General features: G+C 42.9%; 1 protein-coding gene and 1 long non-coding RNA gene across 13 annotated transcripts; both read left to right on the top strand.

Moving 5' to 3' along the window:
• The first annotated feature begins 35234 nt into the window (after positions 1–35234).
• Positions 35235–60470, top strand: LOC120909066 (pulmonary surfactant-associated protein A2-like). 12 transcript variants are annotated; one of them, XM_040320692.1, is made up of 10 exons: positions 35235–35423; positions 35536–35622; positions 35735–35821; positions 35934–36020; positions 36143–36220; positions 53781–53858; positions 53972–54058; positions 56999–57109; positions 57570–57638; positions 59832–60470. In XM_040320692.1, the coding sequence occupies exons 1-10, from the start codon at positions 35246–35248 to the stop codon at positions 60206–60208; spliced, it is 1239 nt and encodes a 412-aa protein (XP_040176626.1). In that variant the 5' UTR covers positions 35235–35245; the 3' UTR covers positions 60209–60470. The 12 variants fall into 12 exon arrangements, with proteins under 12 accessions (XP_040176626.1, XP_040176630.1, XP_040176628.1 ...); XM_040320696.1 differs by having other exon boundaries at positions 56999–57049; XM_040320694.1 differs by having other exon boundaries at positions 53981–54058.
• Positions 60471–81373: 20903 nt separating this feature from the next.
• On the top strand, positions 81374–99177 carry LOC120909068. The gene is made up of 3 exons (XR_005741219.1): positions 81374–81652; positions 96153–96263; positions 98694–99177. It is a non-coding gene; the product is annotated as an uncharacterized LOC120909068 (long non-coding RNA).
• The last annotated feature ends 14678 nt before the right edge of the window (positions 99178–113855 follow it).

A 113855-nucleotide genomic window follows, 5' to 3' on the forward strand; every position in this document is an offset into this window, starting at 1 on the left:
CACTCAGTATAATGCATGTTCCAACAATAGTGTTGTCCTTATCCTTAAAGGTTATATGTAGGCAGGTGAGCTTATTGGCGATACAAAAGCAGAATCAGCCCCCTACTGCAGATCCATGTATTCAGAAGGGAACAATTTACAACATAATAAACAAAAGTGGAAATTATGTTCTGATTACTTTATTGTGTACTTTGTGGGTTATGTTTTGTGTTTCTAGTAACAAACCATTATATATGAACAGACAGGGCACAATAATAATCCTGAAGAATTAGAGTGTACAGGGTAAATTGGCTCATCTGTGTTCCCAAACTGCTGTTTATTAGGTAATTAAAAAAAAACGAAATTCACAAAACTTCAAACACTTAAAAATATATATATTCTGAAATTCATCATGAATTTATTTGTTAGCAGTACAACTAATGCCTTGTACACACGATTGGAATTTCCTATGAAAAAAGTCAGACGAAATTTTTTCCGCCGGAGTTTAGAAATAGAACATGTTTTATGAAAATGGAAATTCCGATCGTCTGTGTGGAACTCCAACGGAGAAAAAACCATGCTCGGAAGCATTGAACTTCATTTTTCTCGGCATGTCATAGTGTTTTACGTCACCACGTTTTGGACGGTCGGAATTTGGTCTGACAGTGTGTATGCAAGACAGCTTGAACGGAATTCAGATGGAAAATTCCATCGGATTTTATCCCATCGGATATTCCGATAGTGTGTACAGGGAATAAGCCTTCTTATTTTGTCAGTGATATTTTTCCAGGATCATTCCCATTAGAGTATTGAAGAATTTGCTAATGAAAACAGTATCATTAGTAGCAATAAGTATGGGATTTTTGAAAGGTCATTCTTGCCAAACCAATCTGTTAAGATTCTACAAGGAAGTGAGCTGCCATCTAGATAAAGGAAGGCCGGCGGATGTGGTGTATCTGGATTTTGCAAAAGCATTCTAAATAGTTCCACATACACGCTTAATTTACAAACTGAGGTCTGTAGGCATGGACCACAGGTTTTATTTTTTTACATGGATAGAAAACTTGTTAAAGGGGTGTGTTCAAAGGGTGGTGATAAACAGCAAGTACTCGGATCGGTCTGAAGTGGTAGGTGGGGTACCCCAAAGCTCTGTCCTGGGACCAATTCTGTTAAATTTTTTCATAAATGATTTAAAGGTTGGTAAAATAGTTCAATCTCCATGTATGCTGACCATACAAAGCTAAGTAGGGAAATAACTTTATAGTGAGACATAGAAACCTTACAAGAAGACCTCAATCAAATAATGGGGCAGGCAACTACATGGCAAATAAGATTTAAAGGGGTTGTAAAGGTTTTTTTTGTTTTTTTTCTAAATTGGTTCCTTTAAGCTAGTGGATTGTTGGTTCACTTACCTTTTCCTTCGATTTCCCTTTTAAATGTTTTTTTTCTTTGTTTTCTTTGTCTTAATTTCTCACTTCCTGTTCCTCCTCAGTAAGCTGTTCAGTAAGCTGTTCTAAATTACTTTCCACCGCTCGGATGATGGTGGAAAGCTTACTGAGGAGAAACAGGAAGTGAGAAATTCAAACAAAGAAAAAAAACATTTAGAAGGGAAATCGAAGTAAAAGGTAAGTGAACCAACAATGCACTAGCTTAAAGGAACTAATTTAGAAAATAAAAGATGAACCTTTACAACCCCTTTAATGTTGAAAAATGTAAAGTAATGCTCTTGGGGGCTAAAAATGTGATTGCAAGTTTCTCACTGGGCGGGGGGCTAGTAGATCACAGGCTCAGCAAGGGCATCAAGGGCATGCAATGCCAAGCTGTAGAAAGCAAAGCTATCAGAATATTAGCATGCATATAAAGGGAATTTACTCCAGAGATAAAACAATAATCCTACCACTTTATGAAACTTTTATCCGGCCGCAGTATGCTGTGCAGTTTTAGTCACCAATTCTCAGGAGGGAGGTGCGGGAACTAGAGAGAGTCCAGAGAAGGACAATAAAGTTAATAGGGGACTGGAGGACCTCAGTTAGGAGGAATGTCTACAAACGTTAAACTTATTCTCTCTGGAAAAGAGACGATTGAGAGGAGATATGATAGCGATATACAAAGACCTCAGTGGTGATTTTAGCATAGGGAATAAACTATTCAGTCCCAGGGAGTATAATATGACACAGGGCCACTCAATGAAATTGGAGGAGAAGCGGTTTAATCTTAATCTGCGTACGGTTTTTTCACTGTCAGGGCAGTAAGGATATGGAATTCCCTTCAAATTGGAGGTGTCTTATGGAAGTATTTTTATTTTGAAAAATTCTTCAATGGGTATCTTAGCGAACACAGTATACAGGGATCTGGGAAATGATTTTTGACCCACACAAGTTGAACTGGATGGAATGGTGTCTTTATTCAACCTTACCAACTATATACTATACTATATATACTATATCCTTGTAACTATCATACTATCATAAGAATTTTGTCTATATTTTCCAAAATTATGAACTGACCAGCATAGAACAGGGCTGGCAATCACTATGCCTGTAACATACCATCATTTTGTCTGTCATTGTTCTCATTTATACAGTTCACTGTATATCTAGTAGTTAATCAGTTCCATCAGGATTTCCTGACAAGTAAATTTTAAAACTGGAAGTAAAGTTCCACACATTACTTTTACCTAAAGTTAAGCCTATAATAAGGCTTATCTATAGGTAGTGTAAATATCTCTTAAATGGGCACCTTTTAGTGACATCACTGGCGCATGCACTCTGAAGGAACGACCAGCCGTGCCATTCCTCTCAAGCCCTGTGCCATAATCGATGGCTCCCGATGCATACTAGCACATTACCTTACAAGGAGTAAAAAAAAGTGGGTTTACAACTGCTTTAAAGGGACAACATACTTCTGGAAAAATCCTCACGGCCTTTACTACTAAAATACATTTTATATAAAAGGAATAAAGTAGCAATTTATGATTTTGTGCCCTTTTGCATAGTTTTAAAATATTGATTTAAAATAACTAGTTGGGTTAAAGTAGTTAAGTGCACAGCAAATGTAGGTTGGTGTGGTTCCATTACAAAAGGAAGATATTAGAATTATTACTGTATAATTGTGGTTTGAAGTAAGCATACATTGACTAAAATGGAAAATCAAAACAAGCTGTAAGTACCGGTATATGACCAAGTGCCAGTGGAGCTGTAATATGGGTAGCGGTAATCCCCCTACTGGGAAATTCACAAGACTCATCCATACCTAAAATATTTTGATTGTATTAATTCACAAGAGTTTCATTCAGTACCTGAATGTTTAATGGTTAAATCACACATTACCTGCAATGAGGTCACCACTTTTTAGGAGAACAAACTTCACAGACCCTGAAAATATTACCTTGCCTCTGTTAAAGAGACCCTGCTAGTTCCCAGCAAAAGAAGAGTGATTATACACATCTATCTGGCAGCCCATGTCTCATACCTTCTGACCATTTCAGAACTGCAGCCATGAGAGATTCTGGCATTCAACACTTCCAGGAGGCTCAGATACCTGTGTCCCCTCCCAGCCTGCCACAAACTGTGGCTCCTTCCTCCCGCCCCTATGTCACTGAGTGCCAGCTGCCAAAAAAATCATATGGAGGCCACAGTGCTGAAAAAGAAGGAAGGTAGGAGACCAGGCCACCAGAGAAGTAAATATATTGGCTCTTCGTATGCAGAAAACTACATAGACACTACTTAAGCCTCGTACACACGGCCGAGGAACTCGACGTGCCAAACACATCGAGTTCCTCGGCCAGTTCAGCACTGAAGCCGCCGAGGACCTCGGCGGGGCGAGAGCTCCCATAGAACAACGAGGAAATAGAGAACATGTTCTCTATTTCCTCGCCGAGCTCCTCGTCGGCTTCCTCGGCCGAAAGTGTACACACGACCAGTTTCCTCGGCAGAATTCAGCCAGAAACTCGGTCGGAAGCTGAATTCTGCCGAGGAAACTGGTCGTGTGTACGAGGCCTTAGACACTGTGGGCCAGATTCAGAAAGGAGATACGATGGCGTATCTCCGGATACGCCGTCGTATCTCTGAGTGTGCGTGGTCGTAACTATGCGGCTGATTCAGAGAATCAGTTACGCATAGATTTCCCTAAGATCCCACCGGCGTAAGTGTCTTACACCGTCGTATCTTAGGCTGCATATTTACGCTGGCCGTTAGGTGGCGCTTCCGTATAGTTACGCAATGAATATGCTAATTAGGTAAATACGCTGATTCAGAAACGTACGTCCGGACGGCACATTTTTTTACATCGTTTACATTAGGCTTTTTTCGGCGTAAAGTTACCCCAGCTATATGAGGCGTAGCTAATGTTAAGTATGGACGTCGTTCCCGCATCGAGTTTTGAAAATTTTACGTCGTTCGCCAATAGGGCTGTACGTAAGTTACGTTCACGTCTAAAGCAATGACGACTTGTAGCGTAATTTCGAGCATGCGCACTCGTAAAATACATCAAATACGTGGGGTCACAGTGAATTTACATAAGACACGCCCACATCATCCCCATTTGAATTAGGCGGGCTTACGCCGACACACATACGTTACGCCCGCCCATAGATAGACAATTCTATCTGAATCCGGGCCTGTCTCTTTAAGTGCTCAGAAAACTAAAAATACATTGGTGTTGCAAAATGCCATAGTCCAAGCTACACCTCTCTTCATCTATATAGAAACGACTTTTCTAAGAAGTTTTACAGTATACATATGTGCTAGTATGTGGGTGCCCTCAGGAAATTATGAGGTGGTTATTGAACCTGGCCAGTGCAGCCATAGTCCTGCAGTGTATAGCAAGCAGAATGTTTAGGAATCCAAAGAAAGGATAGGACGGCAATAATGAGACAGCAGTTCCATAGACCTGGCTCAATAAATAAGTGAAGAATTGCACCAACAAGGCAACATCTACTATTTGCAAGACCCAGCCATTGAAGCTAAAGGACTGCAAGACAAAGGAAGTACTCTAGGGGAAGTCTGAGCAGAGGTATCTGAAGGAACAGAAGGAGCAGGATGAGGCATAGAAGTCTACTCAAAAGGAACACACTGGTTCATTAGAAGACAGCTGACCATAATGTGGAGTATTGTTGACTGCACGGCTGTGAGAATGCACAGCAGACAGACTCCTGAGTCCTGACAGCGTACCATGAAATTGATTCCAGACTCAGTAAAGAAATACATATAAAAAGATACATTTTCTGTTTACTAGATAAAATTCAGATAAGGTTGAATATATTTTTATTATGAAAGTTTTCAGAAAAATGCATCACAATTTATATGGGTACAAAAACAAGAAATAGGTAGGGGGACCATGGTGTCCTATACAAAATAAGTTCTAGTAACAAAGGGGCCAACGGTCCTACCCATTTCAGAAGGGGGGTGGGAACAGAGAAGGGAAAGAAGCAGAGAGGAAATAAACAAAAGAAAAGTAAAGAAGATAGAGAGAGAGAAAAAGACCTAAAAGGGAGACACGAAAGATCCGATAATGATTAGGTCATCACTATATAATCATCAAATAAACCTTCCTCTAATAAACAAACAAAAAAAAAGTGCATATCCTCTCTACGAGAGAAATCGTTGAAACACATCTGAGTTTGCGTAATGAATCCAAGCACCCCCAAGTGTTTTGTCTGTTTCTGGGCCTGCATCTCCACTATAAGCATGATATCATTGATTATATATACCCATAGGTTAATCGGAGGGGTATTATCCTTCTTCCAGAATCTAGAGATAAGTTGACAGGCTGCGGAAAGAAAAATTCTAAGGAGACTACATTTTTGTGAGCTTACCGACCCTGGTAAGGTCACCTAAGCTACCTTAGGTGAGGGGACGAGTGATTTATTATAATTGCCGTTATATACTTGAAAAATAAGTTTTCATAGAGGATGAACATGGTCAAATCCCCACCAAATGTGCAGATAATTCAGATAAGATAATGTCCAGATGTGAAGTCAATGGGAGCTGAATATTTAAAAACAGTAATGGTCATTTTGTAGGCTAATGGTAACAATGAGCTCAAGGTTTTGTTCAAACTTTGGCTTCTCAGGCATTTACCCGTTCGGCGGGGGCTCAATGTCATTTATAATAGCAGTAATATTTCTGCGAATCCTTGACAACCAGTGATGTCACCAACCCCATTCACTTACATAGCCAGGAATCCTTGACCATATAAGCCACAGGACATTTATTAAAAAATAAAATAGTGTGGGGTCCCCCCCCCCTTTTTGATAGCAGATCCTTTGAGACTGGTATGAATTTTAAAGTGGTAACCCTTAATATTTAGTTAGGTGCCTCAGGAAATCTCTTCTAGATGCTTCAGAACTGAAATGGATTTTAGGATGGACCGCAAAACAAATGGGTGGTGTCCCCCTTAAAATCCATACTATACCTTTAATCCAAACATGTATCCTGGATGGCCAACAAAAGGAAAGAGGGGGGAGAGAACAAACATGTGTAGACCCTCTGGAATACCAGGTCACATACCTTCAAATCAAGGGGTACCTTGCCAGGGGGGACCCACTTGACAAAGCACCTTGTCCCCATGTTGATAAGAACAAGGGTCTATGCCACAACCTTGGTCCAGCGGTTGTGAGGGTCTGTGGATGGGGAGTCTATTGGGATCTGGAAGCTCCCTTTAACAAAAAATTGGCAAGTCCTTTATTAAAAAAAAAAATCCCCAAAATTAAAAAAATACAGGGCCATATTCTCAGAGAAGTTACGATGGAGTAAGTCAGATACTCCATCGTAACTCCCTTTTTAGGCCAGTGTATCTATGCTCCTGATTCTCAGAATAATTTTTGCATAGATACACTTAAGATCCGCCATCTTACACTGGCGGATCTTAAATGCAATGACGCCGGCCGCCGCTAGATGGCATTTACGTGAAGGAGTCATTTGCATATGCAAATGATCCTTCTACGCCGATTCCCGAACGAGTTCGCGTCGCGTAACCATCGCTAACGTCGTTTGCGTAAGCGGAAACTTACCCCTGCTATATGAGGGGTAAGTTTCCGCAAGTCTCGCGTAGGCCATGTTACGGATGGCGTCGGGTCCCCGTCGTGTTTTTTCGTCGGATACGTCGTTTACGTAAGTCGTTCTTGAATACGACTTTACGTCAATGACGCACACGTCGGCGTCATTGACGTTTTCCGCCGAGAACTGGAGCATGCGCACTGGGCTTTTTGCAGCCCGGCGCATGCCCAGTTCTTTTGCATCGGGGGCGCGCTTCATTTGAATAGAAGCCGCCCCCTTGGAGATCCGCCAGGCTACGCCGGGACACTTACACTCCGCTGTCCCAAGTTATGGAGCAAGTGGTTGGGGAATACAACACCTGCTCCAGTAAGTTGGGACAGCGGAGTGTAAGTGCCCTAAGCGAAGCAGGCGGAGATTCTTGGAGAATATGGCCCACAGTTTCAATTGGCAGCAACAATTTTCTTACAAAAAAAAGGACACAGACCATACCAAAATACATTGAAGACCCTTAGAAGAATCTCTCTGTTGTTGTTTTTTTTTTAACAACAAAGGCTGTAAAAAAAAAATGCCATTTTCCATCAATGTTAAACAAAATTTTCCTTTGTAAATGGCAGTTAGACATTTTTTTTCCGGTCCGAATTTAAATGCGGACTATTTTTTGCTCATTCAGAGATTCAGTTGTATCCAAATCACCGAATAGTACTGAAGTTATCTAAAATTTGTTTAATTTCATGTTGTATATATGTTTTCTAACAAATTCAAAATTTTCGGAACAAGTTTAACTTGGACCGGTCAAAAAATGATCGAACAATTCAAACTCTGTGTAAAGATTAGAATAGCTGGTTGTTAAGGAGCGGGCTGGGAAACTAGCCGCCCGTGTCCTTAACAATGGATGACTTGTCAGCTGTCAGCGGGCTTCCCCACTGACAGCTGAAATGTAAACAAAAGAATCACGGCAATGAAAAATTGAGGGGCTTCTATTGTGTCTCCCAAATAGTACACTCTAATATTTATTTCAAGATAAAATTTGCCACTCCTCTCCCTAATCAAGCTGCTTACATATGGTCTAGCCACTGAAAAATATTTTGGGCTATTGTCTCATAGATAAAACCCTCTAATTTTTATTGCAAGATAAAACCTGCCTTGTCTCTTTCTAATTGCTCTTTATTTAACCACTTAAGGCCAGAGCCTCTTCTTGAGATTTGGTGTTTACAAGTTTAAAACCATTTTTTTTTGCTAGAAAATTACTTAGAACCCCAAAACATTATATATATATTTTTTTTTTAAATGGCGGCCATTGCAATACTTTCTGTCACATCGTATTTGCGCAGCGGTCTTACAAGCACACTTTTTTGGAAAAAATACACTTTTTTGAATTAAAAAATAAGTTAACCCAATTTTTTTTATATTGTGAAAGATGATGTTACGTGAGTAAATTGATACCCAACATGCTTCAAAATTGCATTGGAATAGCAACAAACTTTTACCCTTAAAAATCTCCATAGGTGATGTTTAATAAATTCTACAGGTTGCATTTTTTGAGTTACAGAGGAATTACTGCTCTCACTCTAACGATCGTGGTGATACCTCACATGTGTGGTTTTAACATTGTTTACATAATCGGGCGCTACTCACGTATGTGTTCGCTTCTGCACGTGAGCTTGGTGGGACGGGGCGCGTTAAAACTTTACATTCTTTTTATTATTTATTTTACTTTTATTTTATTTCATTTTTGCACTGTTCTTTTGAAAAATAAATAGTGTCACTTGTATTCCTATTACAAGGAATGAAAAGATCCCTTGTAATAGAAAAAAAAAAAGCAGGACAGGACCTCTTAAATATGAAGTCTGGGGTCAAAAAGACCTCAAATCTCATATTTACACTAAAATGCAGTAAAAGAAAAAATGTAATTTGAAAAATAAATAAAAATAAAAATATTCTGCAATTCTGTGGGGATGTTGTTTTTCAAGTGTTCCATTGCACTCTGTTTTGACTTTTCATTAAACTTATAAAACAATGCAGTGTGGTGCTGTAAAACGAAGCTCACAAATTGGTCAGTGGCAAACAATTTGATAATATAGTGCCAGATTCTCGTACGATCGCGTAACTTTGTGCGGGCGTAACGTATCTGATTTAAGTTACGCCTCCGCAACTAAGACGGGCAAGTGCTGTATTCTCAAAGCACTTGCTCCATAAGTTGCGGCGGCGTAGCGTAAATCGGCCGGCATAAGCCCGCCTAATTCAAATTTGGATCAGGGGGGGCGTGTTTTATGTAAATCTTCTGTGACCCGACGTGATTGACGTTTTTCCCAAACGGCGCATGCGCCATCCGTGGAATTTCCCAGTGTGCATTGCTCCAAAGTACGCCGCAAGGACGTCATTGGTTTCGACGTGAACGTAAATGACGTCCAGCCCCATTCACGGACGACTTACGCAAACGACGGAACTTTTTCAAATTTCGACGCGGGAACGACGGCCATACTTAACATTGCTACTCCGCACTTACGCCACCATATAGCGGGGGTAATTATACGCCGGGAAAAGCCTAACGTAAACGGCGTAACTTTACTGCGTCGGCCGGGCGTCCGTTCGGGAATTCGCGTATCTAGCTAATTTACATATTTTGACGCGTAAATCAGCGTACACGCCCCTAGCAGCCAGCGTAAAAATGCAGTTACGATCCGACGGCGTAAGAGACTTATGCCTGTCGGATCTAACAGATATCTATGCGTAACTGATTCTAAGAATCAGGCGAATAGATATGACGGCACAACGCAGAGATATGACGGCGTATATGGAGATACGCCGTCGTATCTTGGTTGTGAATCTGGGCCATAGTCTATATTATCAAATTGTTTGCCACTGACCAATTTGTGTGAAGTTGAAGGCTTTAGCTTTTATGTTTTTTTAAGAGTAAGCTTTCCTATTGATTTTAGATCTGTTGTAGGTGCTACTTCCAGGGCCGCTGATAAGGCAGTACAGCCAGCCCTCCTGTACTGGGCCCGGGCACTCAGTTCACCTGCTGATCAGGAGGACCGGGCTATACTGTCTTATCTTTTTCAGTCTCCCCCTGCAGGACTACCAGTTTCTCATTTTCTTTCTTCCTCTGGCTGCACTGCAGAGGGATTGGTCCTAGCACAGGTGTGGCAATAAAAATCATATTGGGATACTGCTACTGTATTTAAGCCAAGCTAAGTGTAAAAGTTAAAAATGATCAATTACACATCCAATCTATTTAGTACGAGAAACAGTGTACTGTAACTCCACATTTAGCCATATCGCTCAAGCATGTCATTTAGAGCATTGGTGTATTTTCCATATCATCCTTGAAGTTACATTAATGGGACCCTCTTCCCCACTGTATATTATTTTAAATTGAATTTTTTTTTTGCTTTGTAAAATGTTTCCCATGGCACTGCCCAGCTTCCCATATCCTTTTTGACAATAGCTTGCCTATTAAAATAGTCTGGGGCAGATCCACAAAAGAATTACGCTGGCATATCTATTGATACGCCACGTAATTTTAAAGTTCCCGCGTCGTATCTTTGTTTTGTATCTACAAAACAAGATACGACTGCATCTGGGATCGATCCGACAGGCGTACGTCTTAGTACGCCATTGGATCTTAGGTGCATTTTTCCGCCGGCCGCTAGGTGGCGTTTCCATCGAATTCCGCGTTGAGTATGCAAATTAGCTAGTTACGGCGATCCACGAACGTAGTCCGGCCGGCGCATTTTTTTACTTCGTTTGCGTACGGCTTTTTCCGGCGTATAGTTACCCCTGCTATTATGAGGCGTACTCAATGTTAAGTATTGCCGTCGTTCCCGCGTCAAATTTTGAATTTTTGTACGTCATTTGCGTAAGTCATTCGCGAATAGGGATTTGCGTAGAATGACGTCACTGTCGTAAACATTGGCTTGTTCCGGTTTAATTTCGAGCATGCGCACTGGGATACCCCCACGGACGGCGCATGCGCCGTTAAAAAAAGCGTTGTTTACGTCGGGTCACGACGTATTTACATAAAACGCCCCCATCACATCCATTTGAATTGCGCGCCCTTACGCCGCCAAAGATACACTACGCCGCCGTAACTTACGGCACAAATTCTTTGAGGATTAAAAAAAATAAAAATAAGTTACGGCGCCGTAGTGTATCTTAGATACACTACGCCCGACGCAGAAATGCGCCGATGTACGTGAATCTGCCCCTCAGAATTTAGTATTACGATTTGACACCACCACCCCACACCCCCTAGACTCAAATTTGTTTTATCATGCCCTTAATAACTAAACCACACTAATTGAATCTGATGAGCCATGACAAATATATATATAAGTTACTGTACGGGCATTAACTAGTGGAGCTATTCCACACCTCATTAGAGCCAATGTTAAAGTTTTTTTGCACTATGATCTATGTGTTCTTTTACTTTACATGTACCTCCATTTGAGCCATCCTGCCCGTGCAGCATCTGTATGACTTGATGGTTTGTATGCAAATCACTTATTGATTTGCAGTGGTAAGCTGATACCCTTTCCATTTGGGTGATTTAACCACAATTTTTGGTGCAATCCTTATTCCACATTTGAAATGGTTTCTACTTTCAGGTGCATAAATACCATTTAAAAGATCACCTACACTCCATCACTCATTCAGTCTTTATTTTGAACAGGCTATCACCTGTCACTAGCGCTGTTTCTATCACTTTGAACAACAGTTCACGTGGATTGATATTCTTTTATCATATATATAAGTTACACCTACTTTTTACAGTGATGTGCCAAAACGCTCCCCCTGATTTGCTTTAAAAGGGCCAGGGTAGCATCTCTTTTTAACCATTTTTTCAATCTGTGCACTCCATTTTCTGACAAACAGCTTTTCTTTAACAAAGCCTTTATTACATAAGAGAGGTTACAGTATAGTTGCATACAGTTGATTTACAGAGAGGTGATTTCATGTTTAAGCTGAAATTTTAGCTATTTACTTTTCTCCATTGCATTCAGAGCAATAAAATTTGGTCAATATCGATACTGGGTAAGTGTCATAGGCATGCACACAGGGTAGGCACTTCTCTTTCACTGTGTCGGCAGGGAGATCAATGTGCCAGGGCCATAAATATATATAGACATATACACACGTGTGTTTGAGCTTTGGGGTGCACAACCTAATGCAATAGGCTGCGCACACCTATGGTAAGGTGACCAGATTTTAAAATGAAATCCGGGGACATATTTTTTTTTTACTGGTAATGCCGGCAATCAGCGACTCTCTGCCCGTCGCCGCCACCGCCCACCTCACAGCCTATCGAGTCTTACTCTCCGGAACAGAGGAAGATCACTCCGCCAAGGAAGGGAAGGAGATAGGCAGGCAGGCAGCTGGCTGAGCGGAGCTGAATGGGCATGCACCCGAAAACTGAAGAAATATTCCCTCCGCTCCGACCAGCACATGATCATCAGAAAGGGGCACAGATAATGGAAAAAAATACAGCCCCCTAAGCTAGTAGGAGCGGGGGTGTGTAATTCAGATTTTTTTTTTATATTCTGCACTGACTGTCTTTGAAATTGCCCAAGCCCCTGTTCAAATCCAATCCGGGAACAAAACCAGGGACAGACTATGTCCGGGAACAGTGTCCTCAATCCGGGGACTGTCCCCGGAAACCGGGGATGTCTGGTCACCCTAACCTATGGTAAGTGTAGTGAAAAAACAGTGACTTACTGATTGGCATACCGTGTTGCCCCATTCTCCCCAATCAGAAACGCGATGACCGCTGGCAATGAGCGATCGCGGGCACGAGAGGCAGAAGAGGGATGTGTGTGTAAACATACAAATCCATGTTCTGTTCTGTGAGGAGAGACAGATTTGTGAGTTCCTAATAGCTAGAAACCACGATCTGTCATTTCCTCTAGTCAGTCCCCTCCTCCCCGCAGTTAGCTGGACACACACAGCCGAGCTTAGGAGCGTGCCTGCATGTGTACCCCCATAGCCAAGGGGCGCTCTGTGCATTACTATTGTGCAGACCAGGTAAGTACTTTATAAACCTCTTTTTTTATTTTAGAAAAAAAAAACACCAGAGCCTTTGGTATCAGATTCATTAATTCATAACTGCATTAAATAGAGGGGTTTCAAATATGTCTATACACCTAAGGGAAATGTCACATACCCATTTACCTTGTGCAGCTATTGTCAGTTCTGACAGCTGTTCACTTTTAATTTTTGTTGTCTTTTTAGCTCAAACTGCAAATTCTAAAAGGCATTATATATATAAAAGTAACAGCAACCATACAAATTGTTCTTTACATTTATTTCGACAAGTATCAGGTTTTTATGTCATGGTTATTTAAAAGCATGCAGAATTTTGTAATTTATTTAACTTCTTCAACTGATGTTTACTTTACTTGACAAGTGTGTCTAAGAAGTTTTCTGAAATTAATGTTGCAATTTCTCCACTAAGTCCAGAACAAATTTATGTAATTTATTTAACTTCCACAACTGACATTTTCTTGGCTGAACAAGTGTTTTTAGGAGGTTTTCTTAAATTAATGTTGCAATTACGCTACTAATCTAAAACAAACTGACTCTATCAAGGAGAGGATACGAATACATCAGAATACGCTAAATGTTCAAGTAACAAATATTTAGAGAGTTTCAAAAAATTCTAGGAAACCAAGTGTTTGGACATTGCATCGCTTGCTGTAAGATATGATAAGGCTGATAAGATAAGATAAAAATGTTTTTTTTTTTTTTCAGAACACCAGCATTCATTTATTCTTGTTGACTTTTGGGAAAAACTACTTTAATTCAAAATATGTAAAACATCAAAGACCTTCATTTCATAACAGATTTTTAGTATCTTGTAAAAATGAATGAGCACCAATAATAGCTTTCCTTTCCAGATGTTGTCAGGACAGATAAATATAGAGCTACTCCCGTAGGAGGAGCAGGAATTACTTGTTCAGGTCTTCCCAATTTCAGCCACACAGCCAGGACAAATATCTGGACAGAGTTTTTCAGGACACCAGCTTAACTAGGCACCATAGGGGTAGCAAGAGCACAAGGTCCCCAATATCTTCCCAAGGATAGATGGATGCCTACTTCCAATCTTCTAAGCGATGCCCTCGCTATTAGAATACTGTAGGTCCATCTAAACCTCTCCTCTGGCAGTTCTTGCCAGAGGAGAGGTTTAGATGGAACTATTATAATATCAGCACATGTTATTCTAATGGAGGTGACCTACTTCATCATTTTATTGGGTGCATTCCTTACTTTAAATGTTGAGATGACCTATACACCCCTCGGATTATATTTACATACATCTGATATATCATGTTGAACATTTATCTCTAATCTAACTGGGTCTGGATATCATCCCAATTTTCCAAATGTGTGTACACAAGTCCATCGGACAAAAATCCAAAGTACAAACACGCATAATCAGAATCAATGCTCATCAAACACCACATTAGCAGAAGGTGCCCAAAGTGTGGCGCTCAAGAGCTGAAATTTCATGTAGTATATAACTACGTTCATGTTTGTTGGCCGACAATTGTGTGCCATTTGTGTGCAAGACACGTTCATGGCCAACGCCCTTCGGACAAAAGTCTGAGGCTTTGTCTATGGAAAATACGACCATGTGTACGAGACTTTAGAGCCTTCTGTATAACGCATCTGCGATACATGTACGGAGCTGAAAAAAAGAGGAATCCTGTGAAATGAGTAGAACATTTATGAGTGCATGTATACAGTATATTGATACAGTTCTGAACTGTTAGGCCTCGTACACACGACCGAACATGTCTGCTGAAACTGGTCCGCTGACCAGTTTCAGCAGACATGTTTGGTCGTCTGTACGGCCGACCGGACAAGTTTCCAGCGGACAAATGTTTCTTAGAATGCTAAGAAACATGTCCGCTGGAACCATGTCCGTCGGACATGTTCGGTCGTCTGTACAGACTCACCGGACATGTCCGATCGTCCGCCATCCCGCGCATGCGTCGAAGTGATTCGACGCATGCGTGGAAGCATTGACCTTCCAGGGTCGCGCACGTCGCCGCGTCATCGTCGCGGCGACGGCGTGGCCACGTCACAGCGCTGTCTGTCCGCGCGGATTTCTGTCTGATGGTGTGTACATCCATCAGACAGAAATCTCCGGGCGGACATGTCCGCTGAAAACAGTCCGGCGGACCGATTTCAGCAGACAGTCCGCTCATCTGTATGGGGCCTTAGAAGTTTCTTCTATACAAAATTACTTTTTAATTACTAATTTTGTTGTTGTTTTTTATATTTGTACAACAATAAAATGTATATACAGTATATATATACTTTTATTCTGTTTTCTTTTGGCATAATTAAAGTCCCATTAACCGTTAGCGTACTTTTTTTTTTGGAAAACATGGAGCAGAGACTTGATGATGCCCTGCCTGCCATCTCTATGCTCCAGGACAGATGCAACACCCATTATCAGAAAATTGAGACTTTATTGTGTCAGTTGGATGATGCTTCCTCCCAGTCTACGCTGTTCATTGATCACAGCGGTGGAGGAGGCTGGGGGCAGGAGGGACAGAAAAGGAGCAGGACACAGAAGGCATGGAGGAGGTGTGGCGGAGCAGTGCAGGAAGCTTGAGAATGGGAGGGAGAAAGGAACGGCACATAGAAGGTGGGGGTCGGCAGCCCAGGAACCTGTTTGCGATCCACCTGTCACCTGCCTGCGGTCGACAGGTGGACCACGATCGAGGGGTTGCTGACCCCGTGATAGACCAACACAAAGTGGAACATAATTGTGAGGTGGAAAAAAATGATAAATGGTTTTTAAAATTTACAAATAAATATCTGAAAAGTGTGACGTGCATTTGTATTCAGCCCTCCTGAGATAATACTTTGTAGAACCACCTTTCATAGCAAATACAGCTGCAAGTTTTTTTTTTTATTTCTCTACCAGCTTTGCACATCTATAGAGTGACATTTTTGCCCATTCTTCTTTGCAAAATAGCTCAAACTCTGTCATATTGGAAGGAGAGCATCTGTGAACAGCAATTTTCAAGTCTTGCCACAGATTCTCAAATGGATTTACAGTAGGTCTGGACTTTGACCGGGCCATTCTAAAACATAAATATGCTTTGATCTAAACCAGTTGTCTCCAATATAGGGGATAACAAGATATGAAAGGAGAGGAAATTACAGTACAAGGAACAGGGGTGTGAGGTGAAGTGAAAAGTAATAAGTGAGGGAAAACAAGGGAAAAAAAAGGGAAAAAAAGGGGGGGTGGGAAGTTGGAGAGAGAAAAAAAGTGGAAGGAAAGATGGTGTAAAAGAGTTGCCGTGGTGAAATGATGAGAAAAGAAGAAAAAAAGAGAAAGAAAAAATAGGGGGAAAGTGAGGAAAATGGGGGGAATTGAAGGAGAAAAGAGGGGGAGAAAAAGGAGGAAAGAAGGAAGGAATAAAAAGGTGAACCAGTGATCAAAGGTGAGAAAGGGGTTCTAGGATAAAGTGAGGGTGATGTGATAACACTTTTTAAAGCCTATTGAAGCTCAGAGATGTGAATACCTTTCTGTCGGAGACGGACCGTCTGTCTAAAGATGTGGATTGAGAAGAAATCATTGTGTGATGGTGTTTTGTTTGAATTCTGTTAATGAAGGAATGTGACTTCTCAGGTGGAGTGATTAGGTCATGATAATTATAGACCGGCGCCGACATGTCTGGAATGTTTAGCAATTAGACATCTGAAGGTGTATTGAAGCCCCCCATGGTGTGATGGGTGGGTGGAGAGTTTGATTGTTCCTGTGATCACTGAACCATGCCTTGAAAACTGTATATAAACTTGAGAGCTAACCATTAAAGTTGTCTTGCATTTGAAACCAGAACACAGAGCTGTGTGTCTCGTGTCTGGGGGGAATTCTTATGGGTCGTGTTCGTTTGCCTGATTGTGGAGTGTCGATAAGCTGTCGTGGGTTGATGGAAGGTCGTAAACGGTGGTGACCGTTACACTTCCACTTCACAATTACAGGCCACATTGTGTTGGTCTATCACACAAAAATCCCAATAAAATACATTTATGTTTTTGGTAGTAACTTGACAAAATGTGGAAAATTTAAAGGGGCATGAATACTTTTTCAGGGCACTGTATTAACACTAAAAATACTGGATAAATGCTATGCACACTGCTATACCCTTTCAAGTAAACTTTGCAAAAAAAAATAGGAATATTTAGTTTGCATATATTGCAATACATGTTTAGGCTGGCCAACTGCTTCAAAGTAATCCCATAGCCAGCTCTACTCTGCTTTGCCACTACAAATGCTACTGTGGACACAATGCCAACCTGGGGCAAACAGACACAGATTGGAGGAGAGCTACACGGTTTAGGTCTGGGTACTGACCTGCAATAGTAGAAAGAAATGCTTGGACAGCCGCACTCTGGAAAAACCTTCTTGGTTGCCTTTTATTGATAAAAGTTTTCAAACACCACACATCACAGCAAAGACAGGGGCATACAGCTGACGTTTCGCACTACAATCAGTGCTTACTCATAGCTGAGTAACCTTTAGCACCTGATAGATTATATGCATGTACAAGCTATTGGCATCTGAGCACAGGTATATCTTGTTTCTACTTATCTAGAATTCATAAGAATTCCACTAATCCCTCATGGTGTCCCATTGTAGTGGCTATGGAAAGTGTCACAGGCTATTTTTCTAATTATATTGACCACTTTCTCCAACCTGTGGCAGAGGATCTTCCATCCTACATTCGTGATGGAATTTCCTAATCTAGACATGCTCAAACACTCTACATGGGAGTGCACGTACATGTGGCTTGCACTTGATGTAAACTCCCTCTACACATCTATATGCCATGAGGTTGGTCTGAGAGCTGTACAACATTTTCTTGTGGCTAATGCACTACTCAATCCGAGACAGGTGAATTTCATTCTAGAGGCCACTGAGTTTTGTTTAACACACAGTCATTTTTAATTCTATGGAGAGTACTACTTACAGATCCAAGGCAAATTATGTTGCCCCTAGCTATGCTAATCTGGCTATGGTCCTCTGGGAACTTTAGTTCATCTGGCAGGACAATCCCATGCAGCTCACAAAATTTTATATGGGCATTACATAGATAATATTGCAGTGATTAGGATGGCCCAGAATTTCTGGTGGAGTCCTTTGTAGCACATTGTAACATAAATGATGTAGGCTGTCCTTTACTTCTGTATGTGATACTAAGAGGTTGGCCTTCCTAGATTTAGAATTATGCCATGACCGTAAATCATATATGCTCACAACTATACCAAGCCTACAGCAGGGAATTGCTACCTGCACTGTCAAAGCTATCACCACTCTAGATGGGTACAGATTATACCAAAAAGTAAATTTTGTTGTTTAAGGCCCCATACTCACGACCAAACATGTTTGCTGAAACTGGCCCGCGGACCAGTTTCAGCATACATGTTTGGTCGTGTGTAGTTACGAGCGTACAGAATTTCACCGTACATTTGCCCGCCGGGCCGTTTTTCAGCAGACATTTATTTCCAAACTTGTTTTAAAACCGTCCGCTCAAATCCTGTCCGAACGTACATGTTTGGTGGTGAGTACACAAAACCAACGTACAAAAACCCCGCGCATGCTCAGACTAAATGAGGCCACGGGAGCGCTCGTTCAGGTAAAACTCACGTTTCTTTGGGATATGGCACATTCGTCAATAGAAAGATTAATTCTAGCAATAGAACACTGAAGCAAAACACACAATAACCAATGCTTGATGCCGTCGTTTTATTCATTCTTCTCTTGCTATAACTAATCAGTTATTTAGCTCATGTTATTTCAACTGAGTTGTTCCATACTGAAAAGTGACATTTGTTAGCTGTGATGTAGTAAGATTTTTGCAAACTTTTATTGGCCCGACGTATCATATTTTTAGTGGTCCTCCACATTTCAAATTTTTTGCTTTTAATGTTTAATGGTTATCTTTCCCACTTTCTTTAGGTGTTTATAGTTATGTCACCATTTAGAATATTTTAATAGGAAATAGTTTTGATTTAGCTTTTGTTTGTATATTTAACATGATTTTTTTGAAGGTTGTTTAAATTGTCTACCATGTTGGCACACCAAATGACCCCCCCCCCCCCACATGAGTTAGTGAATAGTTTAGATTAAACATTTTATTTGTTTGTAATGTTTGATGCCTAAAATAATACCCACAGTATTACAAACAATAGGCACGTTTTTCAAATCAACAAAAAGGCTTTTATTTGAGCAAATTATAAAAAGGATCAAAAACAGAATGGCAGCACTTGAACAGCTAGCAACATACATGCAAACTTGCATTTCAAACATGGTGAAGGATAAACTAGCCAACCTCAGGAAGCACACAAAATAAAATCTGAAGCAGCAGCACATAACCAAAGGAACCCAAGCTGTGGTAGTCCAAACAAGATGCCATTTGTGGGGGATCAAATGGAAGGCAGGGCATCAACGTCTCCTCTTCCTTGCAACCTTCCTTCCAGGCTGCCTTCCAGCGGGTCTTCCCTGGGCCCTTGCAGGTGGGGATGATGTGGCAGCAGGAGTATGATGTTCAGCAAGCCGGGCCGGGTCACATAGCCCAGTGTCTGGGGTCAGCAGCTCCCTCTGCATCCACCAAAGGGCCTGGTTGATGATGCCCTTGGCCAATTGCCTCTGCTCCTCCGTGCCTTTATTGAGGTCATGTGCCACGGAGGCACTGTAGGCCTCAGTGGGGTTGAGGGGGGCCCTCATGATGGCACTCGCCTCCTGAATCATTTTCAGGCTGGCTTCCTCCACTGCCCCCAATTTCTTCTTACGGCCTGGTGGCCTAATATAAAGGGGAGGAGCCTGGCTGGTGGTGCTTGTCCTGGGGAGCTGCTGAACGCCACTGGGCCCGGCCTCCTCCTGGCTGCCACTGACCCCTTCGTCCTGGCTGACAGTGAGGAGAGGATCTGCCACCTCCTGGCTGGTCTCTTCTTCCTGTGTAAAAAAAAGGGACATGTTGTAATATATTTAGGAATATACTCACTCACATTTTCATGCTTGAATCTTATTTTTTGCCTTGAATTTAAACTTGAAAACAGACTCACCCTCTGACCCCTGCAGTTGTCATCCCTGACACCTATTTGTTTGCCCACGATTTTAGATTTTTACTTCCCAGCTTGTATTTTATTAACCAATATCAAGTCAAGAATCAAACAATAATTAAGATTATTACATAACTAGTTATGAAACTACTATACCTCATCATCGTAGAGGCGCAGATCTGCCTCTCTGTCAGCCAGGCCCTCTTCATCCGACTCTGCAGGGCTGTGGTGATCTGGGGAAGTCCCGCTGGGAGGTAGCGTGGAGGAAAGGTTGGGATTCAGACTTGACATTGATGCCCTGCCTTCCAGTTGATCCCGCAAAAATGACATCTGGTTGTAATACCACAGCTTGGGTTCCTTTGGTGGTCTTGCTGCTGCTCCAGATCTTAGCTGCTTTTGGTGAGCTTTGTACGCTCTCCTATATGTGCCCCTGAGGTTGGCAAGTTTATCCTTCACCATGTTGGCACTGCATTCTGGCACCCATGTCCTCATGTATGCTGCTAGCTGTTCAAGTGCTGCCGCTCGTACGTCCTTGTTATGATAATGGTCCTGCTTTGAATCCCACAGGATGGGCATTTCCCTGAATTTATCCAGCAAATGCTGGATAATGTCTTGGCTCTGCAGGAGATCCATTGGGAAATTAGGATTTACTCTTTTTTTTTCTAGATTGAAAAAATAAAAAGAAACCAAAAACACAATTAAAAAAAGCCTCAGCATTTACATTGATAGAATATGTTGTTTAAAAAGTAGTACCTATATAGAAATACAAACACAGTGTCTCTTGTTTAGAAAATGCTGGCCAGCTCTGCCCCATTGGTTGGTTTTAGCTAACATTTTTTTTATACATGCCGCCCCTTTGGTTACATTGCAGGAAATAATATAAATCTACAACCATACACAATTATTACAAATGACAGCATTCATCAAGCCACTATTGCATGTGTAGATATCCTGCCCCTCAGCATTGATTACATGAAAGAAACTTCCTAATGACCTCTGTCCAACCAACACAGAACAATACTTGGCCTGATCTGAATACACCCTACATAATTGATAATGAGTCACAGCATTTTTGATCTCTCTATTTTGTGATGTCTACAAAAGCATTTGGGTATGAAAATCACATTCTGGTATCCAAGAGACATAATAGCTTAATAAAACTGTGCAACCAACAGACCAAACCCCCATCCCATTGCTCTACATTTTAGAGCCCGCTGCTGATCCCATGTTTAAATTTCTTACCTGCCTCTCTCACAATCCTCGTTTCTTCCGCTCGCTGAATTAACACGTAACCTACGTAATCACGTCAAGCGCCTTTTATACACTCCGCGTATGTATGAAACGCCGCCCTCGTCACCTTTGCCATGCCCCTAATCAATTGAAAAAGTAAATATGGCGTTAACTGTGTAGGTTCTGGAATCGCGCGAATATTCTCCGCGTAACGTACGTCAATACGTTGTTGGCATTCGCGACACTCCGCATATGCAATAATCCCCGCCCTCATCTCCGCCCCTGACGGGACATTTCCTCGTTTCCACGCCCCTAATCTCTGTGGGAAGGAAAGATGGCGATGTCACACGAGCGGGCACGGAGCTCTCATGGCGCAAGTGAAGGGACAGAGGCTGGACCGTCCCGATCCAGGCCTAAAAGATATAAAGCCACTAATATGGCGTTCGAAGAAATGGTGGAGTTGGTTTACATCATGAGGAGGAAGGATTATGATGGTGAATGTGGGCCCTACAAAACACCGAACCGTAGGAAGTCACACATAATGGACAAGGTGGCAAGGAGAATGAGGAGAATGTTTGGTGTCACCAGGTCAAAGGAGCAACTACGGAAGCGTTGGTCCGATTTAAAATTGAGGGAGCCACATCACATGAAGAAGATACTAAAAATTCTGCGTAAAAGTAAGTCCATATTATTTAAGGGGGGGGGGGAAATGTCTGCAATAATGTGTTGACATGTATTTTTTCACATCTGCCTCCTTGGCCTGCTTGTACTTTTGAACACGTGTAGATACTGTATTGTGTTTATGTCAAATAACAACCTTAAACAAATTTTGTGAAATAGTAAACACGCGTAATATGACATTGTTTAGCAAAAATGTGACGTTACTCCAGGAACAACACACCTGGACATGGCTGACTGGCCCCAAACTTGGTTTTCCAACATTGTTGACTAGCAAAATCACAGAAATTAAATTGAGTGAATGTGACAGGCAAACAAGATTCATTCTCCAAAATGCAAATAAAGCTGATGTTTTAACATCTTGAAATGCAAAGCACCTGTGTCTCAAAAATCTAAGTATATTTATTTGGAGGGTCGACGAGAATTAATGTTTTGGGGTGACATCCATTTGTGTCACTTCTTTGCAAAAAAGGGGCAGGATCAGAGCTTGGCCTAGAACTACGCCAAAAATGGAGGATTGCTGAAAGAATAAACAACCAAAAATCATCATAAATGTATCGTCTATGCAATGTGTGCGATTTATGATATCCAATATCTGTGTGCTGATGAGTATACCTTTTGTTTTTTATTATTTCTTATAGGGGAAAGAAGACGCCAGCAATTGGAGGAGGCAGAGAGGGCCAGACACCCGGAAAATCAAACACCTCCACATGTTGAGCAGGAGGAGGCTGGGGAAGGAAGAGAGGAGGATGTGGAAGGAGAAGAGGATGTGGAAGGAGAAGAGGATGTGGAAGGAGAAGAGGATGTGGAAGGAGAAGAGGATGTGGAAGGAGAAGAGGAAGGAAGAAAGGAGGAAGGAAGAGAGGAGGAAGAAGTTATTTTGGACTTAGAATTTATATCAGATGAAGGGCAAGTGGCGGAAGAACAATTTGGCGAATTGCAAGAAGGTGGATTGATGGATGAAGGAGGAGTCGAAGATGATGGGGAGGTGGTGGAAGAAGGAGGAGTGATAGAAGATGATGGGGAGGTGGTGGAAGAAGGAGGAGTGATAGAAGATGAAGAAATTGGGGATGTGGAAATTATCAGGCCATCAGGTCAGTGTCACCCCTATATTAATAGGGCCAAACATATGCAGATAGGCTGGAAATTATTTACATATTTTGAATGCCAATTTGTTTCTTTTTAGGGGATCAAGATGGAGTAGCACATTTTTCACGTGCAAGTGCTTCTATCATTATACAGCAACTAATGGAGTGCAGCACGGAAATGGACATTATGCAGGAAAGGATGCTAGTCATGGAGCAGAATGTGCGAAATGTCATTTCAGAGTGTAGCACGGAAATGGAGAACATGCGACAAAGGATGCTAGTCATCAACCAAAATTACAAAAATATCATGGACATGATGGGCCGTGTCAAAGACTGAACCACAGAAGCCCATCCCCCGCCCATCCCCCGCCCACAAAACCCTTTTTAATTTTTGTACTTTATAATACGCCAAAATTTCTAAATGCACACACAGTGTGCCAATATGTGCTAGCTGCCATCACAGACTATCTATTGTCTGTGCTTTGTGGGTACAAACCCCTCCTCGATCCTCAAGTAGTTGAGAGGAAGGGTTTGCTCCCACAAAACACAGACATTGATCACCCATGATGTCAGATAGCACATGTGGCCATTTGTCTGTTTAACCAATGACATTTGGCGAGTTTGCACTGAATGTGTGCATTTAGAAATTTTGGCGTGTTCCAGTGTGAAAGCACACCATCCATATGACTGACTGCTGTTATTTTTTTTAATTTTTGTTTGGTGTTGATCTTTTTTGGTTTGTAAATGTTTCCAGTTTCAGATCACAAAACGAACAATAAATCTCACCTAAAGAAAGAAGTTAACTAATTTTGGTAAAAAATTCAAAAATTTTTGTGTTGTGTTAAAATCTTGTTGAAAAAATTAGACACAAACAAATGACAAGCCCAAAAATTCTTGCGTATAGTTTCAGTGAAATTATTCTTACATTGTGTTTCGATCATTATTATTGATAATCACTGTCAATAAAGACAAAAAAATAAATAATTAAAAGCCAATATTTTGTCTCAAGAATTTGCAGGAAATGTTTTCTGCCTAAAAATACACATTTCTTGTTAAAAAATTAATAAACTAAAAAAAAAAATATGAGACATCAAAAGCAGAAAAATGAGTGGCTTCTTATTTCTAGACTGAATACCCAGTTTGTAGATGAGTGAATAATGTGCAAATGTGGTTAGTTAATACATCTGAGTAAGTAAATTTGGCACTAGAAGTGCACGATTTATGGAGATAACCTGGAAGACAGAAAAATAGAGAAAAAGCAGTAATGACAAACAACTGTATAAAGTCCAATGGTCTAATTATTTATTAGTTGTGAGAATATTCCTTTCTTTGGGGGCCGAATTAGAAAGAAATATGATCTGGCATAGCAATGGCCCCCCGACCCATGAAGTACTCAACATATTTGTCGCGTACCTCACGAGCAGATTGGGGGGCCAAGCCAGCGCGACCAGTGTCCAGGCCAGGAATGTTCTCTGAGGGTAGTCCTGCCTCAGAGCCCATGGAGGCTAGGTACGTCTGGGAGTGCCTGCGTAGAAAATTGTGCAAAATGCAGCAGGCAAATATAATGGTGTTCAATTTATATTCCGCCAAATGTATCGATGTCAGGAACAGGCGGAACCGGTTGCTGAGGATCCCAAAGGCATTCTCGACTACCCTCCGAGCCCTGGACAACCGAAAATTAAACACACTCCTCTCTAAGGTGAGGGTCCTCTGGGGAAAAGGCCGCATTAGGTGAGGTCCAAGGCCGAAAGCCTCGTCCGCTAGGAACACAAACGGAAGTCCTTCCACATTATCTTCATCTGGTGGCAATGCCAGACCACCAGTTTGGAGACGATCATAGAAATCAGTCCGTGCGAACACTCCCCCATCTGACATCCGGCCGTTCTTCCCCACGTCCACATATAGAAACTCATACTGTGCCGACACCACCGCCATCAACACGATACTATGATAACCCTTGTAATTATAATAGTAGGACCCCGAGTGGGGTGGGGGCACAATGCGGACGTGTTTCCCATCTATTGCTCCACCGCAGTTAGGAAAATCCCACCGCTCGGCAAATTGGGAAGCCACAGACTGCCATTCCTGTGGTGTGGAGGGTAGCTGTGGGGACAAACAAAAAAAGAGATTTAGTACTTTGGCACATAAACATTGCAAACATAATCCTACAAGCATCCTTGTGCAACTTTACATTTTTAAAATAGCATTTGCAAATTATGAAGGGAGAATTTCGGGGCACAAATATATAGGCCCACTTAATTAATAAGAGACTCCACAGCCCTCTGATGGGGACAAAAACACTTTGAAGGGGGGGTGGGGGGTGTTAAAACTGTTTTTAGAAAAAAAAAAAAAAAAGTGGCATGGTGGGGGTTGGCCCGAAGATAGCATGCTGGACAGGTTAATATTGGGTAAGATCAAAATATGCAGGTAGGCCAAAATAAAAAGAACATGTAAAAGCTGATATCAACATGCATAGTGAGAAAAGGGAACGTTAGTTAAACACACAGCATATCTGGGAAATAAAATAAAAAGTTAGTTTGCCACATTATTAAAGACACATTGTGAGGTTAAAATGAGGAAACTTACCTTCATATACTCCTCGTGCATAACTTTAATGATGGCAGCACACGTGTCCGGTATGATGACCCCAAGCGCCTGCGGAGAGATGCCTGTCGAGAACTTGAGGTCCTGCAGGCTCCTCCCAGTCGCCAGGTACCGCAACGTGGCAATAAGCCTCTGCTCGGCCGTGATGGCTTGGCGCATCACAGTGTCCTGCCTCGTGATATAGGGGGACAGAAGATCCAGCAGACTGTTGAATACGGGGTCCGTCATGCGGAGAAAATTCCTATAGTCATTAGGATTATTCTCCTGGAGTTCCCTAAGCAGAGGCATATGTGAGAACTGGTCACGCTGGCGCAACCAATTCTTGGTCCAGAAACGCCTCCGCCCCCTGTTTCTGGCCAAAGTACTGGAATAATGAACATATCCAGCAGCCATCCCATAAACAGCACCAACTCGCGAAAATTGACGCTGCTGCTCCATCATGGCTTCAAACCGGCCGGCTGGTCAGTCAAGAACACACTCCAACAGAAAGCACAATCAAATCCAGCGGTACCTGCAAAGAACGCACGACACACAGATACGAACGCACAGTACGAATCTGCTAAGCAGAACGAACTGCACGCCTGTACCCGAATGCCAACTACGTACCCACAAGCACACGCACTGAACGAGAAAATACTACCTGCTAAAGCCTGGAGACCGAGAAGCGCGAATCAGCTCTAACCAAACCTTCACTAACACGAGCAAAGCCGTAACTAGCAAAAGCGGAACAGAGGGCGTCGCCATTGACTTTGGCCTTTCCCTTTATAGTGACGTCAAACGTGGATTACGTGCACGCGTTCAGGTCCGCAGGGAAATATCGTCCGCTGGTGTGTACAAGCCAGCGGGCCAAATGAAAAAACAGCCTTGTACGCCGGAAACAGCCCGTCGGACATTTCGAACGGACATGTTTGCTCGTGAGTACTCGGCCTAAGACATAACTACTCATGTGTCAGCTATTATATTTCCCATAGTAGCCTTCTCAAGGACACGTTTCTGGAAAAGGGATATCCTAGCATGCTTGTGGAGGAGGCCTTTTCCTTTTATTTGGCTCATGGGGCTGTGGGAGATAGGAGAAAATCTTCCACACACACTTAACAACTCCTTAGGTTTACTGCCCAATTTCACACACAGCTTAGGAATATAGGAATTGGTCCATATTGTTGGAGGACACACACCTGACATCCTGCTACCCTGAAAGTCCCATGCTTCCAGGAAACCAGATGATGGAGCTCTAAATACATGCAAAGATAAAACAAAGAGAAACCAGTGCAAGGGATCTAAGCGTCGTAAAAACAATAGGGGTTTATTGAAAATTTTATAAAGGCAGATGTACTCACACAAGGACAGTTGCAGAGACTTTGGGTATAATGAGGCACTGAGCGAGATTTACTAAAACTGGAGCACTCAGTATCTGGTGCAGAAGTGCATGGTAGACGATCACAAGGACAGTTGCAGAGACTTTGGGTATAATGAGGCACTGAGCGAGATTTACTAAAACTGGAGCACTCAGTATCTGGTGCAGAAGTGCATGGTAGACGATCAGCTTCTAACTTCAGCTTGTTCAAATAAGTTTTGGAAATAAAACATGGAAGCTGATTGGTTTCTATGCAGAGCTACACCAGATTGTGCACGCTCCAGTTTTAGTGAATCTCCCCCGCTGTGCTGCTGTACCTTCCAGACTGCTCATGTCATGCAGCATATCCGACAGTGAACTGCCCAACCAGACTGTAGAGTGAGCCACACTGCTCTCCTGCTAGAAGCCACTGACAGAAGCTGAATATCACTGTATAAGCAATAGAAATAGCTTGTCATGAATGGGTTAACCATTAATGAACAGCTTGCTTTTGATTGTGATCTGTGATTGGCTAAGCTACAGGTAGCCAGATACCATATGATTGCTTTGGGCCAATCATAGATCACAGTAGTAAGGAAGCTGTTCATGAATGGAACCCTATTCATGACAGGTCATTTACATTGTGATCATGTGATCACTATGACCAATCATATCGATCACATGATATCTGGTTAACAGTTATTGGTAACAGCAGACACAGGAGGGGCACAATGCATGCTCCTAGACAGGTGCAGGCTCAATCACTTATATATATATATATGTGACTGAACCTGCATGTGCCGACCCGCCGCAGTACAACTACTGTGTGGGAGCGGCAAGCAGTTAATCAGCCACAGAACCTGTGTAAATAATATGTGTTCAGTTTAAAAGGGATGAGGTGGGAACTTTAGGTATGAATGGGCAAGATCACTGCTCAAAAGGAGCAACATGATGGAAGTATATAGCCAAAAACAAAAGCTACTAGCTCCAGGGGGCAAGCTTAAATATTTATATTCAAAAAAATCTTTAAAAAATAAATAAATTATAGATAGATAGATACTGTAGATAGATATACAGATAGATAGACAGATAGATCGCAGGTTGGAATACATACAGTTGCCACAAAAAGTATGTGAACCCTTTTGGAATGATATGGATTTCTGCACAAATTGGTCATAAAATGTGATCTGATCTTCATCTAAGTCACAACAATAGACAATCACAGTCTGCTTGAACTAATAACACACAAATAATTAAATGTTACCATGTTTTTATTGAACACACCATGTAAACATTCACAGTGTTGGTGGAAAAAGTATGTGAACCCCTAGACTAATGACATCTCCAAGAGCTAATTGGATTGAGGTGTCAACCAACTGGCGTCCAATCAATGAGATGAGATTGGAGGTGTTGGTTACACCTGCCCTATAAAAACCCACATCAGTTCTGGGTTTGCTTTTCACAAGAAGCATTGCCTGATGTGAATGATGCCTCGCACAAAAGAGCTCTCAGAAGACTTACGATTAAGAATTGTTGACTTGCATAAAGCTGGAAAGGGTTATAAAAGTATCTCCAAAAGCCTTGCTGTTCATCAGTCCATGGTAAGACAAATTGTCTATAAATGGAGAAAGTTCAGCACTGCTGCTACTCTCCCTAGGAGTGTAAAGATGACTGCAAGAGCACAGCGCAGCCTGCTCAATGAGGTGAAGAAGAATCCTAGAGTGTCAGCTAAAGACTTACAAAAGTCTCTGGCATATGCTAACATCCCTGTTAGCGAATTTACAATACTTAAAACACTAAAAAAGAATGGATTTCATGGAAGGATACCACAGAGAAAGCCACTGCTGTCCAAAAAAAAAACATTGCTGCACGTTTACAGTTTGCACAAGAGCACCTGGATGTTCCACAGCAGTACTGGCAAAATATTCTGTGGACAGATGAAACCAAAGTTGAGTTGTTTGCAAGAAACACACAACACTATGTGTGGAGAAAAAGAGGCACAGCACACCAACATCAAAACCTCATGCCAACTGTGAAGTATGGTGGTGGGGGCATCATGGTTTGGTGCTGCTTTGCTGCATCAGTGCCTGGATGGATTGCTATCATCGAAGGAAAAATTAATTCCCAAGTTTATCAAGACATTTTGCAGGAGAAATTGAAGCTCAACAGAAGATGGGTGTTGCAACAGGACAACGACCCAAATCATAGAAGTAAATCAACAACAGAATGGCTTAAACAGAAGAAAATACGCCTTCTGGAGTGGCCCAGTCAGAGTCCCGACCTCAACCCGATTGAGATGCTGTGGCATAACCTCAAGAAAGTGATTTACACCAGACATCCCAAGAATATTGCTGAACTGAAACAGTTCTGTAAAGAGGAATGGTCAAGAATTACTCCTGACCGTTGTGCACGTCTGATCTGCAACTACAGGAAACGTTTAGTTGAAGTTATTGCTGCCAAAGGAGGTTCAACCAGTTATTAAATCCAAGGGTTCACATACTATTTCCACATGCACTGTGAATGATTACATGGTGTGCTCAATAAAAACATGGTAACATTTATTTCTTTGTGTGTTATTAGTTTAAGCAGACGACTGTGATTGTCTATTGTTGTGACTTAAGCCCTGTACACACGATGGACGGTTAACCGATGAAGCTGACTGATGGTCAGTCGTGCCTACACACCATTGGTTAAAAAACCGATCGTGTCAGAACGCGGTGATGTAAAACACAACGACGTGCTGAAAAAAATGAAGTTCAATGCTTCCAAGCATGCGTCGACGATGGTCGTGCCTACTAACGATCGCTTTTTTTTTCTATCGGTTAGGAATCCATCGGTTAAATTTAAAACAAGTTGGCTTTTTTTTAACAGATGGATAAATAACCAATGGCGCCCACACAAGATCGGTTTGGACCGATGAAAATGGTCCATCAGACCGTTCTCATCGGTTTAACCGATCGTGTGTACGCGGCCTTAGATGAAGATCAGATCACATTTTATGACCAATTTGTGCAGAAATCTATATGATTCCAAAAGGGTTCACATACTTTGTGTGGCAACTGTATCTAATAAATTCATATAACATGCAAATTTATGATAAAAGGTCAGAAGGTGACAAAAATACACAGTCTTGAGATTACCAGCATGATGTATTGAACCCTGTTTCTAAAACATTGGATGGTAATAGTACTGATAGTAGTACTAATGGATTAAAAAAATAATACTAAAAGTCATAGAAATGATGATGATGTTAAAAAATATATAAGTACAGATAAACAAAATAATGATAATTGATAATAAATAATAAGGATTCCAACTTCGGTGTAATATTAATATTATGAACAGATAATGAGGTGAAAAAAATTCACCATCAAGACATTTACCCACCATGAATATATGATAATTTTTGGGTGTATTCTGTGGCTGCATCAAGGACAGTGTTGCCAACCTACCAGATTGAAATTTACTGACATGACATCCAAAATTTACTGGCATGGCCAAGATTTTACTGGCAGTTCCAAAAGTTACAAAATTACAATTTTAAGTGAAAATTACAGTATTTAGGCTACATACAATATGCACTTAACAATGTGATTTGAGGTAGATATTAAGGCAAAAAGCATAATTCTTATTTTATTTTCAATATAGTAAGTAGCTAACGGACAGGACTAAGAAGGGCAATACACTAGAATGGGTTATGCACTCATGAAATCGATTCGGAGTGATACTGACAGGAGTGTGCAGCAGCACAGAGGATGATGACACCTCACTGACATGACACATCCCCCCCTGAGTCACAGTGACAGTATTGCACCATGACATCACACGACAAGCTCAGACACCGCCTCCACCAGACCCGCGCACCAATCAGTATCACCTGAGCACACTGCAGCAGGCACTTGGATGGTCTCAGCTGACTCTGGACCCGAGCTGCATATGTACATTTCCGAGCCAAGCGTCACAGACATATTTTTTACTGGCAACCTTTTCCTCTTACTGGCATTTACTGGCAGGAGAAAAGTGCCCATTTTTTAGTGGCTGCCAGTAAAAGTACTGGCGGTTGACAACACTGATCAAGGATAGAAGACTAAATATGTTGAATATAAAATAAAATAATGGTGAAAGAACAGTGACAGACCTCATAACAAATCCCAAAGGAGGGGGTGCGCACCATAAAAGATTTGTAATGGTTATGTCTAAGCAGTAACAATCTCCTAAGGCCCAGAAAAAATGATGTATAGGCTAGCCAATTCGGAAGTGATGTATCTAAAATGGCTCCCTGTATGCCAATATATACTGTATATAAACAGCTGGTGCCCAGTCAAGAAAGCTACCCAAGATGGATTCAAACGCCAAAAAATTATTGTTACTGATACTTTGCACCCAAGAAGAACCTCATACATATGGGAGGACTATATGACCAGAAACTTGGATGTAATGACAAAAACATTCTAGGCCCCTATAGGAGCCTAGAATGGTCTGCCATTACATCCAGAACCTGGTCATCTAGGACCCCCATATGTACAAGGTTCTCTTGGACAAAATGTATAACTAACAATATTTTTGGGGAGTTTATCAGTCCTTTTTGGACATTTTTAGATTCTCAGTTAGGCTGAGGAAAGGGGAATTTCCCCATAAACGTATTCCGGTATAGGCACATGCCATAAGAGAGCGAGTTTCACAAATGTCAGCAACAGAACCGGCTTCTGTCTGTGGCTTCCTAATGAGAGAATTGTGGCTCGCTCCTCCACAGCTAAGCTGGGCAGTTCACTATTTGATAAGCTGAATAACACAAGCACCCTGGGAGGTACAGTGGCCCACAGTCTTATTATACCCGCAACCTGTACAACTGTCCTTTCGTGAGCGCATCTGCTTTTTTCAAATCTCCGTAAACATCTATTGTTTTCACTGCATTTAGAAAGATCCCTTGCACTGGTTTCTCTCTGTTTTATCTCTGGAGAGAAAATAGCCTAATCACATTTGTTCTTGCCCTCATTTACAAAGAAAGAATGTACATGCAGTTTCACAGGACAAATACCTCTGCAAATGTTAATAAAGATATACCCTTTAGGTATATATGTTTTGTTCAACTAATTACGTCCAGTAGGCTACCAAAATATATGATTCAAATTGTGACATTTTTACCACATGACTCTAATAAACTACTTTTTAATAACATTTGCTTAAACTTTAGGATTGCATCTCTCTATCTGCAATTAAACTGTAAGAACAAATAATATCAGCTCATTAAAACCCCTTCCTCAATAGATGAAGCCATAGTCATGCTAGCCCATTTGAACATGGATTGCACTATTTGGTTAATTTGTTAGCTATTGCAGACACTTGAAAATACAGCATGGTATTGTCAAATGGCTCTTAATTTAATGTTTGCTTTCTTCTGCAAATCCATTAGTTAATTTATGTAGTCGTATTAGTGCTCTTATTGAAAACATTAAGTGTGTAAATAAGGGGGGTTTCTTAAATAAAGTAGCATCATGTTGCTCTTTAAGGTACAATTAAGTGTTGCCAAGCAATATAAAAGGGAGAGAACACTACCAGTGTTCATTATCTTCTGATTGTTCAGAGGTATGTAGCTAATTCTTTGTATTTATTGTTCAGAGCTTTCTATACTTTCCTGTTTGTGAGTTGAATTTGCTAAATAACATGCCTTCCTAATCTTGCCTTATGCCACTTACACTACAGTAGTTTGAAATTCAATTTGGCATTGGGTGTATTTTTTCATTAATTCTAAACAAGGCTAATGTTTCAATCATAATTTTCTCTTTTTTTTCTTTTTTCTTTTTTTTTAATATGTAAGTAGCAGTTTTAGGGCAAACAAAAAAAGGAGCCATTAGACTTATGATAGCCAATGGGATTCCAAACAAAAAAAAATTGTCAATTGGTTAGGAACTACAACTGTTTTTAAAAAAAATAACATGTTTAGCAGCTTATAGAATGAAGCTTGATAAATTTCATGTGATAAAAATGGATGTCTGATTTGCAAAATATTTCATATTGTTCTTCAAAATTGCCTGAAAGAGAGACTGAAGATGCAAGCACTAGAGTAGCCTTTCTCAACCAGGACTCCTCCAGAGGATTATAGCTCAATATTCCTTGAGCTATAAACATTTTTATTTTAATCTCAGATAAGTAACCACTGACATCAATAATCTTTTCAGCTATTTGTAAAGGGGATTCTATCTACTGAGCACAAATGTTGGAGCATTCTTCCCACTGAGCATCACTCTAATGTACTGTAAGCTGTAGATATAGTCATTATTTGAAGCAGTTCACTGAGATGGGGAGGTTATTTCAAGGGTTTCCCCTTGTTTAAAAGTTTGAAAGAAGCTGGACTACAGTATAATACTTAAACCTGGTTAAAATCTGTATTACAATCAAAAGACAAAGGGACAAAGATAGTTGTAAACCATTTATATTTTAACTAGGCTAGTTATCAGCAGTATACCACCAGGATTGGCATTGTACCCACTGGTTAGCAGTAAACAGGATAGCAATACCTCTCAGTGCCAAGTGGCATTCTTGTGGTGTTTAGAAATGGAGATACAATCACACAAGTCTAGCATGTTTTTTCCACCTTATTATTTATCTGTAATGTCACATTTACAATGTGGGGTACACTTGGATTCCACAATGTAAAAAAGGACCATGGAGTTTTGAAGCAAACAAAATACATACAGTATAAATAAGATATATTTACTAAAGCTGGAAAGCGCAAAATCAGGCTCACTTCTGCATAGAAACCAATGATCTTTTAACCCCAGCTTGTTCAATTAAGCCTGGTAATAAAACCTGGAAGCTCATTGGTTTTTATGCAAAAGTGAGCCCGATATTGGGCTTTCCAACTTTAGTAAATAAACCCCATTGTGTACTTAAGAGTGGGGTATGCCTGTACATTTAAATTAAAAGGAAAGGTATGACAGGTGAACATTACATCACAAGGATGATGGAGAAAACATTTCAATCAGAGTTTTAAGAAATAAAATGTTACCATCATTTTAGAAATTGGTTCTTTCATTGAAAGAGTAGGTAAAATGTAAAATCAAATGAGGTACTAATGCCAAAGATCATTAACTGGAATTTAAAATACGGTATATATTACCGGTAAAAGCCAAAACCTTTTTTTTTTATTTAAATAGTGTGTGTGTGTGGGGGGGGGGGGTCGGGGGGGTTTAACCTATTTCATTACTATATATACAGAAGAGGTAACGTTTCCATACTTTCAATGACATATGCTTACTAAAGACAATCAAAAAGTGCAAATACCCCTACCCTATTTTCAAATATAATATTAATATGGGATTTTTTTATTGTTTTTAAATGTGTTATCATTTTGGCTGCTTGAAACAATAGTCATTTTGAATCATGAAGATTGTTTTCCCCATATGTGGAAAAATTGGCAACAGTTGCCCTTGGGGTTTTCATTTGTCTACCTTTATACAAAAACTGAATGAAACTGAGAAAATAAAAGGGATTTAGCAATGTCTAAAATAACTGTACTATTAAAGTTATTCCTAAACTGTAGTTCCCACCTCAACCAGCAAGACGTCCAAGTCTACCATATACCTGTCCGCAATCTACAAATACTTTTACCATGGGGCACAGCCTCTTCATGGAAACTCTCATTCCTATGAGAAGACTATCAATCTTCGAGGAACACAATCAATAGCTTTTCTGTAGAAATAAATTGGGAAACCATTGCACATATGTGTCCGGGCTTAAGCCTCGTACACACGACCGAGTTTCTCGGCAAAAACCAGCAAGAAACTTGCTGGGAGATATTTTTTTGCCGAGGAAACCGGTCGTGTGTACATTTTCGCTGAGGAAACTCGACGAGCCAAAAAGAGAGCAAGTTCTCTATTTTCTCGACAGGAATGGAGAAACTTGCCTTGTCGAGTTCCTCGACAGCCTAACGAGGAACTCGGCGAGGAAAACGATGTGTTTCGCCTGTCGAGTTCCTCGGTCGTGTGTACGAGGCTTCAGAGTGTTCATGAAGAGTGTAGCACCTAGAGGCTCCATGCCAAAGATCTCCATAAATCATGGACAGGTAAGTGATTGATTTGGGGGAGTTTGCTGGGAATGGGTAAATACTTTCTAAGGATAACTGAATTAAAAGCACAGTTATTCTCTAAATATTAGAGAACTCTTCCACATATTGAAATTCGTGTTTCTAACAATATGGCACAAGACATGAGTGGTTGTCATGTAATATTGCATTTTTTTTCCAGCAGACTTCCATGATGGAATTCCTTCACAGATCTCTAGTGCTCATAGCATTGGTATGTTTGGTGGCATGTCTTCCACAAGCACCAGCCAACTGTCTTCTAAATGTTCCAAGCAAAGATAAACTAGATGGGATTCCTAAAGTAAATACTGATGAAGTGAAGGCAGACCCGGCAGTACCTGAGATAAAAGGTTATTGTTTGAAAAAAACATAAATTTGTACATTTAGAACAGGATTTTTGAAATATATTAGTAAATACGATGAAACATAGTGGTAACATGCTGTTGTATCACACCTTGTCAGATGTTCCAGGCAAAGAAAATCTAAATGGGATTCCTAAAGTAAATACTGTAGAAGTGAAGACAGACCTGGGAGTACCTGCAATAAAAGGTAATTATTTTAAATGAATATCAACATGTATAATCAGAGCATGGTTGTAGAAATAAATTAGTAAATATGATGAAACATAATGGTAACATGCTGTTGTATCACACCTTGTCAGATGTTCCAGGCAAAGAAAATCTAGATGGGATTCCTAAAGTAAATACTGTAGAAGTAAAGACAGACCTGGGAGTACCTGCAATAAAAGGTTATTATTTGAAATGAATGTCAACATGTATAATCAGAGCATGGTTGTAGAAATAAATTAGTAAATACGACGAAACATAGTGGTAACATGCTGTTGTATCACAACATGTCAAATGTTCCAGGCAAAGAAAATCTAGATGGGATCCCTAAAGTAAACACTGAAGAAGTGAAGAGAGACCTGGGAATTCCTGGGATAAAAGGTTATTATTTGGAAAAAATATCAACATGTATAATCAGAACATGGTTGTAGAATTAAATTAGTAAATATGATGTAACATAATGGGTAACATGCTGTTGTATCACACCCTGTCAAATGTTCCAGGCAAAGAAAATCTAGATGGGATCCCTAAAGTAAATACTGAAGAAGTGAAGAGAGACCTGGGAATTCCTGGGATAAAAGGTTAATATTTTCAAAAAAATATGAACATGAATAAACAGAACATAATTGTGGAATGAAATTAGCAAATATGATGTAACATAATGGTGAAATGCTGCTTTATCACATCCTGTCAACATTGTACCATATGGTAGCAAGAGAAAGTCTAATCCTCAAGTTTCATTGGCTTATTCACAACTTCTACTGCCGTTGCCGGCACTAGATATTGGATGGTTGTTTCCTTTAATAGAAAGAAAACAAAACAATAAGTATTTAAAAACTTTAGTCCAGTTATGAATTTATAATTGCAATGTGTTATAAATACTAATAGTATAACTGCTAAAAGGAATTATATTAGAGATGATTACCAGGCATACATGAAAACATACAGCTGAAATATATTTATGGGAGTTGTCTCATCTCCCATGTTGCAATTTTTCTTCTGAAAAAGTGTGTCCTGTATGGTCAGCCAAACAGTGTAACATTTTGTACTCCAGTGTATTGCACAATAATGCAAATTATCATGATCTAAGAAACTGGGAGCAAGAGAGAAATTGTTTAACAAGCTCATAGGATCGCACATGGAGGAAATCAGCTGTTTGATAATACTTTTCTATAGCTCAATAAAGAAGGTGACATAGGAAATACACCATAGGAGTTACAGTGGTGGTGTTAGGCCTCGTACACACAATAGGTTAAACAGAGGACAACGGTCTGATGGACCGTTTTCATCGGTCAAAACCGATCGTGTGTGGGCCCCATAGGTTATTCAATTATCGGTTAAAAAAAAGCCAACTTGCTTTAAATTTAACCGATGGATTCCTAACCGATAGGTCAAAACCGATCATTAGTAGGCACGACCATCGGTTAAAAATCCACTCATGCTCAGAATCAAGTCGACGCATGCTTGGAAGCATTGAACTTCATTTTTTTTAGCACGTCGTTGTGTTTTACGTCACCGCGTTCTGACACGATGGTGTGTGGGTGCGACAGACCATCAGCCAGCTTCATCGGTTAACCGATGACTACGGTCCTTCAGACCGTTCTCATCGGATGGACTGATCGTGTGTACGAGGCTTTACTGTTCAACATGTACAGTGCGGCAGACATATATGAATGAGAATGCAATATACTGTATTTTGAAAGGTAAAATACATTACTTATGTATGATGCTATTTCAGAGAAAAGTGTCATGTTCTTAAAAGACCAGCCCAACCCACTAATATTGACCTCTGCCACATTTCTATGTCATTCCTTTGCATCTTTGAAGCTCTTGGAAATACAAGCAATTAAGGAGCATGTTACCTTCACCTCACCTTTTCCTCCCAGGATGCAGTGCCATGAGTTTCCAGATCCAGACACTGTCATGGGAGGGAAACAGATCCCAGTGTAAGCTCCAAAACATTGCTTGTACAGAGCTTTGACTCAAGGTTCCAATATGGAAAGAGAGCAGTGAGGGTGGCTACTAGTGTAGTAACAGAGTGCATTATTGGAGGTGAGAGGGGTAGGATTAAACCCTTTAGAGGACCTGCCACTTTGCCCTGATAAGGCTAATTAGTATTACAGATGCTTAATAGTGCTGTCCATAGAGTGCACCTCTATCTGTTCTGGAGTTTGCAGTTAAAGTAACTTTGTATTGCAAGTAGTGCTCTGTCGACAGCATGGTTTAGAACACAGGTGTCAAACACAAGGCCTGTGGGCCGAATCCAGGCCTCCAGGCCATTTCATGTGGCCCTCGCACCAGTTCCAGTCCTCTGATCCTACTCCAGACCCTTACTTTCTGCTTTCAAGCAATGCATTCAGCTTCTTCCCAGCAGCAGAATAAAGTAAGGGGGGTGCACTGTGATGTAAGGGAGAGTGGGGAACTCAACTTCTTACGGTGGGGTGGCTCTTGACATCTAATGTAAGAGAAGGGAATGAGTTGGACATCTAATCTTACTAATACATAATGCTGATGCGGCACCCCGAAGATATTGAGTTTGACACCCCTGGTTTAGAAGATGGATTAACCAGACCAGATGCAGTAAAGAAACAGTAAATAGACCAATTAAAGTTTTTGTTGCTTTTGGAAATAAAATGAAAATCAATGTCCTTTTTGCCTGTTATCAAGAAAGCAACACAATCTAGATAATAATACTGAAAATAACATTTAATCCAATTCTATTTTTCTGGACTATATATACATATATATATATATATATATATATATATATATATATATATATATATATATATATATATATATATATATATATAAATGTGTTGGTATGGCAATAAAACAGTCCAGTTCCTGAAATATCAAAATACACAAAAACAGCGCTAAAATCAATAATATTGGACCCGTGGTTAAAACCACTGAAAAAAAGTCTTAGGCCCCGTACACACGGCCGAGGAACTCGACGTGCCAAACACATCGAGTTCCTCGGCCAGTTCAGCCCTGAAGCCACCGAGGAGCTCAGCGGGCCGAGAGCTCCCATAGAACAACGAGGAAATAGAGAACATGTTCTCTATTTCCTCGTCGAGCTCCTCATCGGCTTCCTCGGCGAAATTGTACACACGGCCGGGTTTCTCGGCAGAATTCAGCCAGAAACTCGGTCGGAAGCTGAATTCTGCCGAGGAAACTGGTCGTGTGTACGGGGCCTTAGATGTAGTAAAGGTGATGTAAACAGTTCAAAGTATTCTGGTATTTGGGTTTGATTTGGCGTTGAGTGGGTGTTGTGAAGGCCCTTTTTTTACACCCGCATTTCCATATATATATATATATATATTAGGGCTGTTACTGATCAACATTTTTCTGTTCGATTAATCGTTTATTTTTTAATCGATTAATCGACTAATTTCGATTAATTATAACGCACATACAGATCCAACTACTTTAAGCTGATCTACTTGCAGGCTGATTCCCAGTGCAGCTACCAACCTCTGGAAAAATGGATAGCAGGATACAAAAACACACAAAGGCAGCACTCGATGGGAATAGCATTAAAACTTTTATAGTCTTCAAGTAGGTAACCAAATAAATATTGCACTGGAGATAAAATTGATGTAGCTACATAAACTGTAAAAATGGTGCGAGTAATACCAAACGGTACCAAAAGCAGTCATAAAAACATGTAACTAAGTATGATACTGGTATAAAAATGTGTACAACGATACCACTGCTGAATCCAGATGAGGAGGGGTTAACATCAGTCCGTCGGCATGTAGATGTCCCATGAAGGGAACTATCACAACTCCCAGTGGATGGTTGTAGAATCCCAGGTTGATAGAGGGAAGTGTAACAGCCCTTGCGTGTGGCAGATAGTGAGGTCCCGCCGGCATACAGATATGAAGGCACAGCAAAGGAGCCCTTCAGATGGACACGGCAAGCCCCACTGGTGTCCGTGACGTTACTGGATCTCCGACGGAACTTCCTGAAGGCCCAGAAGCCGGCGGAGAGGTGAGTTCCAATCAAAAGAATTTTAATCGATCAAAAAAATTAAAGATTAATCGATTAATTAAAAGTTAATTTGCACAGCCCTAATATATATATATATATATATATATATATATATATATATATATATATATATATATATACTGTTATCATTAGGTATAACCTTTCATCTGGCTTTCACACAGGTATCCTGAGAACTATTGGTATTGGTGGTGGACCATCGCTACCCAAGGCAGGTAAAAATGTCCAAGGATTAGCTGAAAAGAAGTCACTTTTGCCTAGCTTGAAAAAAACAGGTACACAGTATCCATAAAATATACTTGTTGGTGTTCTTTTTCAATATATGTATTGTGTTATGTTTAACTAAATCATTACAGCAGTTTCAGATATTCAGTATGGGGAGACATCCAAGTCATAAAGATGCAATTGGGTTGATTTACTAAATGCAAATAGACTGTTCAATTTGCAAGTGAAGTTGAACTCTGTAAGGAAATTTTCCACAGCATAGCGAAGAATACCCAAACATGTGCAAGGAAAATTAGAAAAAAAATCATTAAATGTGGTAAAATATCACTTTGTACAGAATACCAATACATGTGCAAGGGAATTTTGTTTTATTTCTTTTTTTATTAAAACACATGATTGGATGATGAAAGTCAGTAGAACTTAATTTTACTGACCAAGCGCTGGGAAAACTCAATTGCAAAGTGAAACTTTCCTTGCAAAGTGAACAGTCTTTTAGTCTTTAACAAATCGACCCCAATAACTCTCTTCCCTCCTTTAGGTGCTCCTGCCATACCTTGTACTTCAACATTGGTAGAGCTTTGTCAACGGGTCAACAAAATGGAATCAGGCAAGTATTGAAACAGATCCAGTTAATTTTCTTTTTACTTGTAGCATATATGTAGTACAAAAACTTAAAGTAGTCCAGTAAAAAGAACTATGTTTATAGATATTTATCAGGATGCAGAAGGGAGAGTAAGAGGTGAATATTCACAGCATTGACTTCAGGAAGTACATGCCCACTACCTTCATTCTGCCCCCCTCTACATGTTCTGGGAAGGCGGTGGGCTAAAGAAAATTGAAATAAATATAAATAAATAAAACAATTGAACAAACTTTTTTAATTTTAGCCCAGCTGCAGTATTTTTCTTTCCAGTAGTTCACTAGTTCCTATAGCTTGTTGGGCAGAAAAAAAGCTCATATCAAGCGATTTTGTACACATGTTTAGGTGCGTTTAGAAGTGTTTAGCGTTTTTTCTACCAGAAATCTCCAATCAAAAGAAAATCTGAATGTTTTTTTTCTGGCTCTAAACGCTGAGCTTAAAACATTCCTCTAAACATCCTATTGTGTATGGACACATGGGATAACATTGGGCTGCTTCTACAGGCAAAACACAAAACTCCTGTCCAGTGTGCATGAACCCTTAAAGTAAACCTGTGCTTTGCCTATGCAGGTCGCATGTTTTCTTTAATTTAACCCTTCCCAGAAGTAGTGTGGGGTGAATGGTTCGGCCCGAGCATGAGTTCAGGCTGAACATTGGCTGATTGGGAAGAACTTTGCCCAATCAGGGCGCAGTAAGAGCTGGTTGTTAAGGAGCGGGGCCGGAACGCCAGCCGTAGCATCTTTAATAACTGATGAGTCATCAGCTGTCAATGGGCTTCCCCACGTACAGCTGAATAAAAAAAAAACATACCATAAAATAAATAAAAACAGTAGACAGGTTTTTGATAATATCTTTATTAAAAATAAAAAAAATGGTGTTCCCCAATGTAGATCCATTGTCAATCACAATGCCACTGCCCTGCGAGACCAAATAAAATAAAAAATCACTCCGCCCGCCATGACGTCAAACCGCTGAATGGCTGGCTTGCCATTTGACAGTTCTTAAAAAGGTAAGGGGGAGGCCATCTGGCAACATCACCTGGTGGCGCCGCCTCCCTATGATGTCACCAACCATTGCATGCTGGGTCGGTGATGTTACAAGGGGGTGGTGCCACCTGATTATGTTGCGGGTGGCCCCACCCTTATCTATATATTTTTGGGGTCGGCAGTTGCGCGGGCATTGTGATTGATGATGGATCTACATTGGAGGTCATTGTTTTTTATTTTTAATAAAGGACACTCAACATGGGGACAAGGTGCTTTGGGGCGGGGGGCAAGTCCCCCCTGCCCCCAAAACACCCCGCCATGTTGAGAGCATGTGGCCTGGTATGGTTCAGGAGGGGGGACGCTCACTTGCCCCCCCCCCCCCTTTTGCTGACCTGCCAGGCTGCATGCTGAGATAAAGATCTGGTATGGATTTTGGTGGGGAACCCCACGCCATTTTTGTTTAAATAGCCGGGTTCTGGCAATTAAAACCGCAAGTCAATTTAAATGTAATTAGAAATTTTATTTTTGCATGCAGCAGTAAAGGAATTTTTCATCTTTGTTTTTGCACTTCAAGCATCACAAAAATCATTGCTCCTGAAAAAACTATAGTTTTAAAAAAAAAGTTTTGCATTGATACATGTCCCCAGGGCAGTACCCGGACCCCCATACCTCATTTATGGTAAATTACTTGCAAATAAGACTTCAAAATGGGAGCTTTTGATTTGTAATGTTCGGCTCCTATAGAATTCAATGAAGTTTGCGGTTCAGAGCAGTACTTTTCCCCTGTTCGTGAGTTCTGCTGCTGGAGAATTGTGTTCGGCCCATCTCTACCCAGCAGTATATAATTTCCTATCTTTTGATCCCTATCACTTTTTTCTGTTGCTATGCAGGACTATTATCCCTCTCTGTGTAACAGCGCTCATTGGTCCAGCACTGTCACGTGAATTGAGTCACATGCTCTTCTATACTCAGTAGTATTGGGAATTTTCTTTGACTCTCAGTTGTAAATGGCAGGGAAGTAAGGGAAAGGTTCATATAAGTTACTAGGAAGTGGGATCATTAGGAACGTGTTTTTTTTTTTTACCTCAGTGAGAAAAACAAATTTGCTTTAAGATACACAGACAACTGTTTAATTCCTACTAACAATTTCAGACAGACTTTTCACAATAATGTATTGTCTTTTATCTTTAGCACTCAAGCTGCTAGAATTTATCCAAGTGGTAGGAGATAAAATGATAGTGAGCAGTGGAAAGATTGAGGAAATAGAAAAGTCCCGTGCTGCATGCCAAAAAATCGGTGGCCGTATGGCTATTCCCAAGAATGAAGCAGAGAACAATGGCCTCTCATTCTTTACAAAGAAGCATAATCAATATGCATACGTGGGTTTGAAAGAAGGACCAAAACCTGGTGTCTTTCTGGATCCCAAAGGAATTCCTGCACTTTACACCCCCTGGAGCAAGAAAGAACCCAGCGGCCAAGGGCAAGAAAACTGTGTGGAAATGTACACTGATGGCAAATGGAATGATAAGGGCTGTAACCAAAGACGCCTCACAGTTTGTGAATTGTAAATCATATGAAGACAATTGTGGTCTTTCTTTGTTTTTTTAAAGTGATTGCTAATTAAGTATCACCTTCAAATATTGCATATGAATTATAACGTATTGTTTGCTTAATATAAAAAAAGTATTTACATATGAGTATATGTTAATTTAACTTATAATGTTTTATCACAAGATTAATGATTATTATATACTTTACAATAATCATATTCACAACCTGTAACTGAGCTTGTTCTGTGACTATGAAATAAAACTAAAAGCATATCATGTTCTCCAGCTTTTCTTTATATGTACATTTCAGAATCTCTGTTTGTCCCCCCCGCACACTTTTTGTGACCTGTCTGAGGCCTCGTATACACGACCGAGTTTCTCGGGAAAAAACAGCAAGAGACTTTCTGTTTTTTTTTTTTTTGCAGAGGAAACCGGTTGTGTGTACATTTTCGACGAGGAAACTGTGGAGGAACTCGTCGAGCCAAAAAGAGAGCATGTTCTCTATTTCCTTGACGGGAATGGAGAAAATTGGCTTGTCGAGTTCCTCGACAGCCTAACAAGGAACTCGACAAACAAAACGATGTGTTTCGCCCGTCGAGTTCCTCGGTCGTGTGTACGAGGCCTTACAGCCACAGCTGTCCGCCCTACACTTTGCAGCTTTATAGACTATAATGTGCTTGTGACAGTCTATATCCATCCCTGTGGATGAATAGAACTTATATATTAGTACTGCTTCTCAATTTTATCATCCATGCTGCTATTTCAGAAAAAAAAGTTTAGCTCCACTTTCTGAAACCTGTCATAGAGGTAAACACTCCCTTGGTGTCAGTGTATTATTCATTTGTACCGATTACAAAGCTACAAGTGTTCTCTACCTCTTTTGAAAGTGAAATGACGTTTGAAAGGCAAAGCCTATGAGCACAATGATCTTCATATCAATAGTTTTATCTGTACTGGAAATTATGTCAACTACAAATAAATATATTTTAAACATAAAAAAGTTATGATAGAGCCATTAAAGCTAATCTCCAGGCAAACAGTTAAACGCGCAGATAAAAAAATATATCTATAATGTAATGTGAAAAGTAAATGCACCCCATGGAAATTGAAACATTAGATCTTCATTCAAATAGTGCCTACAGATAAAGGTGATATAACTAAACACATTACATATAAAACTAACATGGTGTATTTATTCTCAGAATTAAATGTAATTAAAAATGTGTACACCCCTACATTTACCACAAAATGTAATTGGCTGCTCCAGATTAGGTACCAATGCTTAGAACCTCTGTTTAAACCTTAGATATCTGGTGTCAGGGTCTGGTGTCCTTGTTGCTATTGACATATGTGGTGTCAGCATTCCAAGATCAAAAGCGCTCTCTAAGACCCTCAGAAAAAGATTGTAGGTGCCTATGAGTCTGGCAAGGGATTTAAAAACATCATCAAATTATTTAAAAGCAACCATTTCTGTTTAAGGAACATAATTTACAAGTGGTTTGAACTCCAAATTACTCTGGTCGAGCCATGAAATTTATCCTAATGCCGCGTACACACGGTCGTTTTTTGTCTTGGAAAAAAACGTTGGTTTTTTATCATACAAAAAAACTAAGTTTTTCAAACTTAATTTTTAAAAACGACATTGCCCACACACCATCGTTTTTTGAAATTGCTCTTGCAAAGCGCGGTTACCTACAACACGTACGACCGCACTCTGTTCCATTCAAGCTTGCGTCATAACTTGCTTCTGAGCATGCGCGGGTTTAAAAACGTTGTTTTAAACGTCGTTTTAGCCCACACACGATCATTTTTTATGACACAAAAAACAACATTTTGAAAAACGACATAAAAAATTGAAGCATGTTCTAATAGAAATTTGGACGTTTTTTAGAAGACAAAAAACAATGTGAAGCCCAAATTTTAAGTGACGTTTTTAAAAACGTTGTTTTATTTCATCACAAAAAACGACCGTGTGTACGTGGCATAAGAGTTAAAAGTTTTATGCTAAAAGTAGTCTGCAAAAAGCCCAACGTTTCATTGCAGGATCTTCAGGTAACTCCTACAACAATTCAAGTGTATGCAGGTACAATGAGAAAAAATTTCACCAATTCCACCTGCATGAAAAGTGTGCCAGGAATAGACTTTGATGTCCAAAAAGAACATTACAGCAAGACTACAGTTTGCCTTTGAACATATAGGCACAGAATATGCCTTCTGGAACAATGTGTTGTGGACAAAATCAGAAGACAGAGTTATTTAGCTATAGTTACAGTAGAAATATTTAGTGAAAATCATATAGAGCATTTCAGAAGAATCTCATATTAACTGTGAAGCAGAGTGGTGAAAATATTATGCTTTAGGTGTGCGTTGCTGCTTCAGAGCCTGGGAAGCTTTCAGTCATCAAATCAACTATGAATTCTTCATCATATCAAAGTGTGACTGATTAGAATGTGAGGTAGTCTGTCCAAAAGTTTAAGTTAAACCAGGATATGATATTTTAACACAATAATAATCTACAAAATCCACATTTCCCAACTAAAAAAAACTGGTGCGCAGTTGTGCAGAATGCTTACAATAAGTAATTTCTGTTAAAGAGGGCAATTCCTGCTTCTTAGGCTAAGGAAGTACTTACTTTTTCCACATTACACCATTGCATCAATACATTTTTTGTTAAAGTGGGGGTTCTGCGGGAATTCGTTTTTTTTTTTTTAAATATGTGCATCTACTGCTTTTCAGTTTGGCAAGCTTGTACTCACTTGTCTGTAGTTTTAAATTCGTCTGCACTGTCATTTTGCCGTAAATAATGATTTATAAAATTTCCTCCAGGAATGTTCCATCTTGCTTGTGGGCATTGCGAAGCCCGCAAGCAAATACTTCCGGGATTCGGTGAATGCTGATATCCCAGCATTTACCGCTCTATCCCGCGCATGAGCAGTGTTCACGGTTGCCATCACAACTTACGTTTTGCTGAAATATATGTAAAATATAAGGAGCTAGTTATCTTGTCCGGTCTTGTCCCGTGCAAGCAATGGCTTCCTTCTCCGTGTGTATTCAGGTGTATAATGGCATTCTTTACCTTTTGCCATTAATTAAAATGGCGTAATTAGATCCGCCCTCGTCACGTGACCTGCTTCTTGAGTCATGTGAGGAGTAAAATACCGCAAGATTTCGTCTTTGGGTGTTATTACTAGTCTCCTGGAAAGCATGACCTGTGCTCGCAGGAGACACTCGGGCACTGAGAAACAGAAGCGACACGCCCACTCCCGCGGGAGACAGACCAGGAAGTGTCTGCATAGAACAACAGATTACAGGTATTTGAATGATTTAAAAAAATTTAAATAGCGAAATGTTGATGTGTATAATAAGCTCTTCTGGATAAGCTCAACTGTATATTTAGGGTGAACCTCCGCTTTAAATAAACAATTGGAAAGGCACATTTTTCTTGTGTTATTTATTATTCAATTATATAACCTTTATATGTAAGCATAATGTGCATAATGGCTAATGTTTGCCTGTTCAAATCTGTTTTGAACATCAACAACGTTGTTAGAATTGATTTACCGGCAAAAAGATTTGCACAAGCAGTGCAGAAAATCAGATTTGAATTAGCTGTAGCTAAATAAAACTTACAGTTCTTGTCCCTCCCTCAGCCTGTGATTTTTCATTGAAAAGAGAAGCAGCAAGCTGATGAGCTTACCTCTTTGTCTCTCTGTATAAAGTCTAAATGAAAAAAAAAAAACAATACATGTATGCCCAACATTAGAAGAGTGGGTGGAAGCTTCTAATGGTAGCATACAATACACTTTTTCTGGCAGAGATTTCTTCATCCAGATTGATCAATATGAATGGAGGAATCTGCCCATGGACTGAACGAAAAAAAGAATGTTACATGTATGCCCAACATTAGGAGTGTGGCAGAAACGCCTAATGCTGGCCATACACGCAATTTTTTAGTGGCCCTAAAATGGCAGGACAGTTCAAACACCCCCCCAAATTACCGCTTTTTGGAAAGTAGACACTGCAAGTTTTTACTAAGAGGCATGTTTAGTCTATGTAAAATAACAGTAAAACAAGAAAAATGAAACTAATAAAGTCCCAAAGTCCAATGTGAAACTGTAGCAGCGCTACTTCCAAAACATCGTTTGAAAAACTTCTATATGTCATATATAGGAAATCAATGATACTGCAGATGGATAAACGTCAGAAATAATCCTTATTCAGTGCTCCTTTCACCAAGGGGGGCGATCACCACGTGGGGGGATATTTTACTCCCCTTTTGGGGATGCACTCACCACAATGTAAAGATAAATAGGCCTGGAATATATATCCGCATTTATCCTGGAAATTGCACTCTCCACCGGCTGGTAGGCTTGTTGAGTCAAACAGCAATCACATATAATGAAAAGACTCATATAGTGTGATATCGTTTAAACAAGTTTTTTAAGCCACATAGAAACCCCTTGTAAAATGTGCCTACCACACAATTAACAGTTTCAAGCATAAAGTATTAGTACTGTGCCTGTGTTTCTCTCCTTGCCATGACAGTAAAGCCGCTCAAGCTTTATTTTTCCTAGTCCTGGTCCTGGAGGCTCCACAGTGTCTCTGGTCAATCGATAGGAGTCGATTGGAAGTCTATGGAAGATTTTATTTTTTGCCACAAGTTTTTGTAAGATGGCAAAAAATAATATATTTTTTACGCAAAGTTAGCACAATGAGATATTTCTCACTCACACTTGGCATGGGTATACATGGAAATTCTCCTGAATATGGGGATACCACGTGTATTTTTTTGTATTTTATGTTTTTATTTTTCAGAATTCTGTGACAAAAAGGGGTCATGGGGGGAGGGGGGGTTACTATCATGGCATTTCAGGGTCTATGAAACTGTAATAGGTAGACAGAAAGTAAAATTACAAATGTATACCCTTTGAAAACCTGAAAGTAGTCATTCCATTTTGAATTCAAAACAAATGGTTAGTGCAGCACAAGAAAATTGGGATAACAGTCCATTCAATATTAAAAGGAACTAGACAAAGTCCCAAAGGTGAAAGACAAGATCCCTTGTAAAAGAAGGTAGGTGTAATCCTCTGAGGATGTATAAGTGACAAGATCCTCCACCACAAAGCCAAATGTGCTTACCAGATCAGGTGGACCTCTGTACTACAGAAGGTCATATACACATTTATCCACAAAGGGATGATGGTAATATCCAGCAAGGCTGTAGTGCCTCCGAACCGGCAAGACAGATCTTCAGCACAGCAGAGATTTCCAGCAGTGATAACCTCCAAGGTGGCAGTGGTAAGCAGTGTGGTGGTAGAACCAAAAATGTCTGTGTTGGGTATATAAAAATAGAGGGACACAATCTAAGTGTACTCCATAGATTTTTATTAAAATATTCTAGGGGCATAAAATGCTAGTGCAAATAAGCGTAAAATAGTAAGAAATGGCAGTTAGATCACAGCAAGATCCAAGGATCAAGCATCGAGAGATGACAGCGGGTGACGTCCGTGCAAAAGCTCCCCCCGCCCATATGCGGCGTTACGTCCTTGCAGGACTTCGTCAGCGAGGGTGGAGCTAGTAAGTCACCCGAAAGATTAAATAGGCATCTGGTTAACCATAGAGGATACGGCAGAACTGGAAGTCAGAGTTACTTCAAACGATGGCCACTCTAAATGGGGACACTAGCGCATAATAAATAAAAAAGACATTGTTACCATAAAAGACATGGGTTTACTGCATAACAATCCCGGTGAGTAAAAGGATATATTAAAAAAGAGAAAATGGATGAAAAAAGAAAACCCACGGCCATCTCTTTACATATACTAAACAAATAAAACATGAAAGTGTTAAATAGTGAAGGTTTTTAAACACAAGATATCAGTTGCTATTTATCTGATATAAAGCAATTGAGGTTGAATACGACATTTAAACCCCTAGGTATCGCAACCTGGGTTTTATGGATCCAGAGGGATTCTTGTTGGCTTAACTTTCTTATGTAATCTCCTCCTCTCCAATGTTTAGTCACTTTTTCCAAACTCCAAAATTTTAGGCATCTCGGATCCCTGTTATGGAAAATTCTAAAGTGTTTGGAGATGTGTGTTTTCAAGCCTCTCTTAATGGAAAGGGGAATTTCCTCATAAACGTATTCCGGTATAGGCACATGCCATAAGAGAGCGTGTTTCACAAATTTCAGCAACAGAACCGGCTTCTGTCTGTGGCTTCCTAATGAGAGAATTGTGGCTCGCTCCACAGCTAAGCTGGGCAGTTCACTGTTTGATAAGCTGAATAACACAAGCACCCTGGGAGGTACAGTGGCCCACTGTCTTATTATACCCGCAACCTGTAAAACTGTCCTTTCGTGAGCGCATCTGCTTTTTTCAAATTTCCGTAAACATCTATTGTTTTCACCGCATTTAGAAAGATCCCTTGCACTGGTTTCTCTCTGTTTTATCTCTGGAGAGAAAATAGCCTAATCACATTTGTTCTTGCCCTCATTTACAAAGAAAGAATGTACATGCAGTTTCACAAGACAAATACCTCTGCAAATGTTAATAAAGATATAGGGCCAGATTCAGGTACAAATGCGGCGGCGTAACGTATGTCATTTACGTTACACCGCCGCAAGTTTTCAGCGCAAGTGCTTGATTCACAAAGCACTTGCCTGTAAACTTGCGGCGGCGTAGCGTAAAGCCGTCCGGCACAAGCCCGCCTAATTCAAATGGGGCGTGTATCATTTAAATTAGGCGCGTTCCCACGGCGAACGGACTGCGCATGCTCCGTTTTGAAATTTCCCGCCGTGCTTTGCGCAAAATGACGTCGCACCAATGTAATTTTTTGAACGGCGACGTGCGTTACGTCCTTTCCTATTCCCGGAAGTCTTACGCAAAAATTTTTTTTTAAATTTGACGCGGGAACGACGGCCATACTTTAACATGGGCTGTCAAATTTTACACCACCTAAATAGCAATCGCAACTTTACGCTGGGAAAAGCTGACTAGCGACAACGTAAGAGAATGCGACGAACGCACGTACCTTGGTGGATCGCCGTAAACAGCTAATTAGCATACAAGCCGCACGCCTGTCGGATCTTAGCCAAATGCCATCGTATCTTTGTTTGAGAATTCCAAATAAAGATACGACGCGGCAAATTTGAAAGTACGCCGGAGTATCAGCGTACTTTTTCTGTGAATCTGGCCCATACCCTTTAGGTATATAAGTTTCTTTCAACTAATTACGTCCAGTAGGCTACCAAAATATATGATTCAAATTGTGACATTTTTACCACATGACTCTAATAAACTACTTTTTAATAACGTGCTTAAACTTTAGGATTGCATCTCTCTATCTGCAATTATACTGTAAGAACAAATAATATCAGCTCATTAAAACCCCTTCCTCAAGTGCATAGATGAAGCCATAGTCATGCTAGCCCATTTGAACATGGATTGCACTATTTGGTTAATTTGTTAGCTATTGCAGACACTTGAAAATACAGCATGGTTTTGTCAAATGGCTCTTAATTTAATGTTTGCTTTCTTCTGCAAATCCATTAGTTAATTTATGTAGTCGTATTAGTGCTCTTATTGAAAACATTAAGTGTGTAAATAAGGGAGGTTTCTTAAATAAAGTATCATCATGTTGCTCTTTAAGGTACAATTAAGTGTTGCCAAGCAATATAAAAGGGAGAGAACACTACCAGTGATCATTATCTTCTGATTGTTCAGAGGTATGTAGCTAATTCTTTGTATTTATTGTTCAGAGCTTTCTATACTTTCCTGTTTGTGAGTTGAATTTGCTAAATAACATGCCTTCCTAATCTTGCATTATGCCACTTACACTAGTTTTAAATTCAATTTGGCATTGGGTGTATTTTTTCATTAATTCTTAACACATAAAGGAGCGATTGTTTTCCAGAGGCTAATGTTTCAATCATAATTTTCTCTTTTTTTTTCTTTTCTCATTTCTTTTTTTTAATATGTAAGTAGCAGTTTAAGGGCAAACAAAAAAAGGAGCCATTAGACTTATGATAGCCAATGGGATTCCAAAAAAAAAATTGTCAATTGGTTAGGAACTACAACTGTTTTAAAAAAAAATAACATGTTTAGCAGCTTATAGAATGAAGCTTGATAAATTTCATGTGATAAAAATGGATGTCTGATTTGCAAAATATTTCATATTGTTCTTCAAAATTGCCTGATAGAGAGACTGAAGATGCAAGCACTAGAGTAGCCTTTCTCAACCAGGACTCCTCCAGAGGTTTATAGCTCAATATTCCTTGAGCTATAAACATTTTTTTTTAAATCTCAGATAAGTAACCACTGACATCAATAATCTTTTCAGCTATTTGTAAAGGGGATTCTATCTACTGAGCACAAATGTTGGAGCATTCTTCCCACTGACCATCACTCTAATCTACTGTAAGCTGTAGATATAGTCATTATTTGAAGCAGTTCCCTTATTTCAAGGGTTTCCCCTTGTTTAAAAGTTTGAAAGAAGCTGGACTAGAGTATAATACTTAAACCTGGTTAAAATATGTATTAAAATCAAAAGACAAAGGGACAAAGATAGTTGTAAACCATTTATATTTTAACTAGGCTAGTTATCAGCAGTATACCACCAGGATTGGCATTGCACCCACTGGTTAGCAGTAAACAGGATAGAAATACCTCTCAGTACTAAGTGGCATTCTTGTGGTGTTTAGAAATGGAGATACAATCACACAATTCTAGCATGTTTTTTCCACCTTATTATTTATTATTTATTTATTATTTATCATTGTATTCCACAATGTAAAAAAGGACCATGGAGTTTTGAAGCAAACAAAATACATACAGTATAAATAAGATATATTTACTAAAGCTGGAAAGCGCAAAATCAGGCTCACTTCTGCATAGAAACCAATGATCTTATAACCCCAGCTTGTTTAATTAAGCCTGGTAATAAAACCTGGAAGCTCATTGTTTTTATGTAAAAGTGAGCCCGATTTTGGGCTTTCCAGCTTTAGTAAATAAACCCCATTATGTACTTAAGAGTGGGGTATGCCTGTATATTTAAAGTAAAAGGAAAGGTATAACAGGTGAACATTACATCACAAGGATGACGGAGAAAACATTTCAAGGGCTAGGGAACATCAATCAGAGTTTTAAGAAATAAAATGTTACCATCATTTTAGAAATTAGTTCTTTCATTGAAAGAGTAGGTAAAATGTAAAATCAAATGAGGTAATAATGGCAAAGATCACTAACTGGAATTTAAAATACGGTATATATTACCGGTAAAAGCCAAAACCTTTTTTTTATATTTAAATAGTGTGTGTGTGTGTGTGGGGGGGGGGGGTTCAGGGGGGTTTAACCTATTTCATTACTATATATACAGAAGAGGTAAAGTTTCCATACTTTGAATGACATATGCTTACTAAAGACAATCAAAAAGTGCAAATACCCCATCCCTATTTTCAAATATAATATTAATATGGGATTTTTTTTTTATTGTTTTTAAATGTGTTATCATTTTGGTTGCTTGAAAGAATAGTCATTTTGAATCATGAAGATTGTTTTCCCCATATGTGGAAAAATTGGCAACAGTTGCCCTTGGGGTTTTCATTTGTCTGCCTTTATACAAAAACTTCATGAAACTGAGAAAATACAAGGGATTTAGCAATGTCTAAAATAACTGTACTATTAAAGTTATTCCTAAACTGTAGTTCCCACCTCAACCAGCAAGACGTCCAAGTCTACCATATACCTGTCCGCAATCTACAAATACTTTTACCATGGGGCACAGCCTCTTCATGGAAACTCTCATTCCTATGAGAAGACTATCAATCTTTGAGGCACACAATCAATAGCTTTTCTGTAGAAATAAATGGGGAAACCATTGCACATATGTGTCCGGGCTTAAGCCTCGTACACACGACCAAGTTTCTCGGCAAAAACCAGCAAGAAACTTGCTGGGAGATATTTTTTTGCAGAGGAAACCGGTCGTGTGTACATTTTCGTTGAGGAAACTGTCGAGGTACTCGACGAGCCAAAAAGAGAGCAAGTTCTCTATTTCCTCGATGGGAATGGAGAAACGTGCCTTGTCGAGTTCCTCGACAGCCTAACAAGAAACTCGACGAGGAAAACGATGTGCTTCGCCCGTCGAGTTCCTCGGTCGTGTGTACGAGGCTTCAGAGTTTTCATGAAGAGTGTAGCACCTAGAGGCTCCATGCCAAAGATCTCCATAAATCATGGACAGGTAAGTAATTGATTTGGGGGAGTTTGCTGGGAATGGGTAAATACTTTCTAAGGATAACTGAATTAAAAGCACAGTTATTCTCTAAATATTAGAGAACTCTTACACATATTGAAATTCGTGTTTCTAACAATATGGCACAAGACATGAGTGGTTGTCATGTAATATTGCATTTTCTTTTCCAGCAGACTTCCATGATGGAATGCCTTCACAGATCTCTAGTGCTCATAGCATTGGTATGTTTGGTGGCATGTCTTCCACAAGCACCAGCCAACTGTCTTCTAAATGTTCCAAGCAAAGATAAACTAGATGGGATTCCTAAAGTAAATACTGATGAAGTGAAGGCAGACCCGGCAGTACCTGAGATAAAAGGTTATTGTTTGAAAAAAACATAAATTTGTACATTTAGAACAGGATTTTTGAAATATATTAGTAAATACGATGAAACATAGTGGTAACATGCTGTTGTATCACACCTTGTCAGATGTTCCAGGCAAAAAAAATCTAGATGGGATTCCTAAAGTAAATACTGTAGAAGTGAAGACAGACCTGGGAGTACCTGCAATAAAAGGTTATTATTTGAAAAGAATGTTAACATGTATAATCAGAGCATGGTTGTAGAATTAAATTAGTAAATATGATGAAACATAATGGGTAACATGCTGTTGTATAACAACCTGTCAAATGTTCCAGGCAAAGAAAATCTAGATGGGATCCCTAAAGTAAATACTGAAGAAGTGAAGAGAGACCTGGGAATTCCTGGGATAAAAGGTTAATATTTTCAAAAAAAAATATGAACATGAATAAACTTTAGTCCAGTTATGAATTTATAATTGCAATGTGTTATAAATACTAATAGTATAACTGCTAAAAGGAATTATTTTAGAGATGATTACCAGACATACATGAAAACATACAGCTGAAATATATTTATGGGAGCTGTCTCATCTGCCAGTTCTGTCCTTGTAGTCCTTGGATATACACAGCCCTGTCAGAGAGCTCAGCCAGGTTGGTGACCTGACCTTTTTCAACTGCAGTTAAGCAATATAGCTAACCCAATCCAACCTATGACCGGACAGTAAATGAGCAGCAGCCCACATTAGAGTCTCACTGTATTCTAGTATTGCCTCTCTACCAGTATAATGTGCAACTATTGAGAGATGGTTATTATTAACACAGATTTGAGGAAGCACACTAGCTGCATTTTAAAAGACATTTATCATGTAATACATAACTGTATTAAGTGCCGTTTTTGTATCTGCCTCAGAACTGTTCAGTTTTAAATAACTACAATTTATTGCAGAAAATAAATTCAACCTAGGCTCATGTTGGCCATACCCAGACTGATTTTTCAGAAGATTGAACAATGATTCTAAAAATAGTTTTATCAAAACAATCACAAGTATGCAATTATATGATACAGCTTGTTTTTTTCAATCACTTGCATGTTGAACAGTAGCAGATATTTGTTGCAATTTTTCTTCTGAAAAAGTGTGTCCTGTATGGTCAGCCAAAGAGTGTAACATTTTGTACTTAAGTGTATTGCACAATGGTGCAAATTATCATGATCTAAGAAACTGGGAGCAAGAGAGAAATTGTTTAACAAGCTCATAGGATCGCACATGGAGGAAATCAGCTGTTTGATAATACTTTTCTATAGCTCAATAAAGAAGGTGACATAGGAAATACACCATAGGAGTTACAGCAGTGGTGGTGTTACTGTTCAACATGTACAGTGCGGCAGACATATATGAATGAGAATGCAATATACTGTATTTTGAAAGGCAAAATACATTACTTATGTATCTCAGATGCTATTTCAGAGCAAAGTGTCATGTTCTTAAAAGACCAGCCCAACCCACTAATATTGACCTCTGCCACAGTTCTATGTCTTTCCTTTGAATCTTTGAAGCTCTTGGAAATACAAGCAATTAAGGAGCATGTTACCTTCACCTCACCTTTTCCTCCCAGGATGCAGTGCCATGAGTTTCCAGATCCAGACACTGTCATGGGAGGGAAACAGATCCCAGTGTAAGCTACAAAACACTTGTACAGAGCTTAGACTCAATGTACCAATATGGAAAGAGAGCAGTGAGGGTGGCTACTAGTGTAGTAACAGAGTGCATGAATGGAGGTGAGAGGGGTAGGATGAACCCTTTAGAGGACCTGCCACTTTGCCCTGATAAGGCTAATTAGTATTACAGATGCTTAATAGTGCTGTCCATAGAGTGCTCCTCTATCTGTTCTGGAGTTTGCAGTTAAAGTAACTTTGTATTGCAAATAGTGCTCTGTCGACAGCATGGTTTAGAACACAGGTGTCAAACACAAGGCCTGTGGGCCGAATCCGGGCCTCCAGGCCATTTCATGTGGCCCTCGCACCAGTTCCAGTCCTCTGATCCTACTCCAGACCCTTACTTTCTGCTTTCAAGCAATGCATTCAGCTTCTTCCCAGCAGCAGAATAAAGTAAGAGGGTGCACTGTGATGTAAGGGAGAGTGGGGAACTCAACTTCTGATGGTGGGGTGGCTCTTGACATCTAATGCAAGAGAAGAGGATGAGTTGGACATCTAATCTTACTAATACATAATGCTGATGCGGCCCACAATGAAATTGAGTTTGACACCCCTGGTTTAGAAGATGGATTAACCAGACCAGATGCAGTAAAGAAACAGTAAATAGACTAATTAAAGTTTGTGTTGCTTTTGGAAATAAAATGAAAATCAATGTCCTTTTTGCCTGTTATCAAGAAAGCAACACAATCTAGATAATAATACTGAAAATAGCATTTAATCCAGGGGTGCCCAACCTTTTGAATAGCGAGGGCCACTTAAGCAACTTGGTAACCAGTCGTGGGCCACAATGAGCAAAATGTTCAGATGACAGGTCATGGGTACTCTATGGGCCCTCCGATCTGCCCAGATGGAAGGGGATGAATTCCCTTCTGTTTTTTGGATTGGAGGGAGGCGAGCGTAAATGGACATCTGTCGCTCTGTAGAGGTGAATTGAGGGTCCCATTTGGTCAGGCTGATCATTATGAAAAAAGCCTAAGAATTCTTTTAACTGATGTGCTGAAGTTTACCCACACCACGGGTGCAGCGTAGTACACCTGTGTCTATCCTGCGGGTTAGCTGAACTTTGCCATAGACTCCTGTGGCAAAGCCGGTGCTGTAGAGGAAACATCAGCTTATGGGGCTCTGGTCTGCAGCCGCTTTCTTCCTCTACCACCAGCTTCATTCACAACACTGATGCTGTGGTATGGCAGATCGGCAACCTGCGATCTGGGCTTGCCAACCCGCTATTCCAGAACAGGAGGTCGCGGGCCACATCAGAGGGCTGCGCGGGCCACATGTGGCCCCCGGGCCACTGGTTTACCACCCCTGATTTAATCCAATTCTATTGTTCTGGACTATATATATATATATATATATATATATATATATATATAAATTTGTTGGTATGTCAATAAAACAGTCCAGTTCCTGAAATATAAAAAAAAAAACAAGAGGGCTAAAATTAATAATATTGGACCCGTGGTTAAAACCACTGAAAAAAAGTCTTAGATGTAGAAAAGGTGAAGTAAACAGTTCAAAGTATTCAAGTATTTGGGTTTGATTTGGCGTTGAGTGGGTGTTGTGAAGGCCCTTTTTTTACACCCTCATTTCCATATATATATATATCATTAGGTATAACCTTTCATCTGGCTTTCACACAGGTATCCTGAGAACTATTGGTATTGGTGGTGGACCATCGCTACCTAAGGCAGGCAAAAATGTCCAAGGATTAGTTGAAAAGAAGTCACTTTTGCCTAGCTTGAAAAAAACAGGTACACAGTATCCATAAAATATACTTTTTGGTGTTCTTTTTCAATATATGTATTGTGTTATGTTTAACTAAATCATTACAGCAGTTTCAGATATCCAGTATGGGGAGACATCCAAGTCATAAAGATGCAATTGGGTTGATTTACTAAATGCAAATAGACTGTTCAATTTGCAAGTGAAGTTGAACTCTGTAAGGACATTTTTCACAGCATAGCAAAGAATACCCAAACATGTGCAAGGAAAATTTGAAAAAAAATCATTAAATGTGGTAAAATATCACTTTGTACAGAATACCAATACATGTGCAAGGGCATTTTGTTTTATTTCTTTTTTTATTAAAACACATGATTGGATGATGAAAGTCAGTAGAACTTAATTTTACTGACCAAGCGCTGGGAAAAACTCAATTGCAAAGTGAAACTTCCCACAAATCGACCCCAATAACTCTCTTCCCTCCCTTAGGTGCTCCTGCCATACCTTGTACTTCAACATTGGTAGAGCTTTGTCAACGGGTCAACAAAATGGAATCAGGCAAGTATTGAAACAGATCCAGTTAATTTTCTTTTTACTTGTAGCATATATGTAGTACAAAAACTTAAAGTAGTCCAGTAAAAAGAACTATGTTTATAGATATTTATCAGGATGCAGAAGGGCGAGAAAGAGGTGAATATTCACAGCATTGACTTCAGGAAGTACATGCCCACTACCTTCATTCTGTCCCCCTCTACATGTTCTGGGAAGGCGGTGGGCTATAGAAAATTGAAATAAATATAAATAAATAAAAAAATTGAACAAACTTTTTTAATTTTAGCCCAGCTGCAGTATTTTTCTTTCCAGTAGCTCACTAGATCCTATAGCTTGTTGGGCAGAAAAAAAGCTCATATCAAGCGTTTTTGTACACATGTTTAGGTGCGTTTAGGAGTGTTTAGCGTTTTTTCTACCAGAAATCTCCAATCAAAAGAAAATCTGAATGGTTTTTTTTCTGGCTCTAAACGCTGAGCTTAAAACATTCCTCTAAACATCCTATTGTGTATGGACACATGGGATAAAATTGGGCTGCTTCTACAGGCAAAACACAAAACTCCTGTCCAGTGTGCATGAACCCTTAAAGTAAACCTGTGCTTTTCCTATGCAGGTCGCATGTTTTCTTTAATTTAACCCTTCCCAGAAGTAGTGTGGGGTGAATGGTTCGGCCCGAGCATGAGTTCAGGCTGAACATTGGCTGATTGGAAAGAACTTTGCCCAATCAGGGCGCAGTAAAAGCTGGTTGTTAAGGAGCGGGGCCGGAACGCCAGCCGTAGCATCTTTAATAACTGATGAGTCATCAGCTGTCAATGGGCTTCCCCACTTACAGCTGAATAAAAAAAAAACATACCATAAAATAAATAAAAACTGTAGACAGGTTTTTGATAATATCTTTATTAAAAAAAAAAAAAATGGTGTTCCCCAATGTAGATCCATTGTCAATCACAATGCCACTGCCCTGCGAGACCAAATAAAATAAAAAATCACTCCGCCCGCCATGACGTCAAACCGCTGAATGGCTGGCTTGCCGTTTGACAGTTCTTAAAAAGGTAAGGGCGAGGCCATCTGGCAACATCACCTGGTGGCACCGCCTCCCTGTGATGTCACCAACCATTGCATGCTGGGTCGGTGATGTTACAAGGGGGTGGTGCCACCTGATTATGTTGCGGGTGGCCCCACCCTTATCTATATATTTTTGGGGTCGGCAGTTGCGCAGGCATTGTGATTGATGATGGATCATTGTTTTTTATTTTTAATAAAGGACACTCAACATGGGGACAAGGTGCTTTGGGGCAGGGGCAAGTCCCCCCTGCCCCAAAACACCCCGCCATGTTGAGAGCATGTGGCCTGGTATGGTTCAGGAGGGGGGACGCTCACTTGCCCCCCCCCCCCTTTTGCTGACCTGCCAGGCTGCATGCTGAGATAAAGATCTGGTATGGATTTTGGGGGGAACCCCACGCCATTTTTGTTTAAATAGCCGGGTGCTGGCAATTAAAACCGCAAGTCAATTTAAATGTAATTAGAAATTTTATTTTTTCATGCAGCAGTAAAGGAATTTTTCATCTTTGTTTTTGCACTTCAAGCATCACAAAAATCACTGCTCCTGAAAAAACTATAGTTTTAGAAAAAAAGTTTTGCATTGATACATGTCCCCAGGGCAGTACCCGGACCCCCATACCTCTTTTATGGTAAATTACTTGCAAATAAGACTTCAAAATGGGAGCTTTTGATTTGTAATGTTTGGCTCCTATAGAATTCAATGAAGTTTGCGGTTCAGAGCAGTACTTTTCCCCTGTTCGTGAGTTCTGCTGCTGGAGAATTGTGTTCTGCCCATCTCTACCCAGCAGTATATAATTTCCTATCTTTTGATCCCTATCACTTTTTTCTGTTGCTATGCAAGACTATTATCCCTCTCTGTGTAACAGCGCTCATTGGTCCAGCACTGTCATGTGAATTGAGTCACGTGCTCTTCTATACTCAGTAGTATTGGGAATTTTCTTTGACTCTCAGTTGTAAATGGCAGGGAAGTAAGGGAAAGGTTCATATAAGTCACTAGGAAGTGGGATCATTAGGAACGTGTTTTTTTTTTTACCTCAGTGAGAAAAACAAATTTGCTTTAAGATACACAGACAACTGTTTAATTCCTACTAACAATTTCAGACAGACTTTTCACAAAAATGTATTGTCTTTTATCTTTAGCACTCAAGCTGCTAGAATTTATCCAAGTGGTAGGAGATAAAATGATAGTGAGCAGTGGAAAGATTGAGGAAATAGAAAAGTCCCGTGCTGCATGCCAAAAAATCGGTGGCCGTATGGCTATTCCCAAGAATGAAGCAGAGAACAATGGCCTCTCATTCTTTACAAAGAAGCATAATCAATATGCATACGTGGGTTTGAAAGAAGGACCAAAACCTGGTGTCTTTCTGGATCCCAAAGGAATTCCTGCACTTTACACCTCCTGGAGCAAGAAAGAACCCAGCGGCCAAGGGCAAGAAAACTGTGTGGAAATGTACACTGATGGCAAATGGAATGATAAGGGCTGTAACCAAAGACGCCTCACAGTTTGTGAATTGTAAATCATATGAAGACAATTGTGGTCTTTCTTTGTTTTTTTAAAGTGACTGCTAATTAAGTATCACCTTCAAATATTGCATATGAATTATAACGTATTGTTTGCTTAATATAAAAAAAATATTTACATATGAGTATATGTTAATTTAACTTATAATGTTTTATCACAAGATTAATGATTATTATATACTTTACAATAATCATATTCACAAACTGTAACTGAGCTTGTTCTGTGACTATGAAATAAAACTAAAAGCATATCATGTTCTCCAGCTTTTCTTTATATGTACATTTCAGAATCTCTGTTTGTCCCCCCGCACACTTTTTGTGACCTGTCTGAGGCCTTGTACACATGACCATGTTTCTCGGCAAAAACTGTAAGGTTCTGAAAGAGTACCCCTTTATGTTTTAACTAGAATAAATTTGAAATCATTTATTTGTATGCCTACATAGAGAAGAGAGCAGATAAGATTGTAGCCTGCAGTTAGCACCATAAACATAACAAGAATGTGTTTGTTGTCAGGAAATACCAGATTATCTGAAGCTAGTGTATCATTACTGAAGACAATAGAATTACCTGCAGGCAAAATATTATACGTGTTGTTTGAAACCTAACATACTATTGTATTGTGTAAACATTGTGTCCTGCTGTAATTGGTTGCACCGCAGGGGGGTTTCCTAATGATGAATGCATAAATATGCTGTGTGACAAATAAACCAGTGTTAGTTGAAATCCACCATAATACAGAGTGGCTTTTAATTATCTGATGCGCATCAAAGGTTCTTCCACACACCCAAGAGTCCAACCCGGGTTCAGAGGAACACCACCAACCTTACAAAAACCAGCAAGAAACTTGCTGTTTTTTTTTGCTGAGGAAACCAGTCGTGTGTAAATTTTTAGACGAGGAAACTGTCGAGGAACTCGTCGAGCCAAAAAGAAAGCATGTTCTCTATTTCCTTGACGGGAATGGACAAAATTGGCTTGTCGAGTTCCTCGACAGCCTAACAAGGAACTCGACGAGCAAAACGATGTGTTTCGCCCGTCGAGTTCCTCGGTCGTGTGTACGAGGCCTTACAGTCACAACTGTCCGCCCTACACTTTGCAGCTTTATAGACTATAATGTGCTTGTGACAGTCTATATCCATCCCTGTGGATGAATAGAACTTATATATTAGTACTGCTTCTCAATTTTATCATCCATGCTGCTTTTTCAGAAAAAAAAGTTTAGCTCCACTTTCTGAAACCTGTCATAGAGGTAAACACTCCCTTGGTATCAGTGTATTCTTCATTTGTACCGATCACAAAGCTACAAGTGTTCTCTACCTCTTTTGAAAGTGAAATGACATTTGGAAGGAAAAGCCTATGAGCACAATGATCTTCATATCAATAGTTTTATCTGTACTGGAAATTATGTCAACTACAAATAAATATATTTTAAACATAAAAAAGTTATTACAGAGCCATTAAAGCTAATCTCCAGGCAAACAGTTAAACGCACGGATAAAAAAATATATCTATAATGTAATGTGAAAAGTAAGCACACCCCATGGAAATTGAAACATTAGATCTTCATTCAAATAGTGCCTACAGATAAAGGTGATATAACTAAACACATTACATATAAAACTAACATGGTGTATTTATTCTCATAATTAAATGTAATTAAAAATGTGTACACCCCTACATTTACCACAAAATGTAATTGGCTGCTCCAGATTAGGTACCAATGCTTATAACCTCTGTTTAAACCTTAGATATCTGGTGTCAGGGTCTGGTGTCCTTGTTGCTATTGACATATGTGGTGTCAGCATTCCAAGATCAAAAGCGCTCTCTAAGACCCTCAGAAAAAGATTGTAGGTGCCTATGAGTCTGGCAAGGGATTTAAAAACATCATCAAATTATTTAAAAGCAACCATTCCTCTATAAGGAACATCATTTACAAGTGGTTTGAACTCCAAATTACTCTGGTCGAGCCATGAAATTTATCCTAATGCCGCGTACACGCGGTCGTTTTTTGTCTTGGAAAAAAACGTTGTTTTATTATCATACAAAAAAACTACATTTTTCAAACTTAATTTTTAAAAACGACGTTGCCCACACACCATCGTTTTTTGAAATTGCTCTTGCAAAGCGCGGTTACCTACAACACGTACGACCGCACTCTGTTCCATTCAAGCTTGCGTCATAACTTGCTTCTGAGCATGCGCGAGTTTAAAAACGTTGTTTTAAAACGTTGTTTTAGCCCACACACGATCATTTTTTATGACACAAAAAACGACATTTTGAAAAACGACATAAAAAATTGAAGCATGTTCTAAAAAAAAATTTGAAGTTTTTTAGAAGACAAAAAACAATGTGAAGCTCACACACGATCATTTTAAATGACGTTTTTAAAAGCGTTGTTTTATTTCATCACAAAAAACGACCGTGTGTACGCAGCATAAGAGTTAAAAGTTTGATGCTAAAAGTAGTCTGCAAAAAGCCCAACGTTTCATTGCAGGATCTTCAGGTAACTCCTACAACAATTCAAGTGTATGCAGATACAATGAGAAAAAATTTCACCAATTCCACCTGCATGGAAAGTGTGCCAGGAATAGACTTTGATTACATTACAGCAAGACTACAGTTTGCCTTTGAACATATAGGCACATAATATGCCTTCTGGAACAATATGTTGTGGACAAAATCAGAAGACAAAGTTATTTAGCTATAGTTACAGTAGAAATGTTTAGTGAAAATCATATAGAGCATTTCAGAAGAATTTCATATTAACTGTGAAGCAGAGTGGTGAAAATATTATGCTTTAGGTGTGCTTTGCTGCTAGAGAGCCTGGGAAGCTTTCAGTCATCAAATCAACTATGAATTCTTCATCATATCAAAGTGTGACTGATTAGAATGTGAGATAGTCTGTCCAAAAGTTTAAGTTAAACCAGGATATGATATTTTAACACAATAATAATCTACAAAATCCACATTTCACAACTAAAAAAAAACTGGTGCGCAGTTGTGCAGAATGAAGGCCTCTTGAGCCCCCTAGGGAAAGAGAGCCCTGACTGATGGGGGCATGACCAGGTACTGGACAAGGCGGTGGTCATGGTGGGATTGGCTACTTGGGGGGTTGGGTTGGGCCCGAGCTCCGATAAAAGGGACCGCCCCAAGGAATTCTGGGTCCTTTGGAAGCGCGCTGGGAAGAGCTGCTGAGGGAAGTACTGCTCCCTGACTGACATAACTGACCTTGTCCCTGTCCCTCAGCCATGGACACTGAGCACCTGTTGGCCAGGGTCCGCGACCTTGCCCTCCAGGGCCAGGCTGACTGGCTTTTTGCCCTCCTTTCCCCTGCGGTGTCTTTACCCCCCCCACCACCGCCCGCGGCCCCTAGTGCGGGGCCCTCGGCCCCCAGGGCCAGGAGGAGGGTTCGCCCTCCTTCGCGCTCGGCGGGCATCCCCATCCCCTGACACGGCGGCGACACGGGCATCCCCCCGCCACGCGCGTTCGCGGAGTCCCCGGGCACCTCCGGCCGCATACAGCGGCTGCCTACCTGTTCCTGTGGATGCGGCGGTGATGTCGGCCCCCCCTCCGCACTCGCGGGCGTCGCGTCGTGGTCCCGCTCCCGCGGCTCGCGGGGGGATGGCGGCTGGCGGCGCTCCGCGCCGTGCTGCCCGTGCGTCCCCTCCTGTGCCCCGGCGGAGTGGTCGCGGTCGTGGCCGGGGAGTCCCTCCTGGGTCCCCGCTGGGCGGCTGCTCCCAGCCTCCGAGCGGCAGTTCCGCGCCTCGTGCTGCGGCCGCGCTGCTGCCCCCAGTGGCTCCTGCTCTCCCTGCGCCCTGCAGGGCGGGAGATTCAAACGTGCCACCGTCCTCTGTCAGTAATGAGGCGGCTGGACACACTCTCCCTGCGCCCTGCAGGGTGGGGGGGGCTACCATGCCCATGTCTCCCACAATGAACAGCTTTAATGTGCAGGATCCCCCTGCGCCCTACTGGGCGGGGGATTTGCACATGCCCCTGTCCTCTGCCCTGCCCCGGATGGCCGTACAGGATCCCCCTGCGCCCTACAGGGCGGGGGATTTTTGCGAGCCCCGGTCCTCTGCCCTGACTGCTCCGCCAGCCCCGGATCTCCCTGCACCCGGCTGGGTGGGAGCCCACATCTCTTGCCCTGCCGCCCACCCCGTCCGTGGCTCCCACCTCGGTCACGATCCCCCTGCGCCAGGATGGGCGGGGGTCGGCCACTGCGCACCGGCTATACGCCCTCTGCTGCCGCCGGCAGGGCGACGGCATGCCCCTGCACCCGGCAGGGCGGGAGACCACCTCTCCGCGCCTGCCGCCCACACCTTGTCTATGCCAGCTGTTCGCCAGCATCTCTCGGCGCCCGGCCGGGCGGGGGATGTGCGGACTGCCTCTGCCTCCCTCTCATCACCACTGGCTCACGGGGACCCGCACCTCCCTGTGCCCGGCTGGGCGGGAGGTTTCCGCGGGCAGCCTGCCACCACAGCCCAAATTCGTCTCCCTGCGCCCGGCTGGGCGGGAGACTCCTCTACCGGTCCCGGTCAGTCTACTGCTCCTGCCTCGGGTGCTGGGGTCCACGGTTGCTCCTGTCGCTGTTCGGCCGCTCCCCTTGGCCAACCGGGCTCCTCAGGGTCGTTGGTCGGTTCCCCGCCCCTGGACCTTTCCTGCCGTTCAGCTCCTGCCGTGGTGGATCCTGCTCTGGACGTCCCGCCTGGACCCGCCGCCGGTGGCCCGTTATCGTCTCTGCCTCCACGTATCAGTGAGTATGACTGTGATTTGATTTGGGGTAGACCTAATGACGCTCCCGTATCAGGCCCACCAGATGATCACATAGCCACGGTCGTAAAGTCGGTCTTGTGCCAGATGGGGGTCTCGGGTTCCGCGGCGGGTTCGGGCTCCGTCTCGGGCGGTACTTTGTGGGCGGTTTCTCCTACTGGCGCGCACTTGACGGATGAGGTTAAGGGTAAAATCTGGCGTCGCGAGTTTGTCGATTTTATCGCGCTCGTCCCTCCGGACAGGGAGTCGATCGACAAGTCACGTCGGGTGGACGTCGCGGTGCAGGGTGAGAAAGCTAAGCAGCTTCCTCGGACGTTCGGGAACTGGCTACAGGGGTTTTGCGCTTACGCGGGAGTGCTTTGTGAGCGGTTCCCGGAGTTGGCCGCATCCCTATTTTGTTATTTGGACCTGGTTTGGGGCGCTTACAAAGTGTATGGGGGTCAGTGTTGGTTCAATTATGATACGCAATTTCGCCAGAAGATGGCGGCGCGTAAGGAATTCCGTTTTGATTGCCAGGACGGTAGCCTGTGGCTGCTGCTCATGTGCCCCCACAGGCCTTCGTCCTTTCAGTCCACGGCCGGCGCTCCTCCTGGAGCGTCGGCCGTCCCCAAGAAGGGTATCTGCTGGCTCTTCAACGAGAGCCACTGCAAATGGTACACCGCGTGCCGCTTTAAGCACGAGTGTTCCGGTTGTGGTGGCGCTCACCCCGCCAGCAGGTGCTTCCGGAAGGGAAAGCAACCCCTTGCCCGGCCGGGAGGCAAGCCTGACCTACCTAAACCGGAGGTCGCCAGTGAACGTGTCAGAGATCCTTCCCTGGCTAGACCAGTACCCCCTTCATAGGGAGGCTTTGATTTTGAGGGACGGCCTGGACCGCGGTTTTTGGATACCCTTCACTCCTTCGGATGTGCCTACCATGTCACCCAATTTAAAATCCGCAATGGAGTTCGAATCCGTCGTGGCTGACAAGCTCCGGAAGGAGCTGGAGCTAGGGCGGATGGCAGGCCCATTTGATTTTCCTCCTTTCCACAACCTGAGGGTGTCCCCTCTCGGTGTGGTCCCAAAGAAGGTGGATGGAAAATTTTGCCTTATCCACCACCTGTCCTACCCTGCTGGATCCTCGGTCAACGACGGCATAGACAAAGAGGAATCTCGGGTTCAATATGCCTCCTTTGACAGGGCCCTCCAGCTGGTCAGGGCTGCCGGCCAGTCGGCATTGTTGGCAAAGGCGGACATCGAGTCCGCTTTCCGGCTCCTCCCAGTTCACCCGGACTGCTTCCACCTCCTGGGCTGCTACTTTCGCGACAGCTACTTTTTTGACATGTGCCTGCCTATGGGCTGTGCCATCTCTTGTTATTTCTTTGAATTGTTTAGTAGCTTTCTCGAATGGGTGGTTGCTCAGGAGGCTGGTTGCCAGTCCTCGCTGCATTATTTGGATGACTACCTCTTCGTAGGCCCAGCGCACAGTGATCGGTGCCAGCGTCTCCTCTCCGTTTTTCAGGACACCTGCAGACGGTTTGCCGTTCCACTGTCCGCTGACAAGACCGAGGGTCCCGTGACTGTCCTGGCCTTTTTGGGCATAGAAATAGACACGGTTGCCATGGTCTTTCGGTTGCCCAGTGACAAGCTGGCCAGGCTCCTCTCCCTGGTCCGCTTGGCTAGAGGGGCCAAAAAACTACAATTGAAACAGCTCCAGTCTCTGCTGGGTCATTTGGTTTTTGCCTGTAGGGTCATCCGCATGGGGAGGGCTTTCTGCAGACGCCTGGCTTGGGCCATGAAAGGGGTGGCTGCCCCCCACCACTATGTCCGTATCACCAAGCCCATGCGGGACGATTTGGGGATATGGCTGTCTTTTCTCCAGGCCTACAACGGCCAGTCTTGTTGGCTTCGGGAGGAGGTGCCGAACTCGCAGCTGGAGCTGTACACTGACGCGGCTGGCTCCTGTGGTTTCGGTGCCTTCTTCCGAGGGGAGTGGTCTGCCGAGTGCTGGCCGGCCTCATGGGCCCGCTTGGATTTGTTGCGCAATCTCACCCTGCTGGAGCTGTTCCCGATCATTGTCGCCGTGGAGCTATGGGGCGACCGGTTGCGCAACCACCAGGTTGTTTTTTGGACCGACAACATGAGCGTGGTGCAGGTGGTTAACAGACAGTCCGCCAGCTCCCCTCCAGTCGTGTCGCTGTTGCGTTTTTTGGTTTTAAAATGTTTGCAGTTTAATATCTGTTTTAGGGCCAAGCATGTCCCCGGGGTGGATAACAATATCACTGATGCTCTCTCCCGTTCGCAGGTCGCCCGGTTCCGCTCCCTGGCTCCGTCGGCTTCCCTGGAGGGCCTCCCCTGTCCGGCCTACTTATGGAACCTCGTTTCCGAGGTTTGCTAGACCTCCTCCGGGCGTCGTTGTCCCCGCAAACTTGGTCCGCATACTGTCGGGTGTGGGACGAATGGGTCCATGCGTCGTGCGGTGAGTTTTCGTTTTCTTCCCCCCTCGACAGACGCATGGCCTTGTTCAATTACCTTGTTTATTTGCAACAAAAAGGTGTTTCGGGTTCCACGGTTTCATCTAACATGTCGGCTCTGTCCTTCTGGTTTCAACTCATCGGGTGGGAAGACATCACAAAATCCTTTTCGGTCCGTCGGGTACTTTGGGGCTGGAGGCGCGTTACCCACCTCCCCGATTCGCGGCGGCCGGTTTCCCTTCGGGTCCTCTCCGGTATCCTTTCCCTGCTTCCATCCGTGTGCTTCTCGCCGTTTGAGACGCTCCTTTTTTGCGTGGCCTTTTCTTGGGCGTTCTTTGGGGCCTTTCGCATTGGCGAACTGGTGTCAAAATCCACGTCTTCGGCAGGCGGCGTCCTAGCCGAGGACGTATCCGCCTCCGAGCAATGCGTATCGGTGCTGTTGCGCACCTCGAAGACTGACAGCCTCGGCAAGGGTAAGAGGATCGTTCTGTACCCTTGCGGTGGCCCATTTTGCCCTGTGGCACTAGCCTCCCCTTTCGTGGCTGCCCGCCCCTCGTCTCCCACTTTTTTCGTCCACGCTGATTCCTCGTCCCTGAGCAGATTCCAATTTTTACGGGTTTTCCGGCGTTGCCTTGATTTATTGGGTCTCCCGTCGCGCGAATTTGCGACCCACTCGTTTCGCATCGGCGCAGCCACCGCGGCTTCTGGTATGGGTTTTTCCGATACGGATCTTCAGCGTCTAGGTAGGTGGGAATCGTCTCGGTTTTCTCTGTACGTCCGCCCACACTTGTTATTTTAATTTCAGATCCCCGCCCGGCACAAGTATGGATACTGGGGGACTCCTTTATCCACTGGGCCGCCCGTCGGTCGGCTTGCCGTCACGGTGGCAGCAACTTGGGTTTCGACAATGGCATTGCCAGGATCCGTTGGCTCGGGTTCCGCGGGTTACGCTGGTTTCAGGTCCTTCCGGAATGCTTGCGTCTTCGGGCTCATGTTTCCGGCCCCATCGTCTTAGTGCTCCACGCCGGCGGGAACGACGTCGGCTACGCCCGTTCCGTGGATCTGATTTCCGCAATCAAGAGCGACATCGCCCAGTGTTTCGCAACATTTACAAATTTGGTCCTGGTGTGGTCGGAAATCGTGCCTCGTTTGCTTTGGGCTCGGGAAATACCTGGCCCACAACTGGAACGCTTTCGGCGAAAAGTTAATGCTCAGGTCTCCAAGTTTGTTCGCCAGATCGGGGGATTTGTGATTCGACACAAGGACTTGGAAGGTGCCAATGGAGATCTGCTGAGATCGGACGGTGTCCACCTGAATGACATTGGCCTGGACATATTTAACCTGGGCCTTCAGAGTGGGGTGGAACTAGCGCTGGCTGCGGTGGGGCGCCCCGTCAGTTAGCCACTGACGGGCGGTGGCGGTTTTCTTGACCTTGCCAGCAGGAAATGGCCATAGTGGGCCATGCCCCTTTATGGACACCGGAAGTAGGCGGCCTGTCCAGCACTTATGGTAAGGACAGGCCCCTCCCCCCTTCCGGAATTGTGCTCACAGTAACACTGTGACTGACACTGGTTACAAATGGTTTAAAGTTGTTATGTTTGCGTTAATAAAGCTGTGGCCTTGCCCTTTCCAACTTAATGGTCGTAAGAGTGTTTATTTATTGGATGAAGGGGCAAGGGGGGGGAAGGTTTATTTACATAAGTTTGTATTAAGGGGTACCTGGTAGCATTGCGCCTCAGCAGTCATGAAGGCCTCTTGAGCCCCCTAGGGAAAGAGAGCCCTGACTGATGGGGGCATGACCAGGTACTGGACAAGGCGGTGGTCATGGTGGGATTGGCTACTTGGGGGGTTGGGTTGGGCCCGAGCTCCGATAAAAGGGACCGCCCCAAGGAATTCTGGGTCCTTTGGAAGCGCGCTGGGAAGAGCTGCCCACCCTCCCGCCCCCTTTTGTTATGGTACGTCACAGCTTGCTGCGGTTTTCTTGACCTTGCCAGCAGGAAATGGCCATAGTGGGCCATGCCCCTTTATGGACACCGGAAGTAGGCGGCCTGTCCAGCACTTATGGTAAGGACAGGCCCCTCCCCCCTTCCGGAATTGTGCTCACACTAACACTGTGACTGGCACTGGTTACAAATGGTTTAAAGTTGTTATGTTTGCGTTAATAAAGCTGTGGCCTTGCCCTTTCCAACTTAATGGTCGTAAGAGTGTTTATTTATTGGATGAAGGGGCAAGGGGGGGGAAGGTTTATTTACATAAGTTTGTATTAAGGGGTACCTGGTAGCATTGCGCCTCAGCAGTCATGCTTACAATAAGTACTTTCTGTTAAAGATGGCAATGCCTGCTTCTTAGGCTAAGGAAGTACTTACTTTTTCCACATTACACCATTGCATCAATACATTTTTTGTTTAAGCGGGGGTTCTGCGGGAATTCGTTTTTTTTTGTTTTTTTTTAATATGTGCATCTACTGCTTTTCAGTTTGGTAAGCTTGTACTCACTTGTCTGTAGTTTTAAATTCGTCCGCACTGTCATTTTGCCCTAAATAATGTTTTATAAAATTTCCTCCAGGAATGTTCCATCTTGCTTGTAGGCATTGCGAAGCCCACAAGCAAATACTTCCAGGATTCGGTGAATGCTGTTATCCCAGCATTCACCGCTCTATCCCGCGCATGAGCAGTGTTTACGGTTGCCATCACAACTTTCATTTTGCTGAAATATATGTAAAATATAAGGAGCTAGTTATCTTGTCCCGTCTTGTCACGTGCAAGCAATGGCTTCCTTCTCCGCGTGTATTCAGGTGTATAATGGCATTCTTTACCTTTTTGCCATTAATTAAAATGGCGGAATTAGATCCGCCCTCGTCACGTGACCTGCTTGTTGAGTCACGTGACGAGTAAAATACCGCGAGATTTCGTCTTTGGGTGTTATTACTAGTCTCCTGGAAAGCATGACCTGTGCTCCCAGGAGACACTCGGGCACTTAGAAAGAGTATAAGTGAAGTGAACTCCTGCGCTGTCTAGAGTGAGGGGACAAGTGAAAAGTGGGGATACTGCTGCAAATAAAAAAGAGGTCTACCTCGATAGACAAAAAGTGATAATTGTAACAAGTGAAATATTTGCGCTGTAAAGTGTTATACAAATTAATGTGTGTGTGCATATAACCACATACATATACAAGTACAAAAAATGGGTGGGGAAAATCCAAAAAAGGGGGAGTGACACTAATATACCAGTAAACAATATTGTTGAATAGTCATTAATCAAGGGCACAGTGCTGAAGAGGTCCAGGTACAACAAAATCCAACCATGTAGGGGTGCAGTTCATCAATACTTTATCCAATCAATAACGTTGTGAAGTGAAAAATGTTGAAAAACACAACAATAAAAATAAAATAGAAAAATAGAAATAAAAATAAATATAAAAATAAAAATAAAAATAAGAATAAGGGTCAAAGTATTTCAGAAGAAGGAGGCCTTGTATCCAAAAAGGGTGAAAGATAGAGAGTGAGCCGTAACCAAGATCTCATATATGCACCTCTAGTGATCCCAGCAGCTCACCTCTAATCTGGCAAGCTGGATTAAATCAGCCTGATCCTGATGGGTGTGGTCCGTTGTTGAATATCACATACGGGTCTCCATAAAGTGTATTACATGAAAAAGTAAAAGGAGTAGAAACCAAATGGTGTGATAAAGTCACAGAGAGGGATAGCAATGTCTTCTGATTTAAACCAGTGGAGATGCACTCACATGTGGGTGAAAAAACTGGGGCTCTTATCCACGAACGCCGAGCTCGTCAGTCCCTCCTTCCTCTCCCTTACTGATTCTCCAGGGTTAGGAGTCCCGTGTCCCCAATGGTTCACGAGTCGGCTCTTGTTATGTATGAGGATCTCGGTGGTGTATGTGGGGTAAGAGAGAAGGACAAGCCTGATCGTGTGATATCATCAACAATAAACAAAAAAACCCCAGGAATGCCCAGGTAGTAATGCACTCACATGAACAATATAACATAAAAGACCTTCCTCCACGAGTGCGGACTCGCAATAAATCTGTGCCTCCAACACTTCCCCTCTATCTGTGGCTCAGTCCGGACACTCAGATGTGGCAGTCATACATGGGGGGAAGTGGAATAAACAACCACAGCGTAGCCCAGTCAGACGTGAAAAGTTTATTTTAAAAGCACTTAAAAACTCACATTTAAAATCGAAATTGCTGCATCAATCCGACGAGTGGCGAACTCGTATATCCAGTGGTCGGATGCTGGAGTGTGTCAAGCCCTCCAATCCCTATTGGGATTGGAGGGCTTGACACACTCCAGCTAAGAGGCATTAAACATGAACAGTAAAACAAGAAAAATGAAACTAATAAAGACCCAAAGTCCAATGTGAAACTGTAGCAGCGCTACTTCCAAACCATCGTTTGAAAAACTTTTATATGTTATATATAAGAAATCAATGATAGTGCAGAGGGATAAACGTCAAAATTAATCCTTATTCAGTGCTCCTTTCACCAAGGTGGGGGCGATCACCACGTGGGGGGATATTTTACTCCCCTTTTGGGGATGCACTCACCACAATGTAAAGATAAAGAGGCCTGGAATATATATCCGCATTTATCCTGGGAATTGCACTCTCCACCGGCTGGTAGGCTTGTTGAGTCAAACAGCAATCACATATAATGGAAAGACTCATATAGTGTGATATCGTATAAACAAGTTTATTAAGCCACATAAAAACCCCTTATAAAATGTGCCTACCACAAAATTAACAGTTTCAAGCATAAAGTATTAGTACTGTGCCTGGGTTTCTCTCCTCGCCATGACAGTAAAGCCGCTCGTGCTTTATTTTTCCTGTTCCTGGTCCCCGAAGGCTCCACAGTGTCTCTGATCAATCGATAGGAGTTGATTGGAAGTCTATGGAAGATTTTATTTTTTGCCACAAGTTTTTGTAAGATGGCAAAAAATTATATATTTTTTACGCAAAGTTAGCACAATGAGATATTTCTCACACTTGGCATGGGTATACATGGAAATTCTCCTGAATATGGGGATACCACATGTGTAAGACTTTTTGGCAGCCTAGCCACATGCAGGGACCCAAAATCGAATGACAACCTTCAGACTTTCAAAGGGCATCATTTCCTTATTTCACTTCCTGACTTTTCTACTGTATCACAGTTTCGGAGGCCCTGAAGTGCCTTTTGTCAAGGTATTTGACAAAAGGCATGGCAGGTATTTTGCAGGTATCATTTGTTGCCACACATTTTTGCAAAATGGGGAAAGAAAATTAATTTTTTTGTATTTTATGTTTTTATTTTTCAGAATTCTGTGACAAAAAGGGGTCATGGGGGAGGGGAGTTGCTATCATGGCATTTCAGGGTCTATGAAACTGTAATAGGTAGTCAGGAAGTGAAATTACAAATGTATACCATTTGAAAACCTGAAAGTAGTCATTCCATGTTGAATTCAAAACAAATGGTTAGTGCAGCGCAAGAAAATTGGGATAAAAGTCCATTCAATATTAAAAGGAACTAGACAAAGTCCCAAAGGTGAAAGACAAGATCCCTTGTAAAAGAAGGTAGGTGTAATCCTCTGAGGATGCATAAGTGACAAGATCCTCCACCACAAAGCCAAATGCGCTTACCAGATCAGGTGGACCTCTGTACTACAGAAGGTCATATACACATTTATCCACAAAGGGGTGATGGTAATATCCAGCAAGGCTGTAGTGCCTCCAAACCGGCAAGACAGTTCTTCAGCACAGCAGAAATTTCCAGCAGTGATAACCTCCAAGGTGGCGGTGGTAAGCAGTGTGGTGGTAGAACCAAAAATGTCCGTGTTGGGTGTATAAAAATAGAGGGACACAATCTAAGTGTACTCTATAGATTTATTTAAAATATTAAAGGGGCATAAAAAAACGCTAGCGTAAAATAGTAAGAAATGGCAGTTAGATCACAGCAAAATTCAAGGATCAAGCATCGAGAGATGACAGCGGGTGACGTCCATGCAAAAGCTCCCCCCCCCCATATGCGGCGTTACGTCCTTGCAGGACTTCTTCAGCGAGGGTGGAGCTAGTAAGTCACCCGAAAGATTAACCACTTCCCGACCTCCTCATGTACATATACGTCAGCAGAATGGCACGGACAGGTACGTCCTCTGCTAGACGTGGGTGGGGGGTCCGATCGGGACCCCCCCCGGTACATGCGGAGGTCGGGTCCGCTCGGGGAGCGATCCGGGACGACGGCGCGGCTATTTGTTTTTAGCCGCGCAGTCGTGATCGCTCCCCGGAGCTGAAGAACGGGGAGAGCCGCGTGTACACACGGCTTCCGCGTGCTTCACTGTGTCGGCGCATCGATCGCGTCATTCCTTTTATAGGGAAGACACGATCGATGACGTCATTCCTACAGCCACACCCCCCTACACTAGTAAACACACACAAAGTAAACCCTAACTCCTACAGCGCCCCCTGTGGTTAACTCCCAAACTGCAACTGTCATTTTCACAATAAAGAATGCAATTTAAATGCATTTTTTGCTGTGAAAATGACAATTGTCCCAAAAATGTGTCAAAATTGTCCGAAGTGTCCGCCATAATGTCGCAGTCACGAAAAAAATCGCTGATCGCCGCCATTAGTAGTAAAAAAATAAAAATAAATAAAAATGCAAAAAAACTATCCCCTATTTTGTAAACGCTATAAATTTTGCGCAAACCAACCGATAAACGATTATTGCGATTTTTTTTACCAAAAATAGGTAGAAGAATACGTATCGGCCTAAACTGAGGAAAAATAAAATTTTATATATGTTTTTGGGGGATATTTATTACAGCAAAAAGTAAAAAATATTGCATTTTTTTCAAAATTGTCGCTCTATTTTCGTTTATAGCGCAAAAAATAAAAACCGCAGCGGTGATCAAATACCACCAAAAGAAAGCTCTATTTGTGGGGAAAAAAGGACGCCAATTTTGTTTGGAAGCCACGTGGCACGACCGCGCAATTGTCTGTTAAAGTGACGCAGTCCCGAACTGTAAAAACCCCTTGGGTCTTTAGGCAGCAATATGGTCCGGGGCTTAAGTGGTTAAATAGGCGGCTGGTTAACCATAGAGGATACGGCGGAACTGGAAGTCAGAGTTACTTCAAACGATTACCACTCTAAATGGGGACACCAGCGCATAATAAATAAAAAAGACATTGTTACCATAAAAAACATGGGTTTACTGCATAACAATCCCGGTGAGTAAAAGGATATATTAAAAAAGAGAAAATGGATGAAAAAAGAAAACCCACGGCCATCTCTTTACATATACTAAACAAATAAAACATGAAAGTGTTAAATAGTGAAGGTTTTTAAACACAAGATATCAGTTGCTATGTATCTGATATAAAGCAATTGAGGTTGAATTCGATGTTTAAACCCCTAGGTATCGCAACCTGGGTTTTATGGATCCAGAGGGATTCTTGTTGGCTTAACTTTCTTATGTAATCTCCTCCTCTCCAATGTTTAGTCACTTTTTCCAAACTCCAAAGTTTTGCCACCGCCGCACAACTTTTTACGTCGACAGTATGGCATGGGTGGGCAAATGGATGTATATATACGTCCCCTTTAATTTGTCGGCCGTATGAAGAGCTCCGTGACCGTGCCCGTGGGACCCGCAGACTCGATGTCCGCCGGTGTCCCGCGATCGAGTCACGGAGCTGAAGCACCGGGAGGTGTCAGTGTAAACACAACATCTCCCCGTTCTTACTAGTGACATGTCACTGATCGTCTGTTCCCTGTCATCGGGAACAGCGATCAGCTAGCAAAAACAGCTAGCAAAAAAAATGATCAATAAAAACGCCATAAAACTATCCCCTATTTTGTAGACGCTATAACTTTTGCACAACCCCATCAATAAACGCTTATTGCGATTTTTTTTATCTGAAATATGTAGAAGAATACGTATCGGCCTAAACTGAGGAAAAAATGTATTTTTTATATATTTTTGGGTGATATTTATTATAGCAAAAAGTAGAAAATATTGTAATTTTTTCAAGATTGACACTCTATTTTTGTTTATATCGCAAAAAATAAAAACCGCAGAGGTGATCAAATACCACCAAAAGAAAGCTCTATTTGTGGAAAAAAAGGGATGTAAATTTTGTTTGGGAGCCATGTCGCATGACTGCGCAATTGTCAGTTAAAGCGATGCAGTGCCGAATCTCAAAAAGTGGTCTTTGGCCAACCAAATGGTCTGGGGCTGAAGTGGTTAATAATGCTTAAAGGGGAACCCTGTGCCAAAATGTAAAAAAAATGGCATGGGGTCCCCCCAAAAATCCATACTAGACCCTTATCCAAGCACGCAACCTGGCCCCCTCCTCCTGAACCGTACCAGGCCACATGCCCTCCTGTGGCGTCAGAGGGGGGGGAAGGTCACCCGTACATGTCACTGGGTAACCCTGCGGTGTTTGCCCGTTGCGTCAGAGGGGGCGGGGTCACCCGTGCACATCAGCTATTTGGGAGCGTCATTCGGCAGTCGCCTCCCATGGAGGCAGATCGAGTGACGGGTGGCGTGTTTTTCCATATCCCAGGTCAAGGAAGGATTATATTGTTGGAATTGTTTTTCCTTTTTTTTAATAAAGGACTTGTCCCAAGCTATGTCTGTGTGTTTTTTTTATTTTTGACACTTTTTGGTGAAATGGTAGGGGTACAATACCCCGTTACCAATTCACATGGGGGGGCCGGGATCTGCTCCCACCCGCAGACCCCCACAACCACCGGGCCAGGATCGTGGGGATGAGACGCTTGTCCCAATCAACATGGGGACATCCTCCCCATGTTGAGGGCATGTGGCCTGATAAGGTTTAGGGGGGGCACTCTCTTGTCCCCCCTCTTTTCCTGCGACCTGCCAGGTTGCGTGCTCGGATAAGGGTCTGGTATGAATTTTTGGGGGACCCCCACGCCATTTTTATTATTATTTTGCCACAGGGTTCCCCTTAAAATCCATAAAAGACCTGAAGGGTCTGGTGTGGAATTTTAGGGGACACCACGCAATTTTTTTTTAATTTTAAATTCCCACGCCACTTTTTTCAATTACTTTTATCTGTAGTTTTAAATTACTTTTTTTCCTTTAGAAATTTCATTTTTTGCAGGGACTGTTCTAAACACAGGAAAAATTCGCCACTTTACAGGAATACTATAGACACTCCCAGGTACGAAATTTAAAGGAATATTTCATCTTTATTGTTTCACATTAAGCATTATTAAAATAATTTCTTCCAAAAAAACTGCAATTTTTAAAACTTTTTTTTTGCATTGATACATGTCTCCTGGGGCAGGACCCAGGTCCCCAAACACTTTTTATGACAATAACTTGCATATTAACCTTTAACTACTTGCCGACCGCCCACCGTCGTTATACGTCCTCACTTTAGAGATGAATATCTCGGTAACGGCAGCAGCTGCTGCCACAATCGAGATATTCATCTCTTCTGTGGGCGGCCGTGTTAACGATAATGGCGGTCTCCGCGGCGGATTCGCCGCGAGATCGCCGTTATCGGTGGCGGGAGAGGCCCCCCCCCCTCCCGCCGCTCTCCCGTAGCCGTCGGTAGCGGCGGAGGAGATCGCGACCATCCGGCAGCTGAGCGGGGACGATACTGAAGGAAAAATCTCCTTCGCCCGTCCCCATAGCTCAGCTGGGCGGAAGTGACGTCAAAACGTCAGTCCCGCCCAGCGTCTTAAAGAAACATTTTTTTTTTTTGTCATTTGAAAAAATGACATTTCCAAATTTTTTCTTTTTTTTTTGCATTTAAGCCTAAATATGAGATCTGAGGTCTTTTTGACCCCAGATCTCATATTTAAGAGGACCTGTCATGCTTTTTTCTATTACAAGGGATGTTTACATTCCTTGTAATAGGAATAAAAGTGATAATTTTATTTTTATTTTTTTCAGTGTTAAAAATTCTAAAATAAATAAAAATAAAATGCGAAAAGCAAAAAAATTTTTTTTTAAAGCGCCCCGTCCCGACGAGCTTGTGCGTAGAAGCGAACGTATACGCGAGTAGCGCCAACATATGAAAACGGTATTCAAACCACACAAGTGAGGTATCGCCGCGATCGTTAGAGCGAGAGCATTAATTTTAGCCTTAGGCCTACTCTGTAACTCAAAAAATGCAACCTGTAGAATATTTTAAACGTCGCCTATCAAGATTTTTAAGGGTAAAAGTTTGACGCCATGCCACGAGCGGGCGCAATTTTTAAGCGTGACATGTTGGGTATCATTTTACTCGGCGTAACATTATCTTTCACAATATATACAAAAATTGGGCCAAATTTATTGTTGTCTTATTTTTTAATTTAAAAAAGTGAATTTTTTCCAAAAAAAGTGCGCTTGTAAGACCGCTGCGCAAATACGGTGTGACAAAAAGTATTGCAATGACTGCCATTTTATTCTCTAGGGTGTTAGAAAAAAAATATATAATGTTTGGGGGTTTTAAGTAATTTTCTAGCAAAAAAAAATGGTTTTGTCTCGTAAACACCGACTCTGAAAAACAGGCCCGGGGCTAAAGTGGTTAAGATTCAAATTGTTCGCTATTCGGCAAACAGGCGAACACCTGATGTTGGAGTCGAACTTAAGTTCAACTCGAACATCGGGTGTTCGCCTGTTTGCTGAACATCGGGCTCATCCCTATATGTGGACAATTTTTACACAAGCGTGTCACTTTTTAGTTACTTTTTGATCAGGGAATTGGCACATGTGGCACCATACGATCTAGTTGCCGGGGCTTACCCCAGTGGCTTTTAGATTTCCATCTTAGGCTGGGGAAGAGAGTCTGCTTGAGATGTAATAATTTGCTCGCTGTGAAGTGGAGGGATAATAAGAATGTTTTCGTTCTGTCCTCCCTTCACGCAGACACAACGGTCCAAATTCAAACCGCGACTAGTGTTGTGGAGAAACCCCTCTGTGTCCACGAATACAACCTTAATATGGGAGGGGTGGACCAATGACCCGTTGATGATACTTAATTGCCGTAAGGCCAGCCGCTGGTACAAAAAAGGGTCTGTATACTTATTCCAATTGGCTCTGCTCAACGCTTATGTGCTATACAAAGCTTCAGGATGAACTGGATCCTTCCTAAAACTCCAGGAGGAGATCATCACATCCCTTCTGTTTCCAGATTGTGCTGTGGCCCAACTTCCCAATGCAAATGCAGTGAGCCGGCTGCATTGGAGGCATTTTCCGTATGCCCTCCCTGGTACCCCTACCAATCGGTCACCCCAAAGAAGATGTCATGTCTGTAGCAAGCGCAGATTTAGGTGTGACACCCGCAATTGTTGTCCCTCCTGTCCTGACCAACCTGGTCTTTGCATCAGTGAATGTTTCAAATGCTACCACACCCTAGTGGAGTATTAGCGTAAGGTACAACACTGCACAGACTAGGACACACTTTCATAGGGTCTCCAAAGATGCCATCGCATTTTGAAAAACCCAAACCTGGAACAAATTAAAGTGTAATATATATATATATATATATATATATATATATATATATATATATATATATATATATATATATATAAAATAAAAAAAAAGCCCAAAATAGTTGACGTTCTATTCTCTCTCTCTTGCTCTCTCTCTATTGTTCTGCTCTGTTTTACTGTATTTTTTAACTGCAATGTTTTATTGTTACTATTTTTTTACCTTGACAGCAACAGCGTTTGCTCTCACGATCCATAAATCAGCGACTCCAGTGCTATAGGAGGTGATTTCACCACCACAGTTAAAAAAAAACATGCATGTATGCCCATCATTAGAAGTGGGTGGATGCAGGGCGGTATTCTAATGGTGGGCATACCGATCAATCTCTTTTTTCATTCAGCCCACTGCATGAAAAGAAAGAACATTACAATATATGCCCAACAAGGACCAGCAACGTATTGGTATGTTGCTGGACTTTGAATAGTTATACCAGAATGATGCCTGCAGGTTTAGGTATCATCTTGGTATCGTTCTTTTCAGCCAGCGGTCAGCTTTCATGTAAAAGCAATCCTAGTGACTAATTAGCCGATAGACTGCTTTTACAAGCAGTGGGAGGGAACCCCCCCCCCCCCCCCCGCTGTCTTCCATGGTTTCTATACTCTTGATTACCTAGTGAATGCTAAGTGAATTAAATGGTTCCAAATGATTATTGTGAATATATGTAGTCAATTTGTATCTTGATGTCATTTACGCTTTTGGTTTGAAGAAGGGCGTTATCATCTCAGCCCAAAACTGTTCTTTGCATAATATGGAAAGTATGTAACTTTTTTTAAACATTTTGAATAAGCATTTTATTTGTGCAGCAATCCCTTTCTCTTTCTATTTTTCTCTCTTTTTCTCTCTCTCTTGCTCTCTCTCTTTTTCTCTCTATCTCTCTCTCTCAATATTTACTACCAACTCTCCCAATATACTTAAAGTGGAGTTTCCATCCCAATTTTTTTTTTCATAATTTTGCTCATTAGACCTAAAAAAGAAAAAAAGAAAAAAAAATGTTTTACTCATCTGGAAATGCCGGTTGCTATGCAGTCCCACGAAATCTGCCTTTGGAATCACCTAGAATCCTGACATCATCTCCTTCTAATGCTCCTGGGAAATGTGTGTCATCATTTCCCAGGATGCAGTGAGCTACCCAATTATCACTCCCCATCCAAGACTTCCAGGAAGTAAGGGCCAGATTCACGTAGACTAGCTGAGGCGTAACGGATCTTAGATACGTTACACCGCCGCAAGTTTTCATCGCAAGTGCCTGATTCACAAAGCACTTGCGATGAAAACTACGCCGGCGGCCTCCGGCGTAAGCCCGCGTAATTTAAATGGGCGTGTGCCATTTAAATTAGGCGCGCTCCCACGCCGGACCTACTGCACATGCTCCGTTTCGGAATTCCCGCCGTGCTTTGCGCGCAGTGACGTCATTTTTTCGAACGGCGACACGTGTAGCGTAATTCCGTATTCCCGGTCGGCTTACGCAAACGAAGTTAATTTTTAAATTTCGACGCGGGAACGACGGCCATACTTTATACAGCAATACGATTGCTGTGTAAAGTTAAGGCACCAAAAACGATGACGGGAAACGAGACTAGCGGCGACGTAGCGAACGCGAAAATCCGTTGTGGATCGCCGTAACTCCTAATTTGCATACCCGACGCTGGTTTACGACGCAAACTCCCCCCAGCGGCGGCCGCGGTACTGCATCCTAAGATCCGACAGTGTAAAACAATTACACCTGTCGGATCTTAGGGCTATCTATGCGTAACTGATTCTATGAATCAGTCGCATAGATACTCTGAGAGATACGACGGAGTATCTGAGATACTCCGTCGTATCTCAGCTGTGAATCTGCCTAAGTGGTTGTGGGCTTCACAATGCCCACAAGCAAAATGACAACGTTGTGGACATAGTTTTATAAACTATCTTTTTTTAATAACTATGCGGAGCGGCGGCGGATTGTAAAATAGTAAGTGACCGGATTTATATTATGAAAACGCACGATGAAAGGACATACATTTAAAAAATGCTAATTGTGGTTGGAGAACCCCGCTTTAAAATAGAAAATGATTGCAGCCATAACATCAAATAATTGGTAAGCTGCAATATTATAAATGATTTTTTTTGGGTTAAACAAAATTTCCACTTAGACAGCTGTCACAGTGTCCCCATTGGAAAAATGTCCCCATTAGTAACAAATACAGCAATAGAAACATGACAGAGGTTTTAACCCTTCCCCATTCTATTCACAACTGCAAACTGTTTTGGCTTTAGCTATCCTTTTATTTTTTTATAATTACCAAAAGGTTTTCCCAGAAAATGATCACTTGATCGTTCTATTGTATTGGACAATGGATGTTTTATTACGATGTCTTATTCCATGATGTACAGCCAACTATGTACCTGTGTGACAGTGCCGCAATATCTCTTGTGAGCAGGCATTGTGCTGCTGCCAATTTACTAATCATGCTGACATTATTTTCACTCCTTTTGTAAGGGATCCTCTCTGGTCTACAAGGATGTTGCCTTCAGGAAAATCTGAAGGGTTAATGAATCCTTTCAGGCTACACCCAGACATAGCTGTGTACTGTTTACAGAATACTTGTGTACAAGTTCTCATTGCAAAGCCATTTTACTGGAGATACAAGCGTACAATTGGTGCCGTCTCCTCCTATATTCTACCTGGACCATCAATAGCAGTCAGTGAAAGGACTGCAGAAAACACCTGCGAGGTAAACTATCATTTCTTTACATATTTATATAAACCGGGTAAAGATTATTACATTGTCTACTTTTACCTTTCATTGTTTAAGGTTGCATTTCTTTTGAGCACATGCAGGATTTTCTTCTTTGTGGTGACATTGAAGTGAATATAAAGAAATATACAATATTGTCTACATTGTCAGAGTATATTAGATGATGCCATCCTAGAAAATACTGTTTTCCCTGTCTGTTTTATTAACCACTTCAGCCCTGGAAGGATTTACCCCATGCCTGAGCACTTTTTGCGATACGGCACTGTGTCGCTTTAACGGACAATTGCGCAGATGTGTGAAGTTGCACCCAAACGAAATTGACGTTTTTTTCCCCCACAAATGGAGCTTTGGTTTGGTGGTATTTCAATGCCTCTGCGTTTTTTATTTTTTGCGCTATAAACAAAAAAAGAGCGACAATTTTGAAAAAAAAAACAGTGGCCCGGATTCAGATACGAGATACGACGGCGTATCTCCAGATACGCCGTCGTATCTCTGAGTGCGGGCCATCGTATCTATGCGCCTGATTCAGAGAATCAGTTACGCATAGATTGCCCTAAGATCTGACCGGCGTAAGTGTCTTACACCATCGTATCTAAGGCTGTATATTTACGCTGGCCGCTAGGTGGCGCTTCCGTATAGTTACGCGATTAATATGCTAATTAGGTATTTACGCCGATTCAGAAATGTACGTCCGGCCAGTGCATTTTTTTACGTCGTTTGCGTTAGGCTTTTTTCGGCGTAAAGTTACCCCTGCTATATGAGGCGTAGCTAATGTTAAGTATGGAAGTCGTTCCCACGTCGTTTGCGTAAGTCGTTCGCGAATAGGGCTGTACGTAAGTTACGCTCACGTCTAAAGCAATGACGACTTGCGGCGTAATTTCGAGCATGCGCCGTTCGTAAAATACGTCAAATACGTGGGGTCACCATTGATTTAAATAAAACACGCCAAATCATCCGCCTTTTGAATTAGGCAGGCTTACGCCGCACAACATACATTACGCCGCCGTAACTAAGGGCGCAAGTTCTTTCTGCATACGGAACTTGCGCCCAAAGTTACGGCGGCGTACCGTATCTAACATACGTTACGCCGCACCGGCAGATACTGCAATGTATTAATATGTAACCTCTGAGGGTATAAATAAATAAACACTTAAAGGGGCGTACCATCATCCAGAATCTAGATAAATAGAGTTTGGCTCTGAGGTCCCCGAACCAAAGAGCCAATTAAGGGGGAATTGTGGGCCATAATTGGACTATCGCGGTACTAGTAGCATAGCTATGCTACTAGTACCGCGATAGTCCAATTATGGCCCACAATTCCCCCTTAATTGGCTCTTTGGTTCGGGGACCTCAGATACTGCAATGTATCTGAATCCGGCCCAATATTTTTTACTTTTTGCTATGATAAATATCCCCCAAAAATATAAAAAAAAAAAAAAATTCTTCCTCAGTTTAGGCCGATATGTATTCTTCTACAATTTTTTGGTAAAAAATAGCAATAAGCGTATATTGATTGATTTCCGCAAAAGTTATCGCGTCTACAAAATAGGGGATAGATTTATGGCATTTTTATTATTATTTTGTTTATTAGTAATGGTGGCGATATGCGATTTTATCGTGACTGCGACATTGCGGCTGACACATCGGACACCTTTGACACTATTTTCGGACCAGCGACATTTATACAGAGATCAGTGCTATAAAAATGCACTGATTATTGTGTAAATGACAAAGGCAGGGAAGGGGTTAAACGCTAGGGGGTGATCAAGGGGTTAACTGTGTTCCCTCACTGTGTTCTAACTGTAGGGGAGATGGGCTCACTAGAGCATGACAGAGATCACTGTTCCCGATCACTGGGAGCAGTAGATTTCTGTCATGTTGCTAGGCAGAACAGGGAACTGCCTTGTTTACATAGGCATCTCCTCGTTCTGCCTCTCCTTGCCACGATCGCCCATTTGCGCACCCGTGCCATTGTGCCAATGTACATTGTTGTGGGCTGGTCGGCAAGCAGTTAAATATATAAATAAAAAATAATACATTTTTTTACAGGCATCTTTGAAGCAGTATTAAACCCAAAAGTAAACCTTTATTATATTGCAGGTTACCAATTCTTAGATGTGATGGCTGCATTCTTTTTCTTTTTTAGGCATCTTTCTTCTATTTTCATCTGGTGATGAAGCCAGTAAGTCTGTTGTTTTTAAAGCTCTCTGGCAGAATGTATTAGTTTACTTGAATAAGATAAACCATTTACCCCTGTAAGGGGTGATTACAATAATCAGCTTTTATTTATTTATGCAAAATATTTATCCCAAAAGGTAAAAATCTGTTTGCTGTAACTGATTATAAAGTGTGAGCTGGATTCTGGCTTCAATTTGTTATTGTATTCAAATCTGCTAATACATTAAACTCCACTTCACCTCCAGACTGACAGTGCTGCTATCTGCTGTGCCTCCTGTTCTCATTCCTCCAGAGTTATGTCTCACTAATACTGGAGGTGTGTGTGTTACTGACCAGATCACCAGGTGGGAAAACTGATACCAATCTAATGACTGGTAAGCTGCAAAATATTTAATTTTTGTTGTAAAGGTAAAAAAAAAAAAAATCCTAAATAGCTTCCTTTACCTTAGTGCAGTCCTCCTCATCCTTCCATTTTGCTTTTAGATGTCCTTATCTCTTCTGAGAAATCCTCACTTCCTGTTCTTCTGTCTGTAACTCCACACAGTAATGCAAGGCTTTCTCCCTGGTGTGGAGTGTCATGCTCGCCCCCTCCCTTGGACTACAGGAGAGTGAGGACGCTCTCTACGTAGGTAGATAGAGAAAGGAGCTGTGTGTTAGTGAGCGTCCTAACTCTCCTGTATTCCAGGAGAGAGGTCGAGCATGACACTCCACACCAGGGAGAAAGCCTTGCATTACTGTGTGGAGTTACAGACAGAAGAACAGGAAGTGAGGATTTCTCAGAAGAAATAAAGACCTTTAAAAGCAAAATGGAAGGATGAGGTAAGTGAAGGAGGACTGCACTAAGGTAAAGGAAGCTATTTAGGAAAACATTTTTTTATGGCGTAACTGCCATAACTAGCTGCCATAACTCTGGTATTTTCTGGAAAGCTGTGCGTTTCTCTTTATGATAAAAGTGGTCTCCGTGGCGGATTTGCCATGAGATCACTTTTATCTGTGGCGGGAGAAGTGCCCACCCCTTCCCGCCGCTCTCCGGACGTCTCCGCTGCTTACCGGACCCACCGCTAGCGACGGAGAAGACCGTGTCCCATCTTGCTTCCAACTGTTGAATTCCATTGGTCACTGTAAAAAATTCACACTTTTTTTTTTTCAGTCCGTTCAGTTCCCTTCCCCTATACTTTTTTTTTCTCTGCATCCTAAATGAGTCCTTCAAATATCCTCACTATTACCCGTATTTTTCGCACCATATGACGCACTTTTTCCCCCAAAAATATGGGGGAAAATGTCTCTGTGTCTTATGGTCTGAATGTACATCAGGCCCCGCCCCAGCTGTCAATGCCCCCTGCCACTGCCGGCAAAAAAGACGCCCCCCCCCCGCATGAAAATCCCCCCGACCTGTACTCCCGAGTCCCGGTTCCCGCGGCCTCCTCCCGTACAGATAAAATATCCCAATCAGTGCACACTCGCAGCCGGGGTCTGGGAGCCATGACATGTCTTGAGAGAAGGGGAAATCATGCCCACTGCCCCACTATGCGAAATGCCGCCCAGACTGACACTATTGTAAGGGGAGAGTGGGGAGGAGTGTATGGCAGCCAAGGAGTGAGTGGATGGAAGGCTGTGCAGTCTCCTAATGCTGTGTTTGGAGGACAGGTGACATCCTGCTCTGCTGGGACTTGTAGTGCCTCTGTGGGGGGCTGAAATATGGCAACCTGCTCTGTTGGGACTTGTAGTGCCTCTATGGGGGGCTGAAATAGGCAACCTGCTCTGTTGGGACTTGTGCCTCTGTGGGGGGCTGAAATATGGCAACCTGCTCTGTTGGGACTTGTAGTGCCTCTATGGGGGGCTGAAATAGGCAACCTGCTCTGTTGGGACTTGTAGTGCCTCTGTGGGGGCTGAAATATGGCAACCTGTTCTGCTGGGACTTGTAGTGCCTCTATGGGGGGGGGGCTGAAATATGGCAACCTGCTCTGCTGGGACTTGTAGTGCCAGGGCCAATCCTAGGCAGGGTGCACAGGGTGCTTTGCACCCAGGCGCCTGCAGGGGTGGGGGCGCCAAAGTGCCAGAGTTCTCCCCTCCCTCCTTCTCTCCTTGATTGTGTCCATCCAGAACTAGTGTTCTGAACATAGGTGTGTGTCCGTCCAGAACCGATGTGTGAGCATAGGGCAGCCCGTCCAGCCTGGCAGTGCTCGGGGGAGAGGCTGCTCCTCTTCCTGACACAAGGGTTCTAGTTTTCAGTGGCTGCTGAGTGCTGATGTGCAGGAATAAATTCCCCACACTGGGAGTCTTGGATCCTGCACTGTCGCCACCAACTCCAGTTGGAATGCCTCCCCCTCCCATCTCTATCTCGGGCTGCACAGAGAGAGAACCGAGGTGAGTCACAGTGTTCAGTGTGCTGTGTGATGGGGGATGGCATCCCCAGCATCCCTTTACACATGCTCTGGGCTGCCCCTGCTCTAGATGTTTTATGACATAATAGATTGCATAGGATACACAGCCCCTGCCCATTCCTGCGCCTCAGTAGTCCATCTACAGATATGATGTATAATGAGATGTACCAAGAGCCCTTTCACACTGACAGTGCTGGGGCGTTGGTGGTAAAGCGCCGCTAGTTTTAGCGATTTGCTGTCATTTTAGAGGTACATTAACCCCCACTAGCGGCCAAATAAAGGGTTTAAAGGCGCCAGTGCCGAATCGCTTTGCAGGCACTGCCCATTGATTTCAATGGGCTGGGGCGCTTTAGGAGCAGTGTATACACCGCTCCTAAAGTGCCTCAAAGAAGCTACTTGCAGGAATTTTTTTGACGTCCTGCCAGCGCACCGCCCCAGTGTGAAAGCACTCAGGCTCTCACACTGGGATTGCAGATGAGGCTTTTCAGGTGCTATTTTTAACGCTAAAGCACCTGAAAAATGCCTCCAGTGTGAATGGGGTCTAATGGACCATCACCTGTACTATGTCTGCGGTCTCTGGTAGTCGCCTACATCATGTCTGCAGTCTCTGACCATCTCCTGTACTATGTCTGCAGTCTCTAACCATCTCTTTGTACTATGTCTGTAGTCTGACCATCTCCTGTACTACGTCTGCAGTCTCTGATCATCTCCTGTACTGTGTCTGCAGTCTCTGATCATCTCCTGTACTGTGTCTGCAGGTCTCTGATCATCTCCTGTACTATGTCTGCAGTCTCTGGCCGTCTCCTGTACTATGTCTGCAGTCTCTGATCGTCTTCTGTACTATGTCTGCAGTCTCTGGCCGTCTCCTGTACTATGTCTGCAGTCTCTGATCGTCTTCTGTACTATATCTGCAGTCTCTGATCGTCTCCTGTACTATGTCTGCAGTCTCTCACAGTCTCCTGTACTATGTCTGCAGTCTCTGACCATCTCCTGTATCATGTCTGTAGTATGTCTGGGGGCTCTTTCTAACAGACTCTGTAACAGAAGTCCTCTCTGTGTCTATCGGAGAGGCCCTCCCCTCAAGATACCAATAAAGTACTCTGCTTCTCTTCCTGTATTTTGTTTATTGTTAAGAGATCATGTATGGATCACAGGGTAATGAAGACTTTGTAAAGGGGAGGAGATAGTAAAATTACCATGCCCATGTGGGGGCACCAGAAATATTTCTGCACCCAGACGCCCGTGACCCTAGGATCGGCCCTGTGTAGTGCCTCTGTGGAGGACTGAAATATGCCAACCTGCCCTTCTGGGACTTGTAGTGCCTCTGTGGGGGACTGAAATATGGCAACCTGCTCTTCTGGGACTTGTAGTGCCTCTGTGGGGGACTGAAATATGGCAACCTGCTCTGCTGGGACTTGTAGTGCCTCTGTGGGGGACTGAAATATGCCAACCTGCTCTGCTGGGACTTGTAGTGCCACAGGTCAGGCCGCAATAATTGCACAGGTCAGGCTGCATTATTGGCAATGGTCAGGCTGCATTTCATGGGCACTGGTAAATGTTTTAGTACACCATTTGGTTCAGAATATTTTTTTTCTTGTTTTTCCTCCTCTAAAACCTAAGTGCGTCTTATAGAGCGAAAAATACGATATATGTTATGGGATTTACCCTATTCCACAGGGCCGGTGCTACCACTAGGCAAACTAGGAAGCCGCCTAGGGCGCACTGCTGCCAAGGGCGCCCGGCCACTGGCATTCCTACTCTCTTTTCTCTGCAGCAAGCATCAGGGATGGAGGACTGTGTATATGTCCCAACTCCCCAAATGAATGGAAGCAAGCAAACATTCATTGATGGGCACCTGTAGGCTGAATTTTAAGGGCACTGGTGGGCTTTATTTGATGGGCGCTGGTGGGCTTCATTGATGGGCGCTGGTGGGCTTCATTGATGGGCGCTGGTGGGCTTCATTTGATGGGCACTGGTGGGCTTCATTTAATGGGCGCTGGTGGGCTTCATTTGATGGGCACTGGTGGGCTTCATTGATGGGCGCTGGTGGGCTTCATTTGATGGGCGCTGGTGGGCTTCATTTGATGAGTACTGGTGGGCTTCTTTTGATGGGCACTGGTGGGCTTCATTTGATGGGCACTGGTGGGCTTCATTGATGGGTGCTGGTAGGCTGCATTGATGGGCGCTGGTGGGCTTCATTTGATGGGCACTGGTGGGCTTCATTGATGAGCGCTGGTAGGGTGAATTAGATGGGTGTTGGTGGGCTTCATTTGATGGGCACTGGTGGGCTTCATTTAATGGGCACTGGTGGGCTTCATTTGATGGGCACTGGTGGGCTGCATTGATGGGCACTGGTAGGCTGCATTGATGGGCGCTGGTGGGCTTCATTTGATAGGCACTGGTGGGCATCATTGATGGGCGCTGGTAGGGTGAATTAAATGGGCACTGGTGGGCTTCATTGGTGGGCTTCATTTGATGGGAGCTGGTAGGCTGCATTAATGGATGCTGGTGGAATTCATTTGATGGGCGCTTCATCAAAAAGGTGGGGGTATACATGGGCAGGGCAAAAGGGGTGGAGTCATGGGTGGAGCCAAGGGAGGGTGGCAAAATTAGGTTTCGCCTAGGGTGTCAAAAATCCTTGCACCAGCCCTGCTATTCCACCACAACTATTGTATGCTATGGGATTAACCCTGTTTTATATCTGTTGTTCATAGTCTGATGGTCGACATACGTTACCCTTGTTTTCTATTTTGTCTCTGCACAATACTAGCTATTTGAACAACTTGACTTTACTGTAAGTATATTCTTGAGGTTTTCTTTGTACAACATACAAATTGTAACACTATAACAGCTCGTTGGTTTATCTTTACATTGCATGTTCCAAAAATGTTATTCACAAAAAAAATATATATATATATATATATATATATATATATGTGTGTGTGTGTGTGTGTATGTACTGTATGTGTGTGTATGTATGTGTATCTACATATATATATTGCATAAACTAGGTAGCAGAAAGTTGAATATTTTTCCCATAGTAACACCTTAAGTATTCTCTTGTACGTCTTTGTTGTGTTAAGGAGGAAATACTGATGAGCACTGAAATACTTATCTGGGTTAGCTCTGAAAAGTAAACAGTGGAAGAACAATGTGTGCCCATTCAATAAAATTGTGTCATAAACTTGGTATTGTTCTAACCTTTTTATTCACCTGGAAATATGACAGAAATATTTGCTTTAAAAACAAATTGCAAAATGACAGATCACGGAAAAATGCAAAGCTCCTATGTGGGTGGGTTATCCGATAGATTAAAGTAGTATTAAACCCCAACGCAAATGTTTATTTTATTACAGTTTACTAATTTTTAGATGTAATGTCTGCATTCATTTTCTTTTTTAGGCTTTCTTTCTTTTATTTTCACCTGGTGATAAGGCAAGTAAGTCTGTTGTTTTAGAACAAGCTGTCCTGCAGATGTAGGAGTTAGAGGGTTGAGGCAAGCCATTTACCACGGACAGTGGTGCTTACAATGGTCAGCCTTTGTGAACAAAATAATCAATAAAGGTGCAGTGTTCAAAACTTCACTCAATCAATGAATCCCTGATAATCTACTCCAATAAATGTATAATTAACATAAATGGCTATATACTCAAAGTGACATATAGGCGATATAAACTGAAAATGAAATTGGGCCCCCTCCCCCCACTAGTTTCGGCCCTGCTCCTCAGTGCCTTTTCCCATACATATGTAGCACCCTGTAGTTTGGGCAGGGATGCGCCTCACAAATTTACCTGCCAGGAGTAGTCCACGTGGTTGATTGTTAGAGATCCATTGATTTCTCCCTAGGTTTGACCTTATTGCAATTTTCTCTTCTACCACTAGGTGGCCGGCTACTTGGTGGTACTAGATATGAGAGGGCAACTCAAGGTCAGGTTATGGGTATATATGGTATCTCAGCCAATGGGCATGGGTTTTCGAGACCCTATTGGATTGCCAGCCTCTCATTGGCTCTCCTAAGATGGACTCCCCACCGAACAGCTATACCGCTTGGGATCTTCAGAATTGGGAACCCAGTCGACCACTGGGCTCCCTGCCACGACTCAAATGTTCCGGACCAGCCTGGTCCCGAAACCAGGAACTCTGCGAGGCACGTACGCCCCCGGCCTGGTAGGCCATAGCGCCGGGGCGCCGTGGTGCAGACACCCTAAAGGTGGATGCTGCACTTGAAGAAGAAGACCCAGAACTAATGGCATCTGCCCCACAAATACCCTCCCCCAGGATGCACAGCGAGGCTCAACCCTCCAGATTGGCTGCTGGGGAAGAGCACCCAAACCTTGACTCCACTGCTGCCATCTACTGCACTGGAGTGGGAAGAACACCCCAGCACAACAGAATGAGCCTACAGCACAGGCAAGCTGAGACAGAGACCCAATTTGAACATTTTAACCAGATCAGAGTTTAACTACACTCTGATCTCCCTCTAAATTTAAATAGCACCGGTAATTTGAAGTAACCAAGCGCTACACATACATTGAGGCTAATTTACTAAAGAAGCCATGTGAAAAGCATCTGCACATGATTGGGTATTTATATGCATAATTTACTTCTCCATCAAACATACTGTAGTCGTCCATTATTATAGTAATTCTGTCTGTGTTTTGCTACTACGGTATTAACTTAGTTATTCTCATTAGTGTAACAATATAATACCCACTCTGCAAATGCATCCAGAATTAGTCAGTTTTTTGCTCTTAATAGGTCACTAGGGACTTCATTACAGAAAGATTATTTGCTTCAACTGACAGTGCTATCAGGGCAGTGTGTCCTCTGGTGGGTGCAGTGGCGTCTCCAGCTTTCATATTTGGGGGGGGGGGGCACATGGGGGGACAGGGACAAAAGTAAGGGGGCCAACTATAAAATGCAATTATATATATATATCCTGGGCCCTTTACTACGATCCCACAATGGGCCCTTTCACATGTTCTGCAGTGAGCTCCCTTCCTACTATACTGGGGCCCCCCAGGGTGGCAGAAAACAAAAGATATATGTCACCAGCACACCAAGAAAATATAAGGATTCAAAGCAGTGAGAGAACTATCAGGATTGCAAAGGTTGTCTTGCCACCGGGCCCTGGTGTTCTACCACTGTGGGTTCCCTGCTCCGTGCTATTCCCTGTCCCTGCTATTGACAGCGCTGGTCTGGCATCTGTCTCCTTGGCAGCGGCGGCAGTCTATTAGGACCTAGTGCTGGTGACATTATATGTGCATGCAGGGGAAGGCTGGCACTATTGGTTATAGAGAGCCGAGCCCCCAGCTGGTCACCTAGCAGCAGTAACGCCGTATACCTTATCTGTTGACATGCTGATCGGCATGTGATCCAGGTGATGCTCCCAGTCAGATCTAATAAACACAGTATTTATTAGCATCAAGAGTGCAACCACATAAATATAATCAACCGTATGTTCAGCAGCCATGTGGGCTCTATGCCTGTAAAGTGTGGGCTTTGATCAATAAAATCACTGATATTTAAAACTAGGATTTGACTAAGAGCATCACCTGGATTGCATCCCGATCAGCTTGTCAGAGAAGGCTCCACTGCTGCTAAGCAACCTGCAGGGAGCTCAACTGTCTACAACCAATAGAGATGGGCTGTGCATGTTCAAAATTCCACATGCCACAGCCTGCCAGGAAGCCGACACTCCACAGTGCTAATCACAGGCAGCGAGACATTTCCTGATCTGTGCAGCTGCGGACCGGGAAATGTCTCACTGCCTGTGATTAGCGCTGTGCAGTGTGGGCTTCCTGGCAGGCTCTGGCATGTGGAATTTTAAACATGCCCAGCCCATCTCTAACAACAAATTGTGCTGGTCCTCCTGTACATCAGCCCCATAAAGTAACCAGCACTGGGTTCCAATGTGCTGCTGCTGCTGCCATGTAGACAGAGACCAACGCTGTGAATAGCCGGGACAGGACAGAAACTCTGGTTGTTCCAGCACTGTCTACACTGGGAGGATTCCCCCATCCACCTATAATGTGTAGATGGGGGAATTGGATCATTTCTTTTTTTTTTTTTTTTCATTTAACCGAATAGTTGAATGAAAAAAAGTGATCAATGTATGGGCTGCCTAAAAACTAAGACCAGCCATAGACAATTTAAATCTCAGCTGGTTCAGCCAGAACTGGCTGAGATTTGAACCATTACTGAGCAGATTCTCGTATGATTATCACTGGTGTTTGCTGTATAGTCACTAGTGATAATCACTGTTTGTCGGAAGAACACAATTGCAGGGCAGGAGGGATATTCCCCTGTCAGCACTGTCTGTGTTGATGGGGGAATCATGCAAGTTTCTTTCCTGCAGTCTATGGATGCAGGGAAGAAATTTGCACCATATATTATATGCCTAACTGAAAGTGAAAGTAAATTGTGAATGTCTTAAAAGAACAGGAGAGGGGGAGGGAGACAGATGGGGGATAGAAGGGATGGAGATAATGTAGATCAGTGATTACAGTGTACTGCAGTCTGCAGGTTCAGGCTTTCCCAGGGTCCAGGCTAGAATCTTAGGCATCATTCACACACAGTGAGGAATGCTGTAGATTTTCATATTTCCCGCCCACACATCCCCCCTCTTCAGATACAGCACGCCGTGATAGTGTGGGTGGGACTGGCAGAAGGAAGAGGAGCTGTATTCCTCCCTGCTCATATGTGAGGAGAGTGAGGGGGTGGCTGAATTCGCTGGGCTGTGAAAGAGTGTCATAGACTGACACTCGGCTCAGCTTGCAGTCACCACTCTCGAAATTTACAGGCTGGTTCTCCTGTCCTAAGGATGGGAGAAATCAGTCTGTTTTTTCAGTAACTGAGATGAAGGCTTGGGCCCCCCTCCCCCACAGTGCTCATGGAGTCCTTCCTGCAACTCGCTCTTCTCCGTTCCAATGAGGATGCAGGGGAAGGAGCAGATCGGGCGGCTGTGGTTGTGTGAGCGCTCGCATTATACAGTGTCAGCTAGCAGAGGGAGGGGGAGGAATTCCCCACAGGAGCTGACTGGGGACGCTCTCCCTCTCAGAAGAGACTGTTTTACTCCAGCAGCGGCCAGCGGGGGGCACAGCATAATGTTGGGGGGGTCAGGGCCCCCTCTGGCCCCCCCTAGGGACGCCATTGGGTGGGTGTTAGGCCACACATGAGGCAGCCCAAAGTTCCCCTCCAAAAAGTGTTCCATGGTGTCTCAGAGGGTGTTTGACAGGCAGCTGGGATAGGGTTGCCACCTGTTTGGGATCCACCCGGACAGTTCGGGTTTTGATTCATGCGTCCAGGTTTCAGACCACCTGAAATCCGGACACATTATTCAGACCGGACTATGGCTTCCTAGCAGGGTTCCTTGCTGCAGTTGTCTAAGCCAAGAGTGTCTGTTACACTCTCTTTCACACTGCCCAAAGCCAGCACTAACACCCTCCCTCAGATGGGAGAGGAGGGAAGGCTTTACCTGCTCCTCTTCCTCCCACCCCCAACCCCTGTGTGTCTGCCCACACTGCAATCCCCAGTGCTGTGCCTTAGAAAAGGGAAGTGGAGGTGGTGACTGCAAGGGGTTGGTGAGCTCACCATCCAACCCTGTCTGCAACTGAAGTCTCCACCTCCCCCCTTCTCTCTCCTGCCTCTGAATGTGTACACTAAGGTAAATCGGGGTTCTCAGAGCACCCCTTACATCAGAGTTCCCCGTTAAAGTAAAGTCTACAGAGCTCCACCTTAAAGTGTAAGTGGGAACTCTGATGTAAAGGGGCTCTAGGAACACTGAATAAAGGGGAATACAAGAAACTCTGATGTAAGTGGGGCTCTGGTTACCAGAGACACCTTTACATCAGAGGGCGCAGTGTTCCCTGTTACATTAGAGTCCTTTCTGTACAGAGCTCTCATCGTTCCTCCTTAACCGCTTCCAGGCCAGCAGCCACAGTTATACTGCAGCAGGATGGCACTGCTGCGCGAGCTGTTGTAGCTGTACGCCCGCAGCGTGTCCCCGGTGCTGTGAATCGCTTGTGAGTCGTGACAGAGCAAGAACCAGGATCTGTGTGTGTAAACACACAAATCCCAGTTCTCTCAGGGGAGAGGAGACAGATTGGGTGTTCATATTAAGTATGATCACTGATCGGTCTCCTCCCCTAGAAAGTACCATTCCCCCACAGTTAGAACACACCTAGGTAACACAGTTAACCCCTTGATCGCCTGCTAGTGTTAACCCCTTCCCTGCCAATGACATTTGTACAAAAATCAGTGGCTATTTTTAGCTCTGATCGCTGTAGCAATGTCACTGGTCCCAAAAAAGTGTCAGAAGTGTCTGATCTGTCCACCGGAATGTCACAGTCACTGTAAAAATTGCTGATCACTGCCATTAATAGTAAAAAAATAAATAATAAAAATGGCAAAAATCTATCCCCTATTTTTTAGATGCTATAACTTTTGCGCAAACCAATCAATACACACGTATTGTGTTTTTTTTTTTACCAAAAATATGTAGAAGAATATATATCGGCCTAAACTGAGGAAAAAAAGTGTCTTTTTTTATTGGGATATTTAGTATAGCAAAAAGTGCAAAATATTGTGGTTTTTTTTTTTCAAAATTGCCACTCTTTTTTTGTTTATAGCGCAAAAAATTTAAATCGCAAAGGTGATCAAACACCACCAAAAGAAAGTTCTATTTGTGGGGAATAAAGGACATCAATTTGGTTTGGGTACAGCGTCGCAGGACCGTGCAATTGTCAGTTAAAGCGTCGCAGTATCACAAAAAATGGCCTGGTCGGGAAGGAGGTAAATTCTTCCGGGGCTGAATTGGTTAAATCAGGGTTCCCAAAACATCCCTTATGTCTCCCTTACAACAGAGTCTGCAGAGCCCCCCCCCCCCTTACAGTGTAAGGGGAACTCTGTGAATTCAGATGTAAAGGAAACTCTGAGGCCTCGTACACACGACCGAGAAACTCGACAGAATCCATCAAGAAACTTGGTGGGAGAGCTTTTTTGCAGTGGAAAACGGTCGTGTGTACGTTTTTCATCGAGGAAACTGTCGAGGAACTCGACGAGGAAAAAAGAGAACAAGTTCTCTTTTTCCTCAACGGGAGTCTCAATTTCCTCGTGTTCCTCGTCGGGCTGGTTTTCGACGAGAAACTCGAGCGTGTGTATGCTTAGGAACCCGCGCATGCTCAGAATAAAGTATGAGATGGGAGAAAAAGTAGCATTTGTAATGTAGATAACACATTTTTCACGCTGTAACAGACTGAAAAGTGCAAATCGTCTCTTACCAAACTTTTACTTAACACGCAGTAACGTGAGATTAGCAAAAGCAGCCCCAAGGGTTGTGTCAGTGGAATCGAACTTCCCCTGCCATTGTATGTGTTGTATGTCACCGCGTTTGAGAACGAGGAGATTTTGTCTTGACAGTGTGTACGCAAAGCAAGCTTGTCGAGTTCCTCGACAAGCCTAACAAGGAACTCGTCGAGGAAAACGATGTGTCTTTTCCGACGAGTTCCTCGGTTGTGTGTACGATGCCTCTTGTGATTAACTTCATATGATTAAAAATGTTATTTAACCTCTTGACCACTGAGCACTTAAACCCCCTTCAAATACCACCAAAAGAAAGCTCTATTTGTGGGGGAAAAAGGACATCAATCTTGTTTGGGTACAGTGTCGCACGACCATGCAATTCTCAGTTGAAGCGACGCAATGCGTTATTGCAAAAAATGGCCTGGTCATTAAGGGGGTAAATCCTTCTGGGGCTGAAGTGGTTAAGACAAACAGCTAAATTAAGAGCTGACATACAGTATGTAAATATGGATGTTCTTACGTGCCAAAAATTTTTGTTCAGCCATTTTTATAATCTAGTGATCCTGACAGAGAGCATAACCATGTTCTGACCACACTTTTCTCAACTGCAGGTAAAGCGAGACAGTCAAGGACCACCTAATCCTGTGAGTGAAGAAGCAATAACTCACTGATGAAGTCAACGCTGTGTTCCCCTCTCCTATTAACCAGCTTCCAGTAATGCGGTATGATTGAAATTTACACTTAAAGTTATTTCAAATGAATACATAACTGGGTCAATGGGGGTCATTTATATATGCCTACATTTTGCTTTCAATATTATAGCAATACTGTTGTAGATTTTAATTAAACATATTTTATGTACAAATGAAACAGAGTAAGACATTTGGTTTTCCATTTTCTTTGTTTACAAACTAATTTTATTTGGTACAAAAAGGTAGTACAAAAAGAGTTGTCAAATGCCAAGAGAAGTATAATACAAGTAATTTACACATAAGGAAGACCAAAATATATTGTGTAATTATTGATAGATATACTTTGTTTTAGTGACAAACCTTTAAGTACCTCCCCTGCTGACCGATGGGAGGTCTCTCTGCTCATATCCTCTCCAATCAGCTTGAATCTCATCAAAGGGCTTTTTAAAGTCAACAACCAATCAAGCTCAGTTCACACTACTGTGATGTAATGTTGACTTGATTTGCAGTGTTATTATGTAGAGTAACTTTAAAGTGGAAGTAAACCCTCCTATCGTTTTCAGCCAAGGAAGCTGCCATCTTGGCCTTTTTTTTAATCTACAGCTGCCACGATGCTGCACATGTGATCAGTTATAACACCAGCCATTGGATGGTTTGACAGTTTGGTTGAGAGCACAACCAATGGGAGTGTTACCTTTCCGGCACGTGCCGGAAAGGTAACTGATGTGTTTACTTCCGCTTTAATGCTACTTTGGTTGCATTTTGGATGTGGTTTGCATATTCAATGGGGCCAAATTGTATTGTAAATCACACCAAAGAACCAAAGTACCCTGTCCAAAAGTCGCATCACAGCTGGGCGCCATTGGAAGCAGAGTTATTTCTATTGTGATGTGATTCAATGTGACCCAAGGCACATCTGAAATAGCATCTGTGTGAACCAGGCCTCATAGTTTATTCAGATCTCTCCAGTGTGGAGAAAATCAGTCTCACAATACTATTAAACAGCAGATCTAAAGCCTCGTACACACGCTTGGTTTACTCGGCAAGAACCAGCAAGAAAACTGCTGGCAGAGCTTTCTTGCCGAGTATACCAAGCGTATGTACGAGGCTTTCAGGTTTCTCGTCAAGAAAACTGCCTAAAATCTCGACGAGAAAAATAGAGAACATGTGTGTGTATACTTACCTGTCGCCATGGAAACCTGCGCATGCTCGAAATGACTTTGACACATGCGCGGTAGCTTGTATAGGCATAGGTAGGGTGCAGCAAGATGGAGGCGACGGAATTGAATGTGACGAGCGCATGCTCGTCGTATAAAGAGACAGAAATTGTCATTCCAGGCAGGTCTTGTTGGGTGTAAATCTGTGACTTGCAATGCCTGTTTACATTTTTTTACATTAAAGTTACGTTGGATTATTCTTGCTATTCAAAAGAACTGCGTTTTTTTTGAACGGAGTGTCTGTACACTCGGGCGGCAAGAGATTCTTGCCAAGAATCTCAGCAGGAAAAACAAGGGTTTTTTCCTGACGAGATTCTGGCTCGTGTGTACAGGGCTTCAGTGCTAAACATGAAGGGCCAGATTCTTAAAGACTTACGACGGGCGTTTCAGTAGATACGCCGTCGTAAGTCCGAATCCGCGCCGTCGCAACTTTAAGCGTATGCTCAAACTGAGATACGCTTAAATGTTGCTAAGATACAGCCGGCGTAAGTCTCCTACGCCGTCATATCTTAACTGCATATTTACGCTGGCCGCTAGGGGCGTGTACGCTAATTTAAGCCTAGAATATGTAAATTAGCTGGATACGCCTATTCACGAACGTACGCCCGGCCGTCGCAGTAAAGATACGCCGTTTACGTAAGGGGTTTTCAGGCGTAAAGATAAACCACCAAAAACATGGCGCAGCCATTGTTAAGTATGGACGTCAGAACCGCGTCAAATTTTTCAAATTTTACGTCGTTTGCGTAACTCGTCCGTGAATGGGGCTGGCCATAATTTACGTTCACTTTGAAAGCATGACGATTTGCCGACGTCATTTGGAGCATGCTCACTGGGATACGTCCACAGACGGCGCATGCGCCGTTCGATCGAAACGTCATTTACATGGGGTCACAGTTAATATACATAAAACACGCCCACAGCTTCAACATTTGAATTAGGCGGGCTTACGCCGGCCCTAATACGCTACGCCGCCGTAACTTTGGCGGCAAAATCTTTGAAAATACCATACTCGTCTCTCAAAGTTACGGCGGTGTAGCGTATAGGAGATACGCTACGCCCGCCTAAAGGTATGTGAATCTACCCCGAAGACTTCTTCTGTGAGCAGCAGGACAGAATATTTCCAGGTTTTCCTCATTCTGCTTGTAAACGGAAAACCTCTTCAAAAATTTAATTGATAGACACACCATGATTTATGCTGAGTTCTTTGATGCCATTTGGTTATGATGTTCTTTATTTTACACAGGATCCTATCCAAATATAATATGGTGCCAACCGTCTTGGAGCCATGGTTTATTTTATTTCTCATCCTGCTCACGGTGCTCGTTATGTGTTTTCTGGTGATGCTGCCAGCAGGGATTGTCATCCTATGGAGAAGAAGACACATGCCTGAACATTCACTGGATGGGACTGTGTAATCATCAATATACCGGAAAAAATGATCAACTGCACAAAGTATGAAGGGTGCTGCTGTCATTTCCTGAACACACCCATATAGAACACATACACATAGCTGTGTAAATAAAGAAATTATGTAGTGATAAAATATTAGGGTGCCATTGCTGACTTCTCCTTCTGAAAATCGAGCTTTCTGGCTGCCATGCTGATCCAGCGGATCAGAAGTTCTGACTTCACTCTGACATTTTAATCTGCATGCTTGTTTCAAGTCAGTGCCTGAAAAGGGTGCGTATACCAGAGACATCCAGGCAACGAGTATTCTTGGGGGGGGGGGGGGGGGGTGTCAGTGATAGCAGCCCATTTATTTGATTGAAAAGTGAAGCTACGGTATGTTGGATATTACAATTTGGTGTGACAAAGCACATAGCTCTCAGGGTATAAGTCTCAAGATTTAAAGGAGTTATAAATAAAAAAAAAAATGTTGATGCTGAAATGACTGTTTACAGGGTATAGAGACACAATAGTTAACTGATTCCTTTTAAAAACGATTAAATATAGATACAAATCAATCATATAATGTACCTGTAGTTTCTAGTTTCGTTTTTGCATGTTGTTTCCTGCCTCTGCTGTACAGAGCCACAGAGCCAATACAGGGCAGTGATGGTTTGGAAAACGAAACTGATTGGTGCTAAGGGGTTTTAGACACACAGTAATCACACCTCCTTGATTAGTGACCACAGAGAAAAAGCTCCCAGTACTGTGGTTATCAGGAAACAGACAACCAGAAAGTGTGGAGATCAGAGAAGAATTACAGCAACTTGAGAGCAAAAACGAACAATGAGGACATGAAAACAGCACTGCATTAAGGTAAAGGAAGCTATTAAGATAACAAAAAAAAATCCTTTACAAACCCTTTAATAAAAATGTGCCAGGCTATTATCAACAGTCCAAGTAAAGTAATTTTTTCTTCACAGTAATCATTAAAAAAACAATAAACATATTTAGGGGGGTTCTGAAGTCCCCTTTACCTGGCTACTATTCCAGCCTCTGAAGCAGAGTTTAAATGTGCAAATGAAATCCAAATGTGCAACTCTTCATTTAGATTCCTCCAGCACAATATTTCTAAGCCCTGAGGAAGAGGAACTTCAACCCTCGAAATGTGTTGTATGTTTTTTAAAGTGGTTGTTAAGCCACCACCAGCACTGCCTCCTATTGTAGTATCTCCCTCTGTGTGTGATTTATAAAAGTAAATGCTGCAAATACCTAATTTCACTGCCAAGATTGTGATCACAGGACTGGCCAGATTTCTCCTTTTCTGCTCTGAGAGATGTGGTGGGCGGGGCTGAGGTTCCTCTGCTGATGTCAGTCTGGGAGGAGGAGAGAGCTGGCTGGTCATGTGATCGCAATCTCAGCTCTTAAATTAGGTATTTACTGCATTTATATTTATAAATCAGGGGGAAACTGCAATAGGAGGCAGTGCTGATGGTGTATACAGGTTAGTGTTATGAGAGCAGCAGGAGGGAGGAGGGGCGGCTCACACACAGACCGAGAGGGGAGGTGGAGGAGGACACTGACCACAGTGTCAGGGCTCAGCAGCCATGATATACTGTGGTCAGTTTACAAAGGGGTGGGGAGAAACTGTTAGGATCAGCCAGGTTTTTTAGGTGATACAGGGGGCCAAATGACACAGGACATGCACTGTGTCATATAACATGCTTTAAAGGAGCAAACTTTATCTAAGAGGTCATTAATAGGCCAGTTGCTCTCTTTTCTCTACCAATCTTGAGCCCCCACAGGATTACTTAAAAATAAAACTGCAGAATACATTGAGAATATATGATTTACCAACAGCTGGGGTGTCATAGTAAGTTTAATATAATGCTTAGGACAATGTATTCCAAAACTGAGCAAACCACATGCTCACAACTGGCAGGATGAAGGACATCGATTACAATGGTTTATCTGCTGAATTTTTGTTAAACAGATAACTGAACAGTAAAGTAAATTTGAATAGAAGATATAAATAGACAAAATCATTTCCGAGAAGCTTCGTAGCTGTTGTGGCCTTTGTTTTATGAAGACATATGTATATTTAATATTCTCGTGTTTTAGTGTTTACCTTTTTATGTTTTGTACTCATGTCGTATTATAAAAATGAACAGACCATATAACCTATTGTGCCCCTGTTTGAGATCATGACAGGTCACATTTTGTTTTCCCAACGTTAATGAACCAGACTGTTTAGTAAAAAACACTGAGACATTAAGTAGAACAGTACAAATTCCAACTGTTGAAGAGTTCAGCAGAAACAAAAAAACACCCGTGCTTGAACATGAACATACAGTATAACCTGTGTCAGTTGCTGCCAAAGAAAACTAATATAATGCCCTGAACTTTTGTATTATAAAGCCCCAAAGGAACCAAAAAGCGCACAGTGCTATATACCCCAATAAATAAAGAAACTCAGCGAATTAAAGTTCAGAAACAGGGTATATTTACTAAAACTAGAGATATCAAAATCTGGTGCCGCTGTGCTCTGTCATTTTGTCCAATAACAATGGTGCAACTTCAGATTATATATAATCTCAATGCCTCCACACCATCCCAGTAAGTGGTTCCCCAATATGAATAAATAAATACTATTTGGTGGAACCAACTATTTTAATAATTAGGATGAAATAATTAGAAATAAAGCAATTTACCACTTCAATACTGGTCACTTAAACCCTTCCTGCCCAGACCAATTTTCAGCTTTCAGCGCTGACGCTTTTTGAATGACAATTGTGCGGTCATACAACACTGTACCCAAATTATATTTTTATCATTTTTTTCCCACAAATAGAGCTTTCTTTTGGTGGTATTTGATCATCTCTACGATTTTTATTTTTTGCGCTATAAACAAAAAAACAAACATTTTTGAAAAAAACAATATTTTTTACTTTTTGTTATAATAATATCCCCAATTTTTTTTATATTTTTTTCCTCAGTTTAGGCCGATACGTATTCTTTTACATATTTTTGTTAAAAAGAAAATTGCAAGAAGCGTATATTGATTGGTTTGCGCAAAAGTTATAGCGCCAACAAAATAGGGGATAGAGATTTATGATTTTTTTTTTTGATAGTAATGGCGGCGATCTGCTATATTTTTTTTTTGTCAGGCCTGCGATATTGCGGCGGACATATCGGACACTTTTGACAAATTTTTGGGACCATTCACATTTACACAGTGATTAGTGCTATAAAAATGCACTAATTACTGTATAAATGTGACTGGCAGGGAAGGGGTTAACACTAGGGGGTGAGGAAGGGGTTAAATGTATTCCCTGGGCATGATTCTTACTGTGTGTGGAGGGGACTCACTGGGGGAGGTGACCGATGCTGTGTCCCTATGTACAAGGGACACAGCATCGGTCTCCTCTCTTCCTGACAGGATGTGGAGCTCTGTGTTTTTTTTGGGGGGGCAGGTACCTAGTTTTGACAGGTACCTGCTTCCACTTCTGCTCGGGCCGCCTAGGCGGCTCAAGCGGAAGTTCTCCTCTCCCTCCCTGCAATCTTCAGGGACATGTCACAGGTCCCAGAAGATTGCCTGGCCATTCAGGACAGCACGACTCACGCATACACAGTGCGCACACGGCTGTGAATATGCAAGTTGTCACAGCCAGGTGCCCACACTAATGATGTCGGCACCGGGCAGAGGCGGGGGATATAACTGAGGCTTCGAGCAGCCGCATTGCTGGACCATGGAAAAGGTGAGTGTGTATTTATTGAAAGTCAGCAGGTACACTTTTTGTTACTGCTGGAACTCTGCTTTTAATAGATGAATGTATAATAATGTATAATAATATATGAAGACATTTAAGTGATTGTAATATAAAATATGCTACAGCGCTATTAAAGAATTTAAGCCATGAATAAGTCGCTTGCCTGTGACTTAACACGTAGGGAGGAGCCTGCGATCGAATCCGAGCGCAACGGATCAAATTGAGGAGACTGCATGCTGAGCGGCGTTTCATGCTTTACCAAAGCGGGGATTCGTGAGTGCATATGCTAATGCTCTGGATCGCATTATCCATTTGTTATTGATATTGCGCAATGAGGTTCCCTTTTCTTTTCTTTTCATATACTACCTGCCTGTGAGTGCCTGTTCATCTGATTGCAGCGGTGAAGTGCTGGATCTGCATTTATAGTGAAGGAGGTTTTTTCCTGATTGGGACTTTTGTTTGCTAATCACTGCGCACATGTCTGAGGACTTGTTTTATGTTATATGTATTTAGTATCACATTCACAGTATATGGAGTTGATCCTCCCTGATTATTTTGTTCGTTTATCACCTTTTAAGTTAATATTAGCACATCTATTTATTCATGTATTGTAAAGTCTGTTTTTTTTTTTTATAATAAACATTTTATACTTACCTGTTCTGTGTAGTGGTTTTGCACAGAACAGCCTAGATCCTCCTCTTCTTGGGTGCCTCTTTGCTGCTCCTGGTCCCTCCCTCCTCTTGAGTGCCCCACAGCAAACATCTTGCTATGGAGGCACCTGAGCTGAGGTGCAGCTCTGTGTGTCCATTCTGGATCCCTTGACATTGCTTGACAAAGAGGGGACTCAGGTAGGTATTAGGGGGATGTTGGGGCAGCTGCTGACGCAGGAGGGTTTTTATCTTAATGCATAGAATGCATTAAGGTAAAAAACCCTTCTGCCTTTGCAACTCCCTTAAGATCATTTTCTGCTGTGCCATCTTGTGAGGAGATAAGATGTCTGTCTTTTATTTTGCAAAGCGCTTTGCAAACCGTTGGTGCTACATCCTGTATAATAATAATGTAATGTAGCACATTACATTATTACCGGTGCTAGGTTCAATTTAGAGGGGGTCAGAGAGTTAGGTATCTCTGACCATGTTAATTTGTTCAAATTTAGGCCTCTGTCTCAGCTTTGGCTGTGCTGTGGGCTCATTCTGTGATTCCTGGGGTGCTGATCACACCCCAGGTTGGAAGGTGGCAGCAGTGGAGTCAAGGATTGGGTGCTCTTACCCAGCAGCCTATTAGAGGGAGTTTGCCACGCTGTGCGTGCTGGGGGGTGGGTATTTATGGGACAAACGCCATTGGTCTGGGTCTTCTTCGAGTGTGGCGCCCACCTTCAGGGTAGCCATACCACGGCACCACGGCGAAATAGCCTTCCAGACTGAGGTGTGCGTGCCACGTGGTGTTCCTGGCTCCGGGACCATGTTGGTCCAGAGAATCTGAGCTGTGGCTGGGCCCCAGTGATCGAATGGGTCCCCAAATCTAAAGAAGATCCCAAGGGTTAGTTCCTGATAGAGAAAGCTGTTCGGTGGAAAATCTGCTTGGGGAGTGCCAAGAGAAGCTGGCGATCCAAAAGGGCTTCGACCATCACCGGGGATCGAGGTAACCGGTTACTGAGAGGCTGGACGTCGGTCGCCTATCAGTCGTTAACCTGTTTAACTACCTGAAGGAGATCCAAGTTCCAAGTCTGCCAAGGAGGATTATCTCTGCTGTTTTAAATTATAGGGAGTGTTTTTACTGAAAAAAACGCCAGAAAACACAGAAAAACGCTTATAAGTGCTATTCAAAAATGCGGCTAACAGCATACTTTTAACGCTGCTTTTCCCTGGCAGTAGCACTAGTGGTTTTTAAACATCCTGTATGCATGAGGCCTAAAATGTAGTTGTGCAAGTTTTTTTTTATGTTATTGTGAGAACAGTAAATGTTTAATAAATATCTGTTGATCCTGCTCTTCACTGAGTCCTTCCCTTAATAGGGTGACAACGGCACCCCACCAGCTCCCAATACTGCAGGAGCATTGTCATCCTCCCAGTGGCGTATCTAGGGTCTGGCAGCCATGGAAAGTGCCATGGGCTCCATATGAAGGGGGCGCTGTTGAGTGGCTGGGCAGCAAGGCAGTTACCAGGGTCTGAGGGTCTCTTCTTCCCTCCTCCCGAGCATAGGCAGGATCTCCTTTTCAGCACCTTTGCTAATGGACAATGGCAGCGCTATCCCTGCTGCATCCAGCCACAGCCCTCCCATGTTCTCCCAGGCTCTCCCATTCCATCTGGTCGGATCGGCAGCGCACAAAGAAGAAGGAGGAACATCAGTTTCTCCCGATCCTCTGTGAAAACTGAGGCCTTAAGTGATGAAGATTTCATCACTTCCAGTATTGGTTCTGCATTTACCTGGCCTTGGAGGGCAGAGGAGGGATCAGGAGTCTAATAAACCCCAGATTTCTCCATAAAGAGGATATGTCACTACCCAAGGTATCACAAGGGATGATAAATATCACTATTTTTGTTAGCTGTTTTTTTTTTGTTAAGGTTATCTGAAAGATAGGTTAAAAATGTTTAGACATGGGCGCAGTTTCAGTGCTTGCCATAGGCGCTATTTTCACTAGATACGCCTCTGCATCCTCCTGTGTAAACAAACAGCCGTGCTTTTATCTAGTGCTGTAGTAAACTGCTAGTTTACTGACAGCTGTTCTGACCATTTAACAGCCAGGACTTGGAATTTAGGCCTTAATGATGCTACTGGTAACCTTAAAGTGGACCCCCCCCCCTATTTAAAACCACCAATGCTATTTAAAAGTAACTAGGGAAACGAGTGTACTTACGTCTATCAATGCCTCTTTTTAATATTCTCCCACATTGCCACTGGATGTCTTTTGTTTGCATCTGGGAGCAGCCCGTCCATTAAGGGCACACAGGTGCCACTCCCCCTTTCCGTGGCCGCCCCCTATCCATGAATCCGGCCCCATTCAGGACGCCAGGCACATGGATTTCAATGCGGGTGGGTGTTTTTTTTAAGCCCCCGATTAGAGCCAACAGAACATTTATATTTTGAGACCCATCATCTGACTGGCTGAAAGGACAGGCGATCCTATTGGATGCCTAAGAGGAGGGGAGGAGACGCACGGCCGCTGAGATGGAGGAGATGCCCGATCCTGTTGCTGGTGCCTGATCCCGCTGCCAATGCCCGATCCCACTGCTGATGCCTGCTGGCCGATACCCGTCACCTAGATGGGGGTAAGACAGCGAGCGGGTGGGGGTGGTTGTTTTCTGCCCCCGCCACTGACTGCAATATTTAAAAATACTATCATCTGTGGCCAGATTCTTCTTCCATGTTCTTCTTCATCTCTAATGCACTGGCTATATCACCAGTGCCTCCTGAGACCAGGAAGTGAAATTTAATTACATTTAAGTAAGGATTAGTTTACACTTGCAGTTGGATGGGTGGTAAAAATAGACAACTGAGCTGCATTTTATCTGCAAAGGCAGCTGGACAGGGATGTGGACATGCTGCGGCCACAATGCTTTGCTATTCAACATAAATGATCCTCTCCTGATCTGGCAGGCAGCACCACTACAGAACACAATATATTATAATAAATATGGGCACAATGCAACGGCAAGCCAAAAGCAAACCTGAGGCCTCGTACACACGACCGAGGAACTCGGCGGGCGAAACACATTGTTTTCCTCGTCGAGTTCTTGTTAGGCTTGTCGAGGAACTCGACGAGACAATTTTTCTCCATTCCCGTTGAGGAAAAAGAAGACATGCTCTCTTTTTGGCTCGACGGGATTCGACAGTTTCCTCGCTGAAAAATGTACACACGACCGGTTTCCTCGGCAAAAAAAATCTCCCAAGTTTCTTGATGGATTCTGCAGAGGAAACCGGTCGTGTGTACGAGGCCTCACAGTTCAAACAGGCCTTTTAGCTGTCAAAAAAAAGCAGGCATTTAGAAAGAGGTGGAAAACTGAAATTGGTCCGTCCTGTACAGATTCCCAATGGTTATTGGCCTTAGGAGTAAAGTTTAAAGCGACTTGTAATACAAACCTATGGGAGTTATCCCACAAAATTTCTCTCAGGTGATATATCACCCCCTATAGTTTGCATAAAAAGAATCCCTCCATTTCTCCCTATTTCTGGAGGAATTGCTGGCACATTGTAAATATCTATAATGTTCTGTGGCTATGCAGTAAAGTGACACATTTCTAGATAGATATTTTCCAATTAGCCTCAGATATTATTAATATTCAAATAACTCCCTCACCAGAATTGGCTCTCTTGAATATTAGTATTGAGAACATCCCTCCACCTTTTAAGTACCTTCTTACCCCCATTCTGTTACTGGCTAAACTTACTGTTGCCATAGAAGACAGCGGTCTTACCTATACAGAAGTGGTGTCCGGCTGGAGGCCTTCACCTGTATAGCTGTCTTTCTATAGAAGTCTCGGAGTCTGCTAATTATCATTGCATCTGCTTAAAAGGAACACTAAAATGCAAGTTAGGCTTACCGGTAACTTGTTTTCCAATAGGCTTTCAGGACAGCACCTGAGAGATATCATGGCTCCTCCCCCACAGGAAACACCTCCTCCAATCAAGACTTTACAAACAACTGGAGATTGGAAGGGGAGGCCTCCCTTTAAAGTCTTGATTGGAGGAGGTGTTTCCTGTGGGGGAGGAGCCATGATATCTCTCAGGTGCTGTCCTAAAAGCATATTGGAAAACAAGTTACCGGTAAGCCTAACTTGCATTTTCCCAAAACGGCTTTCAGGACAGCACCTGAGAGGACAGTCGAGACTTACCCCCTTAGGGCAGGACCACAGCCTGTAAGACCTTTCTCCCGAATGCCTGATCATCTGCCGTCATTAGATCAAGTCTATAATGACGGGCAAAGGTAGACAAGTTTGACCAGGTAGCTACTCTGCAGATCTGTTCGGGGGTGGCACCAGCTCTTTCTGCCCAACTTACCGCTGCTGCTCTAGTAGAGTGAGCTCTTAGATTCTCCGGACATTCTTGTCCTGAGACTGAATAAGCATTTGAGATGGCCAACCTGAGCCATCTGGCAATGGTTCCTTTTGAGGCTTGCTTTCCTTTTTTATCACCAGAAAATAAAATAAACAAAGCATCTGAACGTCTATAAATTTTTGTGGTTTCCAAGTAACACAAAACAGCTCTCTTAACATCCAAGGTATGGAATTCTTCTTCCTTTCTTCCTTCTGGATTAGAGCAAAATGAAGGAAGTACTATTTCCTGAGACCGATTCTTGAACGAAGCAACTTTCGGTAAAACATTTGGGTCTGGTTTTAACACAATTCTGTCCGGAAAAATTAAACAAAAAGGTTCTCTGACGGACAAGGCTTGCAGCTCGCTGATCCTTCGAGCTGTAGTAACAGCCACAAAAAAAAAACGTTTTTAATGTTAACTTAAGAGAGGGTAGATTCAAAGGTTCAAAAGGCTCCTTGGTCATGGCCTGTAAGACCACTGGCAAATCCCATGACGGACAATCCTTTACCACTATCGGTCTAGATCTAACCAGGGCTTTAAAGAACCTTCTCACTAAGGGGTCTGCAGAAACTGTCCTTTCCAGAAATACCCCAAGCACGGCTACCTGAACCTTAAGGGTGCTTACCGCTAGACCTTTGTCAGCTCCTTCCTGTAGAAATTCCAAGATAGAGGAAGTTTGTTCTACTAATCTGCCTGAGGCCGAGCACCAAGTATTGAAAGTCTTCCAGACCTTGAAATAGATAGCCCTAGTGACCTGCTTCCTACTGGACAGGAGAGTCGCTATTAATCTGGCCAAAAAAACGTTTTTCCTGAGGAGTTGCTCCTCAGAAGCCAGGCCGTAAGACTTAGTTTTCTTAGGTCTCGGTGAAACAGAGGACCTTGTAGAAGCAGGTCTTGTCTCAGTGGCAGGTGCCAGAACGGTTTGACTTGCATCAGTAGAAGGGCCGAAAACCAAGGCCTTTTGGGCCAAAATGGGGTAACCAGAATCACTGTTGTATTCTCCCTCTGAATCTTTGCTATGACCTGTGGGATGAGCTGGAATGGGGGAAAAGCGTAACAAAGATGGAAACTCCAGCTGTGTGCTAGAGCAGTGTTTCTCAACTCCAGTCCTCAGGGCGCACCAACAGGTCATGTTTTTAGGATTTCCCTCAGATGAAACAGCTGTGGTAATTACAAGGCAGTGAAACTGATAAAATCACCTGTGCAAAATAATGGAAAGCCTGAAAACAAGACCTGTTGGTGCGCCTTGAGGACTGGACTTGAGAAACACTGTGCTAGAGCATCCATCCCCAAAGCTAACCTGCTCCTGTCTAAGGAGAAGAACTGCGAGATCTGTGCATTTCCTTGACTCGCAAATAGATCTATCGCTGGCCGTCCCCACTTTTCTGTTATCAGATTGAACACTTCCGGGTTCAACTGCCATTCTGCTTCCTGGATTAAATTTCTGCTCAGGAAATCTGCTATGCCATTGAGGGTCCCTTTTAGATGGACCGCGGACAAGGATAGAGTATGGGACTCTGCCCACTTTAGGATATTTCCGGCTAAGACCTGAAGCCCCTTGCTTCTGGTGCCCCCTTGTCTGTTGACCGTCGTGGCATTGTCCGATAGGACCTGCAAATGTTGTCCTTCTATTTCTGATGCGAAGGCCCGTAAGGCCAACTCTACCGCCTTTAGTTCTCTCCAATTTGAGGAATTCCTCGCCTCTCCTGCGGACCATGACCCCTGAGTCCAATGACTGTTCATGTGGGCCCCCCACCCCCAGGAGCTGGCATCGGTCGTTATCCTCACTTGGGATGGGAAGGACCACAACAGACCCGCCGACAGTCTTTCCTGGTCTCTCCACCACCAGAGGCTCCTTTTTACTTTGGTGGGAATCTTGACCAGTAAGTCTAGGGACCTCTGATCGCGGTCCCAGACCTTTAGCAGAAAATCCTGCAGCGGCCTGAAGTGGAACCTGGCCCAGGGCACTGCGGGTATAGAGGAAGTCAGGGTTCCTAGAACTGACATAACCCTCCTGATGGAAATTTCCTGACTGCCCTGTAAAAGAGAAACCATCTCTATCACCTTCTTTCGCTTTTCTACTGGGAGAAAAACCTTTTGTTCCACAGAATCTATCTGGAAACCCAAAAACAGAACCTGTTGAGAAGGCACCAGGCTCGATTTTTGGAGATTCAGCATCCATCCTATGGCCTCCAAGTGAGACCGGGCTCTGTCTAGATCTCTCTGAAGATCCTCCCTGGACTGAGCAAAAAACAGCAGATCGTCTACATAAGGGACCACAGAGATCCCCTCTAGACGAAGAGGTGCCAGCGCCTCTGCCATCACTTTTGTAAACACCCTTGGGGATGAGGATAGGCCAAAAGGAAGGGCTCTGAACTGTAAGTGGACTACTTTCTTTCCTTCCCTCAGAGCCAATCTCATGGGAATTCAATGGGAATGTGCAGGTAGGCATCTCGTAAGTCTATCGTTGCCATGAAGCAACCCTGGCTTAGGAGATTTCTCACGGAAAAGATGGAATCCATCCGAAACTTTCTGTACACCACTGACAGGTTTAGTTCCTTTAGGTTCAAGATAAGGCGGTACTTTCCCGATGGTTTTCTTACCAGAAAAACATAAGAATAGAACCCCTGAAAAAATTCAGCTTTTGGAACCGGCACAATTACTTTTTGGTCCATCAGTTCCTGAATCAGGGACTTCATAGCAAGAGCCTTGGCGGGATCCCTTGGAACATTTGTTGCCAGAAATTTCTTCGGGGTTCTTCCCTGAACTCTATCTCGTAACCCTTTAAAAGAAGGTTTAAGATAAACAGATTTGAGGTGCTGCCTCTCCACTGAGGGACAAACTCCTGGAGTCTTCCCCCTACCTGTAGCGGAGAGTCATTGCAGTTTCTCGGGGGCTGAAGGAGGACGGAGGACGGAGGAGCACTCCACCCCTACCGTGTCAGGGCACTGCCCTTTACGGTCACATTTCCCCAGTTGGCTCTGGGTGGAATTGAACCTGGGACCTGTCCATTGTGAGTCCAGCTCTTTGCCTCTGAGCCACTGCTCAAGTATTACATTGCTTGCTGTCCCTTGGAGCCTGGTTCTGAACCCATGTTACTTTGGACCAATCAGTGGCCAGTGCGGCCTATTTAAGCCAGCCCCTTCCCCTTTGCTAATTGCTGGTTCGTTGTCAGCTTTACCCTGTGAGAGAACCTTGGAAACCTGTATACCCAGACCTGCTTGACCCGGATTGGACCTTGATGATTCTCTGCCATCTCCTACACTTGACCCCTGCCTGCTTATCGGATTTGCTGTTGTCTCCTGCCCCTTGACCTTGGCTTGCTCTCACGGACTTCCTCTGATCTCTCCAACTCCTGACCCACGGCCTGTGACCCGGATTTGCCTTTGTTTCCTGTTGGTCCCTTCTGGACTTACCTGCCTGATCAACGACTGTCTCCAGTCCTCTGCACCTGCCCTGTTTTCGTCAGCTGCACCAAGTCTGCCTACCAGTTCCCGGCACAGGTGCCTCCTTGTGCCGTCCCTCCTCTGTTCTAACTCCAGGGAGTGGTCTGCACAGGGTCGCAAAGGTGAGCCGCCCTCAGCATCTCGGCCTCGGTGAGTACTTACCTTAATGGTCCTGACATACCGCGACCTCTTTGCGCAGGCCACTGCTTTTTCTTGAACCGAGTCCTTTCCTCCTGCTGCCTTTGCAGACGAAAAAAACGTTTGCGGACAGGCGCCTTTTTAGACTTGATCGGAAAGGACTTTTTACCCGCCGTTCGGTCAAGGATAGATTCCAATTCTGGACCAAACAGCAGATCCCCTGAAAAAGGTAAACCACACAATCTATTTTTTGAGGCCGCATCTCCCGGCCAGGTCTTAAGCTACAAGGCTCTCCTGGCCGAATTGGTCAAAGACGCTGACCTTGCTGTCATACGGATAGATTCAGCTGAAGCATCAGCAATATACGATACGGCTGCAGAAAGAGTATTAAAGGAGTCTAAGATCTCCTGTTTTGGGGAATCTGCTGAGATGTGTGATTTTAACTGGCCTAACCAATGTTCCAGATTTCTGGCCACACAAGTTGATGCCATAGCTGGTTTAAGATTGTTCATCACAGATTGCCAGGTTCTTTTAAGCAGCAGCTCTATTCTTTTGTCCATATGCTCCTTTAGCAAGCCCATGTCTTCAAAGGCCAAGTCCGTAGATTTTGAAACCTGAGAAAATGCAGCATCTAATTTTGGGACTTTATTCCAGATGGCTTCCGGGTTTTCCTCAAAAGGGAACCTCCTTTTATGAGTCCCAGAAAAAAAATGGTTTCTTCTCCGGTTCCACTCATTCCTTCTTAATCATCTCAGTGATTAATGAATGTACTGGGAACACCCGACCTTTGGTATCCCCTAACCCTGCATACATTCGGTCATGCAGGGAGAGCTCTTTCTTCTCTTCCTCTATCCCCAGCGTTGCATGGATCACTTTTAACAGGCCTGCAACCTCTTCAAGAGACAATTTATATTTTGAAGCAGGTTCTGCCTCATCCTCCTTTTCAGAATCCGAGTCTAGCGGGATTTCCTGAGAATCGTCCTGGGTTATTGGGTTAAAGAGTGTATGCTTTTCACCCAGCGAAGGGTCTTGTGAAACTCCAGCGTCCTCCACAGGTCTGGCCTGATCCAGGTTTGACCTAAAAGTCTGAAATGTGGTACGGCGTTCCTCCTTAAGGGTGGATATTAAGTCCCCACATATGGAAGGAGTTTCTTTCAGCACATCTTTAGTACAGTCTGCACAAAGAGTTTTACTCCAAGAATCACTGAGCTTCTCTTTGCAAACAGGGCATCTCTTCTTCACAATCTGAGCAGAGCCTTTTCCCTGTATAAACAGACAAGACAAAGCATGCACGCTCAAAAACTAGAATAACATTAACAACTGACACCCAGGTGCACTAAGGAAACTTAGCAGTAATCCCCTGTGCCCTACAAGCCAAAGGCCATCACCACCATAGCACCCCTATCTAGGTAGACACATCCACATAGACACTGACCAGACAGGGAGGTGGAGGGTGAGGAAAGGGGGAGATGGGTGAAGTAACCCCCCTAAGAGAGAGATAGCTGAAGGTAGTGCAGGACACTTCCCTTACCTTAGCCTTGCTGGTGCCTTGGCTTGCCCCCTTAGCTGCAGTATCATCCTCCATTGCAGAGTATTGCAGCAGCGTGCAGTTGAATGAGGACACGGTTCCAGGATTCAAAAACGCTGACCCGGAACCGGAACCTCTGCGCCTGCGCCGGAAATGACGCTGCGCCGACCCGGAAGCGCTGCCACTTCCTGAATACAGGACACGTCTGAGGCCCTCCTCCGACGCCGGAGCCTCTCGCCTTGCGATGGGGTTAACGGACCCCGCTGCTCCGCCGAAAAATGGACCGCTAACCCTCCGGGCGTACGGGCTCTCCCCGAGCACCGAAAAGGGAGAAGGAACCCACGGACCGCCCTCACCAGGCAAGTGGGAGAGTCATTCCCTCGGGAAAAAGTAAGGGTGAGAACCAACACGTCTCCCAGGCAGCCCTGAGAGATCATGGCCCCCACCGGAGGTGTTCCTCCAGGTGGAGGAAACACAAAAAAAATGGAGATTGGAAGGGGAGGCCTCGCCTTTAAAGTCTTGATTGGAGGAGGTGTTTCCTGTGGGGGAGGAGCCATGATATCTCTCAGGTGCTGTCCTAAAAGCCGTTTTGGGAAAGTATTATTTTTTTTAAATAACAAACATGTTATACTTACCTCCACTGTGCAGCTCACAGAGTGGCCCAGATCCACGTCTTCTGGGGGTCCCTTGGCGACTGTATCTCCTCCTCCTCGCCAGAGCTTTCCACCTTCAAGCTCGCATGGTGGAAAGCTCTTGTGGGCGCGCTCCCGTGATACAGTGGAGGGCATTGCCGCCGACTGTATCAGTTGGCGCGCCGCATCATTGGATGTGATTGACAGCAGCGCCAGCCAATGGCTGCGCTGCTTTCAATCCATCCAGTGTAGCCAATCGACGGCCAGGCTGAGAACCAAGGAGGATGATGGGGGCGAGCATGAGACTTTTGAGGGGTCAGGTAAGTAAAATGATGATTGACGGCTTGTGAAACAGGTGACCAGTCGCACAAGGTGCGTCACCAGATGTCGGGAAATAGCCGAGCTGCGAGTCGGCACTATACGGCGCAGGCGCCGTATAGTGCCGACTCGCAGCTCGGCTATTTCCGGAAA

This window comes from Rana temporaria, chromosome 8 (genome assembly GCF_905171775.1).
Source record: "Rana temporaria chromosome 8, aRanTem1.1, whole genome shotgun sequence".
NCBI lineage: Eukaryota > Metazoa > Chordata > Amphibia > Anura > Ranidae > Rana > Rana temporaria.

What these genes read in the sequence shown, in the direction of transcription:
- LOC120909066 (XM_040320692.1), top strand. Translation starts at nt 35,246, where the DNA reads ATGATGGAATTCCTTCACAGATCTCTAGTGCTCATAGCATTGGTATGT. An exon ending in GGCAGTACCTGAGATAAAAG is followed by an intron (nt 35,424 to 35,535) that starts GTTATTGTTTGA and finishes ACACCTTGTCAG; the next exon opens with ATGTTCCAGGCAAAGAAAAT. An exon ending in GGGAGTACCTGCAATAAAAG is followed by an intron (nt 35,822 to 35,933) that starts GTTATTATTTGA and finishes ACAACATGTCAA; the next exon opens with ATGTTCCAGGCAAAGAAAAT.